This window comes from Amblyomma mixtum, chromosome 2, assembly GCF_055824585.1.
Source record: "Amblyomma mixtum isolate Tamu chromosome 2, ASM5582458v1, whole genome shotgun sequence".
Taxonomy (NCBI): Eukaryota; Metazoa; Arthropoda; class Arachnida; order Ixodida; family Ixodidae; genus Amblyomma; species Amblyomma mixtum.
This window is the reverse complement of record NC_143013.1, coordinates 224,711,938-224,856,116: the sequence shown is the minus strand read 5'-3', so window position 1 is coordinate 224,856,116 and position 144,179 is coordinate 224,711,938. Positions and strand designations below refer to the sequence as shown.

The 144,179-nt window shown below is 45.9% G+C and overlaps 2 protein-coding genes and 2 pseudogenes across 4 annotated transcripts in view; 1 reads left to right on the top strand and 3 right to left on the bottom strand.

The window, feature by feature from the left end:
- The first annotated feature begins 35,323 nt into the window (after nucleotides 1-35,323).
- LOC149362772 (uncharacterized) lies at nucleotides 35,324-40,363 on the top strand (annotated as a pseudogene).
- A 16,937-nt stretch (nucleotides 40,364-57,300) lies between these two features.
- On the bottom strand, nucleotides 57,301-86,810 carry LOC149362771 (monocarboxylate transporter 14-like; annotated as a pseudogene).
- Nucleotides 86,811-107,711: 20,901 nt separating this feature from the next.
- On the bottom strand, nucleotides 107,712-126,381 carry LOC149362770 (monocarboxylate transporter 9-like). 3 transcript variants are annotated; one of them, XM_089569812.1, is made up of 5 exons: nucleotides 126,231-126,381; nucleotides 119,942-120,209; nucleotides 112,467-112,610; nucleotides 110,818-111,882; nucleotides 107,712-107,905 (listed from the first exon to the last, which is right to left on the bottom strand). In XM_089569812.1, the coding sequence occupies exons 2-5, from the start codon at nucleotides 120,204-120,206 to the stop codon at nucleotides 107,751-107,753; spliced, it is 1,629 nt and encodes a 542-aa protein (XP_089425938.1). In that variant the 5' UTR covers nucleotides 120,207-120,209; nucleotides 126,231-126,381; the 3' UTR covers nucleotides 107,712-107,750. The 3 variants fall into 3 exon arrangements, with proteins under 3 accessions (XP_089425938.1, XP_089425937.1, XP_089425939.1); XM_089569811.1 differs by lacking the exon at nucleotides 126,231-126,381 and adding an exon at nucleotides 124,576-124,711; XM_089569813.1 differs by lacking the exons at nucleotides 112,467-112,610; nucleotides 126,231-126,381 and adding an exon at nucleotides 124,576-124,711.
- Nucleotides 126,382-142,917: 16,536 nt separating this feature from the next.
- LOC149362769 (monocarboxylate transporter 9-like) overlaps nucleotides 142,918-144,179 on the bottom strand; it is a 23,876-nt gene continuing 22,614 nt past the window's right edge. The window contains exon 5 of the mRNA XM_089569810.1: nucleotides 142,918-143,080. Coding sequence (XP_089425936.1) covers nucleotides 142,926-143,080 — 155 coding nt within the window. The 3' untranslated portion in view covers nucleotides 142,918-142,925. The remainder of the gene's footprint in view (nucleotides 143,081-144,179) is intronic.

Below are 144,179 nucleotides of genomic sequence, written 5' to 3'. Positions count from 1 at the left end.
CACTGCCCTGGCCGTGTAGAGCTCCCGATGCGTTCGACCCTGTTACGGACATGCACATAAAACGTCCCAGTCTTATCATGTATGTAACCTAGGACCACCTTGCTGTCAGTGTAGAAATTTACAGCATCAAGTTCCATATCTATTTCCCGACTGACGAGCTCTGCTAGCTCCGCTGCCAACACCGCGCCGCACAGTTCAAGCCTTGGGATGGTGTGTTCCGGATGTGGTGCTAGCTTAGCCTTTCCTATGACGAACCCAACATGACACGCACCATCCGGGTATGTCACTCTGAGGTAAGGTGAGGGTCACATTTTGCTGCCTCAACTTCAAAAAGGAGGTCTACCAGCTCTCTCAATTTCTGGGTGTCTTTGTCGGTCAGTCTGGGGAAGCTCGAAATTCTTCGAAAGATGGCCTCTTCTATAATTTATGGGCGACCATAGCATTCCTCAAGTCTTTCCCAAACAACCTTAACCCGGCCTCTGGGCTGTCAACGTGCACGAAACGCAGCCTCTTCGCGTAGCTTGACGATTCGGTCCCAAGCCATTTCACCAGAAGGTCAAGTTCCTCGCTTGCCGTAACTTCGAGAGTCCGAGTCATTCCCTTGAACGTAGATTTCCACGACCGCTAGTTTTCAGGGCAGTCGTTGAACTTCGTAAGCGAGGGATTCACAAGGTCGCGTCGAATCAGATACTTTGTCGTTGCGGTGAGTTCAGGGGCGTTAGCTTCAACTCCCTGCTGACGAGCAATGTTCTGCGTGATGCCTTGGCTACGAGCGCTTGGTGTGCATGGAGCGTGATGTTCAGGTGCTTCACCGGCGTCTTTACAGACGTAATGCTCCCCGCCGGCATGCTGCTGTGATTGCTGGCTCGGTCCGATGCGCACGTGAGCCTGGTCAAGCACGTAGTCAAAAGTACGCTGAGTGCAGTCTTTGGACGCCTCGGATACAGTCCGGCAGATGTGATGCTCCCCGCCGTGCTGATCTACGGCAGCCTCTAGGACGTCCGCTTGTGCTTCCGCGGCGGCCGCTTCTCTTTCCAACTGCATGACTTGTAACTCTGTGTCCAGCTCGGCTTTCTTGCGTTCTTGCGTTCACTTTTGTCTTGTTCTTCTAGTCTCGCTTTTTCCAGTTTCACCGCGGCTTCTTTATTCTTGAGAGAAGGCTGTACTGGCGCCGCGGTGGCCTCTGCTCTTGCTCTGGAAGCCAGCATGCTTGGCGTTGTCGAGACGGCCGAACGCTCCGAACGAGCTGAGCGCGACGAATGCCGTGACTGCACATAGCTTGCTGTTTTCTCAGAGCATGCAAAATGAGATTGGTCCGGACTCACTTGAGCAGCGGGCAACTTGCGCTCTTGTGACGCCATGTCGTCCGTGGCTGAGATGCGAAAACGGAACTTCTAAAGAGCGGAGCCAGCCAGCGGAGCCTAGGTGCTTTCGAAGAGTGCGCGAGACACCGACTTGTCATTCATCGCGTTTTTACTTTTTCTGCTTCCGTGGCACGCGTTGGGGCACGCGTTGGGGCTGCGGCCACTTCTCAGATAGATGACAGGTCGCAAACACAAGGAAAATCGAACCTTTATCCAGGCATTTACAACTTCTAAGAACGCGGTGCTGCCACAATCGTGCAGCGCGGTAAAAGGAACGAAAGAGACACGAATTACGTAAGATGGAACCCGGGAGGGAGGTGTAAAGAGGTTGAAAGCACGCGGGCGAGAGGGAAGGCGCACAGGGAGAAGGAAGAGAAAGAGCGGAGAGGAGAGAAGTCCAGTGTTTAGAGATGAAGCCGGCGCCCGGCAGGAAATTCAAACTGGACTCGGGACAGCACAATTAAGAATTATCGGAACTGCATCATTGTTATGACTGCCCCCACAAAAACTTACAATGAACAAACTTTACTGGAAATGAACGACAGCTGTGAAATTACATTAATTTGTTTATTGCGGTCCATATTTGCAATTTAATGATTATTTTCTTAGCCTGAGAATTTAATAACCTATTTAAATACATTATGCGAGCAATTTCGAAGAGAAGAAATTATTTCTTTCCAACTTACTTTTAATCACTTGGACGAATGTTAATTGTATCGTGAAAGCTTGGGTCTTACGTTCGATTGGATGGGTACCTCAAAAGGAGGAAGAACGTGCGGCTCTACGGGGCAGTGAGAAAGATTGGTGGTGTGCTCTGTTGTCGTCAGCCCACTCATATAAAAAGCAGACAAGAGCGAAAGTGTCCCAAGCTTCCACCAGACTTACTGATCAGCGTGTGGTGCCGAAAGGCCAGACGGCGCACTTTGGAATTATACTCTTGATGGTTCACAAGCGCGCGAAGCTGCGAACCGACGATTATATCGGGGAAAGGAGAAGCGGGGTCACGTTCCAGTCCTCTACGCGGGGCGTGGTGGACAGGCAGAACACTCCTTAGCGGTACATTCCGACGGAAACATTTCTTCTTCATACCGCCGAAGCACTAAATAACGTGCTTTGGATGCTTAAACAGTGAAAACAGCTCCGCTCAACCAGGTAATGGGTTTGTTTGCTACTAGTTTCTTTTCTGACCTCAGTCGAATCAAGCAGCATTTCACTGTGGTACTATTTTTTTTTTCTTGCGTTTTCCTCTATTTCTAATAGCCTGAGCTCTGGTGAAAAAAAAGAGGCTAAGGGGATAGTTGGATGGGATAGAAGGCGGTACCGAGACTGGAAAATCTGTGTGCCGCATTTTGAGCGAGGATTGAGTTCTTTTTTTGTTCTGTTTATTTTGAAGACAGTGTTTAGAATAAGACAAGGCGGTGGGCCATACAGCAATATACTAACCATTTCTTGATTTTTCGGTGAGTCTATTGGGAGTAGGAAAATTTACATTCTTTTTTGGGCAGATCCATCTTTGTCTCTGCGTTAAATGTCTGCAAACCTTGGAAATTCTCAAGTTATGTGTTAGAAAATGCCTTTGCAGTAAACGCCCCCTCTTAAAAAGTTTCATTACTACCGCTCTTCCTGTGCGAAATGCAATTTTTATGGAAAATATTGCGCAGCATGTGCTTATCATCAAGGGACTCCTTCCAAACTTACAATCGTTTGTCCACATTCAATCCTTCTTACACTCTCACAGCTCTCTCAGCTTCTCTCTCCACTCTTACAATTTCTACCGCTGTAAATGAGGAGGAGCCAAACACGGATGCATACATCCAAAATCTCTGGGCTCTTCGCCGCCAGGCGGATCATTATACTTCAAGTCACTCCGACGACCTATGGGCTTTCCCCGCTCTACATTAGGTTAGCAGACAAGCGACTTGGCATGCAAGGCTGTGCAGCATATTGGACCTGTCTGTACTCTACGCTGGGCAATTGTTATATTTGACGGGTGTTTCACTACATGGAGCGTTCTTCTCAAGTTACTGATTACACAGAAAGCGCTGCCTCACTCAAATCGCGAATGAAGATTCATTGGCTCGAAATGCCCTTGATCAGTTTCCCTCAATATGATCGCACTTCTGCACCTCCGCGTGGCTTATCATTTTGTGAGCCACCTGATTAGATCGCCACTATCGTTTCCATGGTAGATCTGCTTGTCTCCATACAGCGCCTGAAGACTAACGCTACTCTTTGGCACAATGCAACATTTAACTCCTTGTTCCGAAACTTAAAAGGGAAAGCTTTTCAGACACTGGCTGATACTTTCTAAAACTGTTGTATTGTCGCATCATTCTGGGAGCATGAGAGCATTTTATTTCAGCTGCAAAACAAATTTCCTGTCAGCCCCCAGTATCTCTCTAGGGTAACCACCATATTTACCTCACCTTTGCGGAAAGCAAGATTTAATAACCTATTCTTGCTACTCATTGGCCATGGTGGATAGAACCAGATGGATATTTTCCACAATCCCAGTCTTTTTCCGTTCACATATTGGAACAAAGCACTTTGTTGCTTTGGCTGCTGGCGCACTTCATCATGCTTTCGAGAGTTAACTTTTCCGTAGCCTGATCTCGACAGGCGCAACAAAGGCACGCGAAAGCTTCCTTCATTCTACCATTCTTGCACGCATTCAAGTTCCTGCCTTACCACACCGGTTTCTCCACTCAATGAATGCCCTGTTAACAAACCAAACCATAAGTGTATGTGCCGTGCCAACAAAAAGCTCTTTGGTCACTTTACCACCAATGGAGAAGTGTCCCAGCGCTCTATTCTCGCCGGACATTATTTAGCGTGCCCTTTATTCCTCTTGTTCGACCCTTAGAGAACATCTATTTTACCCCGTTTCTGCGCACGGACTGACAGAGATGAGTCTACCCAACAGCTGGCCTTCCATAACATGCTGGATGCCTTCACATCTTGTCTTCCTACTCTGCGCCTGACCCTCTCGCCTACTAAATCATGTTTCCATCGCAGTGGAAGCAAGGCCGGCTTACAGCAGCTAATTGACGGATTTCTCAGATACAAATAGCTCTTTTTGTTATGTTTTTTATAGATCGGGAAATGGCCCCCCATGGCTGACAGCCAGCCATATTCCACCTCGTGCTACACTGCGCCTCATTCGCCGTAGATCTATGCGTTCTGGCAGTGCGCGTGCTTATAAGCCCCGAAAGCATGCGCGTTCTATGCTCCAGCCATGTATAGTAGACGCGTCTCAATTTCTTCACCCCATCCTCGGACGTGCAGGCTCCCAACAAGCTGTAAAAGGTGAAGTTAATAGCACCGTAACAGAGCTTCCGCTTCTAAAACCGACGTCTGCGCTGCAGGAGCACGCTTGACTTCATACATTAATAGACTTCATTGACCAGCGGGAGACAAACAAAGCTGGAAAGCGGTGTCTTCTACTTCATCGTTTATAGGCACTTCCTCAGCGATCATGCGCTCAGCCTAGTGACAATTGTTCCACTATTTCTCCGCCAATATCGGGCCCGTACCGACCTCAAAGAGGGCATACTGTATACCGGTGCATCGCATACATCTAAGCGGTGCGTGCTGCCTGGACTACTCAGGCATCCTTTGCGACTATCTGAGCAAAAGTAGCAAACACTCTTTCTAAATTTCTCCTATATTCTCTTTCTCTGTATCCGATATGCCCTATGAAAAACTATTCGAACAAAAAAGCTTTGTCCTCTGGGAAAAATGCTGCAGCGGACGGGTTGCGATGTGCATGCTTGCGTGAGGCCAGACACCATTCATATTTTCAAGAACGTTCTCTGAATTCCTCCGGGAAAGTTGATAAGTGGACCAGTTGCGATGTGCGTGCTGGCGTAAGACACCAGTTTGGTTGCGAGTAAAACAAAAATAAGCTATATAGCTTCTGGGATTACAGACTTACACAAATGGATGCGCCACAGGATCGATCATCGTTAGCTTTCGGTTGCAGTAGTATTCGGTAATGCACATGCACCAAGATTCAATGCAAGCAACTCGTATCCTTTTGAGAGAATCTATATCATACATTCTTCCTTTGCCTCGCCCTGGAGCGCCATACGAGAGTTTTGGAAAAAAACTACCTCCGTTCGCATTCTCTAAAGCTCTAACTTGATCTGTAGCCCAACATGGGTGCAAATGTCTGCTTAACTTGAAATTGAAGTCAGCAGGGCCCAAAGAAACGCTGTTCAAGAGCCATGTATCCATAAACTTACTGATGCACCTGGAGATGGGGCTTCTTTGGCTTTTTATACTTTAATATCTGCAGATCAGAAGCCTGCTAGTCATATCGCTGGAGTTAAGATTTCCAGCACCCGGATAGCATATTGTCACGTTGTAGTGACGGCAATCCAGCAGTCAGAAAGACAGCAACAAAACTTGCGAAAGAAGCTCTTTATTTGGGCTGACTTGCGCCCGCAACAGAACTGAATCCCTCGGCGGCGGCGTAAGCAACTAACTAGCTCGTCAGTCGTCGAACTACGAATGTCCGCCGCTCGCGGCTCGCTCAATTTAAAGCCTTCAAGGAAACTTTCAGATAGCAGGACAAGATCATCTACAGTAATCTGGAAAAACCTAGATGCAGCCTTTCAAGGCTGCGATCAATCGAGATTAGACTGGTCGCTTCTTGCGTCACGAACAAAAATGATAACAGCCCTTTCCTGCAACCTTCAGCGTGAACGAACAAACACTACAATGATACGTGGCATTACCCCCTTCCAAAGAAGCATTGTCTCGATGCTTTAAAATGGAAATAAACACGGAGAATGTAATCTTGGAGTCCTTTAGCGTTCATAATAAGGTTTAAGGGCAGCGGTAAAAGCTTCAAGTCTGGCCGTGTCGTCGTCGTCGTCGGTGTCGTCGTTGTAGGGGTCGTCGTCGTAGGTGTCGTCGTCGCAGGTGTCGCTGTTGTAGGGGTCGCCGTCGTAGGGGTCGTCGTCGTAGGGGTGGTCGTCGTAGGGGTCGTCGTCGTAGGGATCTTCGTAGTTGTCGTCGTAGCTGAGGCATTGTCTTGTGTTTGCGTTGACGGAGGATCTTAGTTCTTGCGCTCAGAAGCAACCTCACCTCCAGAGGCTGCTTTATTTAGTTTAACCTTCGGGGACTGGGGAAGCGTCCACGCACTGCGTAACCTGGGCTAGGAGATACAAAGCGCAGTGAAGATGACGACGGGGAACGTGATAGGCGGCTCGGCGATGAGCATCCTTCCCGACGCAAAAACTCCTCGATTTCGGCTGGTCGCTGGCCGGGTCGGGGTCGTGGAGCGTCGTAAGAGAACCCTCGGATGCCCAGTCTTCTGTATGGGCATTGTCGGAGGACGTGACCGGCTTCGCCACAGCGGAAGCATAGTGGGCGGCGCTGGTCGGGAGTTCTCCACTCGTCGCATTTCCTCCGCTGTGCGCGTCGCTCGTAGGACGGGCGGGTTGGGGCGAGAGGGCGGCGGTCCAACGCAGCTGGTTGAGGGCGATAGGGGCTTGGGTCCCGTCGTCGAGGTGCAGGACGGCGCACAGCTGCGGCGTAAGTCATGGCTGGGAGCTCCGTAGGCTGCGTGGTGGTCGGCGTCACACCCAAGGCCTGTTGAACTTCTTCCCGGATGACGTCATTGAGCGATGAAAGCTGCGGCTGCGTTACCGTTGGCAGCAATCGTCGGAGCTCTTCTCGCACAACCTGACGGATAACCTCCCGCAGCTTATCGTTGTTAACGGTATCCATGCAGCTTGCTGACAAAAAACGCTGCTGGCGGTCATACTGGCGGGCTCTGGCATTAAGTGTTTTTTCCATGGTGGATGCCTCTTCGACGAATTCCGCGACGGTTTTGGGTGGGTTCCGTACGAGGCCCGCAAAGAGCTGTTCTCTAACTCCTCCCATGAGCAACTTCACCTACACTTCTTCCTTCAAGTTTGCGTCGGCCCGCCGGAAGAGACGCTTCATCTCGTCAGTGTAGACTACAACGGTCTCGTTTGGGTGTTGTATGCGAGACTGAAGGAGCCGCTGGGCTCCCTCCTTTCGCACGACGTTTGTGAAGGTCTTGAGAAGCTGCTCCTTGAAGGTTTCCCAGTTCGTCAGGCTAGCTTCCTCATTCTCAAACCAGATTCTTGCTGGTCCCTCCAAGGCGAAGAAGACGTACCTAAGTTTAGTGGCATCGTCCCAGTTGTTGAACATAGCCACACGGTCGAACTCTTCCAGCCATTCTTCCGGGTCGGTACCAGGCGTAGCGCCGAAGGTTGGTGGCACCCTGAGCTGGTGAAAAATGATTGGAGTCGTCGTCTGGGGCAAGGTCATGGTGGACGTTGCTACTGGCTTTCGCTTCCGGGTAGGGTCCGGCAGAGTCCCGAACTCAGGTGCGTCACCTAGCAGACGTCGGCTTGCGCGGTGAACTGGACTCAGGTCCTGCGGTGAATGACTCAGAGGGCTGGCGTCACGACTTGTAGGGGGTGTCCGGTACATGGAAAGCACCCAGCACCTCCACCAGATGTCACGTTGTAGTGACGGGAATCCAGCAGTCAGAAAGACACCAACAAAACTTGCGAAAGAAACTCTGTATTTGGGCTGACTTGCGCTCGCAAAAGAGCTGAATCACACGGAGGTGGCGTAAGCAACTAACTAGCTCGTCAGTCGTCGAACTACGAATGTCCGCCGCTCGCGGCATCACCCAATTTAAAGCCGGCAAGGAAACTTCCAGATAGCAGGACAAGATCATCTACAGTAATCTGGAAAAACCTAGATGCAGCCTTTCATGGCTGCGATTAATCGAGATTAGACTGGTCGCTTCTCGCGTCATGAACAAAAATGATAACAGCCCTTTCCTGCAGCCTTGAGCGTGAACGAACAAACACTACAATGATACGTGGCAATATTGCTTACGCACGCGCGAAGTGCTCACTTGCATTGATTTTGCGCTTTTCATGAGATATGTGACACGAATTATTAGACAGTGTACTGGTTGTTGCCTATGAGGTCTAGAAAATTGTTACGAAGCTAAATTTCTGTGTGGTTGTTTATTATGCATATTCGTTTTAAGTATCTGCGTTCGCTCAATACTTTGAGGACCTACAACACACGCATCCACACTCTAAGTTGGCGCGGCCCCGGGACGATCTAGTATATTAAAAGCAGTAGCGCCTTGACCGCTGTGGCCAAGCGCATTTTCGGAAAGGTCAGTGTGAAAAAAAAATCGCTGCAGCACCTGCGATTGACGCGTACTATCAATTTTCTACAATAAAGAGCGCATGACTGCCGACGTATCGAAACAGGAACTCATCCGTTGCATAAGTACTACACAATTTTTGAAAAGTACACAAGGCCCATAATTCTATCTTTGTACAACACTCGATTGATATCACCTCCGCCACCGGAAAGGCTATTCAACATTTGTAAGGAGACCCTTTCGCCAAAGCGTTGCAAAATTTTCGATGGCGAATTCCAAGTTCAAAGCACCTGGCACCAATGTACTTCATTGTATGAATGAGATCGAAACAGTATTTTGAATCTATTACATGTATGTTTGGGAAGAAAATTTTATGCAGCGTCATTCCTTCTCTTGAGTAGTAAATATGGCTATGGTTTATGGGGTTTAACATACCAAAGTGACTCAGGCTATGAGGGACGCCATAGTTGACGGCTGCGGATAATGTCTACCACGTGGGGTTAAGTAGCGTTCGCTGACATCGCACAGCACATGGACCTCTAGCATTTCGCTTGCATTGAAATGCGGCCTCCGCGGCCGGGAACGAACACGCATCTTTCAGGCCAGCTGCCTAGCATCATAAGCACTTAACTATAACACAAAAATCGGCGCTCTCGCACTCATTCGAATGTAGTATCTGTAATCATTGTCTGTAATTATTTTATGACGTGTTTATTTTATGCATGATGATGACTTCTTTTTCTCTGCCCATGAACGCTAATGTTCGTAAATAAAGGAGCACAGCTGTTTTTTCCGCACTGCTTAGGCAAGATCGCTCCGTCATGTGTGTTTTTTATTGTCTGCGTCCTCGCTACTAGTTTAACGCAGTTCTCCTTCATTCTACTGGTTCTGGGTTGAGTTTCGTTGTCTTAGTAGGAAAACCGTCCGTAGAGACGACCGCTGCCTCTATGCCAACCTCATGGCAGCATGTTAAGTGCGAGAAGATGATTCATGGTTTATGGTTGCGGAAAGTAAGTCGTTAAGGCAATTCATCCAGTTCTTGTCCTCCTTAAATATTGTGTGTTGGGTGGCATTCGATGCGTTATGCAATGTCGAGCTCTGTCAGCATAAACAACACAAAAGGAATGAAGAAAAGAGGTGGACGAAGCACATAATATAGCCTGAATTTTCGGGGTCGATTGGATGTGCTGAAGTATTTGCTGGACAGACTGGCTTAAATTGTGCTAACGGTGCTATAGCGACTTAACTTCCGATGCTATCAAAATCGAGCAGCTACACATCTGGCTTAGCGTTCAAGCGGACCAGAGGCAAATTATCATGGCCAGAATCGAACCGCATCTTTCCGGGCAACAGCTGAGCAATATAGTCGACTGAGCTATCGCGACGGCTAAGCAGCAAATAGCAATGTAGTTTACTTACACTTGGAACATTTTTATAACGCTTAGTGAAATAATGTAATGAATTTTTAACGCAATATTGCCTCGTATGGCAATGAACACTAAGTTTACTGCTATCACGTTCTTCGTCATGTTCTGTTGTTCCTCAGTGGTGGCCATAACTAATCATACAAACGAAGAGAATAAGATATAAAGATATAATATGCGCAAAGCTAGTGCTGTGTTTAAAGTTCATTTATTCAACAAAAAACGGTAACTTTCATTCAGAAGTGGAAATATATTTACTCTCTTTACTTTAGGATGAGGAAATTTCCAAACAAAATGCCCCAGAGTAGTGTTGCTCATTTGTCATCGCGACCGCGTGATGCTATTAACATATTGTCGCGCAGTAGTGAAGGCAGTCCGGCGTGCAGATAGACCGTGAAAAAGGCTTCCAATCGAAACTCTTGAAAAGGCTGACTTGCGCCCGAGACGAACTCTGCACAGGCGTAGCATGAAGCGTGTCCAGAGGTCCTCAAACAGAATGCCCGCCGCTCTCAGCCCTGCTGAATTCAAATCTAATGGTGAACTTTCGAGATTCGGCGTGAAAAGTTACCGGAATAGCTTCCAACAACTCAGAATCAGCGCCGCCTGGATGCAGTCAATCGAGATAATTCAGGTCGCGACTTGCATCAAAAAGCGACAAAGCCGCACACCGGCAGCTTTGAAAAATGGACAAAGAAACAGTAGAAAGATTCGTGTCATTACCCCGCTCTCAAACAAGCATTGACCTCATGCTTTAAAACAAATAACGTGACTAGAAACAAATAAATCGGACTGTGCACAATAAACACTGAGAGCTAAAACAGAGGATCTTTACAGTGAACAATAGGGCTTTAGACGGGTTACATGGACAATTTCTGGTCGTAAACGGCGTCGCTGTGGTGCACTCATTTCCTCAGAGACGATTTAATAGTCCAGTTCACCTAGCCGATGATGAACCTTGTGCAGTTCGAAACAGCGGCGCTTAAGTTGTTCACTCAATATACGGCGGCAAATGGTCGTCGATACACAGAGTTGGTGTCTTGGCTCGTATTCCTCTTGGCGTCTTCGTAGGTTGTAGCATCTGGCATTAGTACACTGCTGGTCTTTGATTCATAATCGGGTAAGACTTCGGGATTCTGCGCGCTGAAGGTACGCGGCGACGTCGACGTTATCTCAGTGGGTAACCGTCCGTGCACCGACACCCCCTTGAAGTCGTGACGCCTACCTCTGCACTTCGCTCCGGAATACGAGCCACGAGTTCACTAAGCCAGCCGACGTCTCCATGAAGCGCAACCTGAGTTCCGGATCCCGGACCGCACCCAACAACAGAAAGCTCCGCAGTGTCAACTATGGCCCCGTCACAAAAGTCAACCCGGATAGGCCTGCAGCTGCCGCGGATGCTACTAACATGCATGGGCCCCCAGGCGAAGACCCCGATGAATGGTTGGATCAATTTAATAGCGTGGCATCGTTCTACAGTTGCAATTAGGCAACTAAAGTAGGACACATCGGTTTCTGTCTAGAGGGTTCAGCATGCACATGGTATGAAAACGATGAGTCTTCGCTAACGACATGGATGCTTTTTAAGATTGAACTTTTGAAGTCGTTCGCCAGTGTCGTGAGGAGACAGCCGAACTACTCGGCGAGTTGAGGATGTGGCTTCCGAACGACCCCACACTCGATTACGAAGAAATGAAGCGCCAGCGAGAAGACCCTCGATGTACGAGCCAGCAGCACAAGCGCCCTGCTTAATTTAAGCGCCCTGTGGAGTTTGTCGGACACGATGACCCCCACCACCGACAATTTCCGGAAAGTTATCCGCGAAATCCTCCGCGAGGAGCTATGGCGACTGCTGCCATCCGTCCCACAGCCGCAGGCAGCGACTATCGTGAATATGGCACGGGATGAAGTGATACAGCCACTCCGCACCTCGACTCTGGCAGCCACAGAACCTCAGACCATGACCTACGTCGCTGCAGTACGCAGTCTAAATCCACAACGACACCCCTCACCTCCTCTCCGACATGAACCAGTTGCTCCAGAACGTCGCCTCCCTGACCCCCCCTCCCCCTTCCCCAGCAGACTACCAGCGACGCTCAAGCCCCGCAGGAGGCAATCTCATTACGCCATCGGGGCGATGCACAACGCGAGTTACCGCCAAGGGATAATACTCATCCTCTGACCTTGCTAGTACTGCAGCATTGCTGCCGCGACGTCATACCAGGCATCAATTTTCGTAATGAGCATGAGGTGATCATTGACCTCCGTTCCAAATTTATCCGCTTTCGTCGGGCGAAGCTATCTCTTCGACGACATCTATGTGTACTGGATCAACAATTGAGTGACTCAGATCAATTCGTAGTTGCGAGATTGTAGTTGCCACGGATCTAAGAACATGGGAGCTCTCAACGAGGAGTACGCGGAGTTGCTTCTAGAGCGAGAAATCGGCATCGCAAGAGACATTGTACATTTCCGGAATGGCCAAGGTGAAGTGCTGCTGACGAACATCAGCGAAGAATGCCGGCACGTTTACAAAGGAACGCCGTTTTCTTTCCTCGACTAAATATCCGACGTTCTTGACACCATTCCCTCCGCGTCCCAGCCCCAGAACATTCACCTAACAGGGCGAGACCCGCAATATGCTTTGAAGCTACAGCAAGTGCTTCTTGCCATCCCTGACAGTCCGATAAACGCCGATTGCCAAGCATCGCATTGTAACTGACCAGTGCGCCCAGCCTCTCTGCCAGAGCCCCTACCGTGTGTCTTCGCGAGAAATACAAACCACCAGGAACCAAGTGGAAGAAATTCTTCTCGGCGACGTCATCCATCCATCGAAGAGCCTCTGGGTGCCACTGGTTGCTCTAATGAGGACTAAAGACGGCGCACTTCGATTCTGCGTCGATTACTGCCGCTTGGACAACATAACGAAGAACGACGGTATACCGCACTTCCACCAGATGTCACGTAGTGGTGACGGCAGTACGGCGTGTAGGAAGAGAGCGAAAAGGGCTTCCAGACTAAACTCTTCATCACACTCCCTTGCGCCCAAAAAGAATTCACTTCCGGCGTAGCAACAAACGTGTTCGGTGGTTGTTGAGCAGTATGACCGCCGCTCTCGACCCTTCTCACTTTAAAGCTGATAGCAAACTTCCGACATAAGGCGTCCAAAGATACCACAGAAGTCTGAACCAACGTAGAATGAGCTCCGCCTAGATACGATCAACTGAGATAATTCTTGTCGCCTCTTGCATCACAAAAGCGATAAAGCCACGCGCCGACAGCTTTGGGGATTGGACATGCAAACAGTACAAAGATTCCCGGCAATATATATCAATCTCGGCCATGGTCTGATGCAAGTGATTTAGCAGGGAGTGCGGACAGGATAAATCGTAATATAAGAGCCGCTTTTACATGGAGCAATGAAGATTATCTTGATCGAGAACTGGCTGTCGAACTATCGAGAACTATCTTGTCGAAAACTGGCGAAGTATAATACAAGCGCATTGCAGATACATTCTTTTAAAGGTTTCCGAGTCTTCGCAGATATAACAGTAAGAGTAAAAAAGCAGTATCATGAGCTCCTTCGAAAACGAAATGATACCGTAAGCTTCCCCTCCAAAACATCAGGTGCAAAATATATTGCAGTGTCTTTATTCAGTAAGTGGCATAACGTAGTTCACGGAAAGATACTTTCCCTTCTGAGAAACCCTGACCACCGAAGTAGCAATATTTGACACGCATAAAAATGTATTCCCTATCGCTTTCGACCCATCAGTGTCGATTTCTTTGAAGCCGCTGCTAGACGGACAACCATGCACTGAAAAGTTTCTCCTTCCCCTTCAAAGAGCGCCCCTTCATACTCGAGCGCGTATTTCAAAAGTGTCGGCGCTTCTTGAGTGCATTTTCTGCACCCCAAGAAAGCAGTGGGAAGCTGCCCTCTACAGTTCGAATATTGAAGACCAGCCGCACCTGATTAATCGAGACTGAGAATAAGCGCAAGCTACCGGCGTCCTCAGCTGAGGATGCCGACTTCCGGACTCCAGCAAACCTTCTGGGTTTAGTAAAGTTCCTCAGTCTTTCTCTCTCTCTCCAGGCTTTTGACCAAGAGGTTCAGTTCTGAAAAATTTGCAATGCTAGCGAGGAATAATAATTTAGCTTTCAAGGCGGAACGTTTCTAACGGTGTTCACGGCGTCGGATTAAGAACCTTGTATTGCTTTTTTGGGTGTCCAAGGTGCATCAACTCTGCACACAAAAATTTGCGAAGACGTTTGTTCCAAATTTTTTAAACGCTAGTTAGTGAAAATTTTGCCAGCCTAGGCTGGAAATGCCGATTTATAAATAAAGATCGCTGGACTGCTGTATATTTGTGAGGATCTGTGGGATTGCAGGTCTTATTTTACACAAATACAAAAGTACAAACAATAAACGAGGCGGCTTTTATAGGAAAGGATACCAATTTCAATATGAGAGTGAAAAAAGGAAAGGAACAAGAGAGCAAGGCAACAACGCACGGGAAAAACACACGGGGGAACAGAACAAAGTGCTTACGAAAAATACAGGAAAAAGAAAGTCAAAGAGGAAAGTCACACTACTTGTCTCTTATTCGAGCAACGAGCGGGGAGGACTGGCTGGGTGTCGGGCAGTCAGGGAGTCTCTGGGCGTTCCAATGTTGATGCAACGCTACCGCAGCGTCGGCGTCTGTGGGCTCCCAGCAGGGTTCCCAGGTCTGGTATCCCGGAAAAGTCACGTAGGCGCCAGAGGCGGCCTGTGTGGAGCAGCTGACGGATGGATGGAGAAGAGTGGCGCCTGGGCCTGGTGGTTCAGGTCTCGACGATGGATGTCCAGGTCTGGTGGCCCGGACGTCTGCGGCTGAGGCCCAAGCCCGGAACTCGGGGAGCCAGCAGAACTCGTCCACGTCCGTCGCCCACCGCGCTCTTCTCTCCTCTGCCACGTAATCCTCTTCTACCTGTCCCAGCGTTCCCCTCCGCACGCGCTCTTCGTGCTTTTTCTTCTTCTCCTCACAAACGACGCTGGGTGGCGCTATCTCCTTACAATATTATACACGAATTGCTGTTTTCTTGAAGTGCCGCCGCGGTGGCTCAGCGGTTACGGTGCTCGGCTGCTGTCCCGAAAGACGCGGGTTCGATCCCGGCTGCGGCGGCTCGAATTTCTTTGGGGGAGAAATTCTAGAGGCCCGTGTACTGTGCGATGTCAGTGCACGTTAAAGAACTCCAGGTGGTCCAAATTTCCGGAGCCCTCCACTACGGCGTCTCTCATAGCCTTAGTCGCTTTGGGACGTTAAACCCCAGAAACCAGAAACCTGTTTTCCTGAAGTCGTCTGCATTGTATTCGGCCAAAGAGATCATCTTTCCTTCATAGGGCGTAAATGGGAAAGATGAGGTGTTGCCCGCTCGTCTCATATGTCTCAGATCTCGTCGGACGCCTAAACCGCGCTTTGAGAAAAGGGAGGAAGGTCGGAATGAAACAAGGAAGAAAGAATGCATTATTACAGTGCTGCGGAATAATTTCGACATCCTGCGCATATTTAAAGCGCACTGATGTCACAAAGCACGCTGGCGTGTTTCGCGTTTTGCCTGCAGCGAAACGCCCTCACAGCGTTCCACCAGAATTGTTCTCGGCGATAAGATCTCCCGGCCGAGGCGCATATTTCTCTCACCATAAAGCACTCTTTATACTCCTCCAATAACATTTATACATTGCACCTACCGTCATATGTGGCTTCATAACTTCACTACTCATTTCCTAATCTTATTAATACTGATCACTGATTGTACCAAGAGGGTAAGCAGCTATAATTGCTTTGTTTGTGTGCTTTGCTTCTACCGAGATTTAATTTGTACCGTTGCTTGAATCTGCAATATTATTTTGCCCAAAATCTGAATTTAAAGCCTTTATTGTCGTTTTCTTCGGGTGTATAATGACTAGTGTGTGGCCTTTTGTCACAGACCCGTGCCTGCCTTGTACATCTTATACTTTTGCAGCAGAAGCAGGCAACGTACCCCTATTTTCCCGAAACTTGTCGCAGTGTGCGGCGGCGACGATTTTGCCCCCCCCCCACTCCCCGCGTGGACAGCTGGCCACTCACAACGCTGAATGGTCAAGGCCACTCCGCCTCCTCCTAGTATTATCGCCGGGTAGCGAGCGCTTCCACGTTGTGGGGACGGGGAGCTGTCAGTTGAATGCCCCGGCACTCTTCCTGACCTCCGCAAGTTAGCATCGCTCCTCGTTAGGACCATGGCTTTCCCTCGCGTTTCTTCTCTGTTTCTTCCTGTTTTTCCCTCTTTTACACCTGCGAATCGTTGGTGCTCTGTGCATTGAGGTTTTATTTATTTGTTTGCCACGAGAACGCGGCGGAGGAAAAATCGCAAGCCAGGGAGTTGGCTTGGAGATTTCGGTGCGTTCGGACGTGTGCGAGGTCAGCCAGAGAAGGGGTCTGACGCGTAGGCGTCAACCTAGGTGAGGTCTGACGCAGCGTCTGAGGCGGGGTCTGAGCCTAGGTAGAGTCTGACACGTAGAACGTGGCGACGGCGGCCCCGAAGGCGCGTGGTCCAAGTTCGCCCGTATCCGCAACACCCCATCAGCCCCGCGACGAATATCCACAGCTCGATGCTCCTGCGACCGGACCTTGCCACCCCGCAGCTACGCCACCATTTCTCCCCACTCGTTTGACTCTTTTCTTTGTCCTGTCGCTGTTTCTCGTCATACTCTTTTGTACTCTATTGTTTAAATTCTGTAACGTTCTATAGTTCTCGCCCTGATGCTTTTCCTCTTCCTGTTAATAGTTCTTTGCGTCCTCATTTTGTGCTTGTTATTCGCGTCACGCCTGTGTATTTCCGCTATTTTCTTGGGCTTCGTTTTGTAACCTTTTGTTCTTGTTCATTGCCCAAGTAGAGAGGCTTGTTACGGAATTTGTCGGCGCTTAAGTCTCCCGTCAACGGCTGATCGTGCGTGGCCCCTATCGCCGGTCAGCATTCGAATTTTATGTTTCCCACGCGGGGTGCAGAAGTTTTTCGCTCCCCTCCCTCAAAATTTCCAAAGAGTGCTGTGGTGGCCAGGTTGGCCCGGTTAATCATAATTTCGGTGCCAATTAACCATCGAGCCGCCCACAATATCTAGACACCTTTTAACTACTTGTCTGCTAATAGCACTATGTAGAAAAGCGGCGCCTAACTTTCGAATTGTCTATGCTGACTACTTCATTTCAGTGAAATTTACTTTATCGCATATATATTCGAAACATAGATATTCTTTATTTTTGTGTACACACTGATTTTAGCCTATTAATTCGCCTGCAAATGACTAGTAATAGTTGCGGCATTACTGATTGTGGCTACGTTGTTCGCATTTTTCTTCCGTCAGTGAATGAAATTAAACTTTTCATGCAAATGTTATTGGTATTTGTAAGTCGTATTCAAGGCTTTTTTTACAGCCCAAATAAATGAATAAAATTATTTTCATCCTTTACAATTTCTTCCTGAGAAGTTTAAAGGCAGCCGCACACGCAATGCCTTGTGACCTCGAGTATGCGAGAAACTGGAAATAACGCTGTTCTGACCTTAATTCGTCAAAAAGAGATCGTCAACGACCAGAATAACTACAGATCAATCAACCCAATGTCCATTGCCTATAAAGTATTTACTAAGCTAATCATAAAACGTACTGGACAATAGACCATCTTCGCACTATCCGTCAAGTGATAAATAATTGCGAAAAGGATAGCCAACTCTGATATATAGCCTTAATAGAGTACGAGCTAGCTTTGGCCCCGTCTAAACTTCAGCAGTCATGCACGTGGAATTGCGGTGTATAGAGCCACACATATAAATACTGCGATAAATAGAGCGGGTACACTGTTACCATAGTCCTCCATATACTGAGCAATAAAATTCCAAAAAGAAAGAATGTCAGGATGGGAGACACAATTTCACCAATGAATAAAGGAGGTTTACAGGTGAGTAAAGTTCGACAGCCTTGGGAGACAGCAGCAGTTTATAATTGGTAGCGAGGTGCTTGAGTTAAATAACACACTCACTAGAGGTAAATCACTAAGGTAATCCCTAGAGGTAAATATCGCAGAAGAGTAAGATGGGGGTTGAGTGCATGTGGCAGGTTCCCTAAGATCAGTAATGCAACTTTACCAATATTCCTCCAGAGAAGAGATTATAACAGCTGCATCTTACCGGCACACACCTATGGGTAAGAAGCATGTAGGCTAACGAAAAGGTTTCATCTTAAGTCAAGCACAGCTCGGCCAACTATCGAAAAATTGATAGCTTTAACATTGAGAGGCAGGTACAGGGCAGAGTGGGACAGGTATCAAACACGGGTTAAATACATCCTAGTCGAAATCAACTGGAAGAAATGGGCTTGTAGACGGCATGTAATGCGAAGGCAAGAGGACCGATGTCCCTCAAGGGTAACAGACTGGATTCCAAGGGAATGGAGGCGTAGCAGGGGACGGCAGAAAGTCAGGTAGGCAGATGAGATTGAGTAGTTTGTGGGGATAGGGTTGCCCCAGCTAGCACAGCACTGGGCGGGAGGGATAAAAGAGGAGCCTTTGTTCTGCAGTTGGCGTAGTAAGGGTTATGATGTCAGAGCTGCGCAAATGTTTTTTTTTTTCAGTGAACAAACCTTACGTACGCCCCCACTGCTCCATAAATGTGGAGATAAATGAATTTAACGACGTAAGTATAAGTATATTTTCATATTTCACTGTTGTGGAGCTCTCATATCCTAAACAAGAGAATGAAGGCTCTATGCCCGCACATCAAAGAATGCGCGACACCAGGAATTCGGCGCACCATCTCCTCAGTTGGACTAACCAAAGTGGCCTATGGCGCGTCAATTGAAAAAATCACATGCTGTTTTTTTTTACCAGAAATCAGTAACACGAATAAGAGACTCGAATTTTTTCAAACGCCTCACGGTCTATGTGAGTCCCGTACACATTAAGGTAAGTCGCGTCTCGCTTTCTCATCTCACAAATCTTCGAAGATTATTGAAAATGTATGAAATTGCTCAGAAGCTAGGATGCCAAAAATACTATTTCTGAAGAGCCACCAGCTCCACTCGCTTTGTTCTGAATTTTCGTTTATCAAGAAAAATCAGAACCAGCTGACTGTAAGAACTCAATTATTAGCCTGCAGTGCAATAGAATATATTTCTGAAGTCTGGGACCCCCCTACTGTCAAGGACGCATTGGAAGAACTTCAACGAGTCGAGAGAGAAGCTATGCAACATAAAAAATTATGAGAGGAAAATTTCTCCGTCCTCATTAATGATAAGAAGAGAATAAAGAGATTGGAAACACACAGCAAAATTAGTCGCATGGCGCTACTACACAATACGGTTTCTGGAAAAAAATAGTATGAAGTTACCGCTTCCGTATTTCGACCAACTACGAGAAGAACAAGACGCTGTCACTAGTTTTTGCTTGCCCTAACTTTAGCCAGAACAAATGTGGATTTAATTCACAGTCAAATGAACGAGTGGAACGCAATTTCCGTTGGCATATTTTAATCAAATGACTATTCGTGACAGCATTCGGAAGTACGAGGTCTGTTAGAAAAGTATCCGACTTTATTTTTGTTTACGAACACCTGATGGATTTGAAACAAGCACGATTGCACCAGCCTACCTTGAACCTTCGTGCGCATGCACAAATTGTTTCTCGCCTGCCGATAGCTTCAGTCACTGGCACGCAGCGTTTGAGTGAGGCATTGCGCAGTGCTCTCGTCGGTTTTTTATTGCAAGGAAAATGGCGGAGCGAGAGGAGCAGCGCTACTGCATCAAATTTTGCCAGAAACTAGGCGACAGCCAAGTGGAAACCATTTGGAATATTCAGACGGCTTTCGGGGACAATGCTATGAGCAGCACGGTACAATTGGTTTAAAGACGGCCACACATCGGTGCAGAGAGCTATGCTCCGGTCGGCCATCAACATGCCGAAATGACCAGGTCATTGCTGAAGTGAACGCTGTGGTGACGCGGGACCATCTTGTGAATATCCGAGAAATTGCGGAAGAGGTGGACATCACCAATTTTTCTGCACATTCCATTATCACCGAAAATTTGGCCATGGAGAAAGATGCGGCGAAATTCGCGCCGAAGCTGCTCACGGTGGAGCAAAAGCAGCTTCGTGTTGAAGTCTCACAGGATATGCTGGATTTCACAAACAGTGACCCCTACTTCATCAACACCATAATCGCTAGCGATGAGTCTTGGGTGTACAAGTACGACCCGGAAACCAAATCCCAGTCGTCAACAAGACCACAGAAGGCCCGCCAAGTGCGCAGCAATGTCAGAGTGATGCTGACTGCTTTCTTTGACTCCCTCTGTGTGGCACACCACGCGTACGCACCCCACAAAGTAAACATTGACCAAAATAATACTACAGGGATGTCCTCCGTCGCCTGCGTGGAGCTGTGCGGCGCAAGAGGCCGAAGTTGAGGTCAACAGGAAATTGGTGCATCCATCATGACAATGGGTTATGGTTTATGGGGTTTAACGTCCCAAAGCGACTGAGGCTATGAGAGACGCCGTAGTGAAGGGCTCCGGAAATTTCGACCACCTGGGGTTCTTTAACGTGCACTGACATCGCACAGTACACGGGCCTCTAGAATTTCTCCTCCAAAGAAATTCCAGCCGCCGTGGCCGGGATCGAACCCGCGTCTTTCGGGTCAGCAGCCGAGCACCATAACCGCTGAGCCACCGCGGCGGCCCATCATGACAATGCTCCTGCACATTCCTCGCACTAAATTCACACTTTTTTCGCTGAAAACCACATTGCTGTAGTTTAACAGACTCCTTACTCTCCTGATATGGCCTCCTGTGACTTCTGGCTGTTTCCAAAAATCAAGAGGCCATTGAAAGGAGCGCTATTTCAGACAAGAGAGGGCATTATGGCTGCAACGACAGCTGAGCTAAACTCCATTCCGAAAGGGGCCTTTTCGGAATACTTACAACAATGGCAGCACCACTGGGACAAGTATGTGGAGTCCCAAGGAGACTACTTTGAAGGTGATTAGGTTTCCAACGCTCCAGTTATGCCAGTTTTTTTCTTCGGCAAAAGGTCGGATACATTTCTAACCCTTTCACTGCCAGGTTTGTTTACTCATAGCTGCACATACCCTGCCGGGTTTTTTTTTGCATGTTAGTTTCCTGGAAATATTTTGCTAAAAATCTCTGCAGGGCATGTAGACATGTTTATTCAGGATAATCTTATTGATATTAGTTGTACTGAATCAAATCTTCCGGCACCAATCCTGCCTGTCAAATTTCCTCTTCTTATGCGGATTTTTCGGTGGAACGGGGACTTCATCGCTGACATCACTCGGCAAGGCACTTAGGTGGGCTGCTTCCTCGTTCTCATTATCATTGGACTCCGAATTCACAAGCAGTTTTGAATTTCTTCGTCCGTCAAAGCGCGGACGAGTCTGGCACATTGCCTCACATGGCTCCTGTGCGGAAACCAAAACGAAGCGACTCGGATGTGGAAACGTGCGCGCTATCTGTTGTGTAAAATTTACCCTACAAGATCTACGAGTTTATTGCGTCTCTCCATAGATGGCGCTACATGCTTGCATCGTTTTTTTTTTACACGAGTATTTTCGGGAGCGGCAGGGGGTGAGTTAAAAATCCAAAACGAGTTAACTCGGGAGCGGCAGGGGGTGTGCATATGTGGTAGCCCGAGTTATCTCTGGAGTGGCGGTGAAAGGGCTAACAGACCTCATATTTTTGTACACTTAATTCAGTGCCAAAGTAAGCTCTGTGCATTTTTTTCATTTCATTTATTTAACGTAGCATATAAAAACTTTGTTCGGGCTTTCTTTTCTCATGGTTGAAAAGTCCTTCCTGCCTGGGCTATGTACTGGCATGCAGTAACAATTTATAAATAAAGGAAATAAGTAAACAGGTACTAAGTCGTCCTTAAGCCGCGGTCTTTTACCTTTCAGTGGACCTAAAATGACAATTATGATGATGATACAAAGGTTTCGTTTTCAAACTATTAATGCAGAAGCATTTCTAGGCTATATCGGTAGGGTCGTGTCACCAAAACGTGCCCGCAAAACGTGTCAGCAGCTGTTCTGACATTCTCAGAAGAGGCAGCATCAAACGAGTGGTACGAGTGGTTGTAATCGAAAGATGATGTGAGGGCGCTGCGGAAAAATAATATGTTAATAGGATGATTAGTTAATTAATTACAACCAAAAGTGTCAAAAAACGTCGAAATGGCGCGGACATCTATTAAAGCTAGTGGACAGGAAACAAGGCGTGGGCTTCCAAAAAAGGAAAAATTAAGGAAAAAGCTGAAATATAGGTTGAAATTAATTGAAATGTATTTCACGAGTGATAACCAATCAAAGAAAAAGTTTCATTTGCATAGAATATTTAGTTGATTAATTAGCAGCAAAAACATCGCACCGTTGAATAGGCAGGACGGGGATATAGTAAGTGGCGGGAAAGCAACCACGGCGCCAAATTTGAAAAACGAAAATGGTTGAATGAAATAATATAATGTATATTCTGAGTAGATAAATCAATCTTGAATTAAAGCTTACGATATTACGCTAATTCAGTAGTTAAACTTATTAACAAAGAAAATAAAGTGATAAGGAGAGGCAAATAGAGGCGAGAAGTACCGAGGATGGGCAAATGCTTTCCCATTGTACCGATGCTTGTCGCCGCACTGATCTCTTATTTTCAACTATTTCAAACCCGCATTGAGACCACTATTCTGCGTTTCTTGCATCAGGTATAATGCTGTCAAAGCTAATTATTAACACCAGCCTGACTGCGCCCACGGCAGGAAAAATGCCTCTTCCAGTAGCCAACTGCGGCCACCGTATCCCCCCAAACTTCTTAATCTCATCCGCCCACCTAACTTTCTGCCTACCCCTGCTACGCTTACCATTTCTTGGAATAGGCTTCGTTACCCTTAGGACCATCTGTTATGATGCCTTCTCATTACATTCCTCGCCCACGTCCATTTCTTCCAGATTTTGACTAGGATGCTATTAACGCGGTTTTGCTCCCTGACCCACTCTGCCCTCCTCCTGTCTGTTAATCTTACACCTATCATCCTCCTTTCTATACCTCACTGCGTTAACCCAGCGCAAGCCTAATTCTTCATCTTGATTTTGTCTAGAACATCATGAACCCGAACATCCCGAATCATGAACATCTCACCCACTCTGCCCGCTTCCAGTCTCTTCACAATACACCAATCATTTTTCTTTCCATACCTCGCTCCTTGGTTCTTAACTTAAGTAGAACCCTTTTCGTTAGCCTCCGCGTTTCTGCCCCATAGTGAGTACTGCTAAGACATAGCTGTTGTAAACCTTTCTCGTGAGGGTTATTGGAAAACTTCTGTTCATGATTGAGAGAACCTTCCATATGTGCTCCATTTAATTCTGATTCTTATACTTATTTCCTTCTCATGATCCGGATCAGCGGTCACTACCTGCCCTAAGTAGACATACTTCCTTACTACTTCTTGCACCTCAGTACCAATTACCAACTGGCTACCAATTGGTTTGCTTTCCTGCATGTTAATTTTTAGACCCAACGTTCTGCTCTGTCTTTTAACTCATTGAGAATGTTTTGTAGTTGATTACCTGAGTGAATGTCAATGTCATCAGCGCAATGCCATCAGCGAATCGCAGATTGCTTAGGTATTCTTCATTAACTCTTATACCCAACTGTTCTCACTTTAGCCCTCTCAATGCCTTATGTAAAAAGGTGATGAGTTGCAATGGCGAGATCGTGTCTCCCTCTCTGACACCCTGCCATTGCTGGAATATTATTGGTGATTTATGAAGGACTATGGTAACTGTGCAGTCGTCATATGTTACTTCCTGCATGTTACATAAGACTCTTTTACACCCTTATTCTTCAAATCCTGCATCACTACTGAGGTTTCCACTGAGTCAAATGCTTCCTCTTAATCAATGAAGGCTATAAAGGGTGTTTCACCTAAGACCTTACAAATTCTTATATATAGGCTTTTTAGTTAGAAGAGCGCTTTTTTTCGACATAACATTTCCAGCGCTGTAATACATCAAAATACAGCCAAGGTGTGCCAATTAGTAGGCTGGTTAATTAACATTGAATAGTTCATTATTCAACTCTTGCTCTTAGACTCCTTAATTAATTACTGAGAGGAATGTAGCCCAGAGTAAGTAATATCCATAACAGTTTTCAGAATTTATAAAACTCAGCTGCCTTCGGCGCTGTGGCGAAGAAATTTTTGCTGTATCGGGCCAAAACGCACGCATTTTCGAAAAGCTTCCAAAATTCATCAAATTCATCAAAGCAGTCAAAATTTCTTGGGCCACATCGCCGAGGGTAACCACGTCTTCGAAATTGTAAGAACTTATATGAATATTAATTATGATGGGCTACACGACTTTTAAAAGTTAAGGAGCACAATAGTAATAGTTAAAATTTTATCTATTCCAATTTTATTAAACACCCTGCTAGTTTATACGGCTTAGCAGTGTTCTGATGACTGCACTGCTCCCAATGCTGTGCCGAAAAAAGAACTCGTCTAACTCAAAAAGCGTTTTTTTAAAAAAAATCGTGTAAGATCTTCAGTGAAACATTCTGTATTTGGGGTTATTTTATCCTGCGCATTTCTCCACCACCGTATTGATAGTGTGAATATGGTCTACTGTCGAATATCATTTACGAAAGCCTGCCTCATCATTTGGCAGATTGAGTCTAAGGTTGTCTTGATTCCATTTGCGATTACCTTAGTAAATACCTTGTAGGCAACGGACAGTAAGCTGATCCGTCTGTAATGCTTCAAGTCCTTGACGTCTCCGATCTTATGAGTTAAGGAATTGTTAGCGTTCTTCCATGCTGCTCCTACGCTCAAGCTAATAAGTCATCGCGTATACATGGTGTCCAAATTTTCTAGCACAATCTACCCTCCTTCCTTCAACAGATTCGATGTTACCTGATCCTCACCAGCTGTTTTGCACCTCTTCATTCCTCCTAAGGCTTTCTTTACTTCTTCCTTCGTAACTGCCGTGATGTGCCATTGTGCGCTGCTGGCTCTCTCATTAACGTGCCGATTACTTTCGCTGCTGCATATATATTTAAGTAAAGCACCCTGGCTTCTTCAACTATCTTATCCATATTGCTAATAGTGTTGCCCTTTTTTTGTCCCTTAAAGAACACCTCCACCACATTTTTAGAAATTCACGATATACAAGGATTCCAATCTATATAGGCCCTAGGTAAAGCATTCCAGGTGTTTTTGCACTGACATTTAAGGTAGTCACGCCATCAACGATTAACTTTTGCGCTTCTCCTCAATGCAGCTTAGAAGTGCATGGAAGTTCAGTGTGACGTCGGGGCAGATATGATTTAAAATTACCGCTGTTGTCAGCCACACTCTGCTATGCCTTGTTTGGCGCAGCGAGACTACGCTCAGTGGGATTTTCCAATGGTGGCTTTAAATCTTTTTTCTTCAAAGCAGGCGTTTGTGCGTTGGAAATGTAGCGATACTACGATAACGTCATCATGCGCCCAACACTTGGTGTTGTGCGCTGCGGAGAAGCTTGAAGTACGTCTCGATTTTAATCGGCGATTACGTCACTATTTCAAGCGATAGCCCAAAAAGACCTTGCATTCTTCATTTGCAAGTTTCACACATTCGACTCTTTTAGCTCGTTCATTTCGAAAACCTATGCAAGTTTCCTTTAACGCATACTGCCGGTTCTTAGCTAGCCTATTTTCCTCTTCCCCACTTTTACGCTAACTACGCTCTTTAGACCATGCTCTATTCTCTCAATATTAAACTTTCTTATGTCCCTTACTGTGTGCTTGTTTATTTACGTTGCTAGCTCTGCCACTTCAATTCTGTCTGTAGGGTTGCATGCTCTCATGCTGTGGCGTTTCTTAATCTGATCTTTTAACTCCTGAGATAGCTTGTCGGTATCCTGTCGAGCCATCCTACCGCCTACTTCTACTGCACCCTCCGTAATAATACCTCTCAGATTATCGTTCATTTTTTGAACATCAGGAGCGTCTACCTCAGTTCAGGCCAAATATCTATTCTGCAGCGATATCCTGAATTCCTCCACTTTCCTTCTCATCGCAAACTGGTTAATGGACTTCCGCTTCACTAGTTTCTTCTGTTCCTTATTTAAGTTCAAGCTATTTAGAAACCCTACCCGTCTTTAGTCTCTACAACGCTCCTTACCGAGGACCTCGACATCCTGCACGATACCAGGGCAAGCGCAATGCATGAAGCCTATTTCATCTTTACTTTCACCATTGGGGCTCTTCCACGTCCACTTCCTGTTCTCTCATTCCCCGACGAAGCTATTCATGATGCGTAAATGATTTCTCTCTGCGAACTCTACTAATAACTCCTCCTGCTATTCCCAGTGCCTTAGCCATAGTCGCCTATCGCCTGATCTATGGCCTGCTTCTTGCGAACCTTCGCATTGAAGTCTCCCATCAGTACTGTGTGCTGTGATTTTACTTCGTTCACTGCCGATTGAAAATCTTCATAGAATGTTGCAACGACCTGGTAATCACGGCTAAATCTGGGTGCGTAGGCCTGCATTACCTTTACCTGGTACCTCTTCTTGAGCCTAATAACGATAGCTGCCACCCTCTCGTTAATACTGTAGAACTCCTCTATATTTCCAGCTGTATCCTCATTGATGAGGAATTCCACACCTATTTCCCTTCTGTCCGCGAATCCACGAAAGCAGAGTACATGCCCGCCCCATAGTACTGTATACGTTTCATCTGTCCTCTTAACCTTGCTAAGCCCTATAACATGCAATTTAATATCAGTCAGTTTCTCGAACAGCACCGCTATGCCGTTCTCACTGGGTAAGGTTCTAGCGTTAAACGTTGCCAGGGTCAGTTTAAAATGAAGGCCTGTCCGGAGCCAGAGATGCTTAGCACCCTCCGCTGCGTCACAGATCTGACCGCCGCCTTGGCCAGTTGCTCCGTAGTCGCTGGAGAGAGAGGGCCTACGGTTAATTGGTTTATTCATAGAAGGTTGTGGTCAAGTACTACAGCAGGGTGGCCAAATGCTGATCTAGTGAGGGAGTGAGACGTTGGCTCTGTTCAGCGAGACCAGGCCGCACCCAAGACCTGGTTATGCAATTCCATCGACACGTCAAGAATTTTTTTTTGTAGTCCAGTGGACCATTCCACGGCTCTGGAGTTCCAAACTCGGTCCTCTTGCACGCGAGGCAGATGCTGTACCTCTTCGCCATCGGTGCCCTCTCTCCATGCTAGCACTCTTGTTTGCGCTGTCTACATCCGCCATCAAAACGTAGTGCGTTCCTTGTGGAGAGCTACAAGTAGTAACTACTTTGCCTGCAGGCTCATGAAGGGATACATTTGTGATCAGCTTGATTAAATACGCTCTGATTGCAGACGGTACGCCCCTGCGTTCTCGTGCTTTAGACCACGCGTTCACAAAACAAGCATGGAGTAACACGACTCCCGTTATTTTATCATGCGGTGTACGTCCGTACCTTTGAGAGCGTTGCACCTCACGTGTAAAACGGAGTATAGGCCCACGAAAGATGTTACCCCCTAAAGTACCTTAAAAAGGGTTATATCGTTGGTAGTATGGGGCATTTTGTTTGAGTACAGCAGGTGCCCCGAAAAATCGTACTTTGTGCCCACATTGCGGAAAAACGTAATTGCTTTGTTTCTGAGTACTTTGAACTACATTTCAATTTTTATAACTCGCAGCGAGAATAAAAATGGGTGTTTCTGCAAAATCAAAAGTGAATGCTATATGTGCGTAGCGGTTTTGTATTTTTAACGTTTAGTATGCGTGCCCAAAAATACAAGAAGAGAATGGAATGAATATTGGATCACATTCCTTAAATGACTGCCATATTAATTTCTTAAAAATCAAAAACTCATTCAACGCATGATGTGAAGTTTGCTTAGTTTTCTTCGAAATTACAGACCAAGCCTAAATTTTATAAACTTACTTGGTTTTTTCCTTAGATATATATTAACTGCACACAGTACTGTGATGGCAACAGGGAACAACTAAAAGACGGAACTCCATGCTTCGTAAGTAACATTTTTCTATTAATGCGAAAGCACTCATGCGCTCACCAGAACCGACCAAGAATCTTGACATCTTTGGATCTTGCGGTCATTGTATATCGTGCCGTTGCGCAGTAACAGCACGCCAGGTTAGAACTGCTACCAATATTCACAACCGGGGTCGAACCGCCGGCAGCGCGAACCGATAAGCTTCGAACCGATAAGTTCTTTTTTTATTGCATGAAAATCAATCCGACTGAGCGATTGAAATCTTTATGTACGCGAATATTGTTCGGCAATGTGGACACACATTCTTATGGCGGTTGAATTTCTTTGGAGGAGAAATTCTAGAGGCCCGTGTATTGTGCTTTGTCAGTGCACGTTGAAGAACCCCAGGTGGTCGAAATTTCCGGAGCCCTCCACTACGGCGTCTCTAATAGCCTGGGTCGCTTTGGGACGATAAACCCCATAAACCAAACCGTACCATTCTTATGTCTGTAAACTGCCCTCCACCTGCACGTTAAAATTGCGGGAGACACACACGTGCATCCAAAAGCCTACAACCATTCAGACGGCCAGTTATGCTCAGCAATATGCTGAGCATGACTGGCCGTCTGAATGGTTGTAGGCTTTTGGATCGAGGCACACCGCATCGAGACACACCGTTCACTGACAAGAGATTTAGCCGAACGAGATGGTTATGCATGTCGATCCATTATTGGGTTCTTCCATTGGCTAGAGTCCAATCAGCGATAACAGATCGCACAGAATTCCGGAGTCTTTCAGGACAGGTAAGAACCTTATGGTATAAGGCGATATCTTAATGCTCTTTTTGATTGCTCGCTGACCTACGTCCCAGAAGAACTCTGTATTATGCCACCACACAAAGCGATAATGGATGTCTCTGGATGGCCGCAGATGCTACAATTCACCGACCACGGCACCAACGTGCCCTTGTCGCGAAACCAGGCCTAGACGGGTAGTGTCGAAGTGCACAGTTTAGAAATATTGGTTTGCAGCTTACTGAATCCATATCCTCTGGACTCGCTTCAAAGCACTACAATCCATTAAACCAAGACAAGGTTACCGATACACAGGCATAAAGAAAAGATATTACATTAGTACATTTCGTCATTTGCCTTCTTGACAGGTCGAATAAATGTTGTTACGAGATGCAAAAAGTCAGGAATACAAAGGTATCACCAACCTCCTTCAGGATAACACCAAAAAGCACCCTCACTGCCATGACAAAGCAAAACACATATGGTTTAAGGTCGACGACAACACAGTTTCCTTATAAGCACTGCTCTAGAGAGGGGTGGCTTGCAGCTTTCATGAATAAACACAACAAACTTAGATGGGGAACATACAAGTGAACAAACCTGATTCCCTTAGATTCCAAGAAAGAAACAAATTGTCTCTGCGAATGGGTTCGCATTTAGAGCGCCAAAAAAAAGATCGCGAATAGTCTTGCAGCGCGTGTACCTTTGACATTTTTCAAGCGCTAAGACAACAAGGACGAAGAAGGAACAGACAAGGACGAGCGCTCGTCCTTGTCTGTTCCTTCTTCGTCCTTGTTGTCTTAGCGCTTGAAAAATGTCAAATTTGCACCAACTAGCCCGATCCGCTACCCTTCTGAGCGTGTACCTTCTTCCTGGCACAACTCATTACTGGAAGAGCATAGACAAGCTTTGCAACGAAGATGCTCCAAAATTGTGTCCGACATCAAACGAACGGTTCCTGACTGATTTTTCTTCGGAGAAATTCAGTTGCTTCCGTCACTGGTCCTGATTGCAATCAGTTACCTTTTTTCGAAAAACAAGTGACTGTAAAAATCTGATGGCCTCAATTTCACAGTAAACGCTGGTGCTATCGGGCAGGGACAACAGACCGGCTGGCGAGATGCATCACACGCGAACATGGTCGCGCCATAATCGGGTCACCGGCGTCTGATGCGGAAGTTATCGTCCCAAGGAATATCACTTGACAGCTCTGTAGGGACTCCTAAATCTGCGAAATTTACCTCCCGCTATAGCCTACTCTGCGGCTTCCAGACAGAGAACGGAGGCGGAGAAATATTTCACTAATGCGCGCAAAGCAAGGATTCTCTTGAAACCAGCACTGCTGCTACCGTGTTTCGACCGCGTGGGCTTCTAGTGTTTAAAAAATCACCGCAGACGTATGTATTTTTCACTTTGCCTTTCTTGTACATTTTTTCTCTCTACGTGCAAATAGCATGGTTTAAGTTCGACACTCGGTGCCATTAAGCTTATAATGTAGAAGAACTTAACGATTTAAGCAAGGAATCAGAAGCACGCAAAGGGCGTTCCGCGAATTGAGCGTATGTGTTGTAAGGGAAGACTTCACGTAAGACGTTTATTCTAGCCCTCTGCCAGGGACGTGTTCCAAGCGATGACGATGGAAATTTGCAGGTGAAAGAGAATAAAGTGGCAGTCCCGCGGTAACGGCGGTCTGGAAGAGGATCAACAGGAGTGACGCGGTAGTTAACTGGAGAAGCTTGGCTGACGACCAAGTATGAACCAATAAAAGGGGGCTGAAACTTGTCGCAAAGACCACGCGTACGCAGAGGGGTAGAAAGCAGGACCTCGTCTCGGGGTTGAACGAGACAACGCGGTGTGTCGTGTCGTAGTGACTCTTGCTGTCTTCCTGGCAGGCCTCCGTGTTCAGACGAGCAAGGTGGCAGCACCGGGCCAAGCGGGAGAGGAACTGGTCGGGGACAGACGATGAGGAGTTCGGAGGCGTCGAGAAGAAAGAGGCATCGAGAAGGGTAGTGGGAGAACGGCCGTAAACTAGAAAAACGGGGAGTAACCAGTGGTTCGTTGAAACGCGGAATTGTATGCAATAGTGACAAAGGGAAGGACTGCGTCCCAATTCCGGTGGTCAGGTTCGACGTACATAGCAATCATTTCGGACAGGGTGCGATGCAACCGCTCAGTAAGACTATTGGTTTGGGAGTGGTAGCTGGACGTCATCTTGTGAAGTGTAGAAGAAGCTTGCAGAACTTCGGCAACAACGGTCGAAAGGAACGTCCGGCCGCGGTCACGTAGAAGCACCTAAGGGGCGCCGTTTCGCAGTATGATCGATTGGAGAAAGAATGTGGCAACTTCGAGCACCGATCCATAAGGCAAGGCTGCGGTCTCGGCGTAACGTGTCAGATGGTCGATGGCAGTGACTATCCAACGATTACCTCGTGCAGAGAGAGGAAGCGGGCCACACAAGTCGATGCCGATGACGGCGAACGGTGTGGCGGGGCATGGTAGAAACTGCAGATGCCGAGCGGGAGGTGAAGTCGGCCGTTTTCGGCGTTGGCACAGCGGGCAAGATGCGACGTATTTAGCGACTCTGGAGGAAAGGTCAGACGAGGAGAAACGGCTCTCGACGCGGTCATAGGTTTTGTGAAAACCTAAGTAACCGGCCGTCGCGTCATCGTGGAAGGCCTCCAAAATGCAGGAGCGAAGTGTACATGGTACCATTTGAACCCAGCGGGTGCCATCAGGGCAGTAAACGTAGCGGTAGAACACATCGTTTTCGAGTTTTAACTGCCGAAGCTGCCGATGCAGCCGAGTGGTAGGAGGGTAGGAAGCTCCCGTGAGACGTTTGATTAAAGACCGGCAATACGCAACGTTGCGTTGATTCGACACAAGGGCGTTTAAGTCGCCAGATGCGGCGCAGGGGAGAGCGGCAACAAGCAGAAGCGCTGGCGACGATCAGGAGTCGCTGTGACAGGTGGAACGTGGGGTAGAAGAACGACACGAAGACTCCAGAAGCGGGCAACGAGAAAGGGCATCGGCGTCTCGGTGCGTTGGACTGGCCTTGTAGGTGCCCTCAAAACTATATTCTTGGAGACCAAGAACCCAGCGCCCAAGGCGGCCAGTCAAATTTTTGAGGCTAAACAACCAGCATAATGAATGATGGTCCGTGACGACCATGAAGTGTCGGCCGTAAAAATAGAGGCGGAATTTATGAGCTGCCCAAAGGCCGGCAAGACATTCCTGCTCAGTGATAGTGTAGTTAAGTTCCGCAGGTGCGAGAGTGCGACTGGCGAACGCAATAACTCTTTCACGAGAAGTACTATCACGCTGCAGAAGAACAGCACCAAAGCCGTGGCCGCTAGCGTGATTGTGTAGAATGGTGGGAGCAGCATCGTAGAAGTGGCCAAGGACAGTGCCGGAGGTGAGTGCTTATTTCAAGGCTTGAAAAACACTTTCGCAATCTTTAGTCAAAACGAAAGCACTGTGAGCAGTGAGGAGCTGATACAATGGCGCGGCAATCGTAGCAAAATTTCATATAAAACGCCGAAAATAAGAGGACAGTCCGAGGAAACTACGCAGTTCTTCAGTTTGCTGGGGACGGCCAAAGTTCAGGACAGCGGCAAGCTTATCAGGGTCGGGTCGAAAGACGTCCCGGCTGTCGAGGTGGGCCAGAATTGTTTTTTCTTTCCAGGCGAAATAGAACTTTTTCGTATTAAGTTGATGGCCAGCAGAAGCGAGGCAAGCAATCACGCCATCGAGACGGCGTAAGTGTTCACGAAAAGTTGAAAAGAAAATAACAATGTCGTCCAGATAGCATAAGCATGTTTTCCGTTTCAGGCCGCGAAGGACAGTATCAATCATGCGTTCAAAAGTAGCAGGAGCATTACACAGTACAAATGGCTTAACAATAAATTCGTAAAGGCTGTCGGGAGTAGCGAACGCGTTTTTTTTCCTTGTCCACTTCATGCATGGGAATGTGCCAGTAACCGGAACGAAGATCTAGGGTGGAAAATTATTCGGTTTTCTGGAGAGAGTCGAGGGAGTCAACAATCCGGGGCATGGGGTAAACGTCTTTACGAGTAATTTTGTTAAGTACACGGTAATCAACAAAAAATCGCACTGACCCATCCTCCTTCTTCACCAAAACCACCGCGGAAGACCGGCGATTGGCGGAAGGGGAATAATATCTTGGCGGAGTATATCACTGACATTGTCTTCGATGATTGCGTTCAGATGAAGAAACTCGGTACGGGCGGCGGCGAACAACCGAGGTGCCTTCGGTAACGATGCGGTGCTCGGCAACAGAATTCTTACCCAGGGTAGCGGAACCCACATCAAAAGAGCCTTTGTGCTTGAGAAGCAACTCCAGTAACTCTTGCCGTTGCGACGCCGGGAGATCTGGATTGATGGTGGCAGAGAGGATTGAGAGAGAAACGTCCGCTGAAGGGGGCGCCTGGGAGGAGGGCGCTGTGTGCACGACAAGGGAAACCGTGAGCATGTCCAACGTGCAAGAAAAAGAAGTGCCTTTGGGTAACACGAGAGGTTAACGTGAAGTGTTCAAGGGAGCGACGACGGTAGATCCATTTTCAAACCGAACCAGGCTAGGCGGCAAGGCAAGTCCCCTAATGAGGTGTCGATCAGAAGGCGCGATGTGCACATCCCCCTGAACGATGGTATCAGAAGTAAACGCGACAAGATTTTTACTCCTAGCGGGTAAAACCGAATCTGCAGTGGCAATGAGGCAATGACAGGCCTCGGGGACTTCCGATGATGGGTCGCTCTCGGTCATGATGACGATCCGGTCACGGCAAGAAATAAAAGCACTGACAGAAGACAAGAAATCTCAGCCGAAAATCATAAGGCGAGCACAAGGAGACATCACGGCAAATTGTACATGGTGACGGACAGCATGACAGAAACCCGGACAGTGCACTTAGCGGATGGGCGAAAGAAGACGTCGTTTGCTTCACGCAGGGGGGCCCATCTTAGGGTGTTTTCACTTTCCGCAAGCGAGAACATAAGTCAGTATGAATAACAGAAACTGCAGCGCCCGTGTCAATCCAAGTCTCTAGTGAATCAAAACCTTCAACCAACACTGAAACGATATTGGACGTGCGCTCCGGAGGTATTTGTCTGTGTCCAGAGCATGCACCTTTCCCTCCAAAAACTGCACCAGCTAGTTTTCCGTGCGAAGGTCAGGCGTGGTAGAAGCTGGCGCTCACGCGGTAGTAGAACTCACGCGGTCATAGTTTTCAAGCCAGTCGTCGATGTCGTCGCCGCGGAGGCCAGCAAACATCTGAGGGTCGTGTTGATGGCTGCTCACGGTCCAAGTTCCGGGGGCAGCCGAGGGCGAATGGGAGGGACCTGGGCCGTCGGCGTTCTCCTCTTGAGGCATGACGGTGAGAGTACACCAGCGACGACCGGGACGCAGCTCAAGGGGGAAGTGGGGAAAGAGGATACGGGCAATCCAAGGAGCACCTCCACCACGTGTAAGGGAAGGCTTCACATAAGGCGTTTATTCTTGCCCTCTGCCAGAGACATATTCCAAGCGAACAGCTCCAAGCGATGACGATGGGAATTTACAGGTGAAAGAGAATGAAGTCGCCGCCAGAGAGGCGACGACGACGAAGGCGAAAAAATTGCGCAAAGTATTTTTACGAAATGAACTTTTCCTGTAATATCTTATTGTAAAGAAAAAACTTTTCTGCTCGCTATTCCCCATAAATGTGCGGGCAGAAGGGCAAGGCTAGTAAATCCAGAACACCCTTTAAAGCTAGAACTCGCGGTCGTGCGTCCGTTTCATAAAGAAACGTAACATTATTAGAATTTTGCACGGAGTTTTTCCTGGCGCAGGAAACATTCTAAAGCATTTCACTTTAGAAGAGTCGAGCTCCACGCACTGGGAATCCTTATGAGTCACACTGCGGAAACAGACGGCCAACGCGTCCTACAAAAGAGGGGTTCGTCGGGCTGGCGATCCCGCCACACCGCGTCAACGCGAACAACTGTGAAACGTGTCGCTGTCGCCCGCGAGCATGTGTCAGTCAAATGTGCGCCACTTGCTCCTCTGTTACACCAGAAGAACCAGTTCTGCCGCATTCCCCGCCGGTTCTCTGCTCTTGCTCGCGCGCTCTCCTCTGTGCGTGATTCCTTCGCGTGCGCAGCTGCGCATACTGGAGGCACCTTGCGCTACCGTAGCTAGTTGCGGTTTTACAGAACGTCAGACGAATCATTACCGCGCGCAGCTGCTGAGCAGCAGCCTTGCTGCTATACTGCGCCGTCGATGCTGAATCGGACGACGAGCCACCACCGCAGCAGAACCCGCGCTCCAGATGGATGGTAGACTCGCTGCCAAGGTCACCTGAGCAAAGCGCTTTCTAAAACTGATGCGATAGAATTCAAAGCGGACTACATGCGTTTAATTTCTGTGTCCTATGCAGAATTGAGCCTACTTCTACGCATTTCGTGCCACCCACCTACGGTGGCACACGTCACAGCAGCGTCTACAGCCAGGACTACGCAGCCAGAACATGGCATACTTCGTCATTTAACCACCCGAGGCCCTATGCATTACGAATCCTGCCTGCTGGTCGAAATGGAGGAAGCGTTTATAGCGTTTCTACACAGCTTCCGGTCGACACGCTCCTTTACTTGTTGGGCGACCAGGCCGAGGACATCTTCGGAACCTTCAAACTGTCCGGAAGGAACAGCCAGAACTTAGAAGTTGTCTTGAAGCAGTTCGACAACTACTTCACACCGCGGCACAACGTCATTTTTGAACAGGCAAGCTCCAACACGAGGGTCAAAAACGGCGGCGATGCCGTGGAAGACTTCGTAACTGCGCTTTACACGCTGCCCAACCATTGTGAGTATGGCACCCTCTGAGAGGAACTGGTTCGAGACAGACTGGTTGTCAGCTTTCAGGATTAGAAATTGTCACCGAGACTGCAACTTGGCGCTGATCTTACTCTTCAGATAGCGCTTGAGTTTATCAGGCAATTCGAAAGCGTACGTCAGCAGGAAGCGGAGCTTCACCCCTAAACGCTGACCGTCAAGAAAGTTGCATCAGGCAGACAGCAAGTCAGGTATAGCGCGAATGCTACTCACGTCAACGGCGACCGAGAGCACTTAAAATAAAGGCCCCATATCCACGTCTAGCTGACAGCGTTCCGACATTGCGTCGTTCGTGTGGAAATGAACGGCACCCGCGTTCACTATGCCCAGCGCGGACACAGGTATGCAAGCGCTGCCATTAGAAGGGCCACTACGCGTCTGTCTGCATATTGTCACGTTGTAGTGACGGCAGTCTAGCGGTCAGACCAACCAGACACCAACGAAGCTCTTTATTTGGGCCGACTTGCGCCCGCAAAAGAACTGAATCACTCGGTGGCGGCGTAAGCAACAAACGCGCTCGTCAGTCGTCAAACTACAAATCCCCGCTTCTCGCGGCATCGTTCAATTTAAAGCCGGCAAGGAAACTTCGAGATAACAGGTCGAGATCATCTAGAGTAATCTGGAAACACGTAGATGCAGCTCGGCATGGCTGTGATCAATCGAGATTAGTCCGGTCGCTTCTCGCGTCACGAACACAAATGATAACACCCCTTTCCTTCGACCTTGCGCGCACGAACGGACACTACAATGATACGTGGCATTACCCCCCTCCCAAAAGAAAATAAACACGGAAAATGCAAACTTTGAGTCCTTTAGCGTTCATAATATTGCCTCAGGGGTACGACATCTACGACTTCCGGGCGTGTGCGGCGTCGCTGAGATGCTGTCGTGCCGTCGGGGATGACTTCATAGTCGAAGTCACCGATGCGAGGGAGAACCCTGTACGGGCCAAAGTAGCGTCGCAGCAACTTTTCACTCAATCCACGACGGCGAACTGGCGTCCATATCCAAACACGATCACCTAGCTTGTAATCGCGATAGGCAGTCGCGATAGGCAGTCTGCATCGGAATGCTTGCGGCCAGATTTGTAGACAACAGTTATGTCGAATTCTTGAAGACGCAGGCTCCAACGAGCAAGGCGGCCGGAGGGATCATTCAAATTAGCCAGCCAGCACAGAGCATGGTAATCGCTCACAGCCCTGAATGGTCATCCGTATAGGTAGGGGCGAAATTTGGACGTGGCCCAAATAATGGCGAGACATTCTTTCTCTGTCGTCGAATAGTTGGCTTCGGCTCTCGACAGTGAACGGCTAGCGTACGCGATAACTTTCCCCTGTCTGCCATTTTTCTGAAAGAGGACCGCTCCTAAACCCACACTGCTTGCATCGGTATGAACTTCGGTTTCGGCGTTTTCATCGAAGTGCCCGAGCACAGGAGGGGACTGTAAGCGGCGCTTCAGCTTGTTGAAAGGTTCGTCTTGCGGCCTTTCCCATTTAAAAGGCACGTCAGCCTTGGTAAGTTGGGTCAAGGGTTCAGCGATGCGCGAAAAGTTCTTGACGAATCTCCGGTAATAAGCGCACAATCCAAGGAATCTGCGTATAGCTTTCTTGTCATTAGGCTGTGGAAACTCTCCGATCGCAGCCGTCTTCTGGGGGTGTGGGCGAACTCCATCCTTGCTTACGACGTGACCAAGGAACAGCAGCTCCTCGTAGGCGAAATGGCACTTCTCTGGTTTCAGTGTCAGGCCTGAAGACTTGATCGTTTCCAGCACTATCCGAAGCCTTCTGAGGTGGTCTTCAAAGCTTGAGGAGAAGACAACAACGTCATCTAAGTAAACTAGGCAAATCTGCCACTTCAAGCCTGCGAGCACCGTATCCATTACTCGCTGGAACGTCGCTGGGACAGAGCAGAGCCCGAATGGCATCACCTTGAACTCGAAGAGTCCGTCTGGTTTGATTAACGCAGTCTTCTCGCGATCTCTTTCGTCGACTTCTATTTGCCAGTAGCCGCTCTTCAGGTCCATCGATGAGAAATACTTAGCGTTGCATAGCCGATCCAATGCGTCGTCGATGCGGGGGAGGGGGTAGACATCCTTCTTCGTAATGCTGTTCAGGCGGCGGTAATCGACGCAGAAGCGAAGGATGCCGTCTTTCTTTTTCACTAGGACAACTGGTGCTGCCCAGGAGCTCCTTGATGGCTGGATGACGTCGTCACGTAGCATTTCATCTACTTGCTTGCGGATAGCTTGGCGTTCTATCGGCAATACGCGGTAGGGGCTCTGCCGCAGTGGTCGGGCGTGTTCGTCTGTGACAATGCGGTGCTTGGCAATCTGGGTTCGTCGCACATTCGATGCTGATGAGAAGCAATCGCTGTACCTTTGAAGAAGACTGCGTATTTGGTCTTGTCTGCTCCGGGGTAATGCCGGGTTGATGTCGAACGTGGGTTGATGGCCTTGGTCAAATGGTTCTGCGGGTTGGCCCGGGAGGGCAAATATGTCTCTAATGTCTGGCAGCTCGTCGAGAAAGGCAATTGTCGTACCTTTGTTTAGATGCCGGTGTTCTTCGGTGAAGTTGGTTAGCAGCACCTGGGCTTGGCCATTTCGGATTTCGGCGTCTCCCCTGGCGACGCCCAATCCTCGATCCAGGAGTAACTGGGTGTTCGCCTCGATGACGCCTTCGGCGTTTTCGATGTCTCCAGTACCTATACAGGGGAGGACACTTGATAGAGGCGGCACGCTCAATGCTTCGTCGAGGACGTTTAAGACAACGTGATGAGTGGCGCTCGTCGCAACAGGTATGGCTTTGTCCGTGGAAAGCTTGATCGAAAGCTTGATTGGGAAGCTGTTCCTTGAAGGTTTCCCAGTTAGCAAGGCTAGCTTCCTCATTCTCGAACCAGACTCTTGCTGGTCCCTCCAGGGCGAAGAAGACATACCTAAATTTCATGTCATCGTCCCAGTTGTTGAAGACAGCCACACGGTCGAACTGCTCCAGCCATTCGTCGGGGTCGGCGCCAGGCGAAGCGTCGAAGGTTGGGGGCACCCTGGGCTTCTGCAGAATGACTGGAGTGGTCGTCTGGGGCAAGCTCATGGTGGACGTTGGTACTTGCTTTCGCTTCCGGGTAGGGTCCGGCAGAGTCCCGAACTCAGGTGCGTCGCCTGCAGACGTCGGCTTGCGCGGTGTACTGGAGTCAGGTCCTCCGGTGAATGACTCAGAGGGCCTGCGGCACGACTTGCGGGGGGTGTCCGGTACATAAAAGGCTACCCAGCACCCCCACCAGATGTCACATTGTAGTGACGGCAGTCTAGCGGTCAGGAAGACACCAACCAGTCTTGTAAACGAAGCTCTTTATTTGCGCTGACTTGCGCCTGCAAAAGAACTGAATCACTCGGTGGCGGCGAAAGCAACAAACGTGCTCGTCAGTCGTCGAACTATGAATGCCCGCTGCTCGTGGCATCGTTCAATTTAAAGCCGGCCAGGAAACTTCGAGATAACAGGTCGAGATCATCTAGAGTAATCTGGAAACACGTAGATGCAGCTCGGCATGGCTGTGATCAATCGAGATTAGTCCGGTCGCTTCTCGCGTCACGAACACAAAATGATAACACCCCTTTCCTGCGACCTTGCGCGAACGAACGGACACTACAATGATACGTGGCAATATCACGCCGGGCTGACATAAATGAAGCATCAGGACCCGACAGCGAAGGTGCATTTCACGGAGCCGTCTCGTCCTTCGATTCGCCGACATGGGAGACAACCATCCTCGTGCAAAGCCAACCTGTCAAATTCAAGATCAACACAGACGCCGACGTATCTGCCCTCCCACCTACGACTTTCAGCATGCTCCGACATCAGCCTGCGTTGTCGTGTGTTCCTCGGCAGCTCTACGGTCCTGATCGGAGACGTCCCGCTGGCAAAGGCTTAGCGCGTCTTCAACTCGCCTACCGTGGACGTGAAACGCTCCAATACCTCCACGTGCGGGAAGATCTCCACACTCCCTTACTCGGAAAGCCCACTACAAAGACTTCGAGGTGGTAACCTTCGTCAGCGCCGTAGCAAGGAAGATGAGCCCAAGAGACGAATTTGCTTCGTTGTTTCAAGGCCTCGGCAAGCTGCTAAGAGAACACCACATTTGCCTAGGCGTGCGAAACTATTTGCTCGGAGCTCCTCTCGCCGCATACCACTTCCGCTCTACAAGAAAACAAGGCTCGCACTGCAGCGAACGGAAAATATTGGCGTCATTTCACCTGTTGATGAACCTATAATGGTGCTCCAAAACCAAACGACGGTGCTAGAATCTGCGTGCACTTCACTGAACTCAACCGTTACGTCTGGAGAGAGTTGCAGCCGATTCCTTCGTCGACCACACACTCGGGCTGCTACACGGGGCCAAGGTGTTTTCACAACTCGATGCCAGTTCAGGGTTCTGGCAGATACCACAGAGTGAAGGCACCAAGAAAGTTACTACCCTCATCACGCCATTCGGGATGTTCTCCTTCAACAGGCTTTCATTTGGCTTCGCATCCGCTACCGAGCACTTCAAGAAGCAGATGTCAAAAAGTCTAAGAGGTGCCAACAGAGTTCTGTGTCATATGGACGACATCTTTATCTGGGGTGCAGACGAACCAGCGCACAACGAGACACTTCACACCGTTCTTCAACGACAAACTGAGGTAGGTGTCGCGCTAAACGAGGATAGGTGACTGTTTCACCTCGACCAGCTCAGATTCCTAGGTCACAAGCTTGGCAGCACGGAATGAAACTCGACGGAAACAGGGTAAAACCGTATTAAAAATAGCCATTCCCACTAAAACAATCGAGTTGCAAAGGCTGCTCGGAATGGCTACATATTTTTCCCGCTTCGTGCCCAACTTTGAGGACCTGCTTTGGCCGCTTACTTCTTTCCTGTTGAAAAGGCAGCAATTCGTTTGGGACATTCCTCAACAGCAAGCGTTTCACTGATGGAGGCAGCTACTTTCATCTCGCGCAGTGCGAGGGGTCTACGATCCTCCTAAGGAGAAGGTGGTTAGTGCAGATGCTTCTCCCTTTGAACTTGGTCAATGATTCCACGGAAACAGAGTGGTGGCAAGTTTTCGGAAATCGCTTATGCCTCCCAGCTTCTATCTGACACAGAGAAACGATATGCGCAAATAGATAAATAGGGTCTTGCCTTGGTTTGTGATTGCGGAAAATTCAGTGACTGCCTGGTCGGGACTCGATTTACAGTCGAAACAGGCTGTTGGTTCCTATTTTTGTGTTAGAAAGTGTTTATGACCTTACACCGCGCCTACGAAGACTTAAAATGCGAATGATGAGGTACCAGCGTGAAGTGGTATGTGTACCTGGGAAAGAACTGATCGCGGCCGACACGCTTTCCAGAGCACCTCTGCAGGAGACTGGCAAGATAAAGCTGCAAAGCGACATCGAAGCTTTTTTGCGCTGCGTGAGGACAACCCTTCCCATCAAGCAGCACTGCCTTGAGTGGCTGAAGGAATCCCAAAAATCAGATTGCGTGTGCTTGTATCTCTGAGCAATCTGCACAAAAGAATGGCCTTCCCGACGAGAATTTCCCTTGAAGTGGGATTCTTTTTCGAGCATTGTCAACAGCTCACCGTAGAGGACGATTTGCTACTCTACGCAGCCCGTGTGGTTGTTCCACACACGTGCAGGAAAGGAATTTTGGGATTTTTGCACGAAGGTCATTTCGAGATCACGAAGACCCAGACCCGCGATGACTCCGTTTGGTGGCCAACAGTAGCCAAAGGCATCGCACAAACCATAAAACATTGTCTAGAATCTGTGAAGACGACCAACACCCGAAAAAGGCCCCTTAAAAGCACCGAGCTTCCTTCAAGACCATGTGAGAGAGTTGCAATGGACCTATTTTTCAATAGCCACTGGTGGTTGAGCGTGACTGGTTATTACTCCACATATCCGGAACTCGTCTAGAGAAACTATCATCTAGCACAGTGATCAATCACTGCAAATCAATTTTCGGTCGACGGAACATTCGAGAGGTGATGGTCTCCAATAATGGTCCCTAGTTCTCCTCCTGTGAATTCAGTAAGTTTGCTCACGAATAAGGGTTCAAACACGTCACATTAAGCCCGCACTACACTCAGAGCAACGGACTCACTGAGGCTACTGTGAAAATCATCAAACCTTCAATGAAGGAGACCGAAGAGCCGTACCTTACCCTTCTGTCCTAAAGGTCAACTTCACCGAAAAGTGGCAACACCCCCTCTGCACTATTGATGCAGCGGCGGTTGCAGACAAAGATTCCTCTCACTCCCGGAAGGCTTGTTCCCCGTTTGCCAGACGCCACTAACCTTTGCAATTTTAAAACCCAATACCGGGAACAGCAGCAAAGATATTACGATAGACGACATGGCGTACGGCAACTTCCAACCCTTATGGAAGGGTTCGAACCCATCTTGCCCTTTTTTTCAAGCCTGCGAAAGAGGAGAGAGACAACCAAGACGTCGCATATGAGGAATCTCTGTATGGTGACATGCATGAAGACGACAAGGTACTAACACTCTTTGGGAGTTCTGTTTCTCCACAAGGTTCACAAACAACCTGCGCGAACACCTCCAACCGTCACACCAGGTGTGGACGTTGCCCCGTTCCTCCCAAGAGTTTGCTTTTTTGTCAGGGGAGATGTTGTAGCCAGTAGCAACATCCAGTAGCCGGGCCGGTTAGCTTGGCTGCGCTTCTGCGCGCTCGCTCGAGGCTCGCTGCGGCTGGCACGTGTCTCGTGCTTGTGCTGGTATTCGCTTGGCTAGAATAAACCTGTCTTGTTGGCATCTCAACATCTGCAACCTTTTCAATTCACTCGGTGCACCTGCTTGAAGGAGTCCGAATCTGTAGTTGTCAGTTTCTGCATTTCATGTATTCCACACAGCACATTTATACGGTATGAATAAATTTTAGGCGTAAAAGAGAATAAATGAAACAAGTTTATTAATTAATCAGGTATATCGGTTCCCCCAAACTTGACGTTTCAAAGTGCCCTTCGAAGCTCTGCCACCCCCTAAAAAGCTGTGCAGGCTTCGAATACGCTCATTGGCTTAACAAGCTTTAAACAATTACAAGTCCACAATGAGCACGTCGTGATACAGCGGCGAGATTTAGGGTTCAATCTGAATTTTATGCAATGTAACTATTACGAAACGCCACATATTGGACGCATTCGAGTGCTTAGGCGCCTCCCTGGCTCAAACTGGCCGGTTTCTGTCATCGATCTCCACTACTTCACACAGGAATCACTGCGCTGAGCAGCAGAGAGAGAGCAAGGCTTCTTGCCTAGGGCATTTCCGCAAACGTTTCCTGCATACCAAACGCTTTACTTAGTGCTCTTATGATGTCGCACTGTGACCTTATCACATGATGAAACCGCTTTTCTTAGGTACTCGAAATACCAACATAAAGAAGAATTACATTATCTTTTTACAATAATTTATGAGTATCAGCAAAATCCCATCGCTGTGAAGACTACACTGCATTTGGCATAAAATCATATGCTAATAATTTCTGGATTGCCTAGCTTCACGTTCACGGGTTGAATTTTTAGTTTCAGAATTTTTTCACTGCACTGCGCTTGTCTGAAATATATGCATGACTTAGCTCCGCTTTAGTTGCTTTAGCGCTCAGCTGTGTATACCAGGGTCCTCGGATGAAAAACCGGCCGCCGCGAGCCCAGTCTGATGGAGGCGAAAAGTTAAAGCACTTGCGCGTACTTTGCCACGTCAGTACTCGGTAAAGGGCCCATTTTTTGCAAGATATATCCGAAGCCCTCCATTACGCCTCCCCGCTAGCTCATATAAAGGACCAGCATATTAAAAGAAATATAACACCTACCTACCCATTGTTTTCATTGGCAGCTTTTTCCACAGATTCACGGCATTCTCCGGCATGCAAAATCATGACCGAATACTCATCTAAAGAAATGTTTCAGATGCTTACCCAAGTGAAATGATCACCATATTATTAAGCTTGCGGGTCGAGAGAAGATTCTTGGAGAGTGCCAGGTTGCATAGATACTTTGTTTCATGGTTCAAAATATTTTCTTCTCTAGTTTTAAACCTCTCTGTTCGCCCTGTAATCACCGTCAATTGCCTAATGTTTTAAGGTTCTGTTTCCTGCTGCCGAAGTCTACGCGTGGTTCATAACATAAGCACTTTGCTCATTACATTAACAGGATCTTTTAGAAGGTTTCTAAATGCAGCGAAATTTCAAAACTTCAACTCATGCACTGATGTCGTTCCCTCTAACTCAAGTTATATTGTATGAGTAATTCTAATGATCCATTTATCGCGTTTTAGTAAATGTTGCTTATGTCTCCTGAATTCGTCTTTTTTGTTTAAGGTTTTTGGGGAGTTTGCATGTGAGCAAACCAAAACAACTCGAGACCCCTGCAAGCCGTATGGAACGTGCAAAGATGGCAAATGCACTTATGGAAGATGACAACTGGCGGACGCTTAGTTAGAAACGCATGTTATTAAATGCTGTTGATTTAAATATACTGACAAGAGTGACTGTGTTTTTGTCTCGGCATTTACTACATGTTTGCAGGAAGCTTTAATACTGCAGTATACTTCGAAGTATACCTTTAAATTAGGGGGGACTGCTACAACTTTTCAGTTTTGTTTCGTGCGCCTTACTTCATATCCTAAAGAGATTTTCTCATCTGCAACACTAAAAATAATGTATTGTCTCTAACATGAGTGACGGCAAACGTTTGTGACATCAATCGAAGAAGTTCGTTTGGAATACTTAAGCACTTTATTGAGAAATTCCTTGCAATCATTCGTGCACATCACAGATTTTCACTGTGCTTGCAGTGCTTCAGTTCACGGTGTTATCACATTTAATCGTCTTGTATTCGATACGCACAAAATTCTCGCCTAATTAGTCGGGCTTAATTTCATTGCTGGTCACCTCGAACACTCTGAGGAATTGCGTGTCAATCAAACGTGCAAGAAATTTTGACGCAGATCACTTTATCAAACTTCGCAAAGGGCTTCAATGGCCCGCCGTCAGTATAATCACAACAATCACAGGCAAAAAGAAGCATCCAAGGACATAATACGCGGCAAGTGCGAGTTGTCACTACAAATCTAAGGACGCATACATGCAAACTACTTTAAGATGTGACTTACGCCATGGCAGTGGACGAGTACAAGGCCTAATTCAAGATTGCTGTACAAACATGCAAGTTGGTGTCCAGAGATGAGACATTTAGCGATGGCGCCCATAGTAGTAAGAAATGAAGCATGTATTACTGCGAGTGAATTTTTTTTTTTGCAGAGATCAGGATGTTGATCCGGAACTCTAATTGAAACGAAAACAAAACTGATATTTTTGCCTTGAACAAGAACTGAACCGAATGAATGCTTTTTGGGCCATCTTGCAAGTGAACCCGAATCAAAACGTATCGGAGAAACAGCTCCGAGATGGCTCATATCGAAGTCGAGACAAACTTTTTCTGCAACCCGGGATTCATTTTTATCCTGCTTCCATGAATGACAACTCGCATGGCGCCCTTCCTACAAGGCGCTACGTTCGGTGGCGCATAAAATATTAAAATGGCCTTGCAAGTTCGTGCCCTGCAGAAGTAATACATGGCAAAACTGGCGACAGCAAGACGGTGCTTGACGAGTCCACCACATAATATAAAATAGAGCAAAGTGGCATCATGAAAAAATACTTCATTATTTCGAGATTCTGATTTTTTTATTCTAGTAATCGGTTACGCAACAGAAATAAACCTTTAATCTGCTGCCGGCCTCGCTTTCCTCATTTGGGCATAAGTATTTACTGCAACCTTTCCAAATATAATGAACATTTTTTTCTTTCTCACTCGACAGAAAACGAGGTGCTTGAATTGTACAGTATTGATTTCCGAAGGATTGAGCTTCTAGCAAAAGCTAATAAGAAAATGCTAGAAAAAAAGAGAGCATTCTGGTTGACATTAAGGACGTTTTTTTCAGAAATGCCGGAAATGTTTGTGCGAGGCTTATGCAGCACAAAGCGCTGCTGGCATGGCGGCGCACCCTTATCTGTAAGCACATAACTTTCTTCACAAACCCATCTAGCCTCGCCACTTTCCTTGCCACCTCTGAAGGGTGATATCTAAAGCATAATTTCCCCTTTACACTGTGATTTCGGTCGTAGCGAAGCGTTATTACTGTATTTCTTTTGGCGAGTAAAGATAGTCTAGAAATAAGTCTAAATAAAAAGGACACGTCAAGGGCGTGAAGAATTACAGACCGAACAGTTTACCGTCCGTCGCCTGCAACGTATTTTGCTAAGGTAATCGTTAATAGAGCCAGGACAACCTTAGACTTCAATCAACCAAATGAACAGGCAAGCTTTCGTAAAGGACATTCGACAATATATTATATTCACACTATCAGTCAGGTGATGGAGAGCGATGCTCGTAATATAGCCAACCCGTTTAGATTGTCTTTATAAAATACGAGAAAGCATTTGACACAGTCGAAACCTCATCAGTCATGCAGGCATTGCAAAATCAGAGAGTAGAATAGGCTTATGTATGAGCCACCCCTAACGGTGTCAACTGGGTGGTCTCCTGTTCAGCTGTCTTTTCCGCAGAGACGACGTAGGGGAGGATGGCACGCCAGGTTTGTGTTCGGCGTCAGCATACTTGGCGAGCATGTCAGCGATAGTTTTCTTCAGGGGTGCGATTACGAGTCGTTCTCAATTTTTGTCACAATTTTGAGACTGTAACGTCAAAATGATGCCACCGCGAGACGCTGACCGCGGAATCAGCCAATTAGCAGCGAGGTTGCGGTGGCTAGTAGCAGGGCTCTACCCTGGAAGCATTTAGTTGCACAATAAGGGATCGTATGCTAATGTTTTGCTGTAAACATGCCATTAATAAAATGAACAACGTTTTAGTTTCCTAACAAACTATGTTTCAAACTTAACAACATGAAGCAAAACAAGAATCGTCCTCAACTTTGCAATTAAGTTTGCTCTTCAGTCACTTTTGCTGCTGCGAGGGTGCGCGGACGCTGGACAAGCGTTGGCTAGGTGGCGGGAGCTGCCGTCCTATTCAAAGGATTCAACCTTATCCCTCCACCCACATATTCAGCCATCATAAACATGGCAGCCAGAAAAAAAATATCAGCTGATTCGACGGCTGGCCTTTTTTTTTTGCGCATTACGTAGAATAAAGGAACTGTGCGGACGTCATAAGAGCGTGGAAACATCTATTTAAAGACAGTGATTGCTACGGGTCTGCCGACACCAATTTGCGAAAAGCGCTTGGCTCGAAAACCGGCAAAGGCAGCTTTAAGGCAAGTTCATACTGGAGAGTCGCAAACATTGCGCGACTGATTTCTGTCAATTAGTTACGGTTTCCGAAGCACATCTAAAGCGGGGAGGGAGCGTAAAAAATATATTTAAGCCTGTGGCGCGACGTCCGCGACTTGCCAGTGTGAAGTCACCTAGCCTGCTATGGATGGCAAATATGCTCCAAGTGCGATGCGTGGTTATATTTATTTTTGTTCAGAAAATACCAGGAGGCCATGAATAATCACACTGCAGCAACTGCCGACGTACGGGAGCAGACCGATGCAGCTGCTGGGAACATGAAATCTCACTGCGGGAATTAAGAGCCGGCACGCCCGGTAACTGCGGCAACAATCACTCTTCCGCCTCTTAACCAACTCATGCCGCCCGCTTCGGGTTGAGCCCTTGATATTCGTGTTGGTGTTGTAGCCGTTCCGTTTGGATGATGCTCGGATGACGCTGCCGCGGATACTGCGGTTGCGAAAGTTTATGCGAAGAAAGCCCTCCTTCACCGCCGCCGTGTCTTGGGGGTCTCGCCGGAAAGTGCGCACCTTCTGCGACTTAATTTTGACAGTGGTCTCCGCAACCCACCGCAAACACTTGCTGACAGTCGGTTGGGCTGGATGCTAGCCGATCTGGATGCCAGCCGAGCCACACTCGCGGTACATGTTTCTGTGGTTTGTCAGAAAAGACGAAAGGAACAAAGAGACGAATAACACACACACGGAGCTGATTATTCAAAGAAAATAAAGTTAATTATTAGGAGTGGTGAAAGCATCACACCCCCTTCTCAATGAGCGTGCCACATATGGAAAAAAATCAAGCTTGGGCCGTCGCGGTGGCTCAGTGGTTATGGCGCTCGGCAGCTTACCCGAAAGACGCAGGTTCAACCTCGGCCGAGGAGGTCAAATTTTGATGGAGGGAAACATGTTGAGGCCTGTGTACTGTGCGTTCTGAGTGCATGTTAAAGAACTCCAAGTGATCGAAATTTCCAGAGCCCTTCATTACGGTGTCCCTCATAGCTCGAGTTCTTTTGGCACATTAAACCCCAATACGCCAAAATCAAGCTGAATCAAATATACAGTATTCTGTTATCCTGCTCAAGGTTTACGCTCAATTCAAATCTTTGAGAAATCGACTTAAGCTAAACCTCCAACACTCGAGTGAAAGGCAACAGAAAACACTTAGGCCTCTACAAATTAATGAAGCATTTCAATTATTCCTCAATACATCGTGTGTGAGCTATTTTTCGAACGCATGTCGATTGCCCTGTGAAAAAAACTAAACATAAGAGAAACAAACTCAGAACAGCTGCTGTTTAGCAGTATTTAATGAAAGTGCGTTTCTTTTCACTTTTTAGGCTGCTATTCTCGATCTATAGGCAGCATAATTTCTTCACAAGTCAGTCAAACAAACAAATAACTGTGCTTTGGCTCAGTTGATTTGAAAAAACTGCTAGCGATAAAGCGCTGGCTACTAAAATGCGCTGACATTTTAACGCAGTATGTTCCGCATTGTCTGCCTATGCGCTTCTAAACGGTTCAGCTTAGCCATGGATCGCATGAGGACATTTTCAGACGTTATTTTGAGCTTAGGATAGTGCTGATTTTGGCAGCGAACAAAATCAAGCAACACATTGGTATAGTGCGCTTGGAAAAGGGGCCCACGGGGGAGACGCGAGAGATACGAAGGTTAGAGCGAGCGCGCGGAATAACCAAGCTGCAAAGAAGCTTTCGCACAGCGCAGTATATTTCGGGAATCAGAGGAGTGCGTTTACTGTACCGTATCTGGCGATGAGTGAGCGGTTAAGTTCGAGGGTCGTTAAATGCTCTGAAGCAATGCGTAGGGGCGTGGCCTTGGTAGTAGTGATGAAAAAGTATCGGAAAATTGACTATCGATAATATCGATAGTTTTTTTTAAACTATCGATAGTGTAAAAAAACTATGGATAGTACTATCGATAGTACTGCTAGTGATGAAACCGCTATCGTAAGCAAGACTATGGATAGTGAAACTGTCGATGGCAAGACTATTGATCATAACAATATTGATATGCATTTGTTGGCCAGTGATATAACCAAAACAATTGCGATACCTCATTAGTTTGACGGTCTCATGAGGCTTGATGTCCTAAAGAGACTCAAGCTATGAGCGATGGCGTAGTAGAGGTCCCGGGATAAATTTAGACTAGCTGTGGTTTACCGTGCACTGGGACACCTCGAAACATACCTGGAACTGCATCCGATAAAAGAACAAACAGCACAAGCTGTGCTGGCTTGCTGGCGTAACCACTGCATAAATCGTTTTCGCACACAGCCTTCGCAACTTCGCACGCTAGTATTTTATCAAGCAACTGTAGGTAGGGTTGGGTAAGGGTGCGGGCTAGTTGGTGATCCATAACATATTGCCACGCGCCTAACGAGCCGCGCGGCCTCCGCGCTGAATCGAAGACGACGACGAAGCGGCGGTGGCCTCTCGCGGCGCGCTTGTTCTGTTTGGTGACGTGGAAGCTGGCTCTATAATTAAAAGAAGGCTCCCAGTCTTGGGTTCTTGCCGACGCCTACCTTCGCGGCTCCTCTGGTCGTGACAATATAAATACCAGCGCAAAACAGCAGGACACACTACAGGGAAAGCAGAGCAGTGCACTCCGGACTTGACCAGCTGTTCGGTAATCAGCAGGCACTCGGACCAGATAGGGCGGGAGATCAAGGAGGCTGCTGAGATAGCCGGGCTGCAAGATAATTGTGTCAGCGCGCCTTCAATCGCCTTGTCAGATGCGGAGTTGTGCTTCTTGAAGAACTGACAGGCAAAGATATTCTCTTTATTTTGTTTGTAACCAGTATTTAAGCCCATTTTCACCCATTAAATATCATTTGGAAGTCAGCGCTTGTGTGTCCTTGTTCTTCGTCATGTGTCCTGCTGTTTTGCGCTGGCATTTATATGTTTAGGTAGGGGGCGTCTGCAGAGCTCGGTGACGCGTAGGTCGCGAAAACGGGCGAGTCCTGTCAGTTACGCTTACCATCATATCCGTACCACACACTCGGGAAACCAAGTTTAGGAAGCAGTGGGTACGCGTGGTTGATTTTATCGTATCGCTAGTACTATATATAACAAGTAGTATCGATACGACTATCGATAGTGCTATCAATAGTCCTGTCGATAGTCATTTTTACCATCGATAGTTCGATAGTGACTCAACTGTCGATAGTATCGATAGTACTATCGATATTTTTGCATCACTACTTGGTAGACATATGAAATATTTTGAGCGCAAATGGTCGGATAATCTGTTGCCAACAAAAGCTTCTGCATGCAGCACTTTTAACTTCCCTCACCAGGTTTTGCAAGTAACCAGGCTGCATGGTTTGCTACAAGCTTCTATAGTGGAGCCCTTGTGAGTTTCCTAAAGAGAAAAAGTTGTTGGAAGCTAACAGGACACCCAATCCTCACCTTCAACGAACATTTCAGCTTCAGGGAAGTTGTAGGGGCTCCACTGCACGAGCTAGACGCAAACCGTGCAGCCTGGTTACTTTCGACAAAGGCTCTACATGTCTCCAGAATTTCTAGTTTGCTATCACGAGTCAAGCTGTAAAATGGCGTTTTCAGGCCAAGCATTATATTTGGTCCATTTCACTATTCGATTAAAAAGGCAGGATGAGCTGGAACGCAAATAATTTTGGAATAATCTCTGCTTCAAAGTTAGATGAAGCGAAATAACTAAGGAATATAGCCACATGCATTAAAGACTACGATGTGCAGTCTTAGCCAAGCTATCAAATAATGATGATCTGTAAAATTTGCATTCACTAACAAAACCGTGTTTCTGCTTCGACCCCTTCTGAATATTACAGAGACAAATAATTGGTAGATTTTCATCACATAAACGTTCATGATACGGACTCTTCCTTTAGCGATCTCATATATAATTTAGCCAGAAATGTCACGACGCAACCACTTGAAGAGAGAGTGCCAGTGTTAAATTTAAGAATCAGAGTGCAAAGTTTTATGATTTAATTTTGGGTATGTTGAGCTTTAACTATAAATTTTCGCATGTCTGTTTTTTATCAGCGCCGACGTGTACACCTCACCTAGAGTTGTACAAAACTCGCATTCTGCTGCCCTGGAGGCTCCAGCTACCTTAGCAATTTATTTTAATAACAGAAATTACCTTCGTAAGAAACACTCCCGTTAGGTAGAAAAGATAACCTTGATACAGCTGCTCTCTCTTATGGTGCTGTTGAAAATTTAAACGTCACCAAATAATTCATCATCAGTTAAAAACGAGTCCAGTAGCGCGTTAAGAAAAACTTGACGGGTCCATCGTTTTTGCCGGAAACCACACTACCATGATATACACTACCATGCTACAGTCTCTTGTTTCAACGATGCCGACGAATAATGCGACAGGTTTGGACGGTATAACCAATAGGGCTGTGATAGAAAATTTTGACATCTTTGGTCCCGTCTTGTGCTCGCTCTTTAACCATTCTGTTAATGCTTCCAAGTATCCGTCTGCATTGAAAACAGCGAAGGTAATACCAGCATACAAGGACGGTGACCGAAACGAAGCAAATTGCTACAGGCCAATTTTTCTTCTTAGCACAATTAATAACATCTTTGAAAAAATTCTTGCAAACAGATTCAAGAAGTTTTTAGATAAATACGGTATCCTCAGTACACAACAACATGGTTTCAGGCCACACTATTCAACTTCCACAGCCGTTCTATCACTTACCCAGAAAATTAACACGGCTTTGCACAATGGCATGTTAGTTGGAGTAATATTTTTGGATTTAAAAAAGGCATTCGACCCAGTTGATCATTCTGTACTGATAACAAAACTAAAACACTGCGGCTTTCGTCATAATATTTCCGACCTACTCACTGGTCATATCAATGACCGTCAACAAGTTGTGGTGATGAATTCCTTTACAACCTCACCGCACATGCTTTACACTGGAGTTCCGCAGGGATCCGTACTTGGTCCATTGTTATTTTTTTTATACGTTAATGACTTACCTTCATTTATCGGCTGTTCAAAACTTCTGATGTACGCTGATGATACATGTTTAATAATAACAGCAGACACAATGAAAGAGCTAGAAGAAAAAGCGAATCAAGAAGTCCCGTAAAATAGCGCAATGGTTTTGGTTGGGGTTGGTTTATGGGGTTTAACGTCCCAAAGCGACTAAGGCTATGAGAGACGCCGTAGTGGAGGGCTCCGGAAATTTGGACCACCTGGGATTCTTTAACGTGCACTGACATCGCACAGTACACGGCCTGATATTTCATTCAAGAAGGAAACTAATCGACCCAACTGATGTCAGAATCCTACTAAATAATACACTAATAGAATACACGTTTTCATTTAAACACCTAGGTGTCACGTTTGACAGCCACGTACACTGGCAAGACCAAATTGAGGCAGCCTGCAGGAAGTTGGCATCCGGATGTCATTCTCTTCATCAGGTTAAAGAATTATTTGACATGTCTACATTACGTATGCTTTATTTTGCCATCATTGAAAGCCATCTATCACACTATGTCGAAGCATGGGGTGGAACTTACCATACGTATTTAGACCCTGTTATCCACCTTCAAAAACATGCATTAAGAATAATAAACAAGTCTAACCATTTTGAGCACAGGAAACCATTAATCTGCAAGTGATTCTTCCATTTCATTTATTGTACCGATTAAAAATTTCTGTATGTGTTCATAACATAGTAAGACACAACCGCCCTTTTCATGCATCAGTACTTCATCCCCCGCTTCGGTCCACTAGAAACCTCTCCTTCGGCAATTTCAACCTTCCTCCCATCCGCAATGTATATGGTGAGCGTTTAGTGCAGTCTGCGGGGGTAAAGATCTGGAACGCGAACCGATTTTTCTGAAAAATTCACCCAATTTTGCTGGTATGTTTAAAAACACTTGACTGAAATAATTGATTTAACCTGAAATTCTTTGTCGTCAGTTTTCTGTTATTGTTACTTTGTATGTAAAACAGTTTGTACTAACACTCGAAGTCTGAAAGTTCTTTGCATGTCATGTTTTCGAAGCTATTTTCCTACTTTTTGTCTCGCCGAATGTTATCTACCAGTGTTATTTAGACTACTTTGCTTTTAATCTTGTACTGCTCTTACTCTATTTTGCATAAGTCTGCCGTTTTTGAATTGGCTTTTAAATATTTTGTGTACTTGGACACGAACTAGCCTTTGGCTATGGGTCCAAAAAGTGTTTTGTATTTTCTATAAAAGAGATTCGAAATAAAATTGAATTGAATTGAAATATGCAGTTCATAGCAGTACAGCGGCTGTTTCGGAATTAAATTCTGTGGGCTTCTTGGCCAAATAGAAAAAGTAATGAACACCACCTGCGCTGTCTGTCTGATTGGGAGGGGGTTCAGAGCTACGGTGCACGCGCTTCAAGTTTTGAGGCTTTAGTGCAAAAGAACAACTTCGCGAGGCCAAAGCGGCTGACTGAGTTTGCGTGAAGCTTGACATTGAGGGTCACCGTGGCCATTCGAGCCCGGGGCGGCGCGAGCCGATCAGTTTCGCTGGCCAATGTATGAGAGCAGTAGGTTATCACCGCACAAAATCACACCTCGCGTTAAACTGGAGCTGCAACACACTCTCACGCTGTGCATTGCACCTCTTCGTCTTCATCAACTAATAATACTGGAATGAAAAAAGATGATCATGTACCGACGTCACCGACGACGAAGCTCTTGATGCGGCGGGCTGACACTCGTGCTGGACAAACCTGCCTCTCGCCCGGCTGCTATATCGACTGAGCACTACCGTGCCGAACACAGGCTCTACCCGGTTCCTATGAAGGGAGTGCGTAAAGCTGGTGAACGAACTCTCCTCAGGCTCTTTACAAAGAAACTGCTGTCCGCGTTGGTTTTTAAGCACTTTAATCCTTATTTTGACGGCCACTGCTCATTCTGTAGGCAGGTGGCCGACACCTTCCACATGGTTTGGGTATGCAGAAAAAATCCTCCTCTCCCCCTCATCAGCCAATCCCCTATCGAACACAGCCTAATGTTACTTTCTTCTTCATTTAAGCTTGAGCGCCAAGGCTTGGCATCTCTTTCTTTACCGACGCATGAGGCCGAATGCAGGCTGGCTGGTGTATGTGACAAGAGTAAATGCAATTACACATGGAATCAGTGATTTAATGGACACATGGTACTCCCTGCAGGGGAATTAAACTTTTATTGGTCTAAGTCACTTTTCTTGATGTGCATTCACTTTCAACATTACTATGGCAATAATTTTCGCCCACAACTGAAGACATGATTTTGTTTCCACAAATGAGGCCCACAGATACATTAGAGCGAACTACGTTTGATGAGACGGAGAAAAAAAAAGCTGTTAATATTAAAAAAGGCAAGGAGGTAAAAGCCAAGAGGGTGGAAGCCATAGCCTGGAGCTTTTTTTGCCGCAGCTGTCTGGGTGTGTGGACGATCAGGTCACGCAAGCCGTTTAGGGCTGTGCTATACAAGACAGATTCCCACTGGTACTGGTAGGTGTGGGTTATGGGGGGAGGGGGCTGTTTTTTTTTTTTTTGAGGATGGGTGCATTCCCGTGTGGAATGGTAAAGAATTGGATGTGCGCCACAAAAGGGCGATTTGCGGGGCAGAGTGTGAGTAAAATGTGTGCCTATGCGCAAGATGGGGGGAAAGTGTTTGGGCTTGACGCAGAGAGGCCGCTTCGTCTCGACGGCTTTTTTTTTTTTTGAGGTGGTGTGTTCTGCACTAGAGTAAGTAATGTTGGAGGATAAGTGCAAATATATGAGTAGGATAAGCTCCGCCTCCTCTCGGTTGGGCTGCCCTTCTACTGTCGCCTGAGGGGTAAATTCTCTGACTGGAGCAACAACGCGCTCATTGCCAGCGAGACACGCATGCCCAGATGAACAGACGAGGCGGGTTTTCGAGGTATAATCTCTGTGATGTATGCTATGGGTTATAGGGCAGATGCTTGCATGTGCACAGCTGCGGCAGGACTTCTGCAAATCAATGATGATAATCTCTGACTGATGGAGTGTCCTCGTTTATACTGCCAAGGCCTTGCAGAATCATCTGCCACGGTGCCATTGCCAGTGCGTACTATGACTGTGGTGTCTTTGTTGTCCTTCAAGGCAGCAACCACCGCTTAGCAGTCGTTTACGTACGCTCTGTTGTGGCGCTCGTGTAAAGCGTTTGTTCATTTTTATCATTGATATGGTGCATGGCTTTTGCTCTTGCCTTTCGTCTTCCCAAGTGGAATTCTGGATGCATGTTTTTCGGTAATTTGGCGAGGGTGAAGTCAACGTTTAATTCCAAGGTGATGCATATTCACAGTGTGCATGAATGGAGGTCGAGTACATCAGTTCCTGATTTATTTATAGCTGGTTTATTTTATGGAAGTCAATGAGCAAGTCGACAGCATTGTGGAAGCCTAATTGTAGCAGTCTTCTCGTTGCGGAGTAACCGCGAATGCCAATGGCCATTTTCAAGGCTTAATGGATGAGAATATAAGGTTTTCTGGATTGACTTTACGTCAGCTGATAGTAGCTTATTGTTTTAAAGAATATTCAACTTCTTCTTCCGGCGGTTGTCTCTTTTTCTGCTTCATTTTCATCCATCCACATGAGTCTGTCTTTTCTACGAGTGCAGAGATGTGTCCTTGTGCACTGCAACATGAAACGAAGATTTTTGCTTCACCAGCAGCCCATGGCCTTGGCGCTTCACCTAAATATCCTGCTCCTTGAGCTTAGTGCCCCTCATCTGTGCATGCATAGCGTTTCCGCATTTATATTCTTCTTGGCGCTTTGCATTTTCTGTCTCGTTTTCTGCTATTCGCTCTTCAGTTAAACTTTGCTCTTTTATTATTTCGTCAATCTGCTACAGACAGTCCCGGCAGCTCACCGCCACCTGCCTCAAGTGCTTCAGTGGCCTTAATGATTCTTGACTTTCTCGTTTTCTCTTGAACAGCCGAATTCAAACTTTCTTCCAGCTGCATTGTAGCAAAAGTAAGTTTTTTAATGCCTTTTGAATTATGGTTGCTCCAAGTGCCGCTTATTAAATGCGAAAAGGCCTTTACCCTGGTGTACCTTGAAGTCACTCGTCAACGATAGCTACACAACACATTTGCCGTGCAATCACAACGAAGCCTGATAAAATCTCAGTGGCTAAAAGCCAAACACCGACTGCACATTGCAGCCACGATTCCAGCGGAGTAAATTCCCACGCAGCAAAACATCATTGCAGCAGTCGCGCAACGGCCGACTTGTTGGTACATAGTGGCAGCTGAGGGACTCGTCCCAAGGGCAAACGTGGACCAGGCGAGACGCCGCGCCTTTAAGAACGGGACATTAAGAGGTGGTCACCGACTCATAGGCGAGAGGATGATGACAAAATTTAGCAGTGATTAGTTGTCATGACCGAAGCCAAACCTGAAGCTGCCCATACAAGACAGGGCATGCCCTTCTATGCCTTCTCTCTGCACCTAAGGAAGCGGCCACGGTGGCTAAGTTGTTATGGTGCTGAACTGCTGCCCCGGATTCAATTCCGGCCACAGTGGTCGCATTTGGATGGAGGCGAAATGCTAGGGGCCCGTGTACTGCGCTGTATCAGCGCACGTAGAGAATCCTACGTGGTCTAAATTCTCCGGAGCCCTTCACTAAGGTGTCCCTCAGATACTGAGTCGCCTTGGGAAGTTAAAGCACCATAAACCAATCTATATCTGAGCAAGTCCATCACTGCCTAAGGGGGAAATGTTGTATACGTCGATCAATAAACTGCCACACATATCAGACACAAGAAGCCTGTCCCTTCACACGCTGATACATCTGGGTGTAGCTTGGGACCATGTGCGTGTCAGAGACCTTGCGGGCCACATGTGTCGAGATACATGCCTACCAGATTGTTCTTGTTCGACTGTTTAGCGGTGAAGGTTTGTTGATGAGAGCATTAGCGCGCTTTTGCACAGAAGTCTGAATTCCTCGAATAGATTCGGGGTCCCTCCTGAAGCTGCAGCCGTAAATTCGTACCTATTTCCTTGCTCTGAACAAGTTTGCTGACGCTATTCATTGCTTATTGGAAGGAGCCACAGTGTGAAAAAGAAACAGCCTTTGCTTCTCTGCACTGGACAAAGTTGGTTTCGTTATGTACAAACAATGCTTCTCGACACTCCGATAAACGCACGACAGTTTTTGTGAGTTGAAGCCAGAGTTTTAGTGGTATCATAGTACTGTTTTAAAGTAAAGCTCAATATGCGAATAATAACGTCAGCAGGAATGTCGAGTGCAAACTCAGGCACGTTTCTGCAGTGAATCGCGGCACCACCGCATGTTCACATTTTATTTTTTTTCTGAATTCAGGACCCACTCCTTTCTACGCAGCTTGTCGGTGACAGCAATGACAGATATTAAGAAGGCAGCGAATAGATTCACGGCTCCTAGCATCCAGTAGAGCTGGTCGTAAGAACCCATCTTGTCCCGGAAGAAACCTGTAAAACAGTAAAGTAAAGCGAGCAAGGAAAAAAAAGCTTTAAATTTAGACACTCTTCGTAGCCTATTGATGACAAATCAGTGCGCCCATGTACATCAAAATGACAGGACATAAACTAGGTTACTTGTAAAATCGCCTACACGGTTTCTTGAGCAGACTGTCCATTGAAAGCAGTCAATGCTCTGTTAAAAGTTATTCCTGGACTTATAGCATACATTTAGTTCCGAGAAGAGGATGTCATAAATAAAAAAGTCAAGTGAAATTGCAAGACTAATAAAGACCACAAAATATAATTCCACCCCATGACCCACTATATGCATTCCCAATGGAGACGACTGGCGGACATTGGGTTCTTTTCCGCTTTCTTCCAGTAGTGTTAATAGATTTGATCCCTCAGAATGGTACCACCCCACCACACAAAATCCCGTGCTACCTAGAAGAGTCCCCATTTTATTTTAGAAATTAGTACAATAAATGCATTCCGCCGAGCATGAATGACACGCACGCTTGTTCGATTTCAGCCCATTGCTCGAGCTACAGAAGGAGGTTGCTTTCTCTAAATGATGGAATAAATGTTTTCCAGGGGCAAGCAGTTAGTTTATTTTGGAGATTTCTTTGGGGTCTTCAACAACATCGGATATGTTGAAGCTGGCATCTGTCCTGCTTAACACTCGACATTAATCGATCCCGGCAGCGGCGGCTGAATTTTGATGGAGGCGGGATTCTAGCAGCCCGTGTACTGTGCAATGTCAGTGCACGTTAAAGAACCCCAGGTGGTCGAAATTTCCGGAGCCCTTCACTACGGCGTCCCTCATAGCCTGAGTCGCTTTGGGACGTTAAACTCATATAAACCAAACCAAACTAATCACTTAGTGCTGACGTCGACAAGCAGCACCTAGTGCTGCTGGAGCTCTCGTGAGCAGCCGTCACTCAGCACTGGTCCGTTTATATCAGATAAACTATTTCTTGTTAGTAAATTCGCACATAGTAGGATAACGATGTCGAACGATTTGGGCCTACGCTATAGAGGATTTTGGTCTTTCGCTTCCCTTGAAGGAAGCTTCTAAAAATCGAAATTTCTCAACTGAAAGCCAAATGACATCCTCCAAGCAAGCCATTGTTCTTGCCTTTCTTGTTCTGATGGTGCATGAAAATGTATTTGCAAGCGCATGAGCATGCTGATATGCACTCTTCAGCTGGTAGGTTTTTAGAACAAAATAAATAACGCAGTAACTGCCTCAAATAACTGTGCGGACGCCGAGCAGTTGCAAGCGTAAGAACGTTTTTAAGTCATTTTAAGAACTATGTGCGTTATTGAACACTGTGGTGTCTTTTCTCGGTCTTGTGTCAGATCCTGTCTACGCTGCAAGACACAAGCAGGGTTTTGATCGTTTGTTTAGTGTCAAAAAAGCAAAACGAGCAATCAAAAAAGCATGATTATTAACTCAACCTCCCTGCTGATGCATCTCGCCGCTGCACCGTACACACGCGAAATGGCGTTTGTCAGTGGCCACTGACAAGTCGCGTGGGGCTCGCGCTTGCTCGGAGGTGCGCCAATTGCAGCAATTCTTGTTGTGTCGCACGCACTCTTTATCACTCCAATGCGACACCTGCGAGGTAGACAGCTGTCATCAGATGGAGCTACTGGGCCTATTCAGGCAACCACGCCTCCTCGATAATGGAACGCAGTATGGTCTTCCCTATTCTATCTCACCCTTTTATGTTAGTATTTTGGGCAATCTTCAAGATCTCCAAACACGCCTCAATGATAGGCCAATAAGGGATATTCAAAATTCCCCAAGTGCGCTTTCCCGCCTAACAAGGTTGTCCAAAACAAGATGACTGACCATGCGTTTCCAGCTGAAACAAAGCAGGAAAGACTAGTTTTTGTTTGTTTGCTTCTTCCAAAATACGCTTCTTACATTCTATCCACACCTTTAGCGCCTGTCCTCTAGCCCACGTAGTTTCTTTATAGCGAAGTCGGCCATCTTGTTTTTGGCAACATAGTTATGTGGGAAAGCGCACTTGCGTAATTTTGAATATCCCCTATTCCGGACGCTTCGATACGTTCTCAAAATGGCGTAATTTATTTGCCTTTGAGTGGATGGAGCCCGTAGACCAGAAAATTGTGGATTTACATTTATGCTTTCTGACTTACAGTTACCTCTTCACGAAGGATAACACCGATAGAATTCGCGAATATTATTTGTTCACCCCGATCAAATTTACTGTTTCCCTCAGTCGCTTGTGCGGGAGAAACGCAAGTTTTCCGACAGTGAAGACGCGATAGTATGCTTGTTAGCCTTTCCAACCATCTCGACTCTCATCTGAGTGAAGAAAACAGTCTCCCTTTTTTTTAAAGGGCAGCGTTCATTTCATCTCATCTTTACATACATAGGACGGTGCAAGAACTCAATTCTAATTCTTTTTTTTATATTGTCACGACCAGAGGAGCCGTGAAGGTAGACGTCGCGAAGAACCCAAGACTGGGAGCCCTTTTTTAATTATGGAGCCAGCTTCCACGACACAGAACAGAACAGCGCGCCACGAGAGCCCGCTGCCGCTTCGTCGTCGTCTTCGACTCAGCGCGGAGGCCACGCGGCGCGTTAGGCGCGTGGCATTATTCCCCCCCGCGAAAGCAATAATCGTCTCGATGTGGAATGGGGTATGTACAGTGAGGGGAGGAGGAACAAAAAAAAAAAAGACTGGGGGTGAGGTGAATTATACAGTGCGCTCTAGATGACATGCAGGGAGAGTCAAGTTCACACGTGGGGTAAGGGGAAAAGGTACGAAACAGCGTGAACACAGCGCTCAGTCACGCGAAAAGTACGGCTTTAAGCGCACTACATGCACGATTTCAGGCCGTTGACGCTGAGGGCCGGCGACCACAGTTCCATGGGGGACAACTTCGTAGTTGACGCTGTTCAGGCGGCGCAGGACTCTGTACGGGCCAAAATACCTATTTAAAAGCTTTTCGCACAATCCCTTGCGGCGCACTGGTGTCCACACCCACACGTGGTCGCCCGGCTCGTAGTGCACGTCCCTGTGCCGAAGGTTATAGTGTCGGGCATCGGCGGATTGCTGGTCCTTGATGTGCAAGCGGGCCAGCTGACGGGCCTGCTCTGCTTGCTCCACGAAGTGGCCAGCTTCAGGGGGAAGCTCTGCGTCGCCGTACGGCAGCATGGCGTCTAGCATCATGCGGACCTCCCTGCCATACACGAGACGGAACGAGGTGAACTGGGTGGTTTCCTGCGTCGCGGTATTATATGCGAAGGTGACGTACGGCAAGACTGGGAGCCCTTTTTTAATTATGGAGCCAGCTTCCACGACACAGAACAGAACAGCGCGCCACGAGAGCCCACTGCCGCTTCGTCGTCGTCTTCCACTCAGCGCGGAGGCCACGCGGCGCGTTAGGCGCGTGGCAATATTACGGTCGCTGCAAAAAAAAAGTGCCGGGGGTAAGGTGCTAGAAAACGGCTATTCTGCTTACTTTCGCCGTTCTTCTCCACTTTTCACGCTCTTCTTTCGCCTTCGACAGAGTTCACTGGTTCCTATAAGTTTCGCAAAACACAAACCTCTTGGCTCTAGACGTGCGACGAAGCATTTAAGCACTTCTGAAATTTACGGTCACTTCACCGGGCTATTTTGCGTTGGTCTTTTTTATCCTGCATCGCTTTTCCATGCAGTAGTTTGTGGATTATTTTCCAAGAAAAGATCAGGCGTATTATTTCCTCGCGTCATCGATATATCCTCCACATCGTGAAGTCAATCGGGATGAAAACTCGTTGACTTCGGAACATATTACTAGAACTAATAGTCGTTTTTGTTAATCAGAGGCATGAAATGAATCACGAGTCTTTACAGTGACTAATCTGCGAGCCCGAGGAGACGCTCTTCTGCTCCAACCTCAAGGTGCCACCAAGGAAAGCTTGAGGTTGGTCATGGAGTAGTAATTAAAGACGGCCAGCCTATGTTGTCTATGCTTTCCTGGTAAACGATTATGCACAACATGTGAATTTATGGCTGTTAAGTGCCGGCTAAAGAAAAATTATCATTGCGGGCATCAGAAATATCGAGAGCGTTACAGTTCAAGCAGGCCCCGGTTTACGCCTGGCATTTTGAATTCACAACTCTTCGGCTATCTTACTGTGTACGGAATGTAGCAAGCAGTTCTCACCATAGAGCTTCTTTGTTATTAAAAACACGAGTTATAAAAGCAGCTGCATATTTTGTGAGGCCAGCGCTAAGGTCCAAAGTTAAAAAAAGCTTTTCCGACCTAAGGCTAGTTTTTCCAAGGAAAAACAATACATAGTGCTGAAAAGGAGAATTGGGGAGGGAACGGCTACCCGTCGTAGAGAACGGCTATTTATTCTGGTTTTTTACATGATGGGAATGAGTGCGAAGTGTAATGCTCGGCAAAAGTTTAATAAAATAAATACGTTTGTCCCAAGCCAGCGCCATCAATTTGAACTCGACGATCGAGTAAATATTAGAAACAAAGGTTACCAGAAATAAAACCTTAGCCCCAGAGGCTTCAAAAATGTTACATACTGAGAAATTCATTTAACATCATGGCTTTAGAAATTCAAAATTTAAATTCACTAACTGCAGTTGAAATCCCCGAGCAGTACGTCTGCTATTACTTTTATGCATGCAGGCATCCCTTTTACCCAAACCTTTCTTATTTGGGTGGATACTATGCTAGTATGATTGCTACCACTTCAATTTTTGTGATACATAATGTCCAGATGTCGCTACTCAATGCCTGCGGTCTAAGGAGACGACTTGTCTCGTGGTCATGAAGGTGCCTCTTACCGATCGCTGCGGGGGCTCCCATATACGCTGGCACCATGCACAATCCTTGCAAGCCGGAGGCGAGGCCCAAGCTCACTACGCCGAGGTAGTCGCTGTACAACACGCCCCTGATGCAGAGCAAGAATCCTTCGCAAACACCCACCACGGTTGTGAGTACCACGAGGATGACGTACTGTTGGGCAAAGGACATGAGAACGAGGCCAGCCGCTGCAAGGGCGAGGCTGATGGCTGTCAAGGGGCACCTGCTGAACGGAATCTGGTCGGAGAGGAATGGCACCACAAGGCGACCCGCCAGGTGGCCCATTGCGGTGAAAGTCTGCAACTGGGTGCATTGCTTTAGTGTCCCCGCGCTTTTGTCGATCCCGTAGGCAACGACGGTTGTTTCATGCATGGCGATTGTGTACTCCATTGCCATGAAGCTCGCCATAAGCATGTAGAAGTTTGCAGAGTGAAAGAGCATGGCGCAGTGCTTCAGAAAGTTGGGTGCATTAACCATCAGGTACTTATTTCTATGACTGCCACCGTTGCATGGTTGTGAATTTTTATCTATGCAACATGGGGCTTCTTCGTCGTCAGGTTTGAATGCGTTTCTTCCATGAGCATCGGCTACCATACCTGCGGTATTCGGTTTCCTGAACTCCTTTGCCTCAGTACTTTCAGCTTCAGCACTTTCGGGCTTTCGGCTGCTTGCTGCTGTCGGTTCTAATACTGTCTGCTCCTCTGTACCATACTTAGAGCCTGCGGCATGGTTACGCAACGGACACCGAGATGACAGAGCTGCAGTTGAGTAGCTATCCTGCTTTGCGGATGATGTAGTCTCTGCAACGGCTGCAGAGGACTTTTTAGTCGAACCAAAATAAAATTTCAGGGGGCGGGGACTCTGAACTAACATTACGAGAGGTATGGCATGGGCTGTTATGGCGCCGACCAGAAGCAGGGAAGGCCGGCAGCCGTAATTTTCTGCCGCGTAGGCTAGCAGGTTCGGCCCCACGACACCTGACGCAGCCCATCCCACGTACTTGAAGGCGGTTGCTGTTGCGCAGTATTTCTCAAAGTAGACCAGGGTAAATAGGGTGAAGGAGGTTATTAGCATCCCTGCTCCTGCACCTGTCAAAAGCAAAAATACAGTTTGCATCAGTTTGATGTAAAAATTAATATTACACCTTTTCATTTAATCTCCTGCGCGCAGGACGTTAACAACAAAATAACGACAAGAAATGGTAGTTGAGGCGTCAAAAATGAATAAGAAAATTTGCCTCTCCCGCACCACTAATGTACCGCGGGTATAAGCCCAATAGCAAAATAAAAGATTTGGCCCGAGGGCAATTGTGATTTTGCCACCCGAAGGTGGAAAGAAATCAATGGGGAAGCAGTCAGATACAAACCAAGAACGAAAATCGAATTCTCCTAAAGAAAGGCCATCAAGCCAATGACGTTGGACCATTGCTACGACGTCGCGGCCGAGTGCACTGAATCTAGGAGTACCCCGCTCTCACAAGTACTTCCTAAAGACGCAATTATTTCCATCAGGAATAAAAATCTTTGGTTGGACCGTTATGTGCTCGGTGGAGCTTAACACAAAAAGAACTGATTTATTTTATAAACACACCAGCGTTTTAACATACAAAGAGCAGCGCAAGTGCGAATAAATGTAAGATATGGATTTATTGAGACCTGACGGCAGACTGAAAAACTTTGAAGGATGAGAGACTGAGCGGCGTGCTTTTGCAAAACTATCTTCCTAGGCGCCCTAAAAGCTGGCCGTTGGATGCCAATTTTGGGAAAGTCAACGCCGAGCTTGCTCTATCAATTATTTATAGGGAAGGCTGGTCACTTGCATGTTGTTTCAGCTCGTCACTTCATACAGCGACAGTTGTTGAACTCCGCGTCTTCCACATCAAGCGTCCTCAATGCAGCTCTCAGGCACGCAATGGGGCCCATGTTACCGACCCACCGTGCAGCTTGTTATTCAAGATCACAGAGCTTAAAACACGTATATGCAATCGTATTTTCTTGTAGCGAAGATTAATGTGGCTGCTAAAATTGCGACACTATAGGTTACTGGCCTGCACTACGAGATTGCAAAAATTAACAGAAATCAAAATTCTCCTGCTTGCAGTCCCCAACAACTCACCTGCATGCACATCGCGTGGCAACAGGGGACAGATGCACTCCGCTACAACAAGCGACAGCGAAGGGTTGAGTACCAACTCGACGGCCAAGTGTGGGTGTAGAACCATGTCCGTCGCCCATGCTATTCGCACAAACTCCTGTGCCGTTACTTTGGCCCCTTACCGAGTTTAGCGTCGCATCACAGGTATGTCTTATGAGGTTCTGAACGCTGACTTTCCATGTGACTTCCATTTTCTGTTACTCAGCTTCCTCTTTCATTTTTTATCCCGCTCTGTAGGGTAGCAAACCGATTACTCTTCTGGTTAGCCTGCCTGCCTTTCCTCTTGTTCCTCCTCCTCCTCCTCCTCTGCCCGACGATTCAGTGCACAGTGCTCGCCGTCGAGCGCAGCCTAAAGTAGTGCACGTACTCAGTACGAAGCCCTATTCACGCACTGACAGCGCTTGCGCAGTTTTTTTTTTCCGCACCGAGCCCATTTGCCTCCTACCATGTGGCCCCTTCGTTTGTTGTTCCGTTACCCCTTCCAGTTAGCTCTTAGCACACTAATGGTTGTCATTTTTTTAGGGAGGGAAGAATTTGGCCACCAGGTGGCCCCAGGCAGCCCCAAAAGACAATTAGTTTGAGGTTTTGCGGACGCGTCCTGGGAGCTTACGCTGCCGGTGAACGATGGCGCAGGGCTCGATTCTGTGATGTGTATGTGTGTGTGTGACAGAAACCAACGGGCACAAAAACCCAAAGAAAACAGGGTATATTTATTTTTTCTTACTCTGTGGTGTTGAAAAATAGATAATATTGCATTTAATATCTTAACGATATTTGATTTGAAAAGCAGATGAAAACTGTAAAAATCCCCTGTTCTTGAATTTCTCTGGCTGTTGGCTACAATACATACATGTATATATATATATATATTAAGCAAACAAGGGAAGGGGAATGAGGGGCTCGTTATAAATATGAGAGAAGCCAACAGCCACAGAAACCAAGGAGCGCAGGGGATTTTTTTTCTAATTAATTTATTTTTTGTGGTGTTGATCAAGTAAGAATATTACTGAATATGTTGTCGCTTAAAGCTAATTGATTAGAAAAGCAGAAGAAAAAAAAACAACCACATGCCGCCGGTGGGATCCGAACCCACGACCTCCGAATTACGCGTCCGGTGCTATACCTCTGAGCTACGGCGACAGTTGTCAAACCTTCTGCTTTCGGGGGTATTTATGTTTACAAATAACCTAACCTTGAGTGTGTTCTTCAGCGCCACCCACGTTCGTAAGCAGCGGACGTGGAACGTCCTGAGTTACCGCTGGTGTGACGTAGAACGCCATCGAACGGCGAGGGTGGAAGCTGTGTGAGAACCCTCTTATGCTTCCTATGGCGTCAAGGCTGCCAGAACCGAGACCCTCGCTAAGCAATTACGCAAACAAGGGAAGGGGAATGAGGGGCTCGTTATAAATATGAGAGAAGCCAACAGCCACAGAAACCAAGGAGCACAGGGGATTTTTTTTTCTAATTTATTTTTTGTGGTGTTGATTAAGTAAGAGTATTACTGAATATGTTGTCGCTTAAAGCTAATTGATTAGAAAAGCAGAAGAAAAAACAAGCACATGCCGCCGGTTTACGGGAATATTTCTCAGATTACGGGAATATTTCTTCGACAAACCGAGCACAAATAATGTGCGGTACCCCCAATCTCAGGAACAGTGGACACCCAAAACTGGTAGGGACAGACATCTAGACCTATATATAAAAGCGGTACAAAAGGAGATTCTTCAAGCTTTTGGGACACGAAAATCTGGGCCACCTAACCTCACAAAAGAAGAGCGTAACGCCTTAGGCTCACTTAGCAAACGAACCGACATTGTCATCAAGCCCGCCGACAAAGGTGGAGGCATAGTTATTTTAGACACAGATAACTACATTCAGGAGGGCAACCGCCAGCTCAACAACCCAAAATTCTATACTAAACTCCCATCAGACCCGACCGCTAAGCAAAAGAACATCGTAGAGCAAACTATAAAAAAACTAACAGATGAAGGTGAATTACCACCGCAAGTAGGTAAGGCGCTCACGCCAAGAAATTCCTCCGCGGGGCGCTTCTACATGCTTCCGAAAATACACAAACAGAATCATCCAGGGAGACCGATTGTTTCTGGTATTGGCACAATAACAGAACCGATCTCAGAGTATATCGATTCGCTCATCAAACATATACCTCCGAAGCATCCATCTTACATACGCGACACTAATCACTTCCTGAAAGAATTATCGAATGTCACCTTCCCTCAAGGCGCTTTCCTAGTTACCCTGGATGTGGTATCACTTTACACTAACATCCCACATGACGACGGAATTCAGGCAATGGTTGGATCATATAAAGAATAGAAAATTCTAGACACCCCTAGTCCAAGTGCCGTCGAGACACTTGCAAATTTGGTCCTTAAACTTAACACCTTTGAGTTCAACAACTCATATTATCTTCAAACTAGCGGTACAGCAATGGGCACAAAAATAGCTCCAAATTACGCCAACATATTTATGAACAAAATTGAATCTGACTTTCTGTCCTCTTATCCAACAAAACCAGCTTTTTACAAACGCTTTCTGGATGACATATTCATAGTTTGGACAGAAACCGAGGACGAACTCATCCATTTTATCGCCTCATTCAACAAAATCCATCCCAATATCTCTTTCACACACACCTACTCAACCAATAAAATTAACTTCCTGGATGTTCTGGTTCGAGTAGAAGGAAGTACATTAATCACTAGTGTCTATAAAAAACCCACAGACAGACAACAGTATCTTCATTTCAACAGCTGCCACCCACGCCACTGCAAAACTTCAATCCCATACTCACAGGCCATCAGATTCAAACGAATTTGCTCACGATCGGAAGATTTTCATGAAAATGCTAATCGCATGCGGGACACTCTAAAAAAACAACATTACCCGTCTTCTATAATCAACGATGCCATTAAAAAGGCAGAAGCAACTAATATTAATCATGTCATTAAGGAATCTCAGCCATCAGCACAGCGCTGTAATCTGATACTAACCTTCACAAATAATCTCCCGAATATTAACAACATCCTAAAAAAACACTTTAATATCATAGATTAGAGTGACCGTCTTTCAAATATTTTCACAACGGTCCCCCAAGTAACATATAGGAGACCAAAAAATCTGCAAAACCATGTTGTCCATTCGACAGTCAATAAACCGAGAGCTGTAGGTTGCACACCATGCAAAAAAAGCCGATGTCAAGTCTGCAAACACATGGAAACCACGGCACTGGCTAAGAGCACACATTCAAATTTCAAGCATTCTATCCGGGAAGACCTGAATTGCGATTCCAGCAACGTGGTTTACATGCTCGAGTGTGGCGACTGTCGAATGCAATACATAGGCCAAACAGACAATTCCTTCCGTTTCAGATTTAATAACCACCGCTCACATACCCAATCCCTCCCCAACCTCCCTCTTTCGAAACACCTCCGCGAGAAAAGTCACGAGTTTGACAAACTTAAAGTAACAATACTACAGAGTGGCTTCAAAAACACTCGTGAGCGCGAGCAACGAGAATCATATTTTATTTTTAAATTTAACACAGTGCAAAATGGCATTAATGAAACTTACGGCACCCTCACCTCTCTTCCGAGGTCAGGGGCCTACGAAATTAAACAAAGCAACACTGACTAAGTCGTCTGAGGTCATACCCCTTTCTGCATGCCACACCTGTGCCACACCTGTGCCGTTTCCCCCCCTGGTGTGCTCACCTTGTGGTCACGCTAATGCCGCACAATTTCTTTTTTTATTTATTTATTTATTTATTTTTTTCCTTTTTAATTTTACTATGTAAGCTCACATTTTTTTTCTTATATTTTTTTCTTTTTTTACATTCCTTCCAATACTTCCCCTGAACCAGGGGTGGGTGCACTATAGCTGGGTGCGAAGAAAAAGCACTACTTTAAAGGTTTTCTTTTACCTATTTCACTTTTTTTTTCGAGGTTTCTTCCTTGCTCTGTTCATTTTTTTTCTTTCTTCTCTTTTTTCTTTTTTCTCTTTTTTTTTCTGTTGTCTGCTCCCTCTGTTGGAGGGTCATATTTTATTTTTTTGCTCTCGCGGCTAGTAGAAGGAACAAGTTTTCGCATTTTTCTACGAAAGTTGTTGCACGGCCACGCACCTGTCAAGCACCTCCCAGCTGGACACGACTGTCAATAAGCAAGCCTGTGGTGCTTGACAAAGCAGAGGCCGCATCTGGACGTTGTATTTTCTGACTGAGTACCTGTTCCTCGCACTCTTTTTTTTTGGTGTATGTGTGTGTGGGTCGCACTGCCACTAATAATTTTTTATGCGTATTTTTTTGCTATGTGCTTTGTGTTTCCCACTTACCTGTTCTGTGCCCGCCCCTATAAAAGGGGATGCATTCACAATGTAAAATCACTCCTGAAGAAGATCGGTCTTCCGATCGAAACGTCGAGTTTAATAAATATGTTTCCTTTAACGAAGCGTATACTTCGCTATATATTCTTATAAGCAGTCTAGTACTTCACGCTTTCGCAACCTATTTTCTTCAATGGCTGCCATTAACGCTTCAAGGAAAGTTTTCTGGAAATTCCCACTCCACGCACCAACATGGGCCTTAATTACAACCATTTCGACGCTTCAAGCTTGTGCGCCCCGGCCTTCATTTCGCTACCCGGAGCCGGCATCAACGATGTGAGAAACCTGCTGGACTTGGTGCCTCCCATTGTCACCGGACTGATCCTTCATTTGGGTACGAACGACATCTACGGTTCAAGCACGGACACGGTCCTTCGCCACTATGAGGAGGCCCTAAAGTTTATCCGCAACGCACGGCCTAAAATCGAGGTGGTGTATGCCACATTAGTATTACCCCGGGCCCCTAACCGCCGACGAGGTTCCGGAAATAGGCGGACAGTGGAGAAATTCAATGAACGAGCCATTGAGTTCTAACTGTAGACTGGTCCAACTGTGCGCCAAAACACAAGACGTGTTCTACATCCACCACTCCCTGGAGGCCTTCCCCGCGACCAGAGTCCTAGCCGCTGACGGGGTGCACCCAAGTTTTGGAGGCGTTTCGGTGCTCGCCTGGAATATTTACAACCTTATCCTCACTGCCAGACCACACTGCTTGGTCCCATGGCAGGATCACCTCACTTCCTCAGAGAAGATCATCCCGTCCACCCGCATAGCTTCGAGCTATTCTGAGGTCTCAAGCAGAACAAATCATCACTCCAGTGGCCCTGCAGGGCCAGATTTCCCGACCATCGCTGAGGCAGATAATCTCATCAAGCAAAGACAGACACCTGGTTTGCAAGGCTTCCGTCAGAAGATTCCTCCGAAAAATTCCTCACGGAATCCGCCGCGAAGAGCTTCAGCTGACGCCAGGCCCCCGAGGGCAGCTTTGCTACCAACCCCAACACAGAGAGCCCCAGAGTGTACGGTGTCTTCGTTCAAAGCCGCCAAACCAAGCAGAGTTGCGGCGCGAGACCCCACACCCGAGAACCAGAGCTCAACAGCAAATGCCCCGTCCCCACTACCGGCACCCATTGTACAGGCCGAGGCGTCACCGGATGCCACACCAACGAGCCCCGGATCACGGATGGCCCCCACCTCAGCACTAACAACACCGGCTTCTGGATCCCGGCAAGCTTCCGTCATCATCCAGGACTTCGGGAATGACGCCACCACGCCGAAACAAAGGTATGACCTCAGACGACGCTGTGGCTCAGCCCAACGGCTAAAGTTTAAACAATACTGACGGGCCGACCAAGCTCACGCGCCCACCAGCTCTCCCTCTACTTGTGCCACACGCTCTCGGAATTTTTTAAAGCTAAGAAAAATTATTGAGAAACGAATCAAGCACCAGCTCCACGTAAAATCCCTTCAAATATACCTTAAATCAGAAACTGTGCCGAAAGGACTTTTTGTATCTTTAACCCCATCCATTAGCAACCTTTCGGAATCCCATCGCCTAGCATGGAGCACAGAACTACTTAAAGCATCCATAAACCTTTTAAAAATAACAATTGAGCACTTCAAAAAGACGTTGGCATCACTAACACTAGAGGAGAGGCGGGCGCGTCAAAGCATGATACTCTCAACATCCGAGGTAAATGAGCTTGAGGTCTTCAAGTCTAACAAAACTCAGCATATTTGGACGAAAAAACTTACTAAATTTTCCCGTGATGGCATCCTTGTCGAGGATTGTATAGAGCTCACAATGTCATTACAACTAGCAAGCCACATACCCACACCCGACAATTACAAGGAAACCGTAAACCAACATCCAACCACATTAGACCAAACACCCGAAGAGCCACACCTTCCGCAAAATATAATTAACCTGTCAAGCTCACAGCTCACCCCCGAGGAAAAGTCACTGCTGTCGCGTGGCCTTAAATTCTGCCCAAGCCATAGCAAGTATAACGAGTACAAGTTACTCCAGGATCTAGATAACTTTTCGCGAACTCTCAGATTACGGGAATATTTCTTCGACAAACCGAGCACAAATAATGTGCGGTACCCCCAATCTCAGGAACAGTGGACACCCAAAACTGGTAGGGACAGACATCTAGACCTATATATAAAAGCGGTACAAAAGGAGATTCTTCAAGCTTTTGGGACACGAAAATCTGGGCCACCTAACCTCACAAAAAAAGAGCGTAACACCTTAGGCTCACTTAGCAAACGAACCGACATTGTCATCAAGCCCGCCGACAAAGGTGGAGGCATAGTTATTTTAGACACAGATAACTACATTCAGGAGGGCAACCGCCAGCTCAACAACCCAAAATTCTATACTAAACTCCCATCAGACCCGACCGCTAAGCAAAAGAACATCGTAGAGCAAACTATAAAAAAACTAACAGATGAAGGTGAATTACCACCGCGAGTAGGTAAGGCGCTCACGCCAAGAAATTCCTCCGCGGGGCGCTTCTACATGCTTCCCAAAATACACAAACAGAATCATCCAGGGAGACCGATTCTTTCTGGTATTGGCACAATAACAGAACCGATCTCAGAGTATATCGATTCGCTCATCAAACATATACCTCCGAAGCATCCATCTTACATACGCGACACTAATCACTTCCTGAAAGAATTATCGAATGTCACCTTCCCTCAAGGCGCTTTCGTAGTTACCCTGGATGTGGTATCACTTTACACTAACATCCCACATGACGACGGAATTCAGGCATTGGTTGGATCATATAAAGAATACAAAATTCTAGACACCCCTAGTCCAAGTGCCGTCGAGACACTTGCAAATTTGGTCCTTAAACTTAACACCTTTGAGTTCAACAACTCATATTATCTTCAAACTAGCGGTACAGCAATGGGCACAAAAATGGCTCCAAATTACGCCAACATATTTATGAACAAAATTGAATCTGACTTTCTGTCCTCATATCCAACAAAACCAGCTTTTTACAAACGGTTTCTGGATGACATATTCATAGTTTGGACAGAAACCGAGGACGAACTCATCCATTTTACCGCCTCATTCAACAAAATCCATCCCAATATCTCTTTCACACACACACCTACTCAACCAATAAAATTAACTTCCTGGATGTTCTGGTTCGAGTAGAAGGAAGTACATTAATCACTAGTGTCTATAAAAAACCCACAGACAGACAACAGTATCTTCATTTCAACAGCTGCCACCCACGCCACTGCAAAACTTCAATCCCATACTCACAGGCCATCAGATTCAAACGAATTTGCTCACGATCGGAAGATTTTCATGAAAATGCTAATCGCATGCGGGACACTCTAAAAAAACAACATTACCCGTCTTCTATAATCAACGATGCCATTAAAAAGGCAGAAGCAACTAATATTAATCATGTCATTAAGGAATCTCAGCCATCAGCACAGCGCTGTAATCTGATACTAACCTTCACAAATAATCTCCCGAATATTAACAACATCCTAAAAAAACACTTTAATATCATAGAACAGAGTGACCGTCTTTCAAATATTTTCACAACGGTCCCCCAAGTAACATATAGGAGACCAAAAAATCTGCAAAACCATGTTGTCCATTCGACAGTCAATAAACCGAGAGCTGTAGGTTGCACACCATGCAAAAAAAGCCGATGTCAAGTCTGCAAACACATGGAAACCACGGCACTGGCTAAAAGCACCCATTCAAATTTCAAGCATTCTATCCGGGAAGACCTGAATTGCGATTCCAGCAACGTGTTTACATGCTCGAGTGTGGCGACTGTCGAATGCAATACATAGGCCAAACAGACAATTCCTTCCGTTTCAGATTTAATAACCACCGCTCACATACCCAATCCCTCCCCAACCTCCCTCTTTCGAAACACCTCCGCGAGAAAAGTCACGAGTTTGACAAACTTAAAGTAACAATACTACAGAGTGGCTTCAAAAACACTCGTGAGCGCGAGCAACGAGAATCATATTTTATTTTTAAATTTAACACAGTGCAAAATGGCATTAATGAAACTTACGGCACCCTCACCTCTCTTCCGAGGTCAGGGGCCTACGAAATTAAACAAAGCAACACTGACTAAGTCGTCTGAGGTCATACCCCTTTCTGCATGCCACACCTGTGCCACACCTGTGTCGTTTCCCCCCCGGGTGTGCTCACCTTGTGGTCACGCGAATGCCGCACAATTTCTTTTTTTATTTATTTATTTTTTTTTAAATTTTACTATGCAAGCTCACATTTTTTTTCTTATATTTTTTTCTTTTTTTACATTCCTTCCAATACTTCCCCTGAACCAGGGGTGGGTGCACTATAGCTGGGTGCGAAGAAAAAGCACTACTTTAAAGGTTTTCTTTTACCTATTTCACTTTTTTTTCGAGGTTTCTTCCTTGCTCTGTTCATTTTTTTTTCTTTCTTCTCTTTTTTCTTTTTTCTCTTTTTTTTCTGTTGTCTGCTCCCTCTGTTGGAGGGTCATATTTTATTTTTTTGCTCTCGCGGCCAGGAGAAGGAACAAGTTTTCGCATTTTTCTACGAAAGTTGTTGCACGGCCACGCACCTGTCAAGCACCTCCCAGCTGGACACGACTGTCAATAAGCAAGCCTGTGGTGCTTGACAAAGCAGAGGCCGCATCTGGACGTTGTATTTTCTGACTGAGTACCTGTTCCTCGCACTCTTTTTTTTTTTGGTGTATGTGTGTGTGGGTCGCACTGCCTCTAATAATTTTTTATGCGTATTTTTTTGCTACGTGCTTTGTGTTTCCCACTTACCTGTTCTGTGCCCTCCCCTATAAAAGGGGATGCATTCACAATGTAAAATCACTCCTGAAGAAGATCGGTCTTCCGATCGAACGTCGAGTTTAATAAATATGTTTTCTTTAACGAAGCGTATACTTCGCTATATATATATATATATATATATATATATATATAATGTCACGTGCTGCGCATGGGCTCTGAGAAACAAAGAAGACGTGCGGCGGCTGGAAGAAGAAGAGAAAGTCCAGTATCCTGCCGCCGGCACACCAGGCTCTTCTCGACCTGCCTTGTAAATAGTATTTGTAAATAGAACCTGTAACAATATATACGAAAGGAATACCATTCCCGAAACTGTTGGCAAAATAAACGTTAAAAGAACAGTCGCGTTTGTCGTAATACTGTACCTAAACTAGTAAACTGGGCCATTGGAACCCCTACTGAATACACACACACACAGATATATATATATAGAATATATAGAACAAATAGAACCGGTATCAAAAGGGCTAGGCACAGGCCGAAAGCAGAGAAGCAGAGTCCCAGCTGCGAGAGCACGCGTGTCCATCACTTCTTCGTCCTCTGGGCGCCGCCCAGGGACACCTGGCGGCAATATGTATATCCACATTCCGACGAAGAACTTACTCGAGTGATGATACGGTAAGTAAAAAGTTGAAATGCGCTTAAGAAACATTTATTATACCAACGGTTTCGTATGGCGGGCCGTCCTTGATCAAGGTAAAATGATCTCTTCCTGATCTCACCCTGATGAAGGATGGTCTACCGTTGGCATACACATATATATCTACAATCTGCACGCCATGTCAGGTGGCAACTCAATTATTAGTGCGAGGCTGCTCGGGAACACCAACTTGGGTGCCAACGCAATCAAAGCAACCCGAGACCCATCGATCGCAGCTCTTGCCATAGAAGGGCAGCGGCGCGTCGCTTCAGAGCTGCACTGCTGCGCAAGTAGGGGCATTAGGGCTCCCAGAGATCTATGAGTGCGAACTGGAGAAGAATGACCAATTCCACAGGTATGGACCCGTTGTCGCTATGCCAACAACCGCCATACGTGAACACTCCATCTGAACATCGTAACCGAAGTGAAAACCGGAACCCTAGAGCAAGTAATTTGCATTTGACCTAACTACGCAAATAGTTGATCAATTTTTTAGTAAATATCTTCATCTTCTTTTCGCTGGCCTGGAGATTGACTTTTCCAAAAGATGTTCAATGGGCTTCTTCCGTGCATGAGGTTGGTCTTTCAAGTTATATATAAGTGAGTGTAATGCAGTAACAGTTCATCAGCCAAACATTGTTAATAAGGCTTTTCTGATCAGCCAAAACGCAGCCAGTGAACCCATAGATAATGTAATGATGATGCCAACCGTATGTGAATAAGTATTGGTAGCACACAGTGAAAGCTATGCTCAGCACAAATTTCTCCGACAATGCAGGGCTGACTGTGAATGCTAATCGGTTCCTATCCGCGCATCATCATCATCATCCTGACTACGCCCACTGCAGGACAAAGGCCTCTCCCATGGCTCTCCATTAACCCTTTCCTTTCCCAGCTCTGACCACCGTATCACCGTAAACTTCTTAATCTCATCCAGCCACATAACTTTCTGCCGCCCAGTGCTACGTTTGCCTTCTCTTGAAATCCACTTCGTTACCCTTTAAGACCAGCGGTTATCTTGCCTTCGCATTTCATGCCTTGCCCAAGCCCACTTCTTCCTCTTGATCCGTGAGGAATGCGAGCGCAGACGAACAGGTTTTTCCGTCTGTGTTGTTTCTTCAAGAGCGCCGCGGCATCTTGGCAACCGACCACGTCGCTGGCTGCAGGGATTCTTTTGCGAGGGCTTCGTTGTTGAGTTGTATCCGACTGTGGCTGAGCCCACGCCTTTCGATAACAAGGTATTTCACAGCAGTTTGCTTGATTCAAAAATTACTGTGCAATGAAATCCTCATTTTGTTCTTACCACACGCAAGCAAGTCTTCTCGTTAAAAGTGTTCCTTCATTGTTATGAAGGATGAGGTAGTAAAGGGCTGATCTGAAACCTCCTTATTGCCTCCTTAAGAATACTGAGATTCTTAAACTTTGGTATGCACGACGCAAAAAGAAATTTCATCAACAAGGAATTCCGTACAAATGGTGGGCGCCACTAGTACATCCTCATAAGCGTTCCTTTTTCTTTGTAAGGCGAAGCCACTGTTTCAGATCAGTATGACAGGATTCACTGAATTTTCAATATTGTTATAATGTAGATTTCTAGAAACATCTACCAACAATGAGCCTCTAAAATACAATATCTGAAACATGGTTTTACAATGAAATTGCGATGTAGCTTACCGTAAATACCGCCGAGAAGCACGCTCATCCAAGTTATATTTGGTGCAAAGGACGATGTGACTAAACCTATCGAAGCCACGAGAGCGCCGATGAGAGCCATGTGGTACACTGGCATTTTCTGCTGAAGAACTGCCAGGATCAGGCCTGCGTAAAGAGAGGCCCGGTTCAAGTGCACAGCGCAACAGCCGTGAAAACCAAGCTTCACGGTTCAGTATTTTTAAGAACATATAGGCATCATGGGCCTTCAAGTAAATTGGCCCAGCATGCAGATCGTGCACTTTAGATTGTCTTTTCAGAAGCTAAAAAGCTTATCACAAGTTTGATGAGTAAAAATTCACGTTCAATGCTATGGGCGAACGGGCGAGTTGGTGATGCATTTTTTAAAGTGAGAACAGGAGGAAAACGTAGACGAAAGCAGAGCAGACGAAGAACAAGCACTCATCCTTTATATTCTCTGCTTCCGTCTATGTCTTTTGCGCTGTTCTTTCTTTAAAATTGAATCAACAGCCACCTCGGGCTCTTTATCAAGGAAACCGATATTATTTCAATTCGAAAGAATTCGACAACTGATTGCCACGAAAACCCTGCGTTGCCGAAAAAGTTGTGGCATTACAAAACAAAACTAACGATTTGGCAAAACGGTGTAGCGGCATCTAAGACGGGAAAATACAAAATTTTAACGAGTAAACAGTCAGTACTAGTAATTACAACTGCATTAATTACTAGAGAATCAAATAGATATAAGATATTTGTAAAATAATTAGAAGTAACTTGGTAGAGAGTTGAAATAGAATTTGACCAAAATACTGTAGCATTAGTATAGAATTGTAATAGAATTGACATCCTTTGGCATTACTCGTGCAAAAGTTCCTTAAGTGCTGCGGGAATTATTTCTTTTTCTGTGTGATTGGTAGAGCAGAGAGACACTGAAGAAACGGCATGAAGAAATTTTGCCCCCGTTCGGCGTGATAAATGAATGACATCAGCGGCAGGCAGAACCTCATCTTTGACGATGCATTTGCACAGGTAGCGCAGTGCCTAGATGTATGTCACTTTTGCCAGATGGCAGAGGCTAGGTACACGTCTACGACTGCGCGTCCACTCTCCATAGCCTGCACCCGTGTACCAAGGTTTCAATGTAGTTTCTCTGTTGCATCGCTTTCTGCGCCGTGACCGCGAGCCAGGCACAAGCGGAAATGCCACTGAAGGTAAAAGATCCCTTCTCAATGCCAACAGGGTTTGTTCCAGCCGAGGAGACTAGTACAGTCTCCTCGGGAGAGAGGTCACCATGCCGCCGAACAAAAGTGTGGGGTTCGTTACTTCATGCACGTTCACACTCCACGGAGAGGGAGTTCTCGGCCGTGTGAATACTAGTGCAGTTGTAAATTGAAGGCTGTGCTTTCTAGAGTACGGGACGCGTGAGCCGTGGTCTTACTCGGCGAGCGACGCACACCCATGCTGTACGATCATAGTGCTTCATCCTTGTGGGAAAAGAGCTATCAGACGCAATAAAATGTAGCGGCGCCGCTGAAAATGCAGTCATATGCCTTTAGGAACGCATCGCTAAGTAATCAGTAAACATTAAACCATGCTCAACAGCCTGAATGTTGAAAAAAATACAAAAATTACTGTGCCAAGACCAGAAGGCTGCGGCCGTAATGCGAGTTCGATGCGGTCCAAGAAACGAGACTGCACATGCGGCAGCCACACACGTCATGTGTCGCTTCTATCTTCGACTTGCTTGGGGTCTGCCATTGTCAGCCAATTGTCAAAGCCAGTACTCCGTAGTTCATAAATATCTCGGGGCTGGCGCAATCCACCGAGAGCGTGACCGCGTCCCGGAAGCGCTCCCGCCGGAATCCTGCCTGGGCCGCTCACGCGGTCTTGATCTAGAACCTCAGCACCACCACAATCATGCACTTGCCACTGCTGGTCATTGGGAGCAACGGTTCCATCATGTGCAAAATGCCTTTGAAATAGTTTGCATTTTTATTCCAATTGTGGAACGCGCGTCATTCCTCGCATAGCTGAAAAGGGGCGTAGAGCCTCACAAGCTTTTAGCACTTCGAACTATCGACGTGCCTTAAAAATTTTTAGCTTTCTGGACCAGCGTACTTTACATCACATTACTCCGTTAACAAGGAAAGCTGCTAAGTCTCGTAGACAATTTTTGACGCGAAAAGGTTCACTAGGCTCGTCAACACCGCGCTTCGCGTGAGCCACCCTTGGGCGCCGCCGCGGCGCTCCCTTCCTCCTCCTCGCCACACCCCCTGTTCTCCTCCTCGCCACCGGTTTACCCTTCGCCGCTGCCGAGCGGTCTCAGCCGCCGTCCCAAGAGAAGGTTCGTTCCCAAGGTGTTGCGATAACGCGTCGGCTGCGGCCGTAGAAGAGGCGCAGACCTTCGCCATGGAAGGTGGAAAGAAGACCCAGTAGAGGTAGCGAGGGAGTTGGCTCAAAAGCAGCGAGCATATGAAAAGTGCAAGGCTAGACAAGCGGCTGAAAATTTAGAAGCACGACAGGCATGCCTTGCTAAACGGCGGCAAAACGACGCTGAATTGCGGCGTTTGGCTGCGTCAGCTGAGAGTGTCCAGGTGAACAAAGACTGTACTTCGGGAGACGTCGAACGGTTTCGAAGAAAGAATGAAAACGCCAGAGCTAAACGAGCAGCTGTTCCACCTTTCGCCGTAGCCGTGAGCAGTGCTGATTTGAAAGCAGAGGTACATAAGGCGTGCTTGCCCATAGAACAGGCGCAGACACTCGCCATGGAAGCAGAAGAAGCAACAGTCGGACGGCGCAGAAACACCGCTCCAGAACTGGTAGCTTGGAAGTTGGCTGAAAAGCAGCGACAGCTTTTCGCTTCGAGATATCCAGGCTTAACCTTAGCTAAGCCACAACTAATTTTTTCTTTGCAATTGGTATAAATTTATGCGCGATTTGTTTTTAAGAGTGATCAGCGGTAATTACTCTTCAGTATTGCTTTTCTAATTTATGAACTTGAAATCTTTAACAACAGTCGCTTTCATTTCTGTCGACCCCTTTATTCCTTCCTTTTCAGGATAATAGTTCTTTAATGGCCTGAACCGCATCCTGAACGACGAGCTCATACAATAGCTCGTATAATATCTCAAAAAACACTAAGAGGCGGAGACAGTGCCCGAGGATTGGAAACACGCTGAAGTAATAACGATACCTCAACCGGGAAACAAGCTCCATAACGAAAACCTCAGGCGCACCTAACTGACCCCATGCCTCGCAGAGGTATGTGAGCGTGTAGCGAGGCTGTGACTACATAATTACATGCAAGACAACGACCTTGTAGCCCACACCATGTTTGGCTTCAGAGCATAAGTCTCTACGCCTGACGTCATCTTCGAGGTATAATTAAAATACTCCTAAACGTACCTTAGACGAAGAAAACGCAACACTGGCCGTAGATAGGAAGGGCACCTTCGATAACGTCAGCCACGAAGCGATCCTTGAGGGTCTAGACTACCGGGACGGCGGACGCCGAGTTCACGGCTACGTAAAAGCTATTCTGCCAGATAGAACGGCCACCATCGGCATAGCAAACCTTCGATCTCGGTAGTTTCGTGCGCCAAGCAAAGGGACACCCTACGGGTCAGTCATTTAACTAATTGTCTTTAACGTGCGATGATAGCTCTCGCCACAAAACTAGAGACAATCGAAGGCATCGGGCATGCCACGTATACTGGCATCACAATTTGGACAAACACAGGTCCCGTCGGGGAGAAGGAAGTAAAGCTACACGAAGCAGCCTTCTGCATCAAAAAACACGCCAGGGGAAGAGGACTCGTGTTCTCATTCGAAAAATCAGAACTGCTATCAATCTCTAAATGCAAGCAAAACCGGATAATCCGAGCTAGTGAGGACCTGCGCCTCAAGGGCTACCTGGAAGGAGCGCTCATACCAGAAATGTCAATGATAAAAATCTTGACCATGGGGCTTCAGTCCAACCAACAGAGCACCCACACTTTCACCCTGCTTAAAGCAACAACTTTACAAGTCACGTGCATGATCACCCGCATACCCAGCAGGCGGCATGCAATGCACTAGAAGACATGTTAAAGCTCGTCAGAATCCTAGTGGTCCGCCGAGTGACGCACAAGTATACCCTATTAGGGCTTTAACAAGAGTGAAATCGCAAGAACACCAGCCACTGCAAAGGAGAACGGGCAGAGCGCCCTTACAGAGACTCGGATACGGCGAGCGGATGCGAGAAATGACGAGGACGGAAAAGATCTCCGACGTGTATCGCGATACGCTCAAGGTAGCGCCGATACCAAGGAATATGGACCCCAACCTCTGACAAGCCAGAAGAAAAGGGTGGACGGAATTCATCCGACAATCATACGCCTCCTGCCACACGACCTTGTACGTAGACGCGGCCAGGTACATCAGAGGGGAGGAAGAGAAATCAAAAACGCTGGTTCTATGCTGGCAGGCACGTCGCTCCTTGAGCGCGTTCATGCGAGACTCGACTGCATCCGAGACCCAGAAAGTAGCGGTTGCTCTTCCGGTGGTGAAGGGCTATAGATCCGGGCAATCGCTAATAATACTTACAGACTCTCAAACAACCTGCCGAATTTCAGGAATGGAAGAATAGACCGCTTTCTTCTCCATATGCTCCTCGAAGCGCGTGACAGTATTAAAGAGCGCAAGAGGAAAAACGGCATGAAACCGAGCAGACACAAAATCGTATGGGTGACAGGACACACGGCAGTGGTAGAAAACCAAGCGGCCAACAGGACAGCACGAGGATAAATGCTACTTTGCGAGCATCCGATGTCTAAAAACTAGCCGTGGCGTAACTACCGTAGAACCTGGTTAGAAAGCGAAAGCTCTAGTGCATCCTGCGACTAGCGGCTTGGCGTTTGTAACGTTGAGTGCATTCCGTTCAGCTGTGAGCACCCTGACCTCGCCGAAACGACTGCGTCTTCATTACCATTCATGTCGCCGCAGTCTGGCGAGAGCAGCCTCGGTAGATGGCTTTTTAACGCGCCGATTGACGACATGCTAACTCACATGAGTTAGTGCCTTATACCGTGTACGAAGTCACCCGTTTACCAATTATTGTTCTTAAATGTCGCTAAATTCGTTTTCAAGGTCAAGCTGAGGGCCAGGTCACCTGTTTTGCACTTCTAGTTGCCCTTTGTCTACCAACACACATGTCAACTGAATAAATACTATGAATAAATTTGTATAATTAGTGTCATTTAATTAGCCGAAACTTCCTCTTTGATGCAATAGTGTGGACATTAGTATGTTTATTACGAATTATGCTCATTACCATGCTATCACATCATCATGGTTAACCACATTAAGAGGTACACTCCTATATACAATGTTAGTCTAGCGATCCAGTAGAGCTACGCCGCTCCGAAGCGCCGAGCTCGGCGCAGCGACCACCTTTTCTAGACAACTACACACAGACCCGGGTGGCGAATGTCGGTTTCAAGATTTCGGTTCTTGCAGCCTGGACACGCGGGGCGGGGATATACACCTTCGAATTGCGGCCACTTTCGTGTAACAGCTATAGTTAGGGCAACCCCGTCCCGGATCGTCCGAAGCGCTACCACCTATACACGCGTTAGACCATGGGGGAGGGTTAGCGCACACGGAGGGATTAGAGCACGTGTGCGGCGCTGGAGGTGTTCCTTTTTTTATAAAAGGAGGGTGGCCTCATCTAGAGTGAGGACTCGAGGCGTAGTTGGGGTGACAAGGCGGGTCGCAGAATCTGCACGACTTTGCGAGCTCAGCAGGTCTCGTGGGAAACGCTCAATTTGGATTGGGTGCGGGATGCTTACTGCGAGACGATGGATGTCCTGGCAAATGCCTGGGGTGCGACCGCCGCGTCGTAGTAGGCGTATGACGTGAAGGGCGTCGGTGCGGATGACAATGCGAGCCGTACGTACTAGGGAACGGCGGCCACAGAGCAAAGTGCCTCTTTAACGGCACGCATCTCCGCACAGATGGAGTAAGGAAAGCGAAACCTGGACATACTGTTCAGGGCGGGCTTTCTAGGGCAGTAAATTGCAGTAGTGGTTTCGCAAGCCTGGATGCCTGCGTCAACATATAAAACGATGGAGCCATGCGGCAGATGGACGTCTTGTGTAATTCGTTCGCGAAACGACGCCGCCGCGAGGATAGATGATGGCCAGCGTAGATCAGTTGGTTTGTTATCGCTTAGCTGCACAAAAAGCCAGGGAGGGAGAACTGGCGGAGGCTACTATAGAATAGAGTGCAAGGAAGCGTACGCCCTGAGTGCACGCGTTGCGTGTGTAAGGTTAGACTTAAGGCGGCGAGCATCACATCTTTGCTGCGACAGCTCATCTAGGGTATTCAGCTGCGCATGTTCTTGGAGCGCCACGATCGGGTTGATGCGGGGAAGGCAAGTGATGACTCTTATTGCCTCTCGGTTAACCGCTTCAAGGCGATCCCACTGAGCCCTCGACAAATGCTGGAATTGGGCTTGGTAAACAAGGAGCGGTTGCACAACCGCCCGCACCAACTGCCTTGCAACATAAGAGCGGGCGCCCCCTATTTTAGGAGCAATGCCTCTAATCAGACATAACGCCTGAATCGCTTACTTTTTAGCTTGAGAAAGCCAAGCAGTCCCTGTTCCTGACTCGTGTATTGTCAGGCCCAATATTTTGACGGTCGAACTTTCTTGAAATGGAGTTCCGGATAGATGGAGACGAATTGGTGTCGCAGCGAGTTTACGGAGTTCGCAGCGGTTGGCAACTTACTCATAAGTAGTTTGAGCACTGATAGCTGAAGCTCAATTAAAGAATCATAAGTTGACGTAACATCTAGGGCTGATATCTAATATCTAGAGCGGAGGCTTTAGTCAAGAGGTCGTGGTGGGTGCTCGACTCAGTGATGTCATCAGCGTACAATAAAAACTTAATATCAGTCACATCATGTAAGCGCCAAGCAAGGAGGATAAATGTAATATTAAATAATGCGGGCGATAATACTGATCCCTGGGGTACGCCGCGAAGAGGCACAAAGGATCCGACGGCCTCACCATTGAGGCGTATGGCAAATTGCGGCCTTCTAGATGGGATTTTACAAAATTGCGCACTCTAACGGGGAAATGCAGCGTGTCAAGCGATTCCAGGATAGCAGCATGACTGATATTGTCGTACGCCTTTTCACCGTCCATGGCCAGTACGGTACGTACATTGTGGCTGCGAGTTGATGCTAGAACTTATGATGGCAAGACAGCCAATCCATCTTCTGTACCTATGGACGTCCGAAAGCCGATTTGGGCAGGGTGATAGACACCATGGCGCTCAAGCCACCACGACCGGCGTGTGGCAAGCATTTTTTCGGTAAGCTTGCACAAGGTGGGCGTAAGCGAAATAGGCCGGAAGTTAACAAGGATGGTCGGCGGCTTTCCCAGCTTTGGGATGGGGATCACAATAGCCGATTTCCAAGTTTCTGGTACGACGCCTTTTCTCCATACCTCGTTGATGGTGAGGAGGAGTATATGGAGTAGAGCGGAACTCAAGTTCTTGTACACCTTGTGAGGAATGGATTCAGGACCGGGTGCAGTCTTCCGACGGGCCTCATCTGTTGCTGCAAGCAACTCGGGCATGGAAAATGGGCTTGCGATTCCCTCGGCGTTGGCTGTAGATGGTAGCCTTTCTTCCTTTCTTTCTTTCTTCCTTTCTTTCTTTATTTCATTCTTTCCTTCTTTATTCTTTTCTTTCTTTCTCTCTTTCTCTCTCTCTTTCTTCCTTTCCTTCTTTCTTTCTTTCTCTCTCTCTTTCTTCCTTTCTTTCTTGCTTTCCTTCTTTCTTCCTTTCCTTCTTTCTTTCTTTATTTCAAATTGCACATGTAATTACATAAAGACACTCAAGGATTCTTAGCCAGAGGCTATTCGTGGATCCCAAAATGAATACAAATAAGTCTACTGACGATTCAGGAGAAAAAATAACATACATACTTGTCGGTGTGAAATGAAAAATTTCAATGCAAAATACAATACAAGATACAATACAAAATACAATACAAAATACAATACAAAATACAGACTGAAACACTATCGTATGACATACATATAACCAAAGAAAAAAATTGGAGGCTTATCAAGGTTAAGCCCAGTGGATGCGAAGCATGTCCTTAGCGTTTGGAGGCATCTTGACCGCATACACGCCCGGCGCAAAGACGCTGGCGCGGTTGCGGGCACAGAGACTGACGCGACGGCGGGCGCGCGCCGCCTCATCCCTGGCGTGACGTCATATATCACGTGATGCAGCGATGGTGGCGCCGCCGCCGCGTCGCGCGCGACGGCGCGAACCGAAGGGTGGAGGCCTCCGCCGGGCGACGCCCGACGGCGCGATATGAGGCCCCATCTGCAGCCGGTGTGACGTCATCACGTGACGTCATTTCACGTGGCCTACTTGAAGGTCACTTCAAGGTCAATGGTGGCCACCGCCGGGCCTCGCGCGAAGGCCCGAAACCTACGTTAAAATGCTTCGCATAAAATAAATGTCTCTACATTCAGACTGTCACGTTCAATAGATTAGTAGTATTATGCCACGCCACGGACGCATATAGTGTCGCTTCACTGAGACGCTTCTGTGTGGAGAAAAAATTTCTTCAAGGCTCTAAATGAATTAGGAGAAGATATGACTGAGCATGGGATAGCATTCCAAATTTTGACACCACAAAAACGGATACATCGATGACCATAATGATTGTTAGATATTGGAAGCAATGAGCGGCGGAGCGAGAACTGGTCGAAGGAGCCTTGTATGAAACTGAAGGAAAGGTGCTAGGGTTGCAGATAACATTGTTTACAAAAATGGCTAAACGATAGTCTCTTAGGTTAGTTAGTGGCATAATGCTATTTTGTTTAAATAAAGGCTGCGGCATATGCTGGAATGCCAGCCAAGGAGGCTCCTGTGATCATTGGAGGCAATTTGTCATACTTGGGGAAAAACTTCCGCGCTGCTTCTCTTGCGAAGTCATCCGGAGCTAAGTTAGCAGCGAAGCATGCTGTGGCCGCTGCGTCAGAACGACGGGGACCATGTTCTATAGCGCAAAATGTTCGCCATAGAGAACCATTCTATGACTTTGTCGAGAGGTGTTCACACCACGCATGCTACTGCCTTCGCGACAGATCACGTTCATATCTGCGGGCCTTGGCAGTAAGGTAATTTAGCCTTGTGCGTGCTTGCGCAGTAGTCGAGTCTCTGGAAGTTGCCATCTCCGCTTGTCGGCGAGCAGTCCACAAGTTAAGCAGACCCACATCCGGCGCCGGGCGATTGACGTCTTTCCAGGCGACAGTTGTAGCCTTCCTAAGCGCAGTTTGTATGCGGTCCATACGTATTGTAGATAACAGCGGAGAGATATCTTCGAGGGTGGTGCGAAAGGTGCCCCAGTTGACCACAGAACACCTACGGCGTAATCGGCGGGCTCGTAACGGATGAAGACCGATGATGATAGGGTGGTGGTCACTACCCCAACAGTCAGGCTCCAGGTGCCACGAGGGAGTGCCGGGACCGGACCACCACGTAAGGTCCGGAGCATACGTTGGACTGCGAGCATGGCGCACAGCCCGCGTTGCTTAATCGGGATGGTTGAGTAATACAAACAACGCATCCGCGAAGGCGTCCCGCACACGCCTACCCCGGCGGCTTGAAGTGGGATATCCCCAGTCTGGGTGAGGGGCGTTAATGTCACCACCAACTAAAATAGGGCACATTGGGTGTTGTCGTCGGAGCGTTAATCACCACCCCAGATTAATGCGGAAGGAAGCTCCACCGGCGGGCCTTACATAGCATGATACGACTACAACAGTTGCCATGGGAAACTTCACGGCCACTGCCACTACCTCCTCATATCAGGTGCACCAATTTTCTAGGGAGAGGCGAACGTGAGGAAAGCGCGTATCAACATACACCACCGCCTTTCCAGGAGGGGCTGCAGTGTGCACACGACGGTTCGGTCATTGAAGGAGATATGTGTCCATTGAAGCCCGCAATGGATGGCAAGGCACTGGTATCCTGCAGTAGCAGGGCCCACACCTGGAGCTTGTTCATGCGAAGTCGATATTGGAGCTCTGCCAGATTTGTGAAGAGGCCTCTGCAGTTCCACTGGAGCAAGCCACAACAACGTGTACTCGGCAGTTTCGATTAAGCGTCCAAGCGCTGTAAAATAACTTCTGTCAGGTTAGATAACTGGGTGACCATAAATCGGAGGAGGGATATTGTAGAGTTATCCGCAGTGCAGCAGAAGACCTGATAGAGTCAGCGAACAACGCATGAGGGCTAGGCGTAGTCGACGGTGTGGCAGAACTGAGTGGCGTGAGGATGGATTCCTCTAAAATAGGGCACCCTGGGTGTTGTCGTCGGAGAGTTAATAACCACCCCAGATTAATGCGGGAGGAGGATAAACGTTTTCTCTCTCGCGCGGCAACCCATAGAAAATTAGCCTTTCCGCGCATTACTCATCATAATATTGGCAACTGCATGCGACTTATTTATCTTTTGTGAAGTTGATGAAAAGTTATCGCTCCAAATTGATTCTCATAGAAAAGTTCACATCTCACCCATGCTATTCCCGACAGAGGCTTGGACGTACATTGGCCAAGCAGCTTCCTCGTGCCTCACACCAAATTCCTCCATGAATAGAACATAGAGGAGGCCACTGCTCGAAGAGGTGAGCATGGTGAAGAATGCTACGCACGCCGCCACGACTGGGATGGTCCAGCAGACGTCTTGCGCGACGACCGGTGACATACTTGGATGAGAATGAGTACCGGAGGGGAAGAGATCTGGATGCCAGCCGAGTCACCCGTCACGCTACATGTTTCAGTGGCCTGTCAGAAAAGCCAAATGGAACAACAAACAAGACGAATAACACACACACACACTGGGATAACTTTTCAAAGAAAATAAATTCAATGATTAAGACTGGTGAAAGCCCATACCGACTCCTTAGTTAGCGTGCCACAAATGAAAATAAAATAAATCAATTAAAATTAGATTATTCTGCTAGCCTGTTCAGAGTTAATGCTAAATTCAAATGCCTGAGAACTCACCTTAAGGCCGATTTCACTATCATTCAAGGAAAAGGCGGCCGAAACACTGCTATTCCAGATCTACAGGCGCAATAATTTTTCCACAAATCGGTCATGCTCGCAAATATATGTGCTTTTGTTCCTTTGATTCGAACAAGCTGCCAGCGATAGAGTGCAGGCTATTAAAATGCGCTTGACATTTCCTCGCAGTGTGTTCAGCTCTGTCTGCTTGCTCGCTTCTGTCCGCTTCTGTTTGTCCGCTAAATACTTCAGCTTAGCCATGGGTCGCAAGAGGCTGTATTCGGACGTTATTATGAGCCAAGGAAGTTGTTGATTTTGATCTCGTACAGAATCAAGCAGCACAGCACATCCACTCCGGGCGCAATCAGATTGGTCTATTACGCTTGAGAAAGGGGCACAATCGATGAGAAGCCAGATATACCAACGTTAGCGCTTGCGCCCGGAATAACCAAGCTGCAGAGGAGCATTCGCTTAACGCAGTAGATATCAGGAAACACAAGAGTACATTTACTACCTTATCTGCCGAAGTGCGAGCGGTGAAGTTATTAAATCCACTCACATCGGGTGCTTCGGTAGTGGTTAAATGCTCCGAAGCGATGCATAGGGACGTGGCCTTTAAAGATAAATGAAATACTTTCAACGCAAACTGTCGGATAATTTCTTGCCAAAAAAAGTTTCTGCATGCAGGACTATTAACTTCCCTCACCAGGAAAGCTTTATTGAAGACATCCAGGTACATGTCTGCCAAAATTCTACTTCGCTACAAGGAGTCAAGCTGTACAACGGCGTTTTCAGGCGATGCAGTATATTTGCCATGCCTCACTATTTGATTAAGAAGGCAGGATGAGCTGGAGTGCAAATCATTTTGGAATCACCTGTGCTTCAAAGGGACATGGAGCGAAATTACCCAGGAATACTGGTACAGACATCGAGGACTTCGTTGTGCAGTCTTAGACAAGCAATAACTTAATGATGTTCAGTAACATTTGCGGTCACTAATAAAACCGTGTTTCTGCCTGTAGCTGTAATGCATATTAAAAATACAATGAAATGTTATTTTCCCGCTGTATAAAAGTTTATGACGCGGACTTTTCCTTCAGCGATCCCATATATGATTTCGCCAGAAATGTCACGTCACAAGCACTTGGAAAGAAAGCGCAGTGTGAAATTTAGGAAACAGAGTGCGAAACCTTCAGATTAAATTATAGAAGTATATTGCGCTTTAACTAGGAAGTTTTGCATCTGTGCGTTTTTTACGACTACCGCAATGTACGCCTAACTAGCAATGGCACGAAACAGTCATTCTTCTCCCCAGGAGACTCCAGCTGACTTTGCAACTTATTTTAATTATAGAAATTATGTTTGTAAGAAAAACTTACGTCAGGTAGAAAAAGGTCACAGTAATACATTTGCTCCCTCTTAAGGTGCTGCTTAAGAGCTAAACGTCACCAAATAACTCGTATTGAATTAAAGACGACAACAGTAGCGTGCTAATAAAAACTATACGGGTCCACCTTTTATTGCCGGAAACCACACTTCCACCCTGCATATAAGCATGTACTTTGTAGCAACACAGCGGCTGTTTTGGAATGAAATTTGGTCGGCTGAGCAGAATAAGCACGAAAATCGCCAGTGCTATCTGTCTGCTTGGGAGGCTGAGAAGTTAGAAGCTACGGTGTGCGCATTTACGTTGCCAGGTTTTAGTGCGAATTCAGTACTTCACGAGGTGAAACCGGCTCGTCGGGTTTGCCTGAAACTTGACCTTGAGAGTCACCATGGTCAAACCATAAATAAGTAAACAAATACTGCTAGAACTTGGATTCGAACCCGGAGCGGCGCGAACAGATCAGCTTCGCTGACCTGTGCGAGACCAGCATGTTATCGCCGCACCAAATCACATATCGTGTTAGACTGCAACCCCCTCTCGTGCTCTGCATTTCACATCGTTCCCATCGTCAACTAATAATACTGGAATGAATGTGCCGACGCCAACGACGACGAAGCTCTTGAGGCGGCGGATTGACACTCGGAAAACTGCTCCTTATGAACCTGACTCTCGCCCGACTGCTCCATCCACTACTTCTTCAAGAGTCCTCATCCACGTCTACTCGGTTTCACTACGCTCAAACCCTACGGCTTTTGTTATTCCGTCTCTTAGTGAGGAAGCTCTATTTAAGTAGCCATGTTGAAAAAAAGCGAGATGTTTCTGAAGTTTTTTAGATATCTGCAGGAATAAAGCAAATATTGCCGCGACTGGGATTCGAACCAGAGGCGGCGCGAACAGATCAGCGTAGCTGCTCACTGCAAGAAGCACTATGCTCTCACCGCAGTTTATTGTTCTTTATTATATGGAAGCACACTCACTCTGTCAGACTTCAAGTCGGACTTAACCAGGTCGCATCACGCAACTCGTCATACGCAATCACACCAGCATTCGCTCGCACTTTGTCAGCACATCGAAATTCCGGGAGAGACACGCATGTATTGAGGAAAGGGAGCCAGGCAGGTGGTCCATCCTGTGCAGCATATGCCCCTAGCACTATAGAACACTGCTCTCTGAACAAAGGCTTCAATGAACATGGCAGCTGAGCGCGGTGATCTGTCATGCGGTCCTGAGACTAAACAGTGATATGAGCACTAAAAGATCGCATAGAACCTTAGTACCATCCATTACAGGCTAAAATCTAATAGTATAGGGCGCAATCGCAAAGTATGTTTGTCAGTCCGCTGAAGAATGTCCCAAAAAACACGGCATCACGGCAAAACACAAAGCAATGATCAATAGTTTACGGCTGCTGACACAAGCGACCGGTCACAGACCATGGCAGAAAAGTCCCTTTCAACGAAGCCACGCTTTGACAGGTAAAGTTGTCATGGGAAGTTTAAAACCGAAAAACTTTTTGGTCGCTTGAACACACATCCATTGCACCCGCTTTAATGCACTGTTGTCTACAAAGGAGAGGTAAGACTTCCAGTACTTGGGTACAGAAAACAACTCCTTAATTAGAAATTATGTCGTCTGTCTTCTGGATACACTGCATAGCAATGCTAAGGAAAACCGCCCAGTGAGGAAATTAAATGTCCGCATGAAACTTGTGCACGTGGAAACAGAGACAGCGCCTAACTAACGATATCTGAGAATCCCAGTGAGGCCCACTGTTACGATACTGATGCAAGGGAACCCCCAGATGCTCTAAATCTTCGGATTCCCACCTAATGCCACCAAAAAGCTTAGTTTTGTACCCTAGTGTGACCTACCCAGAACACGTTTGATTTATCAATGCTATGAGACAAACCCGACTAATCATAAAACTGGTTAGTGAGACGAAAAATCTCTAGCACAAAATTTTATCAGAGCAGAGAAGGCCAGCGTCATCAGCATAAGCTAGAATCTTCATTTCATTTAAGCCACGAATTGCTGTCTACTTGATGATACTACGACATAGAGGCTGTGAAAGGGGTTCTCAACAAAGACGCAATATACCTAGAATGCAGCGTCTCAAAATCCTCCAGCAAAATTTTTTTATGCGTTTTGTCGAAGCTGAGTTATCTGTAGTCAAATTTTGAATTTCCGATTCTTCGCGCCTTTCCCTCTACTCTCGTCAGTTTTTGCGCGCTGAAATGTCGGTCCGCCGGCTCCACGCACTTGTCCCCTCCGCCGACCTCCGACGCGCGTGGGAATTCCCCAGGGGGCGGAGCCAACGCCTCCTAAACTGGTTTGGCGTCGATGGCGCTGGCGCGGCGAACCAATGATGGCATTCCGCTGCGGACGCAAAAGAGCGCTACGTGACGCAATGCGCGCGGATTCGGGCGGAAGCTCGGCACCACTGTTCGCCCCGAGGCGAGGGAGCTGGAGTTCTTAAAATTTCATTGTAAAATTTCGGTTCATTTTTGAGGTCCTGCACGCGGCATGAACGCTCGGTGGCGTGCACTCTACATAATGCAAGCATTTTATAGCAAACCTTCAACACCCTTTTTATGGACCTTTTAAGCAAGACATCACCAATATTTGCACTCTCTACTGCAGCAAACAAAAAATCATGACGCACCTTATCAACAGCTTTTGCCGAATTATCCTGAATTGACTGACCTCACCTGACGCTGTCTCTAACATGGTACGCGCAATATGAATATGATTTTGAATACTGCAGCTTTTGATTCCGCACACCTGGCGCGGCTTGCTTGCTTGCTTATTGCTTGCCTTACGGCGGGGTACAGGTGTCCATCGAGATGCGAGATAGATACTGCGCCATTTTCTTTCCACAGAAACCGATTTTGAACAATATATCACCGGTGTTGATTGGGTTCATTGGCATTCTAGTTGAAAACTTCGTATATTCCATTCATTCCTAGGAAAAATAGGGCGCGTAACTCGCACCCTGGGTCAGTGGGCGCCAAAATCGCGCTTTCAGGTACGAGGCCGTGGAGTCTGCCTGCCAAAACCTGCTTTCAGACAATATTTCTTGCCTAGCAATGATGAGCCCTCAGCAATTTTCTTCTTATTTTTTTTAGGGTAGGTGAGTGGGGTTCTCACGTTTCACAGCCTTAGGCTAGTAAGGACGCCGTATTGGAGGACTCTGGATAATTTCGGCCACCTGCGTTTCTTTAATGTGCACCTGTATCGCACAGCACACGGGCCTATAGTAATTCGTTTCCATCTGAATGCGGCCGCCGCAGCCGGAATCTAACGTGCGTCTTTTGGGTTAGCAGCCGAGCACCATAAGCACTGAGCTACCACTGCAGCCGGTTCTTACTGCGAACCTTTTTGTTTACAAATATGCCTGATCGGTTAGACAGGCGCAGATGGTTCCAAAGTGCAGCTGCCAGTGGGACCTGATGATAAAAATTGCGCTATAGAAGTTTAAAAGATGGCAGCAATCCGCCTTCAAAATAGATATTACAATCCATGGTTTATGAATAGAAAAAAACGACACAGTGATTATAAGTGCTTCTGTTGAAGAGAAAACAGGGAGGGAAAATTTGTGGTTACAAAATTAGGAACAAAAGGCTTTGCTTTGTGGTTATCAAGAGCCTCGATGAGGCAGCTGTTATAATTTGTCAAGCTATTGAGTTGTATAATGACATTTTAAAAAAAAGGAAGTTTTCCTTTCCGATGTTACTGTTAAATTTTTGTAGAGCCTAATTATCATTCAAAAAATGTAGTCAGATTCCTCTTTTGAAACAATGAGAGGGAAAGGCAATTACCGTGTCTTCATTATACTGAAAATGAGCGAAGGCAATTCATTTTTACAGAAGCCAACTCAACAGAGGACGGTTATTCTCATACCTTTACTAGAAGCCGAGGACCTTCATGTTCAAGAATTGAATGACAATATTTTAAACCTTGTTAAGGAGTGCGCAATTGGAGTAGCGGACAGTGCTTTTAGCCAGGATACTTGAAAGCTCTATTAGAACAAGTAAGATCTGATTAAAAAACGCGAAATCATCCGAGCTTCTAACAGCAGCCAATCAAAATACGCGAAGTAACGAACAACAGGAAGTATAATATCGTGAAAATGGAGCGTTCTCTAAGGACGGGCGGTAGACCATAAACCGAAACGATGAATATAAGAATAGGCAAGCATGACATATACGCACTAAGACCCAAGGTGGGGAATTTCTTTAGAAATATGAATAACATAGTTAAAGTATTCGAGGAACTATAAACAGATCAATACAATTGCATATATAATTAGGACACCATTTTCCAAGGGAGTGACAGAGAACTCGGATATCCTGCCAGCAATGAAGTACGACTAAAGAAAGCCTTACCAGCAATGAAGAGGGGGAAAGGGGCTTGTAGGGATCAGGTAACTGCAGACCCGTTGAAGGATAGGGGAAGGGGGCAGACTGTGCTGAAAAGCTTGCGTCCTGTATGGAGTTAATCTTACGACCTCTGCCGCAAGATTGTGAGAACACCACTAATATTATCTTAATCTATAAGGATGGGGACACCAAATAAATGAATAACAGCAGTTCAATAAGCTAAACTGCGTTTCCTGCAAAATATTTATAAGGATAATCGGTGATACATTTAGAGCAACATTATGTTCAAAATTTCAAGCCGGTTTTCGTAAAGGCTACTTTACTATACACTGCATTCACACCAGTGACCATGTGAAAGAAGAATGCTCACATATAACCAACTACTATATACAGCCTTTATTACACGTTACAAAAACTTATATGACTTAAACAGAAACTTCAGCAGTCATGCAAGTGTTGAGAAACCAGACTCTAGAACAGGCGTATGAAAAGGTTCAGAAGAAAATCTATAGCACCTACACAGCAACGATAATACTTGAAAAGTAAAGTGGAAACAAATCTGTCAGATAGGGTGTCACAAAGGGATACATGATCTCTCCAAGACTTTTCACCGAGTGTTACAAGAAATATTCAGAGAACTATATTGTGAAAAGTTTGGCATAAACGATAACGGAGGATATATTAGCAATTTTCTATTTCCACATTACATTTCCTTGCTAAGTAACTGAGCGGCCGAATAGCAAAGCATAATGGCGGATATGGACAGGCAAAACAATACAGAGCAGCTAAGAATTATTATTCATAAAATTAATCTTCTACTGTCTCACTAGGCAACAGCAGTTCACAGTAGGAAGCAAAGTGCTGTAAGTAATAAAGCAATACATCTACTTAGGACAGATAATGACCGCAGATCTGTGCCATGAGAATGTAATAACTAGGAGAATGAAAATGGGCTGAAGTGCATTTGGACAGCAGTCTCAGGCAATGAATAGGACTTTAGCAATGTCTTTCAAAATCATAAGAGAATAAAAAAACAGAACAACAAAAAACACTCATACTCTCCGCCGAAATTTTATTTTCGTTTCTTTTTTTTAATGTTTTCTTTGTGCAATATTCAATGTTTCTAGCTGCGCTCTCTCGAAAAGCCAACTATCCGGACTTGGTGAAGTGGGTTACTGCTATATATCATTCGAGCGAACGGCGCGCAGAGCAAGGTCACTAGTCTTTCTGTCTGTCCTTTACACTCATCAAAGCGCATCATAGCCTCAGTTGCTTTTGCACCATTAAAATCAATATAACTAACTCTAAACTAAACTAAATTCTAATGTACCTGAATCAAAGCTCAAACCATCATTCTTTGTGATGCGCATTTAAAAGTAATGGGCGGGTTAGAAATGAAATGATGGCCACCTAAACCGAATGCTTAAAGAACAGCCAGATCACTTCGGGTGGCCATTTCTTAGCGAAAGCAAAATCCTTAAAAAGTATTTGACGCGTAAGGCAGGTACTGATACGAATGCCTAATGAAACAGCGTGCAGGAAAAGAACGAAAGATGGATAAAAATGAACCATAAAAAAACCAGCTTCAGATTGCACTGCAGGGTAGTACCTCACTGGCGAGTAGTTTTTGTCCCGGGCCGACATGACCTGCATTCCATGCTAAGTACACGCTTAGAAGCCCCCACTCCGTGAGCTTCCCACAGAGTGCTGCGAGCTAGTCCTGGCGGTTGATATGCACTCTAGCATCCACTTAAACGAGAACATTCGCAAGTGCAAGTGCAAAGGACACTCTTAACATGATAGAGATTTCAATGTTTGTGCGTGGCCTCTGGAAGACAAGCTGGATTCCCCTCCGCAGCAGCTGTCGGCTCATGCCGCAGCTGATTCGCATCTCTCCGCGTCAGTGCTCATCTGTGTATGGGCGCACAAAGGCGCAAGGACGAGTTTTTACCCTACGGCCATGTACGTGAGCTACCGCTTAGAAAGATATGCAGCACACAATCCGCTGCAAAATGATATATTCTTCCTTTAGTACAGCTCACAGAGACATCGCCAATGTATGCATTTTTTACTGCTTCGTGCACAGCTGTAGCTCGTCTATGTGTGTCAATGACGGAAATAAAATTAAACACCACAGCGCACGCCGCAAGGTCTTACCACATTCGCCCAAAATCTACTGTGCTGATTTTCAATTTCATTAAGAGTGTTTAAGGGAAACAATGAATAAAGCCTCGAATTGTTTTTTTCCTGAAAAAACTCAGTCGTATGGCCGTTTTTTTATGTTTATATTTTTCCACCAGCAAATGACGCATTCTGCTGCAGAGAAAACTAAAATTTCTGCTCCATCAACAGTTTAGAAGCAAGCAGTTAACTAGAGTAATCGGGCTGTAATACCAACATCTTGACTTAACTTTCTCTCCTTTGAAAGCAAATATAAGCTTTGGGTTCTTTGAAAGCAGCGTCTTTGTGATTGTAAAACTCTGATTTTTCGCTACAACGTAATTTAAATGTGTTTTCAGAGTCTGTTAATATTTGCAGGCATCATTATTGTTTCCAAATACAGAAATTATTTTTTTCACCTAAACTGCATACTCAGGCAGAAATAAACAATATTTTAGTTTTCAAGTGAAAAATAGCACTTGTTTGTTTTTAACTTCACTTTACAAAGTTCCTTGCAAAGTTCTATATTTGATTACAAAAAAAAAAAACAACCCATAAATTTCGTAGTAGTCACGTAAGTATCGCAAGAATATGTACGTCAGAATCTAGAGCTCTTTCGAAGATGCACAATGCGCTTTAAACAGTGAACAAAAATGTTTATACTTGTGCCAAAATCTGTTTGCGTAAGAGTTGCGGAAGATCTGCTACCCTGTTCACAGTTTTGCGAAAAACCACCTACTGCGTTCGCTATACATGCTATAAATGTCGCTATACATGTCACAACAGGAAAGCTGCTCAAATTCACCTGAAGTAAAGCGATCACTCCAAGCCGCAGGCCACTTTAAAAAAAAAAGGCTTGAGTTTGCCACAATCATAATTGCGTACGAAACGCCTAAATGCACAAAGAAAGGCTGGCATAAGGTCGTTTTAGGTGTCGTTTAACTTTGTCATTAGATTTTCTAAGCACTCGCTACCTGACTATTTTAAATACAAATAACTGCACAAGTGTGTAGTAATACATATTGAGGTTTGCGCGTTCGTTGCCGCAGATGGCGCAATTGACTTAATTAATGTGTGTTGTGAATTGGATTCAGCATTAAATGGGTCACAATGGAGCCCACTTTCTCTGCAGTCATTGTGATGTGCTTTGTGCTTCTTATCGACACGAAATGCACTGTTACATTTATGGATGAAAATGGAGGTGTAAAAACACAATATTTAATAATACTTTATATACAGGCACTATTTCGAGACAAGAGTGAAAATGAGTACAAAAAAGGTTAGTTTTATTATTAAATGTTTTCCGGGAAAATATTCGTACTTCATTTACAAAAGAACAGCAAGTAGTAAGTTGCAAGTTAAGCTTGGAGGTAGTAGGAACGTGTGAGTATACTTCGCTTTGTGAATAAACGTAGCTACGCAGAATTCTACAAGCTTAAGGTGCTATTACTTGCGATCAGAATCAGGCCTAATTTTGCAAAAAGAAGCACACGCGATGCTTCGCTTCTTTTCTGAAATGCATACGACATGTAATTGCAGAACATCGATCGAGACGCGCCAGCGATCGTTCGAAAGTGCACGCATGAACTTTCCTTCGCGCTTCCAATTAAGCCTGCAATTTCTTCAGCTCCCATGCTCCATCAAATGCGTCGGTCCAAACTTGTAATAGGAAGTTTCCAATAAATGCCAAAAAATTTTCTTTGGACGGTACTGAGCAGACTGAAACTTCGCCACGTATCTCAGCCGCCAGCTTGAATCGGAAGAACGTTGAGGTAAATAAAGCTAGTCCGTTTTCCGATGCCTCAGACCAATCAGCCAGCACCGAAGGGTCTCGCCTCTGTATTCTAAGTGCCATATACCTTTTCTAGATGCAATCCCTTCATCCTCCTCCTATTTAGACAGTACGCTCTGAACTGCAACTTCGTAAGCAGTAGTAGCGCTGCTGCCGAGGCCATACAATGCAATTAGATGAGTCCAAATGTATACAGGCTTGCCGGTGTCGCCAAAAGCACCAACACTAAGTCGCGTAAAAAGTTTCTAAACTTTCGCAGTGCGTTTACATGCGCAAGTTTCTTGGTTTCTGAAGCTTTAAGGTGCCATTTGGATGTAATTTTAGAGGTATAATTGCATCACGATGGTTTTCTACCTAAACATGCTGCCAAGAAAAAGAAACGAAATTCGTGCTGATGCGAGGAAACTTCTCGAAAGAACAGAAACGAACCGTCGAATTGTACCATTTTCACTGCGGTCTCAGCCCCACCAACTGACTTATTGAGCTTCAACAGCATTTTTCGAATGAACATCTATCGCTGACAGTTGTTTTCGAGTAGTGTCAGCATTTCTAGAGCGGAGACTGTCACAGCAAAATGGAGGATTAAGTGAGCGTCCTCGATCAACAAATATTCACGCAAATGTTGGTGTGATGAAAGAGTGTCAGCGGGAATAACCCCAAAAACTACGAGAAGGCTTGCGGGTGCTTACAAAATTTTAAAAAATATTATATTTAAGAGTGCAACATGAGAAAGTCGTGGAGCTTTAAACGTAAATTAACAACCTCCATTCATCTAACATGGTTTCTGTGACAACCACCATGAATCCACCATCGATCCTCGGACAACCAGTTGCTGAAGCCACCGATTATTTCCAAGATCTTGCTTCTTGAAAGCCGCCACTGTGTGGAAAACAAATATATTCCAGAAATGGGGCTCCGGCAATGGTGAAAAGCTAATTCGAAGTAAAGTAAATCTTCCTTTTCAAGACAGGCATTGACTTCTAATAACGCGAGAATTCTGAGTGACTGAATGAATCTTCCGATTCAATTCAAATCTCCATTTCCTTAGTTTATCAGCCCTTATGTCTACAAACATTTTGACCTCCTCTCCTGTTAGCCGCACATGAAGGCGAAAGCCGGGGGCGCCGGTTGCTGAGGACAAACTAAAGAAAGGAAAGGCTACGTCGCCTCAAGAGCCTAATCAATCGAGGAAGTCTGACCGCACTGCCTACCACAAAGAAGAGCAGCGGTGCCACATGGCGGCGAGGAACGCCGACCATAATGTCCAGATGTTAGGGAAGCGATTAATGGCACCAGTACTTTCAGTAATCAGAGATGCAGCCGATATCTAAGTTCGGCTGTAACCAAAATTAGGCTGGCCTAAAAAGCGCTGTCGTGGTCGTTCATTGCTTTTCATGCTTAAACCTAGTCACGATGACCAGAGAGGCGGGGAAAGCATTTTTCCCAGAACATTTTATCTGTACACATGCAATGAGGTGAACGCTGTTGTGCCGATACTAAACTTTCGCCTAGTCGCAGTAAGTGCAAATAAAATTTCGAAGGCGGTATTGATCCGTCCTAAGTCTTTCGTTTCATTGCAGTCCTCTGTCACGACATTAACTATAAGATCATGTCAAAGATACTCACCCAGATTGTGAATGACATATTCCACCAGTGCCACCTTACGGTGTAATGCATGCTCCACCATCCGAAAATGAGCATATTGATGGTATTTTCAATTAATTTCGAAGGAGTTTCGTTGAGGCCGTTTCATAAAATCCAGCACTGTCCTCTCACACTTTCTTCCTCTCTCTCTCTCTCTCTCGTGATTTAGCTTTCATATTGCAACCTTGGCATGCTGATTGAAAAATTAGTACGAAATTACTAGCGTCCAAAAGAAAATGAAGCTAATATATGCATTTGTAACTTGACGCATGCAATGAGCTCGCACAGTAATAGTGCAATGACCAGCGCTTTATCTCCAACGCGTAAAAGCTTGAGAAGAAAATCCACTCTAACACACTGTAACTCTCATTGTGTTCGGCTCAATTTCGCTTAAGAAAGAAGGAACTTTCACTCAGTCTTTTCGAAACATCCGGGAAGAAATCAGCATGTCCAAGCCATACGCTACTTGTGTGTATCATCAAAGAATAATTGTAGCTTCATAAAACGTGCAAAGTTTTGAAAAAACTTAGGTAAACGGCAGCCTGCAACCTTCGGAAAGTAAAGCCTGCAGTAAAGATCAACTGTTTGTCGTGATGGGTCCAACGTGCTACTATATATATATACAGGGAACCACCCCGAAGACTCTGCCTCTATGATCAAGGTTTTTCATGGTATAAATATCATTTATCTGTGAGAGCCTCGCGACTCATGCAGATCATTCATTGATCATGCAGTGTTGCAAAAATTTCAGGGCTGCTGATGATGCCAGAAAACCTTTTTCAAACTGTGCCTTTATAATAATTCACGTTTCGCAGACCTTGAGGAAGCCTTCAGCTGTGGTCGCGCGCGTCCCATCATCACAATAATTCTCACGCCTCACACGGGATGGGGCTGAAGGGATGCTTGTTTGGTACTAGTAAAGTTGATTGTCACTGGTTAGTTCGCAATACAGAAGCGGGCAGAGACATTTAAACGCCGGATGAAGAAGGCAGAACGTTAAGAGGTTAAATTCCATAGAAAATAAAGCCGACTGTGGACCTGTATAGAAAATTAAAAATGTAAATGAGAATGGCATCGTTCTTTGAGAATTCAGAAGGCAGCGTCTTGCTCTTGGAACGGAGGTCACAGCATCTCATAACGCTAAGTGAAAAAGTATATTTAACCTAATGACACATATGCAGTTAATTGTAACTATTTATAAACAAATTAGCATATTTGGAGGGATGTGCCTGTATCTGTTCATATGTAGACGCGGGGACGGTAACTATCCCCGAGGAGTTACGGTTCAGAGAAAACGAAGATAATGTGATTGTACAGCCGGTAGCCGTAACTAAAAGACCATTCGAGCATTTTAAACGCAGGGTAATGATCTTGAAATAGCTTTTCTAGAATCATAATTAGTAAAGCGTGGAAGTAAAGAGGATTTTATTTAAGAAGGAAAAATATATACATATTACCTCTCAGTTTGACATAATAATGAAAGATATATGGCGAAAAAATGAAGAAATAGTTACTCGCGCCACCATTCCATTTCTAAGGGAATACTCCAAGTACCCATTTCACCCTATAAAAACAATACCACGAAGCAGATGAATAAAAAAATTACGGAGGCCATCGAATCATGACGGATGCTTAGGAGAGAGCAAAAGAAGGCAAAGTATGTCCATGTTTCTCGAGGTGAAACAAACAAAAGTAGGAGTCATAGAGAAAAAATTCAGGGGGCACATTGGCTGTCTAAAGTGCTGCAAGGCGAAAGCGTTTCCTGGCCACTGTTTGTTTTTATTTACTTTTTAATTTTTCATAGTTTGTTCTTTATTTATTTTTTGCTCCTTTTCTTAATTTTATTGTTTTTTATTTTTATTTTCACATCTTATCTTTATTTTGTTTTTATTTTTGTTTATATTCTTATTTTTATTTTTGATGTTCCTTTTCTTGACTTTACTCCTTTTATTTTATTTATGAAGCCCATGCATTCACTAGATGCGCCTTTTTTCATGCTGGAACCTTGAGCCTTTTAATAAGCAGTGACGCCGAAAGGCGGACGAATCTGCCGACGCGTCTGTCGACACGGCTGCCGACGCGTCTGCTAACGACAGTATTTTATTTATTTATTTATTTAAATACCCTAAAGGCCCAAGTGTGCATTACATAGGGGGGGAGGGCATGAAAACAACACAATACAGATTATTGGCACACAGTAGTTAACAAATACAAAGAATAACTATATACAAATTGCAAGTACACATCACTGCAGTCGCTGAAAGATACATAGGTTGAGCGTATAAGACTTAATGCTTCGACAATACTGAAAATATCACGGTGAATTTGAATTTGAATTTTTTTGATGAGGCATTAAAGGCTTTCGCCTTAATAGAAACTAAAGTACAGATCCTGGTCCAGTGTAAAATAAAATAATCATGTGATAGCTATAGCGCTGATGTCCACAGTACAACTTTAGATAGAGCCAAAGAAATTCGAGAAACTCTTGAGCTTTTTGAGTAAAAAAGAATCGAATAAACCAGCAAGGGCTTCAAGGTATTGACGAAACCTGCCTACCGAGAGCCGTATATTTTAAATACATTATATCAGATGTAGCTGTGTCATATACGAATGACGGAGGAGCATTTCCTTGAAAAGAAAAGCAACGCTGGAGAACGTAGCCCAAAGCGAAAAGGTGGAACCAGCGAAACGGACGCACGGCAAACAAGGAGACACACACACAACACCGCTGGACTTACAGCTGATTTATTCCGACGAATTGAGCCACGTTTATACATACTTCGTGCGCAAGCGCACACTTTGGACAAGATGAACGAAAACTTTAAGAAGATAAAAACTGAAACTCCTTTTCAGTGATTTTGATTAAAGGGTTCCTTACAAATGTGTGCATAGAGGCTTTTAGCATATGGCTTTCAACTACCGCAACCGTATCTCGCGCCGCAAGTGCTCTCACGCTGGTTGGCAACTATACTGTGTGCGCCAGTAATATGAAACCGCTACCTTCATTTAAATGAATTGGTCGCTTTTCTTACCTTTTTTTCCTTTTTCTGTGTGATCGGCGAATAAAGCCTCACCTCTGTTGGCTTTAGGTAGCCTGTCTGTCACTCCTTGGAGATAGAAGCGTGTCCTTTCCATGTTCGGGAAAAAAGAAGGGCGACGCACATTCAGGCTTTCAGGCACTTTCAGCGGCGTCGACCTCTCAGTTAGACACTGTCACCGCACATACTTCGTTCGTTCGAAACACTGTCTAGGACAGTAGGACACGGGGACGTAAAACAGCATTCACACTTGTATTTTTTTTTTAAAGCGGCCTTTTAAGACCGGGAGAAAGGACCACGAAAGAGGAGCGTTAGAACAAAAAACAGCATCGGTTGTTCTAAAACCGTTGCCGCATAGCATGGAAGCGCGTTTTTCATAACATAAAATTAGAAGCTTTTGCATGACCAATTCCAGGTAAATAAATTTTTGGACGCAATTTAAAAATATTCTTTCTTGTGCCACGCAATGCCAAAATGTTTTTTTTTAATATGCAGCAAAGCGTTCTTCATTGAAGGATGGCTAAAGTTGAAAATTCTCTTTATTCATACGACCAACAGTCACGTGTATTTGAAGCCTTATATATTTATATAGGCTAGAAGCAATCTATTTGCACTGTTGTGAATATTGAGGGAAATATGGTCGATGGTATAGCCATGCGTTTAAATATTAAAGTGGCAGATAACGATAGCAGCCGTCGTCGTATCTTTTTGAGGGCACAGCAAGCTACAAGCACAGGGCCTTTATCGTGCTCCCATTGTAGCCTGGCAGCCCAGTTTACCTCGTCTCTGTTACAGCAAAATGACGCTTCGTCATTTTTTGCTCTTCGCCTTCGGGCTGCCATTCTGCACATTGCGCTGAGCCCCAATCTCGTAATGTGCTACCGCATGTTATCAGATTAGTTCTAGCACATTAACGTGGCAATAAATTAAAGTACGATACTAACAGATGCTACCTGGTGGAAGTGAAAAATGTGCCTTGGGTTGCTCACCCGTAGGCTGCGATCATCACGTACTTGGAACTGCGGGCGGAAGCCTCTTCGCTAGCGACATCGATCTTTCCACGTACACGTATAGCTGCTATAGCAGCTGCTACTTTCAATCGCCAAGAAGGAACTAGTCTATACCAGCTTGATAGAAATGACAGCGTATATACACCACCTCTTGCGACCAAGTCAGTTACTAGACGCACTGGCTGTGACCTCTTTTCGTATCTGAGGCGCATCACTCTAGGTCGACACACAGCTGCGCTGGATAACATATGCGCTCCGGAGCTTAGTCTGTCCTTGTTGAAAACTCACTGCTGCCGCCGAAAACTCTAGCCATCGCAAAATCGCTATCAAATGGCTATGCTGCTGTATTTTTTCATCTCCTAAGGTCCTCGCCGGTGAATGGGTTCAAAACCAATTCCAGTACAAGTACACTACCCGTATCTATGTCACTTGCAATCATGAAAAAAAAATTAGGACAGCGAGTAGAACAACGCTTTTTCGTGCCCGTAGATATTAAAAAATATCCATACAAAAAGTTCCAATGGGCATCCATGACAAAAGTTTATGCTAAGCTAGATGCATGGTCTTCTATAGTCTTCTATATATACCCGAAGCGGGGTTTATTACAAGCTATCGAAAAAACGACGTCACTAGAGCTATAGCTTTGGAAACATGTCTTAGCTGTCGATAGAAAAGTATATCCGCTTGAAACTGCAACTATAGACGGCGATAAGAAAGGTTGTAGCTACTTGGGCCGAAATATATATCATGCCACAGGATACCGTTGTTTGGGATTGTGCCATGGTTATGGTGTCAGACCTCAAATGCGACTAAAGAGGCAGACATACCCACCTCAATAGAACCACGCGGCTGAGAGAGAAATGTAGACATGGGCCTTGGGCCTGTGCTGACCTCAAGGAGCTCCTGCGTTTACCAATTCGGAGATGGCTATTGGTTAGAGTTCTCTAGACACCAGGCAGCAACGACCACGGTGGCCAGTAACCGCTTAGCTCCGACGGGTTAGGAAGCTTCGCTCCCTGCGGTGGGGCCGGAGTTGGAGCGCCGACCTTTCAGCGGGAAAAATGGGCAACAGGAGAGGTAAAGCCTCGCAGACGCTGTAATTCAAATTTTTACTAGAGATAACTCAGTTTCTACGAAGCGCATTCATAGAAGTTTTGCTCGAGAATATTCCTGAAACAGCACCCTTTAAAATCACAGGTATACTGCACCTTACACAGCGCTTTTCAGAGCCCCTTTAAAGCAACGACGTGAGCACACACTAACTACGATTAAAGGCGAGTGGCAGTGTTGCATGATAACTTGAAAGCCACTAACTTTCAGCGTAAACAAACGACAGCATTCATGAAAGTAAAGCGCCGTCTGTTGCTTAAAGTACATCAAACAAATCAAATCAAACACGGCTTAATTAGCATGTTTTGAACAAGTTTTATTTCTCTTAAATTCTTTTATTTCCCCGCACCTCGTCACGAATTGTAAATCAATTCCGCATTTTTTGTGATACATGAATGTTATGTGCGCGAAGTAGATCTTGCGATAAAAGAAATGTTATTTGCCGAGAACTGCTAAAGTCTCTGAGGTAGATTTTGGTACCCGAGGGTTTATGTCGGCTTGACATGGCTGCTGCGTGCTTGCGACAAAAGGGAATACGATGTTCTGAAGAAATACGTTGCCTTTTAAGTCTCTATAGGTTCAGTAAAACGAAAAGAAGGATTCAACAGAACAACTAAGAAGGATACAACGTGTGCCTATAAATGACCCGAAATAGCTGCTCTTGTTTCCGAGGGTCTAGGGGGTCGGGTAGTATGGATAAAAATTGATTGCTTGGCACTCTTGGATCCACATGTGAGTAAGGCGTCGAATCGTATTTTTTCCGGGTTCGGGTCAGGTTGGGGTCCACCTATGCCGCGTTCTGTTCAGGATTTGATCCGAAGTGACAGTACCTTCCGGTTAAAAATGGTCCGATCATGCTCGCACCCATTCAAACGAGTTCGGTTTGAAAAAATTTTTAAAGCAGACTGGCTTCCAGTCAACAGCGTTTACCTTTTGCAATTTTTTGCGTGACGTTGATATAAAAAGCCCAAAATGACTTTATATGAGATTTTTCAACTTGACCTACTTAAATCCACTCTGCGCAAAAAACAATTTATACATAATTTTGCGAAAGCCGCCATTTCAAATAAATCAAAAAATTTCAGTCCGCTTTGTATATTCTCGATATTTCAAAATTGAGTGCCATTTTTCTTATCTCAGTATAGTATTCTACTGTGTCCTAGCGCCACGTAAAAAGGTCTTTGTAAAGAACTTGGTTCGGATAGGATGTAGCAATCTTATAACTGATAACTAGGGTTTGAATTTTGGGCGGTATATTTTTGAAACCTGACCTGTACTTTCCGGTGTTCATTCAACAAGAGCCGCCTAATCATTTTTCGCAAACTTTAATAGTCTGGCATTTACTGGTTTCTTGTTCAATTAATTTTCAGTGTGGTAAAAAGAATGTTTTATTGTACCGGGAGCTTTTTTGGGGCCGCCAGCAGTCAAGTTGCAATTATTCCCCACCGATGGCCGTACTCAGAGCCGTTATTGCAAACGTGCTATCGCAGTTGAAAAATATAATACGGAGGAAATGATAAAGCTGTCCCACTAAAAAATTGGCTGCCGGTTTAGCATTGCTAAGCATGGAACATTATGTGAAAGAACAGTTTTTTTTTCGGCTTGTGGAACATTCACAGCGCACCAAGAATTAACACTTCAAATGGTATCAATATACAGGCCAATTCCGGCATATACCAGGTCGCTTCCTAACAAAAGCTTCAACGAAATTTGTGGCGGCGGTCATGATGGGGTTGACTGCAATATTCTTTTTTAATATCTCTTATGAAATTTCAACCACATGCTTTTGAAATCGCTTTCTGAGAGCTTCTTCTGAAGCTTAGTAGTGGCTGTTTCAACTTGCGCCAGTGCGGCAACCACATTTTCTACGCCCTGCCACTCTTTCATCAAGTAAAACACAATGTAAGGGATCGGTAGTGTACGCGGGGTCATCGGGACTGGTAATTCTCCCTCACGACCCCGCCAGCTGCCGTCTTCAATGGACGCCACCGGCATGAGGGGGGCGGCCGGGGCGCTCAAAGCGAAGCTTCTCCTTTCTCGGAACGCGGCCGCTCGCGAATGCGCCGGGAAGCACGGGTGTCACGATGTTTTACCTCGCACGTGCGGGCACGACTGGGTGTTTGGACTTCCTTTTCTTTTATTCTTTTTTTTTGCGAGGAAGAGAATGTTTTACCTCGCACGTGCTGGCACGTCTGTGCGTGTGTGTTTGTTTTTACTGGTATTTTGTGATGGAGAAGGTGATTTACCCTACGGAAGCTGGAGGGCTGGCCATGCTCTCGATGAACCAATCATGTTAGGAGTATAACATGATTGGGTGCTACTAAAGGTGGGCCGGGCCTCTAGGTCTTTAAAACCGGGCCCCGGAGCCGGATTAAGGGTTCTGAGCTAAGGTCAGGTGCTATGCATCTTCGGCTATGCCGAGTAGGGGCCTCCCCTAGTGTTAGCCAGTTCCGCCTTTTTGTTGTTTGTCCTTTTGCTGCTTAATATGCCTCCACTGCCTTAACTTGTATATGCTGTAAATATTTGTATATAAAACTTCAAGTATTCCCTTTATCCCTGCGTCTCAAATCATCGCAAGACCGTCTCTGACGGGGCACCCCTGGTGCGAAGATAACGATTCAGTCTTCTCGTCTACAAACCGTCTCTGGCAGGACACCTCTGGTACAAGGAAGAAGAAGAACCTGAACTTTACTCACAATGTGTACAAGAACATTGTCCCTCAATTCCCTGACATTTCACGAAGTGTTTCACCAAGACCCATATCGACATTCACCCTAATGGGGAGTCGACTGTACGCATCTTTGAAGATAGTCTAGGAACGAATGTGGTTTCCGCTGCTTACACATTCTCAGTGCAGAGTTCACGTGTGGGCGTTCCCTCCAATGCCCACAAGTGTTCTCTGCTCAGATATCGTATGGCCGTCTCTCTTGATGCTTTTTAGAAAAGTAGAAAAAGAGCGGGTAATTTAGGGGCCAGAGCGTTTGGAATTAAGGATGCTGGCTGGGCCCCACTTGGTGCAGGTTGATTATGGAGCACAGGGTGCAGAGACAACTATGAACTTGTACAACCGCAGTACAAGTGCGGCCTGAATACAGCAGTGGGACCCGCGTCATTTTAGATCTATAGAAAATGTGCGTCCTTAGCGCGCCGTGAACTACACTCGGCCATTTGCTTCGCCTTCTTTAAACCATGGCTAAAGAATGCTGCGTTTCAACATAAAGTAATATATAACGGCACTCAAAGAAGGGCTCGCCATCTTGTTAAAAAAATGCTGATTTATTAATTTTTCACTTTGCAGCTGCTCCATGAGAAATGGAATTCATTGCAAAGTGCAAAACGCTGGACAACGTGTCCGGGTCCTTCGCATATTCTGGTCCATGACCCACAGAAGGAAGGGCTAATGTCACTCGATTCTTTTTGTCATATGACAGTTGGAAGAGTGCGACAAACCTTCCGCAAATAGTTTAAAGGGGGAGCTTCTAAAAAATGAAGGTTGTCCATCAAGCGGGCGTAAAATGTTTTCGACTTGATTATGCGCAATCTTGAAACACGAATTTGGTAGACGCCAATTTTGTCCATCATTTCTTATCTCACTTACAAGGTGTCATTTTCAGACAGTCTAGCGCAGCTCTTGGTGAATAAACCTGCACAATAAAAGTTCAAATTTGTTTGAAAAAATAAAGTGCGCTGTGTGCTACTAAAAGTGGGGCTGAACGAGGTCCGGAACCGTTACAAAACGGTTCGTTGAAATCGTTTTGATTCCGAGGAAAAACACTGGTTTGGTTCTTATTTCGCGTTTTGTTCTGGTTCGAGTTTGAGGCCCTACAGAGGAGTCGAAATTATCATACCATTTGGCGTCTGTGTAGAAACAAATACACTTATAAGACGTCACTAGATATCTGACTAGCAACCATCGTTCGGCTGAAGAACGCGTAATATATTTTCGCTAATCGCAATATTTCAGCTATAAGTCGCTTCTGTAAGACTGTATGAGACCGCCACTAAAACGAATATATCGCTTTTCAGACGGAACTAAATTAGTGGCATAACGTCAACAGAAGGACCCAGTCTTTCCGCAATTACATTTTATTATCTTTGAACATTGTAGATCTGCTTGTTTACTGCTTGTTCTTTTCTTTGGTGACGGCCCACTCTTTTCGTTTGCTCCAGTCGGTGAGGGCGATACAACATATTATAGTCGCGGCAACGAGATTCTGCGCTCCCAACATCCAGTAAAACTGGTCGTATTTGCCCAGTCTGTCCCTGAAGAAACCTGTAAAAACAATGCATTGGCAAACAGACGCCAAGGGAAAAACAACTTTCATTGCGCATGCGCTTCTGTGAGGAGTAGCTTTTATCTTTAACAATAATGAAATAAAAAAGGACAAAATATCCTCTCCGCCCAAATGTGTTAAGCAGACGGTACTCGGTAACATATTTCACAGCTACATGTATGTGTGCCACTCTTCTACAATACAGAATATAATTTTATTGAATAAGAGCTTTCGTAAGAAGAAAAAAATTTTAAAAGCAAATGACTAGTAACTGATGGAATGCAACATTCTGGCACAAGAAATCGCTGCGCGCAATTTTTTTTTTCCAGCAACTTTCGGCCGAGGCTCCTCGACATTTCCCCTCCCACTGCGTCTTCAGCATGCGTACTTGAGATGCACAACATATCATACAAGCATATCCCCAATATTCAGTGAAACTGGGGTTAAGGCTTAGGCTAAACGGTAAGAACTATGGGTGAAGGGAAAAGGGAATGCTTAGGTATGGGAACTAGCAAACTCCTAGATTGTATTCGGCGAAAGTGTTCCGGAAAGAATACAGACAGCATAGTTGCATAGAAATGTTTTGCACTTCCTGCTTCTTTCGCAGTATTCTCCCCTGGCTCCAGGCGCTTGGAAATGTTGCGCCGAAAATTCATTGAGAAGAATATTAAATAGGCATTTCTTCTCTATTTTATGTGCGGTATGCCTTCAAAAAATACACTTAAAATCATTCCGCTGTAAAGGCTCAGCTTCTACTCAGACGCATACTGAGTGCCACGTATTTCTATTCCGCCAACGATACAGCGAACCAACTCCTTGCCTTGTCTCCTGGTTCGTTTGAAACTTCTTAAACGGCAATGTTTGCTCCAAGGCCCCCCATAATGCAACTTGTACACAAGGTAGCAACAACCGCGATGCGATTACCGCCGTCTGCGGTAATTTCTTCTTGAAATAAAGAAAAATACTAGTAAAATGAGTTTGTAATAAGAAGATTAAACACATATTTTTGCTCGCATCTCACAATGCGACCTAAAAGCAACAACCACCATCTGAAAATCGAAAAATGGCAAATGGTTTGCGTGGTGTGATGCAACAAAGAAAAAAATAAAAGGATAAACGTGTCGAAGTAAAAATGAGAAAAAATGAAATTTCAGCCGCTATCTTTCACGTTCTAAAGCAGTGCGCTAATCCACTGCGAAACGGAAGCAACCAGAATCTTTTTTTTCTTTATTGCATGGAAATCAATCACACTGAGCTACAAAATATGTGTGTTCAGAAGTCACCAGAATCAGCGGTGTGAATACTGCATTTACCCGTTCTCAGAAATGTTCTCAGCTAGGCTCCCAACTGAGCTGGCATGCTGTACCGTTGGCGATTCCGAACCACACTTCTGTACCAACATGTACAAGTGAACTCAGCTATAGGACACTTGTTTGAAAGGATAATATATTGATAACTATTGTGCGGATCATAAATTTGGACCAATGAGGAGAGATGGTAAATACCAATGCAATGTTAAATGAACACCCTTCCACACGGAAAATTGCTTTCAAGGGAATGTATGCCAGTGTCTGCGTTCTTTCTTCAGCAGACCCATCTCATTTCTCGTCGCACTCATTCCCCTTTGAACTCAAAGCCCAATTAGTTGTCTCCAAAGAAAATTGCAGCACTCGAGACAAAAATATTACAGCAGCGTTACCTTACTTGGCCAAATGCGAAGTATGTGCGCTAGCACGTCGACTTTCATTTCGCTTTCGGTTCAAGGCTAGGGTTTCAGGCTAAGGCTTCATAGAAAGACAGCGAAATCGGTGATGGTGGCCTTAGCGGTAGCCAACTATAAAATTTTGCGACTGCTTAACGTCATTTAAGCGCCCACTGCGATAATGCTATGTTCTTGATCCATTGTGCATGTTGAGAAGTTAATGAAGACGACAGCATGTAATCGAAAGCGCGAGAAAGTGGCAGTTAGACAGGAAGGGACGTACTCGAGAAAGCACGTAAAATGCTCTTCTCGCCGTTTACAAACAGATTTCCTATAAGCTACATATTGAGACATTAGCGGTTAAAACATTGTTAGATTAGACTAAAAGGGCGGGTTTCTGTCAACTGTAAACCGCTGAATTTCTGATGTTCCCGCTACTACACCATGGTATCCTATTCTGTTGAGGGAGGGTGTGGCCTGTTTTGATTACCGAAGTCAGGCCGCACCTCAAGTCTGGTTGCGCAATTCCATGGACACAATTTTCTTCCTCCGGTGGAGTACTGCGCGGCACCGCGGTTCGAGCGCCGTACCTATTGCACGGGAGGTTTATTATCTATCTCTACGCCGTCGCTGCGTAGCCTTCATAGTCCATTCTAAATGCGTTTCTGACAGACAGCTTGCGATGCAGTGTAACGCTACTGTGAGCGCGGCGGACTGGGTGTCTTGTACTGCGTCTTTGTGATTGATATGTGTGCGAACCTCTCATGTTACAGAGGGCAGAACTAGCATAAGCAAGATGTTTTCGCGTGCAACGCATCAGCGAGGGCTTCTTAATATGATATCAGTGGCAGATGTTTCCCTTGCTAATGACAGGACCATAATAAGATTTTTATTAATGGTTATTAATAATGTTGCCATAATATCTGCCGTTTTACTCAACCCGCTAGCTCCTAAGCAGATCCACGAAAATCGAGGGGAAATAAAATTGGAAATCAAATCGAGGAAACATGTTCCTTTAGTAACTACCTCAGCAACACACAAACAATCAATGCATCTCTTTCTCCTAATATCTTTTTCGATAAATGGGTACTCCTCCATTATGATTGTCAGCTGCACAATTTTAATGACATCGAGTCTGTACGTTTCGCTAATGAAAGCATAGAATCTCATAAGTGAACGCGCTCGGCAATTCATAGAAATGCCTCTTACCGATAACAGCAGGGATGGCCATGAACACTGGAACCTCGCACAAGCCCTGCAAGCCAGATGCGAGGCCCAAACTTGCTACGCCGATGTAGTCGCCGTACAGCACTCCTCTGATGCAAAACAAGAATCCTTCACAAACACCCACCGTTGTAGTGAGTGCCACGATAACGACGAACTGATTGGCAAAGGATATCACAATGAGACCGGCCGCTGAAAGAATGAGGCTTAATGCTGTCAAAGGGCATCTGCTGAACGGAATTTTGTCGGAGATGAATGGCACCAACAGGCGACCAACCAGCTGACCCATTGCAGTGAAAGTCTGCAACTGGTTGCATTCCTTCGCTGTACCAACTTTTTTGTCGATCCCATACGCAACAATCGTTGTCTCATGCATGGTGACTGCGTACTCCATTGCTAAGAAGCTCACGGAAAGAGCATAAAATTTTGCTGAGCGAAGGAGAGTAAAGCAATGTTTCAAGAAGTTGGGTGCCTTAACCATGAGATGCTTTGGAAGGAGAAGCTCGTCACTGCATGGCGTTTGTGGGTTTTTTTCAGTGGAACACAGGCCTTCGTTACCGCGAGCTTCCAAGCCCGAAGTATTTGATCTGCTTAACTCATTCTTCTCAACATGTACGGTTTTATGATTACCACTTGTCGCTGTTTGTGGCACTGGTTTCCGATCCGTGCAGTACTCGACGTCTGTTGCTTCATTAGGGAACGAACACCAAGATGACAGACCAGTACTCGAGCAGTTACTCTGGTTTGAAAACGATTTAACGTCTGCCACTGCTGTAGACGACTTCTTGCTCCATGGAAACCGAAGTTTCACTGGGCGCGGTCTGTTAAGTAACATTGCTAGAGGTATAGCATGTGCCGTTACAGCCCCGACCAGAAGCAGGGAAGGCTGGAAACCGTAGCTTTCTGCCACGTACGCATGTAAGCTCGGCCCGACGACGCCTGAAGCTGCCCACCCGGCATACTTGAAGGCGGTCGCTGTTGCGCAGTAGGTGTCAAAGTAGACCAGAGTGTACATGGTGAAGGAAAGTACAATCATCCCTGATCCTGCACCTGCGAGGAGTAAAATTGGAACGGTATGTGTTGACTCAAAAGCAATTTATTACTTGTTAATTTACTCTTCAGCGGAACGGGTTCCCCCGGAAATAACATCGAATAATAGATAGGCATTTCTACCAAGAACATATGTTACTAAGAATTTATTGGTGTAAAGAATGCGTAAGTATAGATCGATCCGCTTAAGCATTTTGACCTGCTCACAACAATTACTATGGCTTACAAATGTGCGACTGCTTCTGAGGGGTGACTCAAGAAATAAAGGGATGATATGAAAACGCGTTTTCGCTGCTCCATACGCTATGAGATGTATTCATTCTTCGGTAATCGACAGAAAAATAAATTCGCAATTCGCAGAACTAAAATGTTCCGAACAAATCTTTGCAATGACGAGCACATTGTTTAATCAGGGGCTATTTATTCTACACTTCCATCAGCCCAATCGATATGCTGCGATATGACGCAGTGAATACTAAATCTTGCTACAACGCAGATTAATTGCAGGCACTGTTCGTAGCTTTTAAGCACCCTTGATATAATATTCATGACATCTTTCTCCATATATTTGCAGTGCCGCTTACCGTATACACCACCTAGAAGTATTGCCATCCATGTGATGTCAGGGGCAAAGGACGATGCGACTAAGCCAACAGAAGCGAGAAGGGCTCCCAGTATACCCATGTGGTAGACGGACATCTTGGGCTGAAGAAGTGCGAAGAGCAAGCCTGTGCAAAGAAAGCTATTTTTATTCTACGTTCTCCTGCTTTTTCACCCAGCGTGACAAATTTGTAGTTTGAGGTCATTAAGGACTCATCGCTTTTTCTTGGGACTGCAGCATAACTGATTACAGAAAACACGTCTTCTGCATACGATCATCGACGAGTATGCAGTATGCCCTCACTGGAAATCATTCATGATTTCACCGCATCGTTAGAACAAGTAGCCCAGAATGACATCAAATATCATCATTTAAAGAAAGCATTCGACCTTGTGTCTCACCAGTAGGTTAAAAAATCACTAGTAATATTAAAGAACGGGGCATTCATTAGCTAGATGGTGGCATACATGTCTGATTAGGAATATAGTACAATTGCAAACGCCATAAATAGAAGTGGTGCGTCAGTTCAGTCCGGCAGACACCACGAATCTCTGCTGGGGCCACATTTTTCTTAGTGTACATGAACAATACGATGCTTAATGTACGAGGGAATATTAAGATAGTGGCAGATTATCGCTGCCTCTATCATGGAATTGGGAGCTCGAACTGTCAGTCCATCTTAGAGGTCGCTTTATCCACATTTTATTTTATATGCTTTAAGCTGCATATAAAAATTAGGGGGAAGTGACAGAGCCACGAGAAAAACTTGAGAAAAGCAGCCCTTACATTTATGTTATAGTGTTGAGGATAGTTGCCTATCGTTCTTGTAAACCTCCGAATTTCTAGCCGTCACAGCATCATACCTTGACTAGAATTATCGTTTTATTACAATTTCTATAGACCAGACTGCGAGCTATGTGATTTGAGGAGGTTCTTGCGACAGTCAGTATGCTAAACCAAACTATTATCTTATACAAAGATCTAGAGGTCAGTCCTAGACTACGCGCCAATTACATCTAAGCCCTACGCTCTGTCCAATGCTAGAAATCCGAAAAAGCTAAAAAAACGCTTAAGTTCATTTTATTTTTTATACATCCTAAACAACAACAGCCGTCACTTTAGGCACACGTAACCTATAAATAGAGCAGGTAAGGAGACGACGTGAAAAGAAAAATATATGAATCCAACCAGCCGCGTTACGCGAGATATGAGAAAAGATCGCAATGCTGAACCCTTCAGTCACCATCGAACACGGTAAGATTATTCGAAGGAACAAAAAGAATTGGCTTCTAGCCAAAATATTTGGGAGAATTGCATCTCCTCTTGAATTGTTCCGGAATGGAATAGGCTAAGCGAGTGTGTCACAGAACGTCCAACTCCTCAGACTTTTTTGGATACGCTTCAGAACCCGCCCAAAATTCTTTACCTTGCCTTGGTATCTCTTGCAGATTTCGGCTGTTGCTTTCACCCGCTCATATACGCATCATAACGTGCCTTTAAGAATTTGTTCTGAATATCGAATCTATGGATAGCTTACGCTTAACATCTTTTATTCTGTCTAACTTCCATCGCTGCTAAGGGATAACTTCAGTGTAGTAATTGTATTCATTGATACCTGAACAATTCCTCAAATTCCTTGCACCTTAGTCTTTTTTTTTGCTTGCTATTGGTGCGTTGTGCAATGCTCAGTGTTTCAAATAACGTGTTCACTGACCGATTCTGGTCACTCTACCTATTATTGCAATGAATTGAAGCTTTATTTCTCTTTTTGCAGATATTTTTTGTGTTAGTCCTACTCCGCTCTCAGGTCTCGTTGCAGATGTCATTAGTGGTCCCGAAATAATAAATTTCTTACAAAGTTCTTCTCCCATAGACAAAAAGTCGATTCAACCAGCGCACTAATACGAATCATCTTGGCTGGTTTGGTTTTCTTTTAGAAGTACAGAAAGGTGGGCAAGTTGATTATTACTATCCATGGTAAAACAGCGCGGAAAAAACACGAGGACGGAACAAACACGACAACACGAAACACGACGAGTTGAAAGTCAGCGCTCGTGTTGTCGTGTTTGTTCCGCCCTCGTGTTTTTTCCGCGCTGTTTTACCATGGTTGGTTTTCTTATTTGTCATATTTTCCTTAAACGCGTCACTTACACCTAGCGTTTCTATAAGCAAAATGTTAATACCTCTGGGTTTAACTAGACAGCTCATTTTTCCTGCACAGCAGAAATTCTGTTACCCGACCTGGGTCATTCACCTGCGTTGTCCTACAGAGATTTCTGGACATATTTTGAGCCCAATGTCAACCACGTCATTCTTAAATATCAAAATATTATTGTAGGGCGATTATGTGACACAACCTTCAATAACAAAAACGTCATGTTCTGCGTACACACTTTGTTTTGGTTTCTTGGCTATGGCATCGAAAAAATGATAACTTCTCCAAGTCACTGTTGACCAAAACGCCCAAGTACACTAAACGAGCATGTATAAGGAAATATTGTCACACCCCAGTTAGCTGGCGAATAAACGAAGAGAAATAAACCAAGAGAAAAACATTGCAATCATTGCGCAGAAAACGTAGTAACACTGATTGGACCACCGGCCTCAGTGAACCACGAGCATACAGTCTTTAATAACTTTTCAGTAAGAAAGGTCATAGGTACGTGCACATCTAGGTAATTTTCTCTGCATTGGTTATTAGTTTCCACAAATCCGTGGACTGCTAATTTCAAACTACAGTCCTTAAAGGGAACCTAAAGCACAATATCAAAATAGGTAAGACGGATATATCACTAGGGAACACTACTGACGTTTTAACAAAGTGGAAACGTAGCATATTTGTTGAGGAAAGTGCAATGAAAGTACCGAAACCTTCCACATTCAAAGCGCCAAAAAACAAGAGCTGAAGTACGTCATTTTTGCGTGTCGTTGTAATCCTACCAACGAGAGGCGCCATTTCGAAAGACTGGAAACGCGGCCTGAAACCGAAAACCGAAATCAACAGATCAGTAATTAAGGCGTCTTGCTGATCAGGATGCTCGAAGTTGCAATCCCATCTGCATCTGTTCCGCAGATGTTGGCCACTGCCCCGTATGCCACTGGGCTGGCGTCAGCATATATGTGCAGGACTGTTTTGATGGCAGGTTCGACTGTGCCTGCTTTGTAGGAGCGCTGCAATTGAACTCTTTTCAATTCTGTCAGTTCTCCGCACCACTGCATCCATTTTGCGTCCAGAACCTCCGGTAGGATGTCATCCCATTCCACGTTTCTTTGCCACAGCTTTTGGAATAAAGCCTTTGCCCTACTGTGAATGAAGCTAGCCATCCAAGTGGGTCATACAACCCTGATTTAGTCTTCAGAACAAACCTTTTAGTACTTGTTCCTGGCTCAGCTAGCTCGGTGGACTGTGGTGTGAAGGTGAGGTTATCTGTGCTGGGATTCCACGTAAGTTCTAACACCTTAAAGACCCCTGGGAAGTATCCTTAGTGTCTTGCTTGACAATCATCCGTCGCAAACCATTCGTTCAATGCTTGGTTGCTGGACGCCCACTTGTGGAGTGTCATAGAGGCCGCGCTGAAGATGGTCCTAGCTTCTTCATCGATCTTCAGGGCTTCCTCTTCTTTTTATGCTCCCGCTAAGAGGTCATCCACATACAAGGAATGCGCCAGCAGTAATGCTGTGACCGGATACTCTTCTTCCACGTTCTTCAAATGATGCTGAAGAGTTGCTGTCAACAAGAAAGGACTGGATGTGGTTCCGAAAGGAACTCGCTTCATCCGCAAGGTCTGCACTTTACCTGTTGGTCCACTCGCACCTGGTTTCATATGGTATCACAGAAAGCGCAATGCATCTCTGTCGTTCTCTCTTATCTCTATTTATAAGAATGTCTTTTCAATATATGCCACCAAGGCTATTCTGTTGCTTCTGATATTGAGTATCAGTGCGACAAGGCCGGCTGTCAAATTCGGACCACTCTCTAGGTTTTGATTGAGGGACTTTAACTTCTGTTCATGCGACGAAGCATCAAAAACCACTCGCAGTCTTGTTGTATTGCTCGTTACTCGGAACACCGGTTTATGAGGCATGTAGTAGATCAGCTTTCCCTGTTGTTTTTTTTTACTACTGGCTCAGCTATGTCTTCTATGCAATAATGTCGGGTGACTGCGTCGTAGGCTTCCAGCAATTCAGGATTTCTTCGAAGGCGGTTTGTCAGTCGGGACCGGCGCTTTTCCAGTCTCCTTTTTGTCACTTAGATGTATGTTTTGCTCCCATGGAAGGGCTACCTAGTATCGAAATCCATTACACCTGATATTGTCTTCGAAAGAATCGAGTAGGTGTTGCCCAACAAAGTCATCGTTATCCGTGACTCCGATAGACTCCAGGGTCCAGAAACGTTCCAAGCAGTTCATCGTCTCACTCTCGGCCAATGATATGTGTAGGGCGATGGTTTGCATGCTCTGTGAGTCGATTATGTTTATTCCTACAGGTACCTGAATGCACCACCCTAAGGCAGTCTCGACTGCTCGGAGTTTTCCATCTACACTTTTCCTTCTTTCAGTTACATGTTTTCAGTAATACTGTGATCCGGTGAGGAGGTCCATGTCACCTCTTTCCGTATCGCAGGCCCTGTCGGCAGCAGCCAAAGGTTCAAGTAGTTCCTTGATCCTGTGTTCAGGAATCGGGATTATTTGTTCGCATATGATGTCCGTCTCAAGAACTTCAATCCGTTGAATCTTCTTGTTTTGTGCGGTTAGCGACACCAGCACTCTGTTAAAGCCTCTTTCTGATTGGTGTCCACCAAACACGCCAACTTTCAACGTTTCTGTTCCATGAACTCGACATCCGAGTTTTTCTGAGGCTCGCTTCGAAATGAATGAACGTTGGCTTCCGCCGTCAAAGAGAGCGCGTAAGTATACCGCTTTCGTTTCACCGGCACACAACGCCGTTGCCGTTTGTAGCAGTACTTCTCGTTTGCGAGTTTATTTCACTGCAGATTGCAAATTCACTGGGACTGTTGTCACATCGTTTGCATTTGCTTTGACTTTCGGATGAGTAAATTCTGGGTCGCACATTGTTGTCGCATGCTGTCCTGCACAGTTACCGCATTTAATGCTGCTTCTCCACTCGTTAGAACGGTGATTTGGTTTCATGCAGCGGAAACAGCGTCTTCCAAAACGTAGCATTTTGTTCTTTTCTTCTAACGAAATGCCAGCACGACAGGCAGCGGTTTCGTGGTTTTTCTCCTGGCAAAGGAAACAGTGATCTGTTCTTGCTGACTGCTGCAGTACTTCAGCTGATGGTTTCTATTTCGTTCCAATGCTGTTCTTGTAACTCCCAGTTGGGTTTAACGTCTTGAGCATTGATACTTGGTGTTTCTTTCCAGTACCTTGCTGAGCAACCAGATTCTCTTGGTTTTGCACTTCAATCCTCAAAAAGTGAATCAATTTCGGGAATAAAAACGGAGTACCTTTTGTAGCTGTTTCTATTGGCTGCCCCGGTGCGTCGTTGCTCCACAGCGAAGCTCCAGTTCGTCCCGTGTTCTGTGTTGAAGTTTCGGAGGTTTGCTCCTTCGCCACGGCTCGGTGAAACTCGAGCAATATTTCTTTCGGCAGGGCGCGCTGTACGACGGGGTAGAGGAGCGTGCCGTAGGTCTCCTGTTTCTGGCCGAGTGCCTCCAGCCCGCGGAAGCGAGAGACGAGGGCATCGTACAACCGTCGGAGGGACCGTCGGCGTTTCGTACAGGTTCAAGGTCCAAGAGCTTTCGCATTTGCGCTTGTACGATGGCGTCCTCGCCAGCGAAGCGTTTTTTCAGCAGCAACATGGCGTCGCAATAGCTCTGCGATGTGGGGGGAAGGCCCTTGATCGTTCTTGCTTCTTCGCCAGTGACAACTTTTTAAGTACCCGAACTTCTCCAAGTAGTTTTAAGTACCCAAACTTCTCCAAGGTCGTTAGCCGGTCGTTCTTGTGAATCATTTGCTCGTACTGTTCCCAAAATTTTTGTCAGGATACATCTGTGTTGTCATATTTTACGAGCTCTAATTTTGGAAGCTTCACCTGGCAGGTCATGGTTGTCGCGCCTGCGTCGTTGCTTAGTGACTGCTCTTCTTTCGGCTGCCTCTTTCCTTGAATTTTTTGTATCTCAGCTTGAAGCTTCGCAATGTATGTAACGATCCTGTCGTCATACTCGATGGTTTCCGTATAGTCCTGCTCCGCTTCTGCCGCTGGCAATAGCGTCTCGACAGCGGCGTTAGCTTCGTTTAGACGGGTCTGCCGAGAGCTAATTCTTGCCAAAAAAAAAAACACTGAGTTCTTTTTCTTTGCTCGTGCGGCTTTTCATGCAGGAGTCAATTTCCGCAATGTGTCGAGTCACCTGTGACTGGAGAGCTGATTTCTTAGCTTTGTGTCAGTCCATGTCGCTGCACTCGGTAGCACTGGGCGGCTGCTGTGGAATAGAAATGGGCTTCTTCGTCATTCGACACCGTCCTATCCAGGTAGTCGTCTTCGTTAGGTGTCGGGGATACGCCGGGTTTCAGCACCAGCTTATGTTTATGTCGCGTTCGTTAAAAACAGACAACTTCGTTTAGCGAGTACAAACTACATCCGTTTATTTCAGGTTACATGACACGACTGCCGCCCCAAAGGTCGCTCTTTAGCTTCTCTTTCCCATCTTGCTTGCCTTGTCTTGCCTTCAGGCTTGGGGCGGTCTTGTTTCGGTTTCGGTTGTGCAGCAGTGATTACCCACACAATTTAAATTTGGGACCCAGTCAACGAGTACTATTAGTATGCAAGATCTCTCCGATATGAAAGAAGGCAAGCAGGTTGCCCAGAAACTAGAATGTTTTGTTATCAACGCGTTAACATTAGGAGGATCTGTACAAGCGTAAATGGCTTCCTTCGTCTGTCAGTAACCAGTGGAAGGTAGCCTACGTGCCTGGTTGAGGAGGTGGCAGCCTACCCACGGGGCTGTGTACGAATTAGGTATAACACCTCGGATATAACGAACCTAAGTATGTCACCTCGGATATAACAACCTTTTGTGTCTGGACCTTAAATGTAACGAGCAAACGTGCTGACTTTGAATGTAACGAACTTTGTTGTGTTAACCACGGATATAGGAAATGTTTGGCTGCTAAGGTATTCAAATGATACGCCAAGAAACCCCTTCGAGTTTTTTTTTGTTGTTGTTCGAAAGTTAAGAACGATTTTTTGACAATAGACATGAAGAGAACTCTTTAGTATACTTAAAAAGTATAAATATGTTGCAACTGTTAATTGAGAGCTATGACTTCATTCGATTGCAATATGGAGGGAAGTGCACATTATTCCGCAAAAGAAGCATCATTGTTCTGCAAACCAAAATTCCAACTACAACCAAGTTCCCCTGAGCAAGCGTCCTGCTAATCAAAAGTTTTCTCGGGCATCAAAATAATGATCCTGTGAGAAAAGATCATAGCTCACCCACGCAATTCAGAACAGCCGTAAGCACGGCCTGGGGCCAAGACGCCTGTTCGTGGCTGATACCAAACTCCTTCATGTAGAGTACGTAGAGGACGCCACTGCTGGAAGAGGTGAGCATGGCGAAGAATGCTGAGCACGCAGCCACGACCGGGATTGTCCAGCAAACGTCTTGCACAACAGCCGGCGGCATACTTGTTTTGGTAGTAGCATCGGTGGAGGGAGCTCTGGAGGCCAGTGGAGCCGCTGTCAGGTCAGGCTTTTCCATCACCTGCCGTAAAAGGTTGAGACCAATGAAACGCAACGCCTGACGGCCACATACCGGGCACCCTACAGTGAATTAAAAAAAAATAATCAGTATCAGTTATCGAAGTCCGGCATTCAGACCTGTAGACGCTCTCCTGGAATGACGACAAACTAGCTTTAGCTACGCAGCTGTTTCCTAGTAGCGTGTTTACTGTTAATACCAAGTTCAATCTTCACAGAATTCCCCATATTTATCTAGATTACAATCTAGCAGCAAAGGGCAAAAACAATCACTCTGCTCCCAATGACTGGCAAGAGCCTACTCATTAAATTGTTTTCTTTAGTTCGTATATCTAGCTTCCGCTACTTGATGGAACAGTCTGGAAAGATTCAATAATTTTTTGTGCCGTTATTCGAGCAGTACTTTTCAATATCACTTCCCCTACGTCAGGCTTACTGAAGGCCAAAGTGCAGATTTGGACACATGCTGCACGTTGTGCGTGTTTTCGCTTTCTTTTTTCCCTTCACGGAGTAATTTATGTAAGTCGGCGCGACCCGTGATAAAAAGATTCACTCGCTATTGCAATCAATGGCAACTGGTTAAAATAGATTTTAAGAATCTAGGTTAGGGTTTACTGGATCTTAGTGCTCTAAATAATGAAAGCGTAATAAAATAATTACAGACGAGTGGCTATTATGAACTTGTATTCTATACGACACATCTTTAACACAGCCTAGCGCAACTTCTACGTTACTACCTAACCTGAGGAATTCGAAGAACTAAAGTTGAAGGTGGAATAACGAATAGGCGGCCCAAAGGGAGCTTTGAGCAGCAAACATGCTAATAAGATTACCGGCGCAACGTATTCCATATCGCATTTACAGCACCATCCTGAAAAACGCGCCACCGGTTACAACGCTCTACTCGCATCGCGTGCTAGATATTACGCAAGTGACAACGCAGGATAGAACAGCGTTTTTTTTTTCGTCTAATACTTTGTTTCAGGCAAGCTAAGCATACCCAGCGTCTACCAACGTCGTACATTATTGGACGGTATGCGCCGAGGCAACATCTACTGTCTACCGATAAAACTTTTTTAAACTTAATTTTTATCAGATGGCCAGAAAACTGATGAATATTGCGTTTGCATTTGCAATATTGAATATTCCAGTTTAAAGGATAAGAGCTCGTCTTATGCAGTAATTATTCTGGAATATTTTATGGGGCCTTTTAAAAGCGGTGTTTTCGGTGGGGTATCAAATTGTTTCATTGAGTAGAATACAGGCCACCGAGCATTCATCCCGCGTACGAGACGTCAAAGGCGAGTGGATAATTTTGCAATACATTTTTAAAATTTGCCGCTATCGCACCTTGGCAGGACCAGCGGTGTCGGGCTTTCACGCGAAACCTGGAAGTGACGTCAGCAGCGGAGAGGTATCATTTGTTCCCCGCGCCAACTTTTTCAGGCATCACACAACTACCTTGGCCGCGGCTACTCTTCCGGGCAAGGGATCTCCACCCACAGGGATGTCTCGCGCGCGTAGGCAGCCTGCGGAGGGACCGAGTGGGTGTAGCCGGCGGAGGAGCGTCGACATTTCAGCGTGCAAAAGTGACGAGACGAGATGGAAAGGAGAGAAGACACAGTAATTCAAAATCTGACTACATATAACTCAGCTTCCACAAAACGCTTAAAAAAAAACACTTGCTGGAGGATATTTGTGAAGCGGTGCCCTTTAACATCCTAGGCTCCCTACCACATTATTGAGAGCTTCGTTCAGATGCTCAGTAATATGCAGACCATACAGTTCTTGTCTCCAATTTTTTCCTCTTCGAAAGTGTTATGGCGTCGTTACAAGCTGATGCTGTACCCATGATGGACCAGGTATAGCAACAACTTAACCTTTAAAAAACGAATGTGTTTTCAGAATGCTATAAAAATCTAGATCAACAACTATACCAGTAAGTAGATCTTTTTCTTCCGTTGCTTCTCTCCGTATCTGGTTGCCATGACAACTAATTTCGTCGATTCTTTTTCTATCAATGGTAAATATATGGTGTTGAATTTCATCATGGCCGGGCTTGGAATAGCCATTTCATTTGTTTATGTCGAAAACTTTGTAATCTCTTAATTGTATACACAACACTCTTTTTCTGCAATCTTTCACAACAATGAAACTTATTATTCATACCTTTGAGCATATCAAAAAAAGATACTGGATTATTGCCTGCTACCTCTCTTTCCTTAATTCGCGTTCTGGGGGTAACTTCGTTTTCAACTACATTCTGCCGTCGTCTATCACACGGATATTCCTCTGTGTTCTCTGAAATTCAGACGCGTTCATTTGAAGAACTATGTTACTCAAACTGTTTTGATTTCGTTATTTTGGTCCATCACCTTTTCACATGGAGCAGTGCGTCGAAATTGTCACGACAAATCGTGTTCTCTTCCTAGGTGTTATACCTTTCATGGCCGTTTTCATATTCATTTTTAGTCTCCTACCTTCATTATTCCATGTATGAACCTTTATTTTTTGTACATACAATATAAGCGTTGAAGTTTTACCTGGGCAACATACCCTGCAACATCAATTTAATAATCTGTATGTAGAATTTAACTATGCCCTGAAATTTGATTTTTATTTTTTCAGTATGTTGATGTGTTTAACGTCTACTAATAACTGCCCGGTACACATAGGAAGCCTCAACTGCTTTTGTTACCTTCTGAATTATTACGTTTAGTTTTAGTAATAAGAAAGCAAGGTTTTATGGTTAATAATAATATTATTAGGGCATATTTCCATGTGCACTGTGCACCGCGCTGCCAGCACCTGTCGTCTCGGTCTGCAGCGCACAGTTTTATTGGATATAAATAGAAGAGACACGCGGCGTTCGGTCTGTTTTTCCCAACTGCTACAGCGTGGCCCACAGCGCAGCCGCTGAATTGTTTTGCATTCCGTGAGCGACAGTTAACTTTTAAACGTGTTGCGTTTCTTATTTATCCGATCGCTTGACTACCGTTGATGTACGGTGAAGGTTCAGGGCAAGTGACGAATGCCGCTGCCTCTTACTGCAACATTTGATGGCAGCCCTGAAAAACAGCCCTCGCCCGTGCCCCTACCGTGGTCTAGTGGTCAAAGCATTTGCCTTAAGTGGAGAAAGTTCCGGGTTTGATCCCCATAGCCACCTGGTACCCATTGGTTTTCAGCGAACAGAAACGTTCTCTCGGCCTGATGCTTTAGTTGCACAGAAATGAAATTCGGCGTAATATGGCAACTCTAACAACGCTGTCTGTCCAATACGACTGATGCGAACTCTCTACTAGGCGCCACCCGAGCCATTGTTGAAGAGTAACTCAGAGTGCTTGTTGCGTCAAACTCGGAGCCCCAAGATTCCTCTGGGAGCGAAATTATCCAAAAGAAGTAGATCAGGCGCTGGGAATATCAGAGCTACTACTACCAACTGGATAGCCACAGTCCAACGCAAATGATGCGACCGTTCGTGACACCGCACGGACTCTAAACTCCCGTCGTAAAGATCAGCGGTCCAGTCCTCCAATGTCTCCTCTGCTACCGTAGAGCAAAATCTGGTCATGTGCATCGTTTCTGTCACTATATGCGCCTTGGTCTTCGCATAGTCTGAACCAACACCCGCTGGCCACAGTCTGGCAAGCGACTTATCGACATAACGAATATTGGAGTCTGTGTTTTTCCTGACCACAGGCTCCGCCGATGTTGCATATCTCCCGAAAATGGGCCTTATAATGACACCGCTAATAAGAACGCCAGCCATGAACCGAAGCAGAAAAATAAGAAGTAAAGCAGCGTGTGTTGTTTCAAGTGCCGCACAATTTGTCATTTCCATTTACCGTGCCAGCACGACCGGAGGGAACGCAGCGCATAGCGTACGGCTAGCCCGTGCCGCCATATGCGACAGAAGGGCAGCAAGACTATAAAAATAGGTGGCACGCTACGTTTGCTCTGTTATCGTCGACTGCTCGAACATTCGCCGCACTACCGGCCCCCAACAGTTAAGCCTGAAACGCATTTAACGCCCATTCTCGGGCCAGAACATGAAGCTGAGATGGTGGGCGAACTGAAAGCCGAATATCATGTTAAACTTGCCCGAAGCCATCCGAACGTTTTTCGGTGAATGACATTCAGCAGAAAACAATCATGAGCCCAAGCCAAATTTAAACAACCGCCAGCAAAAGTAGATCAGTTTAGCTTACGGATGCCTCATACCGCTCCCCCCTCGCCGCACACATCCGCGCTGCGTTTGTAACTAGCTGATTCTTGCGCTGTTTGCTAGTTACATAGTGGCCATAAGGTTGGCACAGTGCGCTCTGCGCCTCGAAAAATTGTTTACGAAAAATGGACAGGATAATACGTACGCTTCAGACTGCTCACTGCGTACCGCAACCACACCGAGCAAGTGGGAAAGGTGCAGGAAATGAAAGAATTAAGAGTGGAAGAGGTGCGGTAGCAGAGATGTGCGAGGCGAATGTAGGAGCAGGCTATGTAGCGTGTGTGGGCGCCACGTGTTCCTAGGCGAATGGAGGGCTGATATCACGCGGGTTGCTACACACCAAAACCGCCGTAGGAAGCCCAGCGCCCTTTCCAGCTTAGAATGTCGCCTGACGGTGCAGACTCAATTATGTTACGCAATCTATAAGGCGTCCTCGAATGCGCTACACGTTCCCTGCAGCGCATTTCACGGCTGATGTCTACTCTCGACTATGAGATCAAGGGTTAATTTTTTTATTGCCTCCGAGTGTAAGCTAACTGAATAAATGTGTTGTCGTTCCTTGTTCCTTTTATAACACAAAACATATAATAATGTTCCTTCCGTTTTTAATATAATACATATCAATTAAAAGTGAAAGCGGCAAAAGCAAATATACATCTCGACACTGCTTGTTCTCCTATATTGCTCTTCTTCTCTGTTTATTGTAAGTCATTTCTCTTCTACCCATTCTTATGAATCACTATCTAAGCGAAACATTTCAATCTCAAAGCGTATCAGAAGTAAGGAGGTACGTTTACACAAGCCAACAAAAAGCTTATGCCAGTCTGTTCCCGTCGAAATGCTCTGGTTGGTAATAAAACCCACATGTATGTATGCCTTACTTTTTCGATCAATATAGAATACCAAACCAAATATCACCCTCCGGGGAAACTAAAAAAACATAGACGAGACACGAGCGCTCTTCTAGCAGGTGATGTCCATTGAAGACTGAGTCAATATATGCGCTGGTGAAATGGCTTCCCGTTCCCGTTCCGTAGAGTGGGACCGTGCGGTGCTGCAGGGACCCAAGGGGGGTCTAAACACACTTGCCATAATAAAGTTTTTCTCTCTCTCTCTCCCGTTCATGCACAAATTGTTTACATTTTGAAAAGGTGAATTCGAATGAACTTTGTTTTTTAGTCTGGCCGATGGTCTTCTGGCGGAAGTTGAGTTTAAATCAGCCCTCATAACATCTATGACACTCGGGTCTTGAACCTTAACCAAAACAGTAGTGTCACTCATTCATGGCTTGCAACTACATTCTTTTGCACTACCCGACTAAACTCGACTGGCGGGTAGTGATCAATGAAGGAATATGCCCTCCCAAGAGCGCATATAGGCAACTCTTAGCTTAACCGCAGTACTTTCTTCAGCAGGGACGCAAAAAAAGGTAAAAAATTCCTCCGCTCAGCACATACTTATCAAATAGCCTAACAGGATTATCTACAGGAGAAAGCAAAGGATGGAGCAAAAATAAAAGAGAAGAATAAAAATTAAAGCTTCAAGTTTGATCTGATATCGGCAGTGTAAGCCACTATACCCAAGTTGCGCAATAGATATGCACGTGGCCGACAGGAGATTAGTAGAACGGTCATGCCGTATAGTTGGTTCATGTGGACAAAAGGTAGACTGCGCGAATGGGACAAGGGTGTGCCACAGAAACAAAAAAAAAGACACCACGGACGACAATGCCTTCGTCCTATTCGCCCAGTGCTACGTGTTGTCGACACGACATGCGAATAAATACTAGCCACCACCCACTGTGCAAGCTTCGATGAGAGTGCTGCGTTCTGCAGTCCTTGCGCTTGAGGTAGTATTCCAATATCCACAGAAACAAAAGCCTGGCCTGCGCTTCACTTAAAGGGGCAGTAAACAAAGTCTTAATAATATAAGGTTGATAGTGTAAGCACTATACTTCTACAGAACAATATGGTAGCAACTGCGCAGCAGCTGTAGGCTCATGCCGCATTTGAGGCGCATTGCTATGCGTCAGTAAACAGCTGCGAATGGCCTTGCAAACCCACAAGGGCGAGTTTTGGGACCACTGCTAGCTACATGCTACGGAATAGAAAAACAGGCAGCGCCAAAACGTTTGCGAAAAGAGCCGTTTTAGTTTTTTAAACTTCACTAAAGCATCTCCAACACTTGCGGTTGCACTTGTTTGTTCACACGTGCACTTCATCTATGTGTTTTGTGAGATAGGGAAAAAAACAACTAAAACTCAGCGAAAAGAGCATGCATACCCATCGTCCCAAAGGCAGTATTTTAATGCTGTATTTTAATGCGCAAACGCAGTTATAAAGTGTTGGCATTAGGACTTTCTTCGTGGTATATAAATCTATAAAACTGGTTTACAATGAGGTTACAATGAATCTGAAAACACTTCTGTGTAAATATCGGCGTAACCAAATGATTGTATTCTGCGCGTAAGGAGCCCGATTGATATTTTTTCAATGCGTGTGTCGGTCAATGTCAATGTCAAATCGGTCGCTAGTGTACCGGCTTCCTTTAAAACGGTTAAGGCTATGTGGTTCGTGTGCAAATCATCTACGAATGGCTTTCTGTAATGCAAAGCTAAGAAATATTTTATTGGCGCACAATTGTTATTGCTGATAGCAGTTAAGAGGTTTTGTGTAATGGCATGTCTCGTAGCAAGGAATTCAGTCTGTTTACAGGGAAATAACACAAATCAAGCCATTCATTCAGCTTTGATAGACGTGTGAACGCGCTTCTGTAGTGTAACCAAGCGGAAATAGGCAAGAAATAAGGTGACCTCATTAGCGATAGTAATGCATTGCCGCGAAAAGAGGAGTAGGCTCGAAAAAGGGACGCTAAAAAGAAAAAATATGAATAGTGACCTGGCATTCACCCGAAGTGTTCAAGTAAACACATGGTCCAATGGAGTAAAGGGAAGATTTCAAACACGCAGTGACTTCAATACAGACTGCTCTGTGAACAAGAGAGCAATCGAAAATGTACCTGAGCAAACCAGATTTTGTAAAAAGGAATAGCTTATTTCATACAATACCTTTTTCTGAACCAGAACAATAAAGCAATATAAAAGGGCAGTACCCTACGACATCACATCTGCAAAACTCAGTGAGTACAATGTCCATTCTAGTGCGGAGTAACATGTAAGCAGTGTGAACATTAAAGGCAGCATTCATGTCGGGTTTTCAATAGGCAGGGCAATCGATTTTTGATTCTAAAAGCATTCCACTATTTTTGTATTGGTATAAATCTTATCTAATCTTCAAATTATTGCCACGTGGTTTTTGATCGGAGCGTTTCTTCACTTCGGAAGCAAAGTTCCCACGTAGTATATTCAAAATAGTCAACACTAAGCACAATCATTCAGTCCCACAGCCGGTGCCAGGAAATTAATGGAATTCACTATGTAACACGCGCCCCCGTACAAACCACCAAGGATCACCCGTAAGTCAAACTGCCAGTACCGAAACAGAAGTTTTAAGACACCTCTCTGTCCGCTATAGGAACCCAGTGGTAACGACATATTGACGCCAGCGCTCGCGCTTGGCCAGCGGCCATTAAATCATCTCATGTTCATGGTTCATCACGCCTCATTCTTTGGCTCGCCGCCACGTTATATTTGGTGGAGGGGCTGGGGTCCCTTCCTCGCCATCCTGGTCCCGGAGCTTCGGTGTCCTGCGCCTGCCGTGGACGTCGTCGTGAGTGCCTGGTCCGCGCCACCCGGCCATGCCCCAGCCCGCCCCACTTGAACCGACCCCGCCGCTCACCCCAGCCCCGTCCCCCGCCCGGACCCCAAGACACGACGACCCGAGACCCGACCGACCCGAGACACGACCGACCGAAGACCCAAGACCCACACGTGTACACACCTCCCCCCTGCCCCTGCCGTCCAATGCGTCCACGGACCTCGGCCGTCAGCTCCCGGCACCCTCCGGCCCGGATGCTTCGTGGACCAGGACTCATCTGCCTATCATTTCATTCACCGCGGCGGCCAGCACTTCACCACCTTTCCACTTTCTAGCCTGGAAGCCCATCACCGTTTCGCCCATCCCTTCATCGACGCCTTCTTCTGTTAACGATCGGGATGATCGCTCGGTGGCCCCGGGTAATGTTACGAAGAAGACGACGCTGGCAGGGGCGCGGGACGGAGCGCTCGCTAATGACGCTGAGGGGGCCAATGACGCCAGCGCTCGTGCTGACGGAAGCGCCTTTCAAGAAGAAGAGGAAGTGTGTGTGTGTGTGTGAAAGTGCACCTGGAAGCGCACGTCTGGGCTACGCCGCTGTTGACCCTCAGCCGCTGATTACCAACGTGACAATATAGCAGCATACTGTGCGGGCAAAACACTTCTATTTGTTTTTTTAAGCCCTTTCTAACATAGGTAACAGCATACTGATGCAATGTAATGCCAGCGGAGCAGTTCCCACTTTGACAGTTCAGTTTGCTACGGAGCACCAGTTCTTCGAGTGCTGCTCGTTCTTCGTCTCGGAGCAAACCGTCTTTCTGAAGGCAGCAATGTCGAAACTGTACCGCTGGAACTGTCGCAGCGTGGCAAAAAACAAGCGTGCGCATGTAGCCGTCGAGAACGTAGCATGAGGTCAAAAAGTAGCCAAGCACTTGAAATTAACGTTGATAAGAGGCGACCAGCAGCACGCACCGAAGTCGCAAGATGACGATGCCGAGATACACCGGCCAGCAACTAGCGGCAGTAAGCCACAGAATAATGAAGGGGGATGGCCTAAGAGCCGCTACCCGCTGCTGTGAGGGAACGCAAACACATATTTTGAAATAACGTTCTACTTTGCAACCAAATGTACACAGGAAAAAGATTTTCGAAACCAGCAATTATAATCCTGTCTGAAATACTTCAAAAACAACCAAAATAGTATAAGCGATTATTTTTCTCTCCTCTGCGTCGTTGTTGCCGACAATTCTGGCGCTTCGGTTCCGCAGCATCGATGTCTCTGGCACTTGGTTGTAGACAGCTATCGCGTCCCGCCTTCGCGACCTATATAAATTTTCATTGCAGAAACTGCTGTCTGCGTTAACCGGTGAGTGGCTGAAAGCTTAGGACTAACCGACCAGCTCATGACGTCGCAGCTACATCACCTCGAGCGAGTGATTCAAGCACCCCCTTGTGATCACAGTCTCCACCTCCGGGTGATCTAGTTACCGCTCCTTCACTCGAGCGGTGGGACAACGCGCTGGCTAGCTCGGACCCCAGAACGCAAGTTATGGGGCTGTGGAGTGGGCTGACAAAGTCGTCGAGGGCTATGTACTCGCAACCGCTTAACGCGGCCTCTTACTAAGCTCTTTCCGGCGGATAAAATGTTTTACAATGAATCAGTCCCGTATATAGGTATATACATGTATGCTGCTCCGTGCCCGCGCGAAGCAGGCACAATGATGTACATAAATTAATGCTAGCGTGCTCGGATCGGTCGCAAACGTCGTAAGTACGTTTTACATGGAAAGCAATTGGGCTGAAAAGTAAGCTTGGGTTAAGTAGGTGGGGTTCGAACCCACTACCCTTCGACTGTCAGATGAGCGCGCTACCCATTGGCCACAAGCCCTTGTGTGTTTAAGAATGATAGAGATTTACCTGGTGAATGCGCTGCGATGTTTGGCTTGTTGTGGTGTCTTAGGGACATGCCCTGATGCGTGCGTAGTTAATTTATAGTTTATCGGCATTTCAGATCCCAAAGCAACCCAGGCTATGAGGGACACCGTAGTAAGGGCTCCGGAAATTTCGACCACCTGGGGTTTTTTAACGTGCAATGACATCGCGCACTACACGGACCTCTAGAATTTCGCCTCTATCGAAATTCGACCACTGCAACCGGAATCAAACCCGCGTCTTTTGGGTCAGCAGCCAGGCGCCATAAACACTGAGCCACCGCGGCGGCCGTAGTTAATTTGGATATCATAGTTAGTCATTAGCTAATTAGACCACATTAATTCAAATTCCGGCATTTTTCATTGTGCTTGAACGGTTTTATTCGTGTGTATGTGCGCTATAGATTCGTATGCCTGAAGTTCAATACGAAAAGCGCTTTCATCGCTGTTTATTCTCCTAAAACGACCTCTTCACGTGCAATAATCTCTTCGCAACCGGTAGTCGTGGTTGGTTCCATTTCCTAGGACAGGTGTTGCATGGATTCCCATTAAAAAACTGTGTAAGCAGGGTTCTAAATAAGATCGTATCAAAAACATGTAACTCTAGACAGTGCACCTGACAAGAACAAAACACAGTAGCATCTATGATGCAGCAGTTATCTCACCAATTTCAAACACCATCCATTTCCAACCAACTGATTCCGCTGAGTCGCTTATATTGTCGTTGGAATTAAAAATCATGTAGCAGCAGGTGTGGACCGACCGATCAAACACGTCGTGTCTCAGACCAGTACTGTGCTAGCATATATTATCAATTTAACACTTCCCTCTGGCGTTTTTCCCGACAAACTGAAGATTGTACGCGTGACACCTGTATATAAAGGAGGTGACAAGGATCAAAATAAGAATTACAGGCCAATATCTGTTTTGACCGTTTTCCCGAAAATATTTGAGGAAGTAGTTTATCAAAGGCTATCCGCGTTTCTTGTTAAGCAAGGCATAAGATGTTACGGGGTAGTTTCGCTTGGGATTGCAGACAGGGCGGACACGAAAGACAGGGCTTTCAAACGACAGGCGTTTACTGCAGGCACCAGCCAACACTGCTCGACCGTCGGCTTCTTCAAAACTCACGAGCTTCGTCTTCGTCTTTCCTGATGCGCATATCAGTGCATGCACCGCCTAATGCAAAAATATCTTCCTGTCAATACGGTTTTCAGGAAAAGAAATCAACCGAGCAAGCACTAGTATGCATTAACGATAAAATAACTGAAAATATTGAGCGACGAATGCTCACAAACGGCTCATTTTTAGACTTAAGAAAGGCTTTTGATTCTATAGATCAGAAAATTTTGCTCATAAAATTAGAAAGGCATGGTATACGTGGAGTAGCTTGGGAGCTAATGCGTAGCTACCTGAGTAGTAGAAGCCAATTTGTGAAAATACAAGATGTGTCCTCCGATACGATGCAGCGGCAGAAAGGTGTCCCGCAAGGTTCGACGCTAGGTCCTTTGCTTTTCTTGTTATACGTCAATGATATTGTAAACTTACAAGGCGCTCAAGAAGTAATAATGTATGCCGACGACACCAACGTATTTTTTGCTTCTCATGACATTAACCTCCTAGAGTCTAGCGTAGATAGCTACTTAAATTTGTTATCGGAGTGGTTAGAAGAAAACACATGTTGCAGCTAAATACAGATAAGACTACATACATTTTATTTCAGCCCATTAAGAAAACAGTCGAAAAAGAAATCGATACCATCCACAACGGCTCTGCGGTTAAACGAGTAAAGGTACAGAAGTTTCTGGGCGTCTGGTTTCAAGAAGAACTATTTTGGAATAATCACAAAATGAACAAGGGAGGGGAAAACCTCAGGTTGCTTGAGCAAACGTTTCGACAAGGGGACTTGTCTTCGTCTGGGCAAAGCGTTCATCCTTGGCAGGGATTAAATCTTACCGAAACGGCAAGATTTTCGCCCGGAAATCAGAAGGCAGTCTCATTGTCCGCATTTGCCATCTTGATGATTTGCAGAAAATGACTTAGGAACAACAAATGTGCTCATCTTTTCTGGTGGCTCCTTATTTAAAATATGGGTTAAATGCCGTCCGAGGTAAAAGATTTTATATCAAATAAAAAACCAGCAATGACATTTTTTCATCAAAATGTTCGATCGCTTGCACATAAGACAGATGAACTGACCGTGTTAATACATAGCTTTAGGATACCGATTACAGTCATAATGTTAACCGAAACTTGGTTAACGCCTACATCACAATTGTTCCGGCTTTCTGGTTATCAGTCGTTCTTCTGTAGTCGACATGATAAGCGAGGGGGCGGTGTAGCGCTTTTGCTCAAAGATGATATTGTTGCTGAACCAGTCGACGATTTCACCGCTATAACTTCTGATTATGAGGTATTAACACTACAAAACCGTACAAACTTGTTCTCTGTTGTGTAAAGACCACCATCAGGTGATGCCACCCGCTTTCTTGCTTTCGTTGAAAAACTTTTTAGTTATGCAACTGAAGAAAAAATGAATCTAGTTTTAGGAGGTGACGTCAATATAAACATGCTGTCATCTTCTCCGCTGCAAAAGGATTTTTAGACTCTAATTACAACTTGCGGTTTTTCGAATACAATTTCTACAGCAACACGCGTGACTGTTGACAGTGCCTCCTTGTTGGATGTATTCATATCAAATATAAATATTCATTCGTTAAAGGCCGACGTTCTGTACACTGATATCAGTGACCATCTAGGCATCATTCTACTAGTAAGTAAGATCAATCATTTGATTCAGAAAACTAAGGAACCAGTTTATGTTCAGTCAATCACGCCATCAAATCTGGAGGCTTTTCGCCACGCCATTGCTCAGCAAACTTGAGATAGCTGTTATTGCGCACAAGACAGTGACTCTGCATATTCCGCTTTTATTAATATTTTTAAACCATTATATGATACACACTTTCCACGCAAAAAAATTACAAGGCGATCGAAAGCGCGGAAACCTTGGCTGACCCCTGAGCTTCTTGACATGATCAAACAAAAACATTTTTTACATGCCAAATTTGTAAAATCTAGGGATGAAGCCTTACTTAAGAAGTTTAAGAAATACAGAAACAGTTTAACAAAAACTTAGAGCTGCCAAAGATGCTTATTTTTTAGCAATATTTAGTGACCCTGCTAACCAGCGAAGTGATGTACTTTGGCGCAAATTGAATGCTTTGTTACAGCCTAGCTCCTACTCAGCTATTCCTGATATATTGAAACATGATGGGCAGCAAATTTCTGGAGATGCAGTACCAGACGCGTTTGATGAAGTTTTTACTCAAGCACCGCAACAGGACATAGAACACAGCCTCACTAACTACGCTCAGTTTCTTCCAGTAAACAGGAATGGAGCATCGCTTTTCCTTGCTCCCACTAACTCTCTTGAAGTTTTTTCATGTATCAGAGCTACAAGCAATAGTAAATCACTAGATGCCGATGGCATCCAGATTCGCCCTGTAAAGTTTGTGCTCGATATTATAAGCCCTATTCTTGCCCATGTTTGTAACATAATATTATCAACAGGTACCTTTCCTAAGAGGATGCAAATCACCCGCGTTGTTCCCGTCCTCAAGCGCGGTGATAAAACTGCACTGAATAATTATCGGCCTATATCAATAGTTCCAGTATTTTCTAAGGGCATTGAGAAGATAATGCATGAGCGATTACTCTCATTCTTCAACCGCCATCATTTGATTGCAGACTTTCAACATGGTTTTAGAAAGCATCGCTCTACGGAAACAGCCCTCCTGAGCCAAAAAGAAATAATTTTAGATGCGTTCAGGTGTAAGCATATGGCATTAGGCATATATATAGACTTCTCTAAGGCTTTTGATTTAATTAATCATTCCATCCTTCTTAACAAATTAGAAATGTATGGTGTGCGTGGAATTGCCCACTCGCTTTTGTCATCTTATCTGCCCCACAGGTCACAGTTTGTAGATACCAATAACGCAATATCTTCACGGAAGGCAGTTACCACTGGTGTGCCGCAAGGAAGCATTTTGGGCCCACTTTTATTCTTAATTTACCTAAATGACATTGCAAGCTGCACACATAATGCTACATTCGTTTCGTATGCCGATGACACAACCATTTTTATTACAGGCAATGTGGGAACAGATTTAGAAATAAAGGCTAATAAGATGCTGTCTGACTTAGAACGCTGGTCCGCGATAAACTGCTTAAAAATCAACCCGATGAAAACAAAAGTAATCTTGTACACGCCTAGAGGTAAAATGTTCACAACTAATATGAATTTGTGTCTGGGCAGTGAGCAGTTAGAGATAGTGGACTCCGTTAACATCCTTGGGGTGCATTTTTCAAAGCACCTTACCTGGAATGAGCATGTCGATCACCTACAATCAAAATTGTCATCTGCCATTGGTGTCATTGCTCGTCTGCGTCGCATTCTCCCGACCAAGGTAAAATTAATGTTGTACAATGCACTGGTGGTATCTGTCATGCAGTATTGCATCATGGTGTGGGGCACAACTGGCGTGACAAACTTGCAGAAACTACATTTGCTACAAAAAAGAGCTGTACGTTACATAGCTGATGTCCATTATACATACTCCACAAAACCACTTTCTCCAAAATATGAAATTCTTCCTGTGTTTTGTTTTTATAATTACAGGTTGATGTTGTGCTACAAAGGTTTTGTAAAGTTTGGCATTGATTACATAATTCATCTGGCAAAACTCCAAAAAAACACAAATATTCGTCAGACCCGACATAAAGAAATGTGGTTTGTACACACCCCGAGAACCTCCTATGATGAACAATCTCTATCTTATACATTACCTTCGCTATTAACTTACTAGACCGACAAAATTTTGATCCCTCCAGAAACCGAAACTGTCGCATTAAACATTTTTGTCAACTTCTTCATTTGCAAGACTAAACCATGCCTTCCTATTCGCCTAATTTTGTTCACCACTGTTGCTTATGTGTGTTGATTTATCTGTATTACCTTTTGTTGCTTCTCCGATTGATTGCCGTCTTGTTTCATTCTGTATTACCCGTTGCTTTGTGATATTTTTTCATTTTTTTGTGTAATACTGGCCATCATCCTGCTGTCATGCCAACTAACAAGGGGCCGGGACCTCGTCAAGCTGTTCGAGCTTTTAGTCCCGTACTCCTCCTTTTCTAAGGAAATAAAATGAATGATTGATTGATTGATATTTTTTTTTATTAATGTTTTGCTACCTACGAATTTGCTTTCTGTGGCAGTCTTAGCTGGTCGATGCTGCAATCTATGGAAACGCTTTAAAAGAATAGTTTCCTGCATATTACAAAAATGGACCATTGCCTTCAATATTTCCATAATAGTGTCTTGCAATTTTCGAATTTTCTAAAATTTTCGTCAAGGATGCTGGACATGATCCACCAATATGGGTTAGGCGGTTCTCTCCTACTTAAAGAATAATTTATTTCTTGGCTGCGATAGCGTGGGGCAACTTTTTCACGCAGTATTCTTCTGTTGCTTTAGAGGGTCGCATATTTTCGAATCTTTCGTCCTCTTAGCGGATTTAAAAAAGAGCGCTCCCCTTCCTTCTTTGGAGAATAGTCTTCTGGCGGGCTAGTTGGTTCTTTTCGTTCATGGTTTAACTGCGCGAAGGAAACAAGGACAGAGACAGAAACACACGTACACACTGAGCGCAGAACTTCCAACTTTTATTCGAAAAAGGCTTCGGGCATTAGCTTTTCTTCTTTGGAGAGCCATAGCGGAGAAGAGGTAGAAAGGCAGGTTTTAGAACATTGGTCATCTAGTTGTCCAAATGCGCTAGTATAAAAGAAAGGGGAAATGTAAAAAGGAAACAGCGGAATATGGTGCGCAGCATGGATATCCAATTAGGTCATGCGTGCTGTGAAGTCACAGATATCGCACAGGCACAGCGCCTTCAGGAAGAGAAACAGTGGTTTATATGCTTTGAAGGCTGCGTTTTCCTGGCGCCATTGCATTCCGAGAATTTTGGTTTGGTTTGGTTTATTGGGGTTTAACGTCCCAAAGCAACACCGACTGTGAGAAACACCGTAGTGAAGGGCTCCGGAAATTTCGACCACCTGGGGTTCTTTAACGTGTACTGACAACACACAGTACACGGGCCTCTAGAATTTCGCCTTCATCGAAATTCAGCCGCCGCGGCCGGGATCGAACCCGCGTCTTTTGGGTCAGCAGCCGAGCGCCGTAAGCAATGATCCACAGCGGCGGTGGTGGTGGTGGTGAAAAACTTTAATCGAAGAGAGCTTGAGGGTCAAAAAACCCTGCTGCATGGTCGGTATCCTTAGTCCGGGACACCGCACGACGAGGCCCCGTCTCGCGCCCGCTTGACCCTTTGGGACTCCAGTGTGGAGCAGTTGAGGAGGGCAGTCTCCCGTGCCTCGGCGGGGCTCCGAGAATTTTAATGCGGAAGCCTTTAATGGCTCATTCCCTCGTTCGTCCGGCGTTAGACATAGCAGCTGGATGAAGTGTGTCCAACAAGATATGTGAGACTGTTACTGCGTAATTTCCTTTCCTCAAATAGAGTTTTCATTTTCTTCATACGGCCCCTCTTTCTTTTTTCACTCCCACTTCCTCTCTTCCTAACGGTGCGATTCGGCTGTCCACCGAGATGACAGAGAATTACTGTGCCATTTCCTTTCCTCCAAAAGCGTTGCGTTCAAAGCTGTTTCCAAAGGGCAAGGCATCGCGCCGAACGGGCGGTGGCGTTCGGTGGATTCCCTGGCAGCGCTACACCACGCTTTCACATTCCACTCCTAAAGTTGAAGCTTAAACGTCATTAACTAGCTGTTAATTAGTATTTAGTTATTAATCAGTAATTAGCCAATAATTAGCAATTTATCAATATTTAGCAAGTGGTCATTAATTGCGTGTAACGTAATCCAGTGGTGTCGTCACCAGTGCCACAGAGGCAGTCAAAGTGGTGCGGAAGACGCTTTCGCCTCTACGCACTCTAAACAGTCGAACCGCCCCCTGAAATTTTGGCAAATGAACTGCCCAGGTGGTCAAAATTTTACTCTTCTTCAGAGCGCGGAGATCAAACTGCTCTAAAGCACAGTTCATACATGCACTGGCAGTCTACTGCGAATTCACATCATCTGTCACAAGTAGGGCTTTTGTTCTTGCCAGCGCGCAAATATTGCCGCTTTGTAAATCTAACACCGATGGTTAGACGATCGCGTAATATTGTCTCAAGTCACTGAAGAAAACAATGTAACGGGGCTTCTCTGTCTTCGTTTCCAACTGTGAGGTTTTAGGGGCCATTCTACTTGTTTTTGAAGCCCTGCTTGGACTGGACTGAGCGAGTCAAGTACATGCAATACCTTTGGTTCCTATGGTATGTACAGATTAGCGAGGGGCTCGCGCACTTCGTTGATTGGGATGTCATTATAGCGGTAATTTCCATTCTTTGCTATTGAATTGGGTCATCGTCTTGCGCTGCATCAGCAATTGGCTGATGTCATTCGAAGCGGAATATTTGCTCAGTTGCAATGGGTGTATATAGCTTCGCTAGTGCTAGCAAAGTTTCTTCTTGGAGCGACTGCTAAGGGCTTCGCCAGTGATAGTGCTCAATTTCATTACACCGGCATGTGGAGAGGGATGGCAGGAGGCATTAGAAGCTGCAGCATGTTTAACAGCGGCAGCGATACTCTTGAAAGACGTTCGCCGACGGGATCAAAGTCGTGGAACCTAGCGAAGCCCCCCGAGTGAGTTGAATGATATTTCATCTTATGTATCAGCACCGTGCGTTCCCTTTTCAGGCGGGAGTTGTAAATCACGCAGTATAATGAATGCCACGAAAGCTGGCGGACCTTATGGCATTTGTGTGGCAGGTGTGGCTGCTGTGTTGATAAGAATTTCATTGTCACAAATTCAAATCAATACTCACTGATAGATTGGAAAAGGAATGCTCTGGGGATCAGAGTATCGCAATGCAATTTGTAGCTGATTTGATCAGATACCGACCGGAGTAACAGATGGTTATGCCAGGATCGGAAAATGCATTATTTTTTTTTGCGGATCCTGAGGTTGAAGTTTCACACGGATAATTTGAACCTAAAGTTGTTAGTCGCGCTTCAGAGTGAAAGGTTCATAAATATGGTTATTGCACATATCGTTTTGTTAGGTATCCTCGAGCTACGCCGATTCTTAGCACACGAGCTCTTGCAACCACTACCATCAGGCGAGATAGCATGTTCCGATAGGCGTCAGTGCAGCGACAGGCGTTTGACCTTACCAGACTTTCCCAGGGTGCCTCGAATTCAGCACGTCATAGTTAAGAGGATATCGATGCCGCATGTCAGGAAGAGTAGCGTTTATGCACGCAGTCTGCTTGGAGTTGCTTGTGGACACTGTGGAGTCGTGTAGAATCAGTACCAATATGGAACTGAGTATTGTATTTGTCTGCATGATGTATAGGGGCTCGTGGCTCCTTGCATTTCTAGCCACCTCGTCAGTAAAATTGCAAGGCAAATTAAGCCTGGTTCAGTGGAGAAATACGAAAGTATTGCGTTTGTTCTGCTGCTTTTGATTACTACATCACTTCGGCAATTCTCAGTAACGATGCACTACGAGACTTTGTTGTATCCGGTCTTCTTCATTATATCCGATTTTGATTGCACACACTATGATACGAAGAACCATTGCTCCGCAATTTTAATACAAATATTACTTTTTAGGAGACGCCGCGGAGCGGTAACTATCCATATCGAGATATTCGTAGGCACTGGGCACCTCCACCGGGCCTTATGAGAAAACGTAGTCTCAGAAAGCCTGCAATTTAAGGTGCGTATGTCATGGTGCGATCCCCTGTCGCAGGCTAGCCTTCAAGTTGACTAAAACAAATAATCTTCATGAAAAGAGAAATGCTGTGACACCACCGGCAAAAGAAAAAGGGTTGCTCAAAATTTTGTTGCTCATGTACTCGGGAATGCTTCTATCATAATAAGGTACACCAGTGACGCATCAACCCCTTAGGTCATTTCTTGTGCACCTGGAGGATTTCACCTACAGATCTCTTACAACTCTTCTCTCTGCACGTGGCAGTGACTGTGGCGCAGTTCGAGCCAGTGGGCAGGCTTGTTTACTTTCCTTCATTCATTCATTCCTTTATTCCTCATTATTTATTACACATTTATTCTTTTATTCATTTCCTTTACTACATACTACAACATCATTGCAAAATTAAACTCACACAGATGTACGAAGTAACCATAAAGACACCCCTTTCTGCCGACACATTTTGTGGACAACTTCCGGTGGCGGCTTTTCGCTCACGTAAGGCATATAATGCTTTCGCATTATTAAGAAATACGGGATCTGAAGGATTATAGCGTGCTACAGGGGTCTGGCCGATGCATACGATGAGGCACCCCAGCACGCCTGCAAACCGCGAGCAGATTCGGTTCCGTGGTTGCACTACCCATTGCCGGCAGCGTGATGTCCCATCCCGCCTGGCTGATCAGGTCTCGTCAAATATATTTGCGGAGTGCGGACAACAACCTATCCCTGGAATTGTACCGCTGCCGTGGCCTAGTCGTATGGTCATCCGCCTCAGCTCCGGAAGATGACAGGCTCGAAACCGACTTCGGAAAGACACCCGATGGGTACAGACGCCCCCATCCTAGCAATCGGTTCTTTCATGGGGTGAAGTACTGGGGTTGCTTCCGCTGATCCCGCTGCCTTCATCGGGGTAACCACCCAGTTTAAAACTGCAGCCTGAAAAGTGTGTTGAAGATGTTCTGTTGTGCTGGCTATTTGGTTGCCTTTGGGCTGTGTTATTGTTCTATCCTAACCCTCTCAGGAGGGAAGTCCCGGCCACAAATGCTGAGGAGACGCGAGGAATAAAAATGGTCATAATGGGCTTTGCCGAAAAAGGCGGATTTCAGTCCCTCTGGGAGAGGTTTTCCACCGAGGGAGTGTTAAGTGACCAAAGGCCCTTTTCCAAGCTCTTCACCCCAGAAGAGCTGAACACAAGGCCGGGGCCGGAGCATCTGCCTCGCATTCGGGAGGTGCTGGGTTCGATCCCCAGTCCCGCCGCTTACCCACCGGTTTTCAAATGGAAACAAGATTCCCTCGACTTGGTGCTTGGCTTTTCTCGGTAAAAACTGGGAAAGCGTCTTGGCTCAAGGCTCTAGTAATTTGTTTAGAAGCACCTGTTTGAGCTCACGGTGATGGATTTTGAAGATGCAGGCTCCTTTCCCAGGCGTTCACCTTGGAAACCCAGCGCCAGGCCTGGTGGTAAGGGTGCAGGTTGTTGTACTACCATACTTGCCCAACATTTCGCACAATGAAAAAAAAAATGGGCAGCGGGCGATTGAAACCATCGTATTCTCGGCCACGACGAAACTTTCCAAGTTTTGGAAGCTTGTTATTGATGCAAGCTTAACTGCTTGCATCAATGGTGTAGTACAAGCACTTCCTCCAGGCGACCAGTGCCGACAAAGCGCTCCCGTAGAAACTCCCGGAAGACTTCTCGTCCAGCGCAGCCAGAAAGCCTGGCACCGCTTCTCTGTTTTGCGACAGACTATAATAAACTGGAAGTGTGAAAAAGGAAACAGCGTTCTTGAAGAGAAAAGCTTGGTCGTCCATTCATATGAATGCAGCAGTAAATCACTTTTCTCCCTTCCCCTTTAAAAGGTGAGCTCGCCGGCTGTGTTCTTCAAAGCGCGACCGCCAAATCTCAGCTCTTACATATTCGATGAGACCCAAAAGATAACAGCAGCTTACACATCTGTCGGACGGCAGATCTAGTCAGAAAGGTTTGAGAGCTCCGGATCTTAGGCTTGTTAATTCACAATAAGCTCAGTCCGGACTCCTCCAGCGTAAACCTAAGCCCACTTGGTGTACAGGTCGGGTGTATGATCCAGCGCGTTTCATACAAGAGCGATGGGTTCAACCTAGATTTCAAGAGTTTAGAACAAGGGACGCACTTCGGCTAGCACAAGCCTTCGTAACGAGCAGGATCCTACACTCCCTGCCATATCTACGCACCACGAAACTACACTGGGAACGCATTGACGCAGTCATTAGGAAGAACCCAAAGCAAGCATTTCATCACCCGTTGCTGCCTCTAATCCAAGTTTGGCCGCTATAGGGATGCTCATCTCCTACCAGGAGCTCCGGGAGGCCCACCTCGTGAACCAATACTCTCTACTCTCGCTGACGGCAGCCGGGCGCTGCCTTCTAGACCGGCTACACATACAACACGAGTACATTCCATAGGCGACACTTCAGATCCCGGAGCTGGGGCGACACAGGCCCTGGGTCCAACCACTCCCTAGAAATATCGACAAGCAGACGCCTGAAGGTAGATGAACAGCGCGCGCTCGCTCACTGGAACGTCAACGCGGGACAAGCACGGAGGTCTATTACGTGGACGTGGCAGGGCCATCACCCTCGGGATTTTATACGGTGGCTATAGTTCACCAGGACCGCAACGTGAACGAATTCTCCTATCGAGCTCTAAATTCTGCACAGGCCAAGGAGGTCGCCATTGCGTTGGCCGCCTCGGACCCGAATTCGAGGAGAATCATAATAGACTCACGATAAGTCTTCGAGCATTACGCGGCCAGCGAGGTCTAACCCTTAGCCTGCCATCTCTTATGGTAGGCTCTGAGGGAATCGGCTCCCTCTCCTAGAAGCATTGTCTGAGTATGTGCTATCAAATTTTGTGACGTAACGAAGCCGCTAACGCGGCTGCCCAAGCGCTTACTTAGCAGGCTCCTCACACAGATTCCTCCGCATCTGAGCCTAGACAACCACTCCTGCCGTTTCGCGCAATCCTGACTATTGTGGGCTACGTCAGCTTTACCCAACTCCAGCAAAGGGGTTGACTAAGGCGGACGAACGAACCCTAAGACGCCTGCGAACCACCTTTTTGTGTACTGCGATAGCAAAGCATTTTAAACCCACGATAGTTAGTTGGACCGTTCCCAATCTGTGGGGAGACATGCAATGTCTACGACATGGTCTGGGCATCTCAACAGAATCTTACCACACCGATTCCGCCACACGAAAGGCATGGGAGGCTGCCCTGCTCAGCTGTTCATGGGTGGAGTCCCAACAGGCGTTGGCCAAACGGACAAGGGCGGCTTCTTTGTCCAGCGGAGGCCTGTACTAAGGACTCCTTCATATAAGCGCCCTTTTTGGGCACGAACATTCATTTCCTTACTATAGGTTTTCCAACACCACTACAACACTACCCTGGTTATTTGCTATTGTAAGGCCCTCTAACTGTGCGTAAAAACAGCTCCACTGTGCCATAAAGATCAGACGTGTGTTTCACAGGTTTAACGAAACTCGTTTCAGGCATCACACCCCTAGCGCAGCGTCAAGGAAAACGCCATTAACAATGTAGGCTTGCGTTGTGTCCTGAGCGAATGTACCACATAAATCGAACATGAGGACAGGCTGTGGACGGGCTGAAGAAGATAAGCGCTTCGGAACGAGCTTTGTGCTTACAAAACAGCATATGGTAGAGCAAACGCTTATCCAGTTATTGTGAAGCAATTGTTGGCGGTGTTGGTATCTGTATAGGCCAAAATCTGCCGAGAAACTTTCAGCACATGACACATCGACACCTTTCGCTAGTTTGCAGGTGGTAACAGGTACTTTTTTTATATGGACGCCACCAGTGAACCACGTATTCTGAATTACTCTGTTATGAGGCAGTGTGAAGTGTTCAGAAAAACACTATACATTTTTTGGACGAAATCACTATCGAATACATGACGCTAACGCATGCGCAACTTGTGCAATAAATTTGTTTGCCACACACAATGCCTGCAAAAAGGTGCCTTCAGAATTCATCTTTTTCTTGACTTATGGAACTCAGTTTTCTCCGTCGCCTGTCTGTGACCGCGATACAGCATACAATAGACGATGCCAAAACGTTCAGTCCTCCCAGCATATAGTAGAACTGGTCGTAAGAACCCCTCTGGTCCCGAAAGAAACCTGCAAAAAAAAATGGCAGTGCCTTAGTTGTGGTTAAGCCTGGATATACAAGCGAAAAGGTTCAGTTACACTTGGTTTGACGTCGTGGCTGCCGCAGCTCGCGCACAATGCACTGGCAGCACCACGATAATGGTGGAGGCGTTCGGCCGTCCACACACTGCCTGTATGGAGGCTGATGAGGGGACGCGCGTGTAGTGAATACGGTGCTGTCTTAGAAGGTTACTTTAGAGACATGTACTGTGGTGTCCGTTCCATTCGGGTGTATACCAAGATATGAGAGACAGTCATTTCCTTTCCTTAAAAGCAATTTTCATTTCATTTGATTTTCCTTAAGACCCTTACGGTGCGGTTCGGGTTTCCACCGAGATATGAGAGTTTCCTGGCGCGCTGTTTGTCTTTTATCTATTTTTTTATTTCTGGCATTTTATTTCTTTCATTTCTTTGTTATTCTTCTTTGTGTGCATATTTTTATTATTTTTTTTATTACGGAGTCGGCGGCCACGTGCGCTGTGCGGGACGTCACTCGGTTCCGCGCATGCGCAGAAGTGGCGGATCTGGCCTCCGGCTCACGCGAAGCGCGGTGTTGACGAGCCTAGTGAAGCTTTTTGCTTCAAAAGCATCAACATACCGGCACAGAAACGTTATTGCAGATATACTGACTCCGTATAATAAAAAATAGACACAGCCTTATGCAAATTGCACTCTCCGAAGCTATGTTATCTGGTACGACCTAGTACAGATGTACAAAAGCGACAAAGGCAAAAGAAACATAGACTCAATAACTTTTGTGACATTCCAATTGGCATTTTCCTAAAAAGGGTCATTTGGGTGCAGTCAACCCGAACAGTACTAGATTAATATTACCATTGACATGGCACCAATACGAACCTTTTGCCAAATACGTGATTTCCTCACTGGTCTGGAGTTGTGCAACTTTCATGGTCTGTCGTTGTGGTATTAGGTAAATTTTGCGATACCTACACAACGACAGGTTCTTATCGGGAGAGCTTTCACGGGGTTAGGGAAGAGAAAGCGCAGCAACATCCTGCATCCTTGGTCAGCGAGGAGGCTGTTTTTTCGGAGGACGAAACATAAGCGG

Excerpts from the sequence above, each read along its gene's own strand:
- LOC149362770 (XM_089569812.1), bottom strand. The coding sequence starts at position 120,206 with ATGGAAAAGCCTGACCTGACAGCGGCTCCACTGGCCTCCAGAGCTCCC. Across the intron at positions 111,883-112,466 it reads ACTTCTAGGTGGTGTATACG|GTGCAGGATCAGGGATGATT; the intron begins GTAAGCGGCACT and ends TACTCCTCGCAG. Across the intron at positions 107,906-110,817 it reads GGCCATCCCTGCTGTTATCG|GTTTCTTCAGGGACAGACTG; the intron begins GTAAGAGGCATT and ends TTGTTTTTACAG.